Source organism: Hesperophylax consimilis, chromosome 2 (assembly GCF_061612785.1).
Source record: "Hesperophylax consimilis isolate HC1 chromosome 2, BYU_Hcon_1.0, whole genome shotgun sequence".
Lineage (NCBI taxonomy): Eukaryota > Metazoa > Arthropoda > Insecta > Trichoptera > Limnephilidae > Hesperophylax > Hesperophylax consimilis.
The window spans coordinates 33,143,096-33,264,991 of NC_142837.1; the positions used below are offsets into that span (position 1 = coordinate 33,143,096).

General features: G+C 34.9%; 4 protein-coding genes across 8 annotated transcripts; 2 read left to right on the forward strand and 2 right to left on the reverse strand.

Moving 5' to 3' along the window:
- Positions 1-1,361: 1,361 nt before the first annotated feature.
- On the reverse strand, positions 1,362-3,370 carry LOC149425913 (uncharacterized). The gene is made up of 6 exons (XM_089643886.1): positions 3,308-3,370; positions 2,018-2,162; positions 1,861-1,930; positions 1,679-1,738; positions 1,526-1,585; positions 1,362-1,435 (listed from the first exon to the last, which is right to left on the reverse strand). Exons 1-6 carry the CDS (start codon positions 3,313-3,315, stop codon positions 1,362-1,364), a joined length of 417 nt encoding a protein of 138 aa, XP_089500012.1. The 5' UTR covers positions 3,316-3,370.
- A 3,838-nt stretch (positions 3,371-7,208) lies between these two features.
- Positions 7,209-11,749, forward strand: Ras85D (GTPase ras-like protein 1). The gene is made up of 2 exons (XM_089642195.1): positions 7,209-7,798; positions 8,353-11,749. The coding sequence occupies exons 1-2, from the start codon at positions 7,403-7,405 to the stop codon at positions 8,530-8,532; spliced, it is 576 nt and encodes a 191-aa protein (XP_089498321.1). The 5' UTR covers positions 7,209-7,402; the 3' UTR covers positions 8,533-11,749.
- Positions 11,750-25,477: 13,728 nt separating this feature from the next.
- On the reverse strand, positions 25,478-95,316 carry Crag (DENN domain-containing protein Crag). Of its 5 annotated transcripts, none has more exons than XM_089642223.1 (33): positions 95,135-95,316; positions 94,612-94,760; positions 92,713-92,877; positions 91,392-91,719; positions 88,452-88,611; positions 86,446-86,637; positions 84,643-84,744; positions 83,559-83,731; positions 80,395-80,486; positions 77,746-77,867; positions 77,393-77,504; positions 77,230-77,312; positions 76,286-76,450; positions 70,926-71,160; positions 66,046-66,330; positions 65,279-65,355; positions 61,538-61,704; positions 58,619-58,806; positions 57,516-57,647; positions 56,379-56,485; positions 56,169-56,280; positions 54,665-54,773; positions 53,186-53,395; positions 51,702-51,776; positions 45,773-45,859; positions 43,221-43,447; positions 38,872-38,951; positions 37,353-37,532; positions 36,737-36,827; positions 35,509-35,748; positions 30,246-30,399; positions 28,164-28,280; positions 25,478-27,181 (listed from the first exon to the last, which is right to left on the reverse strand). In XM_089642223.1, the coding sequence occupies exons 2-33, from the start codon at positions 94,745-94,747 to the stop codon at positions 26,983-26,985; spliced, it is 4,902 nt and encodes a 1,633-aa protein (XP_089498349.1). In that variant the 5' UTR covers positions 94,748-94,760; positions 95,135-95,316; the 3' UTR covers positions 25,478-26,982. The 5 variants fall into 5 exon arrangements, with proteins under 5 accessions (XP_089498349.1, XP_089498346.1, XP_089498341.1 ...); XM_089642220.1 differs by having other exon boundaries at positions 30,246-30,393; positions 51,702-51,788; XM_089642215.1 differs by having other exon boundaries at positions 51,702-51,788.
- Positions 95,317-95,546: 230 nt separating this feature from the next.
- Positions 95,547-121,535, forward strand: LOC149425916 (OTU domain-containing protein 7A-like). Its single transcript, XM_089642196.1, has 7 exons — positions 95,547-95,638; positions 99,357-99,487; positions 102,302-102,502; positions 105,369-105,558; positions 110,104-110,376; positions 113,781-113,952; positions 114,025-121,535. Exons 2-7 carry the CDS (start codon positions 99,361-99,363, stop codon positions 115,540-115,542), a joined length of 2,481 nt encoding a protein of 826 aa, XP_089498322.1. The 5' UTR covers positions 95,547-95,638; positions 99,357-99,360; the 3' UTR covers positions 115,543-121,535.
- Positions 121,536-121,896: the final 361 nt, after the last annotated feature.

Below are 121,896 nucleotides of genomic sequence, written 5' to 3' on the forward strand. Positions count from 1 at the left end.
CACCTCTAGTGGCGCAAGAAACTGGAACTCTGAAAATAATGGTAGAAGATATACAAAACATATCTTTTGTCTTATTTTGTAAATATTTGATGAAAAAAAATAATAAAAAACATAAAGGTACCTTCGGCTTGACTGCCGCTCGCCAGGCCAGCCTCTCCGCCACTGACGTCTGTCATCAATTCTAAAACATAAGAAATTATTAGAATGCAAGTACTTAACTCATACATATATGTATACATAAATATAATCTTCATAAATATATGTATGTTTATAAATATATTCAGAAATATATGTATGTATAAAAATATATTCAGAAATATATACAGGGTGTATCGGCACTAACCCGACAAACTTTAACCAGCTATTCCTTAGCACATTTGGAGTAAAAAATGTTATGGGCACTTTGCTGTCCGGTAGCATTTTTTTTTCAATTAAAAACAAAAAAATTAAAAATTTCCACACTACATCACTGTCATTGGCATTGCTTTTCGTGTTCAACAGCTGTTATAAGCAAGTATGTCGAAAAGCGTCTTCGCTCACAATAAATAATAATAGTTAAAAATGAGACAAATGGTGCCGTGCCATTTCGTTGTGATTTTAAAAGTGCGCCAATATAGGTACACACATGCATTATTCAACGGAATTCGAATAAAATATTGCCAGATGGGTTTTCAAACTTTGAAAAAGGATAAAACAGTGGTTACATGTGGTGAAAATATGAATAGTAAATTTTTTATTAAAAAAAAACGTTACCGGATAGCAAAGTGCACATAAGATTTTTTACTCCAAATATGCTAAGGAATAGCTGGTTAAAGTTTGTCGGGTACGTGCCGATACACCCTGTATATACACGGTGTCCGGAAACTCGTAGTACAAGCGGGAAACTGGAGAATCTACACCACATGGGGAACCCAAAAAAACATAAAGTTTTTTGATTTGAGCATTTTCAAAAAAAAAAAAAAAACAAAAAAAAATATTTTTCGGCTATTTTAGGGTTAAAGTTTTTTCTGGTGTTTAGGGTTGAATAACATGTTTTAACCCTGCAGAGCAGAAATATTTTATGATTACACCGGGTTAAATGAAGGGTGATTTCAAAATAATGCTTCAAATCCGAGTTTCTTCATTTGTTTTACTTTCAAATAGTTTTAATTAGTTGGGTACTTTGATCTTCAGTAATAATTTATAAGAATTTATTAAAAAAAAAAAAAAAAAAAAAAATCAACTTCAAACTCGATTTACTCGATAACGAAAGCTCAAATAAAAAAAAATATACTACAAAATCGACTCCAAATGTGATGTAGATTCACCAGTTTCCCGCTTGTACTACGAGTTTCCGGACACCTGTATATGTATTTATAATTTTATATAAAGGTACCATCCGCGCGGCTGCCTTTCGCCTGGCCAGCCTCTCCCACACTGACGTCTGTCATCATTTCTGAAAACAACAAATTATTAGAATACACGAAGAACTCAGTATGTGTATCTTCATAAATATATGTATATATATATATATATATAAAGGAACCTTTTGGGCGACTGCCGCTCGCCTGGCCAGCCTCTCCCACACTGACGTCTGTCATCATTTCTGAAAACAACAAATTATTAGAATGCATGTAAGTAACTCGGTATATGTATCTTCATAAATATATGTATACATATATTATATACATAAAGGAACCTTCTGGGCGACTGCCGCTCGCCTGGCCAGCTTCACCGCCACTAATGTCTGTTATCAATCCTGAAAATATAACAAATTTATTAGAACGCAAGTACAAATTCACTATACATATCTTCATTAAAAAAAAACTGGGCTTTTTGTTGCATATTTACTATTACAATAATTTTTATTAGCACTCTTACCGTCATCCGTGGTATCAAATATGATTTCCATCATGCCTATATCCACCGTTTCCGCGAAAAATGTGGATGACTGTAAATAAAGCAATTATATGATTTTTGTACATTATTCACTGTAATATTACATATACAGTGTTAAATACATAAAATAAACAATGACCTCTTCGAAAACTTCTACCGGGTTGACAACCGCTTCCTCAATAACGTCAGCTTCACCTTCACCTTCACCTTGATCGTTGTCAGCCAGCAGAAATTCCAATAACACGGTAGGTGGAGGTGCATCGCTACCACATTTCCAAATATTCCTAATGTAATTATAACAATAATGAGTTTTATAATCTATCGCTGAATTTCGGTAGCTAAAGAATCTTTACAAATATACATACCTATTATTTCATAGTATTAAAAATATTATTATTTTCGGTAAAGGTTACGAATTCCGCTTCACGGTAAATATGGAATGTTTACTTTGAATTAATACTTAAATTTAGTTATATTATTACTAAAAGTTACTATAAATGTTGGGGAACCTTTAATAACGCCTGGTCGCGTCCCTTGAGTTATATCCCAGTTTTCAAGTAGTTTGTGGGCTACGCTAGGTTTGTATAGACTGGTTTGTGATTTAATTCCAATACGATATTATGAATATAATCCAACTCTTGATATGAACATAGTCGCCGTCGGCTGCGACTATAACGGCGCCGCATACTAATTGACATATCGCGTAAGTGACTTAATAAACGAAATTAAAATTAAAAGTGCGTATTTTTCCGTCTCCCCCGACATAATCATGTTTTGAATTAATAAAACTAAATCCATTTATTTGAAAGTGAAATATTGCGTATTAAGAGTGAAGCGGAATAAGAGAAAAATAATTTATTTTCCAATTAATTATCGACATTAAAAGTTATTACGTATTTATTATGCACAATAATAATATTTACTATATTATACAAATAAAATGGAGTTCTACAAAATAAACACTTAAACAATAAATGTTATTGTTTAATTATTTAAACAAGAGAATTTATTGTAAAAGATAAATTATAATTATTCGAGCTTTGTTCGAAATTAAAATCGACATCATATTGATTCGATATAGACCGCGCCATCACTAAAAGATATAGCGTTGGATTTGACAAATGTCCAAATATTTCGACATACGAGTTAAATAAATACGCAGAAAACATTGTAAATATATTGAAACAACGGTATTGTTTTTCTTGAATATTGTATGGAAATGTATGCTTCCTTGATATGCATAAAAATATTCATCAAATACGGGGAATTCAATTAGTAATTATGAATTCAAAAATGCGTTTGCAGTACTTTTAAAGATTTTAAATTTTCTATAAATAAGACATTAATTGCATTATTATATTACAAAATCTACCAAATTTAACATAAACACGTTTACAATATAATTATTAAAAAGTAGAAGTTTGCTGACCTGAACATTTCAATGTATTTTTTTATTAAAAACTATTTTTTGTTGGAACCGTAGTCATATAGATAATCTTGCGCCCTCACAAAACAAATTTCTTCAGAGAATGGCGGAGAATGGCGCGAAATGAAACCGTCACTTAGGATCGGGTTTGTAAAATATCTATACTTTTACATTCCAAAGGCAATAAGAAACATTATTTCGTACTATTTCTGACATAAAAAAAAACACAAATGTTCTCATGATATTAAGATAGATATCTAACTTTTAATCGTGCATGGTCACACTGGGACAATCTTGGTCGCATGAATTTGTAACGGCATATGATGTTTCCGGACAAATGTGGTTTCCTAATAAATCTACGGGTTAAGTTTACTAAATAATGTAGGTAGATAGTTAATTTATGAATATTAATATTAGTATTAATTAATTATTAATATTAGTACGCACTTGAGTTTTCAAATTTCAATGTCGAATTTACTACAACAGAAATATATTCTTAAATTTACAATAATTTATTGATTGTATTTTCACATCCAGGGTGTGTTATTACTACTTATGTAACTGTAATGCTCTTAAAATCTTTTAAAATACTAAACTTTTTTTTCACTCACAAACAGGAAAATAATTTTAAAAAGGACACAATGTCGAATGTATTTGTGCATACCGATAGGATTAAACTTTCAAAAAAGTTTTTCTAACTATTTTTGAACACATGCCCCCCAGTCCTCTCTTACCCCTAAATTTTACTTCTTGTTTATTAAGGCCATTTGTATACGGAGATACTTACAATCGACTGGGCGCGTAGCATGCGTGAGTATCTGCAATACCATAAATAAACTATTCTCTGCAATATTATTTTGCTAGTGTTTGTACGCAACGTGACGCGTCGACTAGTGGTTTGACGCCAGTTGCACGCTTTTTAGGGCCGCCCCCATTGCGGGCACAATTGGAGCAGTCCGCTCCGGGCACCGAATTGAAAAGGCGCTGATAATACCTAAGAGCCCTAAAACATCGTCCTTGAGATTATTTTTCACAAAAATGGCGCTACACAAACATACAAATCTGTCTAAATTTGTTTTTGGTGGGAAAATATCCATATTTATTTTACTATAATTTATCGTAATACGTTAAAAGGATTTAGCGGAGATGGCCTTGATTGAGGTTGGAAAGAAAAGTTTTAGGTGGCAATGAATTCCTTACAATTAACATTTTTATTTCGTATGGGTGAACCAAAAATCTTATTTTTGATTGCTTGTAAACATAAAGAAGAACAATATTATTGTGTTCATCGTTAGTGTCACTTGAAATCGTGCTAATTCCTTGGCTGCACTTGAAAAAATGATCAAGTCCAGTATAATTCGGGTAGCGCCGTGTATGGAAACAAACATAGTAGCATATCGGTCGGCTATTTGTAGTTGCGTCGCAGTCAAAAATTTGCTTGTAAGTATCTCCATGTACGAAGGGCCTTAGAGAAATGTAATATATTTATATATCATTCAAATTAAATTATCATCAAACTGCATCAGTATTTTCTGAACAACATAGTTCTTGGAGATGTTTTTTTTTTATTTTTTTATTCTTTATTTTGGCTTTCACCCATTAAGAGTGATCTTGGCCATACATTACAACATTTTTCTTATTAATAAATACAACAAATTACAGGATAAAATTGACATGATTGACAAAACAACATAACATAACATAACATAACGTAACATAAATAAACCAAACATAACATAAATATAACATAACATAAGCATAACATAACATAAACATAACATACTTAACATAAACGGTACAGAGCTGGTAACAGTAGATTATCACAAAATTATAAAAATAGGAACCTGTGTACAATATAAGTGGGCGCTTTTCGTTATTAAACCAAAGATTTTTCTAAAATTAGTAGCATTTTTTAAAAATAGAATTATGAAATTGGCAATCTTATAAACAAACACAGCATATGGGAGTAAACAAATGTGATTATAAAACATAAAGAAAAACATAACACAAACATACTATGAACATAACATAAACATATCATAACATCTTGGAGATGTTCAAAAAACAATAAAATCTTTTGTTTTTTAGGTACCTTGTTCATTACAATATTAAAATTCGGGTTTTTTTGTGTGCATTCATAGAATTTAGAACATTACTAGCTGACCAAATAGATCGTATAGAAATTAGTAAAAAAAAAAACTTAGTTCGATGGTTTTGCGTATGTTTTTTTCGTGTAAATACAACAATCACTATGGAACTAGATCGTGGCTTAAATTTAAGATAAAGGTTTAGTTTGAGCTTTTAATATATATTTATTACTCAAGCACATTTCACAGACCAATTAAAAAATATTTAAAACAGTTCACTCAGGCTGGTTATATCATGTGACTAATATCTTCCATTAACCTAACCAAGCGTCCTACCCGACTACTTTTAAAGCTATTTAAACTACCGATACTCGTAAACGGAAACAGTATAAACTAACTAACTAACCATCACGCCGTTTCCCCGCAGGGGTAGGCAGAGAGGACGGACCGCCAAACAACTCGGTCTTGCCGCATTCACATACTGATTTCTAACTTCGCTTCTTTTTTGTTAGCGCCAACTGCGTTCAGTCCTCTATTAATGGAGTTACCAGCATTTACCCTTCTTTCAATATCTCTGTCAGCCTTCCAAATAATAAAAAAAAAAACAAAAAGTATAATAACAGTATAGAGATAATTTTTTCAACCTACAAAAGAGATCATTTTTTCATTCAAAATTTTTAAAACATTTTATTATTTGAATGTGTATATTTTGTACATAAAACCCATTTCAAAATCGATTTGTCGTTCAAACCGGACATTTGCAAGCCATGCATTTTAAATTCTCCCATAACTCTTCCATTTAAACGAATGCTTGCTGTGATTGAACTTGTTTACGATTAAATTAGAAATTTAAAAAGAAAACTACTCAATTACCTGACTTGTATTGACAAACTCGTTGTTTTTAGATTGCGCAGACCAAGCAGTTGGTTTAGCTAAACTTGTCCCCAGGCCATGCCCAGGCTCTTGAAATATTTTTAGGTTGTCAAATTCCGCTAATGTAAAGGCTCTTTAAAAAACGGCATTTGATTTGAATTTAAATATCGAATGGAGCCAACTATTTAAGTCAGGGGTTTAAGTAAACGTGCACAAAAAAGTTTTTAGGGTTTAGTTTGGGTTATTTTGAATATTTGTACGTATTTCCCAACCTTCATACTTAACTTTGAGAAAAAATGGCACTTTAATGCATCTTTTACCATCTCCCACCACATAAATAGTTATTTCTTGTAGTAATTAAGTTGACACAAAGTGCTTTTTATTTTATTTTTGCGTATTAAGTGTGCAGCGTAAGTCGACAAGATTAATAAAGAAAATATTGTAATCACTATCAAAATCAATTTTCTATTTTACGGAAATAAAAATAGAAGAATTTTATAGAATTATAAAATCAACATAATAATTCATCATAAACAGTCATGGAAACCCGGTCAAGAAACAATGTGAAAATGATTGTGTTTTTAATATCTGATGATTTTTTTTTAATATCTTAGTAGAGGTAAAGTCACAAGGAGAAAATCCATAATTGGTTTTATTTTGACTTTATCATACTTATGTACAAGCTGAAATGTAAACTGTCGATTTCCCGAACATTAATAAATAAATAATTGATTTGGTTTACAGTTCCAAACATGCTAAATAGATATTATATATGATATTTTTTTTGTATTTTAGGCGGCAACTTTAGGAAATGTTTGTGGTACATTAGTTCTTATTTAGATGGAGAATGTGTATCTGAGGAAATTTCGCACCCGGTCGCTTTTGTCGGTAAATACTTTTTCGGACATGACATCACTGCTCTGATTACTCATTCTGAAATCTATGGTTCATCCGAACCGAATGACAAGTACTCTCGCTGCTCTTTCTCGTTACCTCCCATGAAAATAATCGTGAGCTTTTAACAGTCCTTGCATTATTTAGTATGCTCGAGTAAAACATCAAACTACCGCGATAGTGTCGGATATCGCCTCATTAATATTTTTTCGCTTATCGGTAATCTTATTTTTTGTTATAAAAAATGACTGAATACAAGTTAGTTGTTGTTGGTGCTGGTGGTGTAGGCAAATCCGCTTTGACAATACAACTGATCCAAAACCATTTCGTGGACGAATACGACCCAACGATCGAAGATTCATATCGTAAACAGGTGGTTATAGATGGCGAAACGTGTCTGTTGGACATTCTCGACACCGCCGGGCAAGAGGAATACTCGGCTATGCGGGACCAGTACATGCGAACGGGTGAAGGATTTCTTTTAGTGTTTGCTGTGAATAGTGCCAAAAGCTTCGAGGACATTGGATCATATCGGGAGCAAATCAAGAGGGTCAAGGACGCCGAGGAGGTGCCCATGGTGCTGGTGGGCAACAAGTGCGACCTGCAGGCCTGGGCCGTGGACATGACACAAGCGAGAGAGGTACGTTATAAAGAAAACAACCCTACTGTCATAATCTTCCCTCTCTACATTTAACCTTGCAGGTGTGTCAAATCACTTTTATTATTTGTTTGTTTGTTGACTGCCTTTCCTTGTTTAGTTGGCTTTGTTCGTCACCTAAATGTAATTTACACTCCATTCTGTTTAAGAGCTAATGTATTGTGTAAACACTTTCTTGGGAGTTGCCTAGGTTGAGACAAAAAACCTTTCTGTCCTCATATTGTTCACAATGTGAAATGTGTACAGCTTCAATTGCTATGTTCATTTAATATTTGCGATCATCAACAAAAGCTAATTAATCATGCAAAGATATTCCGAAAGATTATCCGGTTGAATGCTTTCGTTAGAACAAGACTGTTATCTAGATAGTTCATTATTTTGCAAGTATCTCTTTTCCATTGTAATTATTAAATTACCTTGAATAACCGAATGTATTGTATTAAATGTTTAGTGAATATGCAAAATCCGCGCATGCAAGGTGTAAGGAAAGGGAAAAAATAATGATTTTGAAATTTGAGAAATGTTACTCTTTTCAGATTGCCAAACAGTATGCCGTCCCTTTTGTGGAGACGTCGGCCAAGACACGTATGGGTGTGGATGACGCCTTCTACACCCTCGTCCGAGAGATACGCAAAGACAAGGAGTCGCGAGGAAAGAAGTTCCGCAAGCAGAATAAGGGCGGCTCCCACCGGCGCTTTAGGTGTCAGATCCTCTAAACCAACTCTCCTTTCCTCATCATCAACTCTTCCTCAATCTATGTTGGTAATTGCTAATTATATACACTTTCTCTTTACAGTTAAACTGTACTGTAGATACAATCAAAATACTAACTGAATTATGCCAACTCAGTGAGTTTGTATGGAGGTGGAGTTTAAATTGTCATCTATGAAGTTAAGTATATCTTCCATCGATTGGTAACATGCCTCATAGCAAATTATGCCGTGATTGTTATCAGCAGTTTTATTAAAAAAGCGTTAATCTGGCATAAAAACCCAGGAGACTCCGCTAAGTAATTACCAAACTGCGCATGTAATCTGTACATGCTATACATATATAATATACAGCTGTTCTTTAGATTTCATAGATTTATCTTACCTAATGAATCATCACAAAATTGTTTGAAAATTTGATGAAAAAGTTGCAATCTGCATTTAATGATTGATGTAGCTTTGAATTGGATTGGTATCCTGTAAAAACCAAAATACGGCGGCAGCATATTTTACGAAAATTAGCAAATCATTTATATTTCTGGTAACAGCAATGATAGGGACTCTCCATCGGGTGAAGAAGCGATACATCCGCTGAATGACAAATCTGGGACTTGGTCGTCCCGCTACATTAATTGCTATTACGTAGGTACAGTTTTCATTGACCCGTGACTGAGAAATCTGCGCCTGGCAATAATATTTCTTTTGTCAGCTAATTGATAGTTAACAATTTTATTTCTGTTAAACATTTTTGGAAATACATAATTTTAAATAGGTTAAATAATGTTTATTGTTGAACTTCACTCTATCAAGCTTATTCAATTTTCTATACATATTGAATATCTCTTAACCCTCGGCATGACTACCACCACATTGGGGTGACTGCTGGTACTCGGTACTGCATTGGTAGATTCAAGAAATACACTCTAAAAGAGCAAAAAACCAATAGTATTTTCGTGAAACAGTTAACAATGAAGAATTGGTATGCCAATGGGTTAACAGTTAATATGTGAAAGTGAATATGATAGATGATCACCAAATCCTCACAATATTGATGAAGCTGATTATATTTTTGCAGTGGATCAGATATTGTCTTCAATAATCCACATTTGGAAACAGTTATTATTAGATTGTATATTTTTTTATTGTAAAATCCTGAGATTGTTTTTTATGTCCAGGGCACTTGTTTTATGTATATTATTGATTTTTCCCTAAATATTAAAAGTCCTTAATTCAAAAATTCTGTAAATAATGCTGACGTTTTTCATACAAATGCGTAACTGTTTGTATGGATTACCACCAATGAGCAATTATTAACCTTTATATTATTATTTGAAGTATGGTGTCCTTTTTATGTTATTCTCTAGGATTAGTTTACCCTTTTAACCTAAGTTATGGCTCATATTAATGGGATTCAGCATGATTCCGTAAGAGATAAATTACTACATATTCTAAAATCTGATACATTTTCATTTATGGCAGTTCAAAGAAGAAAATAATATATTTAGTTGGAAACCCAAAACAAAATTGCGATATTAAAAGGGAGTTCAATCAGTATTTAACAATAAGAATAAGTTGTGCGCAAACCTAAGTCACAATAATCACAATATGTTATTATGAAACTTGAAATGATTTAGAACTGCCCCTCGAAGACTGCAACTTCTTTACACTGCCCTTATCTTTATATGCTTAACTTGAAAATGACGATTTATTTTAAAGTTTTTAACTATAACCATAAGGCACACTGCATGTCTTGTTTAGACAGAATATCTGAGAAGCGACATACTTAATCATAACTGTTATTGTCAAATTTCTTTCTCAACCAACAGAATAAACCCAAATTTGATCAATTTAAAACCCTTTGGACTCTGATAAAATAAATCAATGAATGAATGTTGCTTCTCCCAGCTTATTGCCACAAAATATAAACAAAAAGAATGAATACAGATGGTCTTTTTGTTGTTCATACCAGTTTGACATTGTTTTCCTTCTCTTTATCTATAAATAATATTATAGTCAAATTAAAAACCACAATCATTTTATAAATATGTGGAAATGTTGATCATTTCTTAATCAGTTTGTTATATTATGATAAAGTTTTATAGAAAGGAAAGCCATCAAGGTTTGTGCCTTTGTAGAGCTTGTTTATAAATGTATAATCGATGACTCGTACCCGACATTTACATTTGCGCCCAATAGTTGATAGGTTATGCCTTTCACTTTATACTTAAATGTTTGGTTTTGATAAGATCACGAATCAATGTAATTTGCTTTTTGTAGTCATTTTATGTGTTAGTGCCATATTCAGATTTCCTTGCATAAATAGCAAACAATTTAACTGTCCTCTCTAAAGTATAAAGTAAAGTATCTCTAATTATCAGCTCCTCGAAAGTCTCTGAAGAAGCTCCACAAGGCGATTGGAGATTGTATTGTATTGAAGTAAGTGAAATGTGATTAAGATGTACATATTATAATGTTAGTTGGAGTCTGTATTCAGGAGGGCTGATTTATTGATTAATTAACTCGGAACTAAAAGAGACGATCTCAGACCTAAATACAATATTGTTTCATTTATCCTTTCCGAGTAGATTTCTATCATCGCTATTAAAACAAACTTATTTGTTGTCTCGTCCTTTTGTTATTTCATTTAAATGCTTTTTATTTTTATGCTTAACTTAATACAAATGTATGTATGTATGGAGCTGTTGATGCATAATTTATATTTAAGTTTGTACTACTTTATTTCAATTAATTATATTTACTTAAACTTAAGTTTTATCACCGCTTTGTCTAAATAATTATCATTCAAATTCACTTAACCCATTTTATTTTTATAATTCAATTGGATTATTTATTGCTTTTTAGACCCATTAATTTGTTGAAATAAATAAAATATTTTTTTCAGTTTCTTCTGTATGTTAGTTGGGTTGAATTTAGAAAAATAGATTGTATAAATTTCCTACAAAAAATTGAAATGAAAATGTAATTAAAAATACTTATCAAAATTGGGATAAATAGAGAAAGAGGTGTTATTTTGTAGTGTACCTATGGAACTTCTGTAATATATTAAGAAATAGTTTTATTAAAGCGCAGCAAGTATTTTATATCAATTCCAATATAAAATAAGATAACATCTTCAAAAGTAGATAACGCACATTTTGTACATATTATTGTACTTTTTAATACTCATCAATATTGTATTTGGATTGTGACTATCAAAATATAATAAACAAAAACCGAAACCTTTTCTTATTTATTTGTATCCAACCAAAAGAAGCTGAGCAAATCATTTTATATACAGGGTTTTCCAATAAGAAGTGTTATTTTATATACAGGGTTTTCCAATAAGAAGTGTTATTTTATATACAGGGTTTTCCAATAAGAAGTGTTATTTTGAATAGCCCACTATTTCGGTAGATGTTACTTTTGAAGCTGTCATTTTTTGACATTTGACAAGTAGAAACTACGCCATTAATAAAAATGGAACGAAACACGCTTCAACAACCCATTGAAATTATTAAAATTCACTATAAAAATGGTGAAAATTTGGCAGAGATGGTTCGTAAAACTCAAACATTTTTGGGTCGTCGTGAAGCACCTTGTCGGACCGCAATACAGAAATTGGTGGAAAAATTCGAGCTGTCGGGACAACTTAGTGATGTGAAGAATAAAACCCGCGCACGTCGCTCAAGAACAGCCGAGAATATTGCTGCTGTAGCCGAAAGTGTTGAAGAAAACCCAGGTTTGTCCATTCCTCGTCGTTCTTTGGAATTAGGCATTCCACAAACGTCATTACACCGTTTTTTGCGTAAAGATTTGTGTCTTAAGGCTTATAAAGCTCAGTTAACACAAGAACTCAAGGCGGCCGATCATCAACAAGGTCGTGTCTTTGCTGATTGGGTCACTGAAATGCGTGAAAATGATCCGGAATTCCAACGAAAAATCATCTTGAGTGATGAGGCCCATTTCCACCTCGGTGGCTTCGTTAACAAGCAAAATTGTCGCATCTGGGGCTCGGAAAACCCAAGAGTTATTGTTGAAAAACCTCTCTATCCTCAACATGTGACTGTTTGGTGCGGTTTATGGTCCGGCGGAGTCATTGGACCTTACTTTTTCGAAAATGAGGCTGGAGCAACAGATAGGGCCCGTTCCCACTTCCGTTTTCAAATCGGAGGCGGGTCCCGTTGTAAAAACGGATGCCCTAGTGGCTGTAGTGGATGTATGGAGCTGTTCACACTTGTCCGACACGATTTGAAAATGGATCCGACATTTTTTGTCGGATGGCTCGCCTACGCAGCGCGTACGTTTTCAAATCGTGTCGGAACACGCTCGCTCATAGTGTTGTATGGAGCTGTTCACACTTGTCGTCCAGTCGTTCCGGCAGAGTCCCCGCCAAACCCCGACCCCTCCCCGCCCGCTCCCTGTCGCAAGGAAGCAGGCACGTTGCGTGCTTGTATTTGGTTATTTTGTTAAGTAAATAAATCAAAACTACAATAATGGATAAGGAAATAAATCCCGAAAATTTAATACCACTGGTCGACGAAAGAGTATGGTAATATTTTATTTTTAACTAAATAAAAACAAACACTTGGTGTACACAACTTTTGTACATCAAAATTTTTATTTTTATTTTTTTAAGTTTACGTTTTTTAAATTTTAAAGCTTTAATGAGATGCACGGAAGAGCGTATTAGTTAAATAAACACATAATAAAAAATATTTGAGTGTTTATTGTTTTCTTACTTTAAAATATCGATAGCCTTTCTTCAGGACAAATGCACTCTCTCAATTTTGTATTTTGATATGTTAAGCTCTCTGAAACTCATTCCAGTAGATGGTTAAAGGAAGTGATAGACATTCTCTTAAGCCATTAAGCGCCCTTGAGGTGATTTTTCATGGTGAAAACGGCGCTATATAAATAATCCAATCATTATTATTCTAAAATAATTAAAGAACTTTAGTTCATCACTTCTCAACACACCAATTAACACTTGGAAAATTCCTACAGAAAATCATTCGGCTATGATTGGGTGTACCCAAAATTTTCTTTTCACTTTTTTCCTTCTTTTTAATAAGTACAACATGACAACAAGAGCTTCATCGTCGTCCATTGCGCACCATTACTGAAGAATGAGCAAATAACATGTTTTTGTTGAATCGACAATTATTTTTTTTCGTAGAGTATGGTCCGTTTTTAAAACGGATCCGTTTTTAAAACGGAAGTGTGAACAGGGCCATTGGCCATCCGTTTTTAAAACGGGACCCGCCTCCGATTTGAAAACGTAAGTGGGAACGGGCCCTTACGGTGAATGGATTGCGCTATAGAGAGATGGTCAATGATTTTTATTTATTTATTTTGTAAGAAACAAACAGCTTTTATATAATATGCAGTGATAGATATAAATATACAAGTTAATTGTAGTCAAGCCACAGAAGTTTCTTATGTTAAAGTGCATTAGAAATGAAGTTTTAGTTTCTTAAAATTAATTTGGTGTTAAAGGAAGGGGAGAGGAAGAGGATAGGAGATGCTGCCGATACATTCCATACTCTCATATTAATAATCGATCGTACGCATTACTTCATATCGATATTTCTTTAGGTTATTACCAAAAATGTCAATGCTGTAAAATTTTTTATTGTATTGTGCACATATACGAGGAATTGGGGAATTTTTTCGAATGTTTGTTCTACACAAGGGTAGATGAAATAAATCAGATTGTCGGGTTGATCTAGACGGAATATGAAAATTTATTAAATTGGTAAGTTCTGGTGAGTCCAGACCATTATTTAGGATTTTAAATAATAGGATTTGATCAATAATTAGACGTCGTGTTTGGAGGGAGTTAAAATTATGAAATTTAATGGATTCGGTATAATTTGAGAAGTGTAAGTTTAGTTTATAATTTATGTGTTTAAAATTTTTTTTTTGAATTCTTTCTATTCTTTCGATATGGGCTTGGTATAAAGGAGTCCAGATCGGTGTACAGTTTTCCAGGTGCGGGCGAATATATGAGGTGTAAAGGGAATATAGAGTGTTTATGTTGTGGAAGGGTTTTGCTATGCGAATTATAAATCCCAGCATTTTATTGGCTTTGTTAATGATGTCATCAGTGTGTTGGATAAAGTTAAAAAGTTTTTATGGCCGGAATTGGATGGTATTGATCTGGACAACGTTTACTTTCAACAAGACGGCGCTACGTGCCACACAAGCAACGAAACCATTGATCTTTTACAGGAAAAATATCAAAATAACACCTCTTATTGGAAAACTCGTACAACAGGAAAGATAAGTGAAAAGCTAAAAACTTCATGCACATTGAGAGTTTTGTTAAAGTAATCATTATAAATGTGAATATCGACCCCTCTTACATAAAATATTGTGTCTTCGAAATCCTGATTGTTGACGAGAGCAGATTAAAGTTTTTTTTTGTCATACAGCACAAAGGAGTTACGATAGATGACAGTGTAAAAAATCTGTTTACATTTTTTTTTGTTCATTCCTACATACAGTTTGTACAGCATCCAAACTAGACACATTAAAAACTCTAAATTACCATTTTGTGGGTTACGTAGGAGGGTTTGTAGAAACTATGTATGTACTCGATATGTTTACCTATAAAATATTATGTATAAGTGAGAAAAAAACATCGGCCACACACAATATGTCCGTGAGTGTCAGCCGACCACAAACTGGAAGCGTATTCATCGTACCCAGTAAAGATCTGGGTACATGAAGCTGTACTTTGTACCCGGCTGGATAATGCATCAATCCACTTGGCCCTCAAGCGGGGCCAACAGACTCCCCTGTTGGCTCTTTCGGGCGCATATAGGACTGTGGCTAATGATGCATTACCGGTTCTGGCTGGTACACTGCCGATTGACTTGGAAATTAGGGAAGTTTTGACAAAAAAGGCATTGACAAGAGGTAGGGCAGCTGTCCACCTGGGAGTCGAACTGACACCCGGTGGAGCGGTGTCCCTTCCTGGCTTATTGAAAGCCATGCGAGATAGAACGCTGAGTGTATGGCAAGAGCGATGGGATAGGTCGACGAAGGGTAGATTGACTTTCCCTTTCTTCCCTTCAGTTAAAAGAAGAATGGAAGGGGCGCACATAAAACTGGATCACTATATGACGCAATTGGTGTCCGGTCATGGGAGCTCAGGGGGCGGCTACATAGTCTTGCCTTGTCTCCTCATCCGAACTGTTCATGTGGTGACACTAACCAGACAGCCGAGCACATTCTGTGACACTGCGAGTTGATGAAGGATGCCCGAGAGGAAATGTTGGATGGCTTGAGAGGGATTACAAGACCGGCATGGAATGCCGATCTCGTGTTGAACAGAGAGAATTTTGAATGCTTCAAAAAGTTTGTAAAGTCCTGGGTAGAGAGATGGCCTGTGCTTAGAGTTGCTGATTTAGATTAAAATCTTTTTTTTTTCAGGTGCCAAGCGTATTGTTCCTGTCACTCCACGGTTACTCCTCTATAACAACTTTAATATTGTTAATGCACGATTGCTTTGTGTTTTATTTTTAGTTTTATATACTCATTGGTTTTAATTTCTTTGTCTTATGGCATGATCGCAATACATTTATTATTTTATTTGTTTGTTTTATTATTTCTTATTCATTTATTGTGTATATTGGCTTTTTACACCGTTTTTGTCCGTTCTTTACACTGTTTTTTTATGCACATTCTTTCTTTTACTTTTGAATTTGGGCCTTATTTATTAGGAACGCATTGATAATGTTATATACAGACTTGGTGGTACTGTGAGGATCTCAATAATAGAACGCGTGTGCGGATAGAATGTTTATTAACACTTTAGAACGGATTGTCTACTACTATCTTCTTAGCTGTCGGTTGGGAAAAGAGAGCGAGCAGATGCATCCATCATCTTTTATACGTCGATCTGTCATCTCGCTCTTACATATTCAAAAAGCAGGCGTACCACCTAAAACCTTTCTTACAATAATACTGTTTCTTTTTGTGTTTTTGGCTCTTTAATACTATGTTAATCTTTTTTTCCCTTCTTTTTTTTCTATTATAAACGGTCAATTTGTTGTTGATCACAACTTATTTTCTACATTTGTTATTTGCCTTTTTATTTGTTACTAACAAATTGGTTTATGATTAGGTTGTCGAACTGAACTCTATCGTACTGTGTTGTTCATTTCCCCACCATGGGGGCGGATAGACCCTGTTCCTGCATCCAGTAAGGTGACATTAATCCGGTGCGGCTATCCCACGAACCACGGGTGCCTCCCCCGGCATCATGAGCGGGCCTGGGGAATGTTTGCGCGAGCCCGGTCCCCTTCTGTCTTGCCTCCGGTGACCTGAGGCACTCTTCATTCCCTAGGGTCTTTGGGAGTATCTCCCCCCCCCTCCCCGCATTTACATTTCTTCGAGGGTACTCTCAGAAAACTGGCTAAGGGACGCGGGTGCTTGGGATCGTTGTGGCCAGGCCGCTTGCCACGCTCATTCTTGCCGGGACTGCCCCGTGATAGTGGGGTAAACTGCCCTCGATATGCGGCTTGTATATTTTTATGTTTCAATCATACTTCCACTTGTAAATATGTATTGTTCTTCTTATTTATTATTTAATTTTAGATGCCAAACCACCAGGCGAACACATTTCAGATGTGTTCTTATTTTGTGTTACTATTAATGTAAGTATGCATACATTATTTCGTACTAACAATCATGCATATAGGGACATTGGAGGGTCTAGAATCGTTTTAAAATAAATTTAGCTTCTTTTTACAAAAAAAAAATTAGAGTCCTGACGTGTGCGGCTAAGGAGGTTAAACAATCAGTTTCCTCACACAGCCGTTGGGAAAGGGTGGGTCCCCTCCAATGCACTTTGTACTAGCGACGAATCTTCAAAACACCTTACTTCCTAAGTTGTATAGGTATAACATTATAATGCCAGTCAGTTGTCATGTGTCACTGCCTTCTCACTTTGATCTATTAGAAAGTCGTATGAGGAAAAAGGACAAAAGCAATATTTTTCAGTCCCCTGAACCTTCCCAGTTCTTTTGGTATTTTATACTGAACAGCACTTGTACCTGCCGTATCACTGGTGTCCTACATTATTTCATTCAATATACAAATGAATTAGGCAGGAATAACTAAAATATGATATCTGTGTTTAGTATATTCAGAGTTATTTTAATAATTAGAGACCATGTCAACCCAGTTGATAGCCTCAGAAAGGAAAGGGTAAATGAAGTTATTATTATATATACTTGTAAAGGCGGCGATACACATGCCTGTAAAATGGACCAGTAGCTTGCATGCAAGCTACTGGCATGTGCAAGCTACTGGCGCAATGAGAATACACATGCAAGTTAAACTTGCATGCCAGTTGCGTCCTTGCATGCCTGTATTTGCAAGACGTATACACATGCCAGTCACTAGACAGTACGTGTCTCAAATCACTCTGAGACTGAGTAGTCTCAAGCTTTTTGGCAATGGAAAACATTCGAAGTGAATTAAATATCATCGTATTGCAATTGGCAGTACAATGTGTGGCTAATTTAATGAGAGAAAAGGCCGCGGCGAACAACAGGTCAGCTACTGGCATGCCCGTACTTGTCACGACGTTCACACATGCCGGTTTCATAGCCCCCCTCGTCCCCTCCCTCAACTTGCATGCCAGTAAATCAAATGTTGTGCAATCTACTGGCAAGGCAGGTACAGGCATGCAAGTTAGCGTATACACATGATAGTAGCTGGCATGTGCAAGGAGCTGGCATGCAAGTGTGCCAGCTACAGGCATGTGTATTCCCGGCTTAATGCGCAGAATTCACACAGATACGCCCGTGTATGTGTATTCTTGAGACGGACAGATCGGCTCTGACCGCTGTCCATCTGTCCGTCACGAGCCGATTCTTGTGTGAATGTACACAACGGATGGCTTGCCAAGACTTCATTCGCAGTCAATGAGGTTTCCAAAAATTTCCCCAGATTGGCTTGAGAATTGTTTTGTATTTTTCCCCTTTACGTAAAGAATTTATTTTCCCTAGATATATATATCTTCACGTGGGACATGCTCGCCACTGGAATGTGTTGCTGTCAGCTGATTCGTGAATGAATTCTGCGAGCATGCTCGACAGATCTGTCCGCCCGTGAATTCTACGCTTTTTGCGGATTTACCCTCCTTCACAAATGTTCTCTCCTTGCTGCGGTTCCTTACCGTTCATTATTTATTACTTATAAATGTCTACAATAGGAAATAAAACCATAGAGACTATTTGAAAAAATATATGTTTTATTATTATGCTTAGTAAAGATAAAATATATTATAGGTCTTATGGAATAATACGGAGTAAAGATGATTTTCACAATACATTTTCTGCTACATTAACAACATGTTAATACCATGGAAGGACAATTTGCAAAGAAATACATTGTTAAGTTAAGCACAGTGAATGTAAGTACGGAATAGCCAAACATCAGCCGCTCATCTTAAATCAATAAATACAGAAAAATCTGAACAAAGAATAATCCAACTTTAAACATTCTCCTAAAAGAATGAACTGTTTTACAGCAAAACATTTACGTAGTCATTTCATCAACAAACAATAATCGTTCCAAAAATATCACATGCTTTGCATTTACTTTTTATTTCTGCATTCTTTAAAATATTGTTTTACACTTATATTACAATAGTAAGGCGTTTCCATTTTCGTATTTTTAACTATTAATCCTAACAATATTTGACTAAAGCTAAGCCGACGATTTCGATACAGTATTATTCATTATAAACTATAAGTCCCACAAAATATGGGGATGATTGAAACAATTCTCTAGCAAGTCCGAGGACATACAGTAATCATACTGAAATACAACAAACACTTGTTATGGCATCTGACCCTAAACTATTTAAAATAACGTAGACATTGCAACAAGAACCATTGAAAGATTTTATTGATTTCATCACAGATAATGGAAAAGGAATTTGATCAATAAAACATACTTCTGCAGCAGTTAATAACTTAAGCCTCAACTCGTTAACTCTTTATTTAAGAATGTTCACTTCTCTTCCTTCATCACATATACATGTCATATTCATATGTACAGCAGCATAAAAAGATTCTTATCCAATAATAAAAATAAAAATATTAACCACCCAAAACAATCTTACAACTAATTGATAACATTTTCTTCCTGCATTCATTTTTCAATACCTTTCCAAATTTTATCCCATATTTACCAACAATTCCAAAACCTACTTCAATATATTTATTTTTCAGTAAATGAGATACTGATTGATCACTTTTCTTATAATACATAATAACTCTGATTTCACAAATAAAATTGTATCACCAAAAATCAAACATCGATTGAATGCAAATGTGCATACTTTAAATTAGCATATTATGTAGTTGTTGATATTCAATACCATATATCGAATGCCTCAAATTGAAGAGAAAGAATTTAAAAGCAAAACATGCGCAGCTTATATGTAATTAATTAAATTAAATTTATTATCATTTATTACACATCATTATAGAATAATATGAGGAATTTATTTCAATAACTTCTTAAATGTGAGAAATATAATATGTATTTCATAAAAAATAAATACAGGAATTTGGATAAAAATCACTCATTTAAGACCCAAAATGGACAATTGTTTTTTTTATAATACATGGACATATTCTTAATACGTAATAATATTAGTTACGAACGGCGAATATAATGCGTAAATATAAGTGGGCGTGTACAATACAGATTATATGTTCACGCTATACAATTAAATACGTGCAAGGCTGAAAGGAGGGAGAGGGGCACGGTGCGCCCCATAGCCCGGCACAATACTGCAGGAGAGGGAATTACAACATTCGCTCGTCTAACAGATCGAGTTATATAATCTACATATATTAGTTCACATATCGACTGAGTTTTGGTAAAATCCTTCACACCACATTTTTGGGGAATGTTACTTTTCGGTAGTTTCATATATGTAGAATAATCTTCAAAGTACAACATGGTAAAGTAATTTTTGCTGATGAAGGCATTTCTAATACTAAAAACTTAATTTATGGAAACAATTTATTAATTAATAGGGAATTCTCGTGCATTTTGTAAATAATTTATTTCAATAAAGATAATTATTTTATTATGTGCCTCTTTTTTTTCTTTTTCTTTAAATGCATTTTCAATTTTGTGTAGTTGTTTTAAAAATTGCATGCTATTTCGGCTCTGAAAACGGTCATGCGCCATTTTGACCGCTACGTCACAAGTGCTACGTTACACCTTTGCCGCCGCCGCCGCCATCGGTTTGCAGGATCTACTCAGGCCGGTCAACAGTGACGTCATCGTTCGCCCTTGAACGCTTGATCAATCACCGGGCGTTTTTAGCTGCATTGAAATATTTCGTTCGCGCCTGTTTTTAAAGTCATTAAAACTCGACTACCATAATACGGGCGTGTGTCTAGTGTGGTAGTCGAAAAGCATGTAAAAACTGTACACATTAATATTTCATGAATAAAGAAAAAAAAAAAAAAAAAAAAACTTTAATAAATGATTTTTGAAAATTATAAAAACTATGTATTCTTGTGTCTGAAGTGTTTCTACATGTGAATAATTAATAATAAGTGATTTTTTGGTGTGAAGAGAATTCCCTATTAGGTTATTTCGAGAAAACCACAGAAGAAATTACTCAATCCTTAAATCTCTCAAGATTAAATGAAATTGCTCTATTTAACATCAACATTTTCAAAAACATAACCAATTTCATTTAACTACCAGATGTTTATTAATTTCAAAATATTTGTTTTATAGTCTCCTGAAATAATAAAATTTTCATTTTGTGGCTTGAAGGGTTTTACCAAACCACATCTCGATATTATAAGATACACATATATTTATGTAAATATGAATAAGTTACAACTTAATTATGTAAAGACGAGACCAAATTTCTATAAAAGTATTGTACACAGTATCATTAGGTCAAACCCAACTTTCTAAGGGAGATATTATATATTCGTATTATTGCATTATTCTTTTAGAGAACAGATCATTACCATTTAAAATACAGTAAGGCTTTGATTTCAAATTATAATATATTACACACATTAACTAAATCAGTTAAATAAGTGTTTTGATTTTTTCTTAAATCTGGTTTTAAACCAACTTTAAAATTGCTTAGCTAACAACTTTCAGTATTCAACTCATATATCATGTACATAGAATAACCATTCCACCAACAATAAACAACATTGTCAAATGAATACAATAAAAAGTTTTACGGCGCCCTTGAGGTGATTTTGAACAAAAACGGCGCTATACAAATCATCCAAATATTATTATTATTAGCCTAGTTTTGATGAATGACCCGTAATTGGGATATGATTTAGATCATTTTTGGATGTTTTCCTAATTTATTACCGTTATCATCATGTCAATACTAATCGAGTTCATCGAAAGATAAAATTTTTACTGATAAAGTTTGTGGGTAACATATTGTAAATCATTCAAGTAAAGTTCATTCGTATCTATAAAATGTAAGTGTAAATTTATATACTACTATGTATAATTTCCAAAACACAATTACTGGCAGTTATGGTCACAAATAAATGGGTGAGTTTAGGGACATTAACCGTTTGGGTGCCAATCGTCGATTTTCGTCGATTCGTGTTTTAGCGAAGATTGCCGATCGTCGATTTCCGTCGATTGCGTCAGTCGTGTTCTGATTCGCGCGTACGTCTGTACGTAAAATTCTCATTTTTTTCGAAACGCCTGGACTTCGGGATCCTCCTCCGCGTGATTCTAAACCAATATTCTTTAATAAAACACCGAAAAAATCATCGAAATCCTTGAAAATTCAAAGAATTTATGGGGTTTTAAAAAAATATATAGTTTCATAAAAAATAACGTTTTTTTGGTGGCATTTTACAAGCAACTGTATGATTTTTTTTGGCACTCAAACGGTTAAGTTATTAAACTATTATTTTATTAAAAAATATATTTCCTTGTGCGTATGTGTGATATTTAAAAAAAAATTGGAACTGATGTATGTTGTGAAAATTGTCAAATCACATAAAAAATCTTTTCAAATCCATACAAATGGTAAAACTTACTTAACTTACCTATAAGATTTTACAAGAAGATTATTTTTATCCTATATTTGAAATGTGTAATATTTTTTGATTCTGTAGAAAGAAATCTCTCAGTTTTCACCTTGGCAAGTCAAGTTACATCCTGTGATTTTGCGCAGGATGTAACTTGACCAGTATTGTTATATATTGTAGGTTTGATTCCGCAGACGTTGCAGCAGATAACTTATTGAATAGAGTAAAGACGCCATTTACCGGGTAGTTGCCTAATTCCGGGTACCCCTTTATGTCGAAACTGGTGCCAACTGCGGGAACTAATCGACCGGTACAACAGAGATCTTACCATCCGCCATCATAAGGCGAAGATCGACAACCGTCACTCGCACATTCATTAAGTGGAAGGCATTTTTGCAAAAAATCTGATAAATAGTTTATCAAGGCAGTTTTAACACGGCATATTTTGATAACAAGGTTAAGTGGTTTTTAGAGTTATTATTATTTTTCTTTTAACCTATGTAGTTAAGTTCACACGACATGCATTCTTTGGACATCTCATAGCTCTGTTACGTTTCTGTCATCATTTTGTTGTTCAGATTTGTGATATCCGCAATACCGGGTACCCGGTAATGGCCAACTTAGGGTACCCGATAAAAAGCTTACTTTATTCAGCTAATATTTGTTTTAGATGAGGACTTCAACAAGCAAAAATTGGATCCTTCAGATATGAAAAGAGCTATAGAAGCTGTTCAAAACAAAACGATGGGATATATGAAAGCAGCCCGGGAGTTCCATGTCCCACAGACTACTTTGGAAGATTACGTGAGAAATAAGAAGCAAATAAGTTGCATCGACAAACTGATTTCCCAGAAGTCTGGAAGAAAGCCTACACTGTCAGCAGGATTTGAAAAACAGCTTGTGCAGTACTGTATTCAAATGGATGAACGGTTCTACGGACTCACTCTCGCTGATGTCAAAAGTTTAGCTTTTCAACTTGCCGATTTAAACAAAATACCACATCCGTTTAGCGTCGAAAAAAGGTCTGCTGGTGGGAAATGGCTTAAATTATTTTTACAGAGACACCCCTATCTTGCCAAGAGGAAGCCCCAAGGCACGTCTTTGGCACGTATTAAAGGTTTCAACACAGGAAATGTTTCAAAAAATTTTGATATTTTGGAGGCACAACTAGACAGTGTTGATAATTCCCCAACTAGAATTTACAACTTAGATGAAACCGGTATCAGCGTTGTGCAAAGTAAATTGCCAAAAATATTATCGCTGAAAGGAAAGAAGCAAGTCGGAGCTATAACATCTGCAGAAAGAAGAGCCCTCATAACTGTTATAACATGTATGAGTGCATCTGGAAACTACGTACCTCCGATGCTCATATTTCCCCGTAAAAACATGAAAGCAGAACTCATGGATGGAGCTCTTCCAGGAGCTATATCGGCGTGCCATCCTTCAGGCTGGGTTCAGCAAAATATTTTTACTGATTGGTTTCGCCACTTCGTTAAATACACCAGGCCTTCTAAAGGGGATCAAATTATTCTTATTCTTGATGGTCATTACTCGCATACACGAAATATTGACGTAATCAACATGGCCCGCGACAATGGCGTTATAATAATTTGTTTACCCCCACATTCAACTCATAAGATGCAACCGCTAGACCTAGCTTTTATGGGGCCATTTTAAACATATTATTCAAAAGCTGTAACTACGTGGTTGAGGAATAATGTCGAAAGAATGGTGACTCCATTACAAGTCGCAAGTCTTATGGGGCAAGCATACCAACGTAGTGCAACTGTTGAAGTGGCCATCAATGGTTTCCGCAAAAGTGGCATATTTCCTTGCAATCGTTTCATATTCAGAGACCACGATTTTGCTGCTCACGATGTTCCAGAACCGGAAGAATCACAAAATATTACGCTAGAAGCTGAGTTACTTGATTCTGGCATACATCTCACTCAGGCGTTGGCAACTGTTGGCACTGTAGATACCCCTGCTGCATATTCAAGCATTGATCCTATTAGATGTATTGACATTAAAAAACTACCTACTGTTAAACCTAACACAAGTAAAAGAACCGGATCTGCTTGTTTAATTTCAGGATCCCCATACAAAAACAATTTAAGTGAGTCTTCAGCTAAACAAGATAAGAAAGGCGTCAGTAAATTAAATTTGGCTATAGGTAAACAACGCATTATGAAAAAACAGAAGAAAACTGAAAATACAACGAAGATGAAACGGAAGCAAAAAAAGTGGACACATCATATTCCAGCAGTGGTGAGAGTAACGATGAGTCTGTTATTTTCATGGATACCGACGATGATCCAGATACCGATGAAAAAGATGCGTTTACTGTAACAAAGCATATTCGTCTAATTTTAGAGGAGAAAAATATTTAAAATGCATTGCATGTAAAAAATGGGCTCACGTAGAATGTTCCGGTAACGGGAATTTCGACTTCATATGTGATATTTGCCTTAACGGTTGAACTTAACAGTACGAAAATAAACAGCCTTTTTATAACTTAACTAACTATGTTTTATTAAAAAAAAAAAAAAATTTCAATGCACCTGTAGAAATACTTTTTATGCGTATTACCGGGTACCCGATAAATGGTAGGCATCCTATCACCGGGTACCCGATAAAAGGCAAGTATGGTACCCGATATAAGGACCTCTTTTTTTCAAAGACAAAATTTCTCCTTTCACATATTTTTCCTTTTGTGTTTTTAAGTACGGCCGCTAAATTATTTTTATTGTACATACATGATAAAAGATTAATACAGTTATACACATACAAACTCATTTTCAGAAAATTCAATCATTTCTTCGTTTTATGGCTGATCAAAAAAAAGTACCCGGTAAATGGCACCCTTACTCTACTGTAAGGTAAAACGATTTCGAGTTTCAGCTAGGATTTTGAGATTAGTTCATAAATATCTATTCCCTAAACTAGCTTTTAGCAACGTATGTGATTTCTCTTGTTTCTACTACTGGCTATGGCAGTGGAACTATGACATACCTAGGGCTGCCACCTCTCCGGGTTTGACCCGGAGTCTACGGGTTTGCATGGTGCATGTCCGGGCTACAGGTTTAACATCGATATCTCCGGGTCAGACCGGGCGGTGGCAGCGAAGCGACAGACGACCATCACGGAGCGGAGCGCGTGACTATCTGGCTGAGTGAATGCATGATGAATTTCACGGTGCCAAAATAATGAGAAACATAAAGTTTTTTAGACCTTCTGATCAGGATCAATTAAAAAAAGAAGCCAATGAGGTTTACAGGAGAACTCTTGAATACATACAGAAATATTATGATTTTGAGGATTATGTATTCAAAATCTTTTCCATATTCGATCTAACAAGTGCAGTAAGTTACAGAGATACTGTCCAAGGTGTCGAATCACTTGGTTTGAAAAATGTCGACGAAGATAAACTTTATGACGAGACCCGAAAATTAAACCAAGTATTTCCTCAGTTCGTACAATCTAATGATTCAACATTGCCTTTTGATTTACGATGGGTTGAGTTATTCAAAGTTACCTCAACCTTCACCGAACTGCCAAAAATAATTGAAATTTTTTTTCAATCCCTATAAGCAATGCTTTTGTTGAACGCGTCTTTTTTTAATGGGAAAATTGTGGACAGACGAGCGAAACTGCTTGTCAGTGGACATGGTGAAGGCAGAGTTAATTGTGAAGATTAATTACAAGATGAATTGCCAAGTTTTTGAAGAAACCTGAGCAAGAAAAGATGCTTAAACAATCCCTTCAGAATGTGAATGTTCAGAAGTGTCAAGCGGGTCCAAGTCAGTTTAGCACTAGCTAGGTCATTTATATTTTTAAAAAAACCTTACCAATGGTAATTTACCATGACATTTTGCCTTAATTAAATAATTCATACTAAAAAAGTTTATTTTAATAAAAAAAAACAACTATATTTCTAAAATCTCCGGGTCTACTGTTTTTGAAAGGTGGCAGCCCTAGACATACCTGATTGGGGAAGAAGGTTGAGAAGGACATGATCTTTCAGATCTATTTACTGAACAAGAAGTGCTGATTAAGAATGGTTTTCTTACACCCATAATCAAGTAAAATATGAATCACAATCGTCACCAAGCATCATTAAAGTATCAAAATAAATATTCAGTTTGCAATGTCGCATTAGTTGGCTGTGATAATAATTTGTCAGCTTGAAGGTACTGCCAACACAAGTAGAATCCAACTAGCGTCCAGATTTATTAAAGTTTGTCATTGCAGGAGATTGTAAGTCCTAACTGTGAACTTCTGTCAGGGCAGGATTGTGAACTGCTGATTACTGCACCTTAGCATGGTGAAGAGGGACCTTTGGACCAGCGCAGGTGCCAGATGGCCCGGCAGCGAACCTGTGTCAGTGAAGTTTAGTGAGATGCAGCGGACTGAAGTAGTGGCGGCAGCAGATTGCTGGCGGGGCAGGCGGCGCGTCACTCGGCCGCAGAGGCGAGGCGGACGCAGCCAGGCGATTGGCTGCTGCTGTAAACTCGCGCTGCAAGGCAACCAGGTCAACGTTCTGGCGACCCAGCACACCGATGGCGAGGAATAGGACATCCCTGTAATTTAGTTATTTCAGTTAAATGGGCCAGACAATTAGTACCTATCATAGATAGTAGAAACAAAGGAGATGGGCCATAAATCATTATCAAATACATAGTATAAAACCGTTTCCACAAAAGTTTACTTTATTAACAAATATTTGCTAGATTCAAAGACAGTCAGAAAGTTGCAAGATTTTACACTGAAAAATGTAAAATTTGTAATTCCTGTTCCAAACTCTTAGCCAAAATGGATTGCATCATGTTGGCATTGTGTGTGTGTATACTTATTTAGCTGAATGCAATTCAATTACAAAACTACAAAGTCAAGGGACACTGAAGATCACCTTATCATTGATTAGTTGTCATCTTGCCACCTGTGCTTTACATTTATATTTTGAAGTAATATCACTGTCACTATCAAGCCGTATCACTGGAAGTTAATTATGTACCTAGCCAAGTGAAAGAATCATCAAATCATAAATAATACTGCCTTACTTACTCCCACCATGTGACACGTTTTGACATGACGTATGTGTTTTACTGAAATTTCATAAATCACAACATAACTTTTTGTTTGCGATAGCGATCAGGTTAACTTTGAACTTGTTAGTTATCACTAGAGACCTGAAAATTTTGCATTATTTCCGGGAAAATGCAGTGGTATTTTGCAACTAAAGTTAAGTTAAGTGGCAGAATGTCAGTTTCTTGTTTTTTTTTAGTAATAATCTTATTAAAAAAAAATTCCGAATTTTTCAGAAAAGGGTGACGGAATATCGTTTGGTTTTTTTTGTTTTTTGTACTAATTTTATTAGCAAAAGCTTTCACAAAACCGAAAAATGAATGACTAAATGCGGTATTTTCCATGTTAGTTGCTTTCCATTTTATGGCTATTCAAGCATGTCAAAACAATAGATAAATAAATATGTAGAATTCAAATTAGTGTAAAAATTTAGTAGGGCGTATTAGCGCCTTCTCGTGTTAGATAGTGTTTCTTTACCTGTATAGGGAGTGATATTTTCCGTGAGGTGAAGTGGTACTCCTCCATTGTTGTAACTTGCGCAAACAGTCGGTCAAGTCACTGCTTCTCAGACCATCCAACACTTGCTGCACCACCCTGTAAAAACATCATATTAGAGCATATTTTTCAGCACTTCCCTCACTAAAAATTATTTACTAAGTAAATTCCACCCGCAATTCACCGACCAAAGGTTAAGTGAGAGAAAGCTCCATTGTAATTAGTAATCAATGTCGATGTATGTGAAAAAAAGAGAGGGAGGTTTGAGGTATGCGGTATTTAGTAACCGGATAAAAATGTCAGGTTATGTTTGTTCTTTTTCATCACTTATCTTCAATATTCTGTTTTGTCAAGAATGCCAAGGCTGATGTAAGGTTAAGATTGAAAGGGACCTTTGGGCACGTTAAGCGGATGAACGAACAAAGGATTGTAAGAGAATATAAGAGGCGGGAGTTAAGTTCGAAGAAGACAGAACGATCAAGTGACACAAATGCTTGAGTCGGGTTATGTTAAGAGTCAGAAGCAAGGAGTTGTGTGTTGGTCCATCATCTCTGTCTACCCCTGCAGAAAGCAAGATGGTTAGTTAACTAACTAACTGTGCTTTAGATGGTAGTTATCTCCGCAAAACACAGCGGGCATTACAGTAGAACCTCGTTAATTCGAAATCCACGCGACATCAAAAATCAAATTTCGAATTAACAAATTCCCATGTAATTTGAAATTCTATGAAAAAAAAAATAATAAAAAACTCAAAAATCGATTTTCTCGGCCGCCTCTTCAAATCCGGGTGGTATTTTAGTTGTAAATTCGTATTAATACCAATTATTTCTTTATTTTCGCGGCCGATTACCGTAGCGGCCGGCCCTTTAAATTCAGATATTCGTAATAAATTCGTAAAAATGTTATATATTTACGCATAAATCGAGATTTCGCGGCCGATTTCGGTCGCGGCTAACCCTTTAAATTTAGATATTTGATGTAAATTCGAAAAAATATGAAATATTTCCGCGTAAATCTAATTTTATCGGCAGTTTTTCGTCACGGCCGGCCTTTTAAGTTCAGATATTTGAAGTAAATTCGTAAAAATATGTCATATTTCGGCGTGAATCGAAATTTTTCCGCCAATTTCCGTCGCTCGCTTTTTAACTCGGATATTCGAAGTAAAGTTAGTAAAAATACGATATATTTCCGCGTAAATTGAAATTTCGCATCCGATTTCCGTTGCGGCGGGCCCTTCAAAATTCAGATTGTCGAAATTAATTCGTAAAAATACGATATATTTCTGCGTAAATCGAGATTTCGCGGCCGATTTTCGTCGCAGCGGGCTATTTACTAACGGGATCGGCGGCAAAATTTCGATTTACGCGTAAATATATCACATTTTTACGAATTTATTTCGACATCTGAATTTTAAAGGGCCTGCCGCGACGGAAATCGGATGTGAAATTTCAATTTACGCGAAAACATATCGTATATTTACTAAATTTACTTTGAATATCTGAATTAAAAGATCAGGCTGCAACGAAAATAGCCGAGAAAATTGGATTTACTTTAATTTATTAATTAATTAATTTATTTAGAATATCTGAATTTAAAGAGCCGGCTCCAACGGAAATCGGCCACGAAATCTAAATTTACGCGTAAATACATCGCATTTTTAAGAATTTATTTTGAATATCTCAATTTAAAGGGCCGCGAAAATAAAGGAATAATTCGTATTAATACGAATTTACTCCGGGTAGTATCGGATTTGAAGGGACTACCGTGAAACTCGATTTTCAGCGTATTTTTTTTTTTTTTTTTTTGTTCCTAAAATTTCGAATTACGTGGGAATTCGTTAATTCGAAATTTGATTTTTGATGTCTCGTGGATTTCGAATTAACGAGGTTTTACTGTATTCCTATTGCCCTCTAATAAGGACATTGGCTCACCTGGCTGTCCACTAGCTCTAATTATAATTTATGTCAATATTTCCATATTTTATTTATCCCGGAGTGTCATTGAAGAGCCATCAGATTTGGGGAGTTAGAACACTAGCTAGTTGGGAAGATGTATGGTATTTACCTGTGCGGGGAGGCCGTTGTGTGGTCCGTGAGCAGGGCGGACAGGAGGCTGGAAGCCGGGGGCGCGGGGCGCCATAGCCCCCGCAAGGCGAGGCCCAGCTCCCCGTGTAGCCGAGGGTTGTCCCACAGGCACTGTATGCCCACATCACCTGAAACTAAATGTATTATAGGTCAATCCGCTTTAGTTGACTTCATCACAGCACTACACAGATGAATAACTTATATACAGCGTGCTTCGTTTTAGACTTGTATCAAAGTTTTGTTAAGAGTTCAAAGCCAAACAAAGCATGTAGAAGTCGGTTATATAAAACGTATTTTGGCTTGCCTATTGTTTTATTTCATTGTTTTTAAAATACAGATCGTGTGAATGTGATAATCTTCAGGACTACATTTTGACCAATTTCAAAGACACGCGAGCATCTGTTGGCCAATTTGAGATATTTTAAAACACTTATTGGAACTATTTTAAAAACTTTGATTAATCACAATGCTAACATAGGATGGTTTGTCTCACAGAATTTGAACAATTCATCAAATTTCAACATTCATTGTCGGGTTCTGTGAAAGTCTTATTCAAGTTCTGTTAATATATCATTATAAGCCAGTTACTTGACAGAACTGAAACAATCACAGTACTCGAAAAGATCTTTCACAGAACTTTAAAAATAACTTTTAAATTTGAAGAATTGTTCAAATTCTCTGAAACAACCCATCCTTAGTAGTTTCACACATTAATAGACAATGACAAGGTAGGCATGCACTCTTAGAATATACTAACACAGTGAACATAATAATGTATAAACTTGCTGTCCCTTTTCCGTTACTCACAATAAGTAGTACTCAGTATTATTATGTTTATGGATAACAGAATATCTATATTGATAGATATGTGCATGTATATTATCATCAGCCACTGTTTAAATATATAAATATCTGCAGTATACGAGTATGTAGTACAACGAATGAACGAGATGAAAAGTAAACCAAACAAAATGTAGCAGAATAACCGGCACAAATAATTCTACATAATGAGGTTAAATTTAAAATACGAAAAGTGATAGCGAGTTTGTTGCCTATGTTACTTGGAATGATGGGTCTTTCTAGGGAGCTGATATTCCAGAAGCATTTGCAGACTACTCAAATCAACTTAAAGAGCAAGCTGCGGACTTAAATTCGTTTAAGTGAACTGGGAAAATTGCTTGCAGCTACAAAGCGATATAAATTCTATCGTCGAATGGAGTCACACAAATAAATTGGGATTTCATTTTAAGAATTGCTCCATTATGTGCTACACGAAAGCAAATAAAACGATGTACTATAACTGCAAAAAGTATTATTCATCTCTTAAGCACAATGCTATTTCGACAGATTCGGGAATCATATTTGATACGCACCTAACATTTCATGTCCACATAGAAACGATGTGCAGCAAAGCTTTGAATGCTGAGAGATGTGCTAAGCAACTCCAGGCATTTTTACAGCTCGGCCACAATTCGTGCGCTATACTATATTATGTGTGTAGTATTTTGGAAAGGGGCTCAATCATAGACTAAATTAGACTAGACACGGCATATTCATTTAAAAATAACCCCAAAACAATTTTGGTTTGGTTCACGTGCACATTTATGAAAAAGTCCACGCACTGTGTCGCAATGCAAAATGGGCACTGTGCATTGCGTTTTACCTTTTGTTGGTCTAGAGTAAGCTATTTTGCTTCTCAGCTATGCTGGGCAGGTTCATTTTTTCAATCAAAAAAATAACCCAGTTCCAAATATTTAAATTTGAATTATGTCCATATTACAACACCTCTGACAACAAATTCTCCGCGTTCAAACTCGTAAGCCATTACGAGTTTGAACGCTTGTACAAGGAGTTTAAACAGAGTTGGGTTGTTAAGTTCATCTCCATATTTGTGACGTACGCTACGTGGCGTTATTTTTAAAATGAATTTTACTAGACAGGGCTAATCTAGTATAATACATCAATGGGCTCAATAGTATATGGGGACCAGTGGATTTTACTTGCTCTCTGATAGTAGAGATAGTACAAAAAAAGTTTTCAAGATATTTATATCTTGGAAACTAACTTTGGGTATTATCCCTGGTATGCTGGGTATAAATAGCCTTGCAGATAAGGAAAGAAAAGAAAAACGGTTTTGCTGATAACAGCACAATCTTCTGAACGGTCGGTCGTAACTGTACTATACAAAATCCTGATATTATACAAAAATTTGAGTTTTATGAACTTCACAAGAGCTCGCAGGTAGAGGACTTTTGCTGTTCCGAGATGCATAACTAACCTACCATTGGTAATGCTATCCGGAAAAATAATTCTACTATTAACCCTTTAGGCCTCGGAATGACATTACTAGCCACAAACATCATATTCCATTAGAGCCTCTGTAGGACAGATCTGACTGGGGCATCCATACATTATAAAAGTATTTTAATCTTTTTTTATATAATGTGTTGTTAGGTGATTTGTTCGTCATCGGAATGGTAAATAATTATTCTTTTCAGTTTGTATCAAATATTTATACCGAATTACATGGATAAAATAAATAAAAAATGTCAAAGTGCATGATTACGAATCGGCAGGATTTTTTCATTGACAGTTGAAATTTAAATTTTATTTTTTTATTGTACGGAGTTTTCCAATAAGAGGTGTTATTTTGAATAGCCCGCTATTTCGTTAGATGTTACTTTTGAAGCTGTCATTTTTTGACATTTGACAAGTAGAAACTACGCCATTAATAAAAATGGAACGATACACGCTTCAACAACGCATTGAAATTATTAAAATTCACTTGAGTGAATCAAATGCAAATCATCTTGAGTGATGAGGCCCATTTCCACCTCGGTGGCTTCGTCAACAAGCAAAATTTTCGCATCTGGGGCTCGGAAAACCGAAGAGTTATTGTTGACAAGCCTCTCTATCCTCAACTTGTGACTGTTTGGTGCGGTTTATGGTCCGGCGGAGTCATTGGACCTTACTCTTTCTAAAATGAGGCTGGAGCAACAGTTACGGTGAATGGATTGGGCTATCGAGGGATGATGAATGATTTTTTATGGCCGGAATTGGATGGTATTGATCTCGACAACGTTAACTTTCAACAAGACGTTGCTACGTGCCACACAAGCAACGAAACCATTGATCTTTTACGGTTGAATATCAAAATAACACCTCTTATTGGAAAACCCTATACAAACGGCATAAAATGAGAAGTGACAGTTTTCTTACTAATTACCTACACAAAAAGAGTGTTTTATAAATATTGAATTCTTACAAAATTATTGATGTTCCGAGTCAAAATGTCTCGGTAAGTATTTTTGTTAACATTTTCGTTTGATATTAAAAAAATATTTTTTACAACCATCAAAATTTATTTCAAATAAGATAATTTTAACCAGTTTCTAAAATGGTATTTTTTTAACGACAACTTCAAAAATAAGCAATATATAGCACATTTTAGATACCTCGGGAGCATTCTGAAATTCTGTGAAATTTCACCATGTTGTTGGGACTTATTGGTAAAATTATTTTAAATACAAGATCATAACAAGATCCTAAAATGTTGGTTAAATAACTTGTCCCCAGACATAATATTTTACAATTCAACATTAAAAAAATTTTAAATCGTATTATTACTTAACACAATATTATGTATATTTATTATTGGTTATGTTAACTGTAAATGTACATTTAAGATAAAATAATGAAAACTGAGATTATTTCACTTGCAATATCATGCAAACGATCGAACAGGAACCGATATGAATAAGATACACTGTAAGCGTCCAAATAGTATTATTTTACAAACGTCATATACATTTACTGTCCCTTTTCCACTAGTGACAATAAGTAGCCGTAAACAAGACAACCCGTTTCTCGTCGGTGGAAGCGTTTACCGTTGCACAAATACATTTATCAAGCATGTGTTGTTGGAGTCAACACTTGCTGAGTTACCATGAACATACATACATAGAACAACACTAGTTTGTATCTGTTCCTGTGAAATAGTTACAAAACTTTATTGTACAGAAGTAATAATATTAAACAACGTAACTAACTAACAATCACGCCATTTCTCCACAGGGGTAGGCAGAGAGGGTGGACTGCCACACAAATCTGACTTGGTACACACTCCTTGCTTCATTCACATTCATGCATCGTCTAATACGTACTCATCTATTATTGACTCCTGACATGACCTGACTCAATTATTGATTCACTTGTTGTATCAAATATTCTCCTTACATTTTCCTTTCTTTCTCCGTTCATCTGTTCCACATGTAAGTGTCCATTCTTAATCCTGTTCACTAAGGACGGGTTGTTTCGGAGAATTTGAACAATTCATCAAATTTCAACGTTCATTTTCAAGTTCTGTGAACGATTTTTTCAAGTTCTGTTTTTCTTTCAGTTTTGTCAAGCAACTAGCCTACAATGATATAATAACAGAACTTGAATAGGACTTTCACAGAACCCGAAAATTAACGTTGAAATTTGATGAATTATTCAAATTTTCCGAAACAACCCGTCCTAAGTTTTCTTGAGCCTTGCATCCTTTCCAGATCTCTACATTTTGACCAAACCATTTTGCGAGGAGTGGGGAAGTGACGTGGGCATCACCCTTTCAATGAGTGGCAAATAAATTAATCCAACAGTTTTGAGGCAACTTGCATTCCATTATACTTTAAGACTGAGAAAATAAAATCTGATTACGAATCACTAGTTTTTTTTACAATAGCGCGCAAATTGCTAGCAGCAGTAATGCAAATTCCAAGACCCGAAAAAAGTTCCGCTTGTTCCAAAACCGAATATTTGGTTGAGTATAACAATGAGTTATAATTTTATTACCGCAATTACAAACACGAGCACGCCTAGCGAACGCCCGTGATACGTATATTTAGGGATCATACAAAAGCTAGAAAGGTTAGAAAAGAGCACTCAGACCCTGCGCAGAAAAGCCCCACAATGGGTTGCGCTGCAAACCGTTACTTTACTTTAGCAAATTTTACTTTTCTGCGGAAGGGCTCGTTATTTTGATGTCCGCTCACCGGCGATCAATGTACGAATGATGTCGTTGTTTATTCAAGACACACTTGAACTCTCCTGGTTCCAAAATGATTGTAAAGTGGTTTGTCATAACCTCGTCAAAATGATACCCAGATATCATGCTAGGGCAAAGTCCATCTCTTCTGACATCAATGGTGCCAATACACAGTAGGTAAATGAAATATCAGAAAAAAATAATGTTTATTCACCTGTGTTAACATCCTCCTTTGAAATTTCCTTGGACAACTTATCAGAGTGATTGTTGTTATTGAGAATCTGCAGCGACTGTCCGCAGCGAGCTTGAAATTGTTTCTTATAGCGGGGATTGAGCAGATCGGGCAGATGACTGTTGATGTTCACCCTCTCAAAGGCCCAAACCAGATTCCAATATATGATGGGATGCTCATCAATAAATCTGGGATCTGCTAGGCATGAATCCCCTTCATGAGCTGGAAATAAATAATCATAAGTAACAGTAGACCTTGCGTCCAAAAAAATGTTTCTAACTTTCTTATTAAATCAAAACCATAATTTCCTCAGAAATCGTAAGATCTGCAGGTAAATACTTAAATACCTACCTACTTAATTATAAACAGTGTATTTAATGTAATTTTTTATTTAATTTCAAAAAACGAATTATACAATTTTTTCAAATTGTCATGCAAATAAAAACAGCGTTTTCATATTTGAAAAAGAATCTTTACTGAACCATTAAAATGGCCACCATCTTGAAATGGAAACGGAATGTACAAACAAATTTACAGACAGATGAAATGTAGCATTGTTATTGAATGACCAATCATCGCTATTTTTTTAACATGTGAAAGATTCCCTTTTAGATATTTTTCAGCTTTTAAACAAATTGTTATCAGCAGAAATTTCATTTGATTAATATGTTTTTTCACGATTAAATCATTTAAAATAATGTGAGGGATATTTGCGGCAAGTTCCAGAGTGAAAGATCCTCTCGGTATCGCCTAGATATAAGCCCCACCATTTAGTATTGAATGTTGCTTGAAATGTTTGGTAACCAAATCTGAATAGCCAGGTACTCCCCTAACTTCCTCTTCCCAATTCCTTTCCCTCCCCAAACCTTCAGCCTCACAAAATACCCTAATTGGGGATGCCATAGTCTCACTGGTTCTAGACGGTTGGGAGCAGTTGGGACTCTTGTGCGGTATTCACATAAAAATAAAAGAAAAGCACTACAGTCATGTTTTCATGCTTATCAAATGATTACAATTTGATAGAAAGCAGAAACGCACCTAGAATAGGCATTTAACGGGGACCCTTCAAATGACAGAATAACAAAATGGCGCTGAATAGCTTTTTTTTTTTTTTATACATTCATTAAAAAAAGAAACATTAAAAAAAAATATGTTACACTGTATACCAGTAGTAATAATTTTGTATTTAGTGTGTAAAAATAATACGTACCTAAAATAGATTCGAGTTCTTTCCTTAAAACTAATGGGTTGAGATATGGAACACTAATGCTTTCTGGTGTTTTCTCATCTCTTCGCAGAACCTAAAACACATTAGGAAATTATTAGTTGTGGTTAGAACGAAAACTACCACCACCCAGGCCAAAACACTGAATTAATCAGATTATCTATTTTTTAACTGTTTTAAATTCTTGATCGTCAATGCTAAATTTACGCCATACACCAGCTGATTCTATCTGGTAAACAATGATGTTTTTGTAAATTGTACTGTCTTACCAGATAATGTGTTTAAATATTTATAAAAAAAGTATATAATCTACCATTTACGTAGTTTCCCCAGAGAAGCTAGTTATTTTCAGAGAAATGATTTTTTAATAGCATACTTCAGGATATTCTGGCAAACAACAGTTTAATGAAGTAGTTAAGTTTATAATGCAACTCCGGTTTACAATATAATATGTAGGAGGATCTTACATGAATAATAGGCCGATTTGATTCAGTTCCTGAGGTAGAGGTAGCTTAGTTAGAACAGTGGAACAATGATACAAGTTGAAAATCTTGTTAAAATATATGAAAATATGACTTTGAAGTAAATCAGAAGAACATACGGTGACAGAGAGCATTGGCACGGTGTGCTTGGAGCAAGCCGGGCATCTGGTGTTTAGGTTGGAGTCCTCGGCACTCCATCCCCCCATGATCTCCTCGTCGTACAGCAAGGCCAGGCAGTTGTGGCACTGTGAGCACGAGGACATCATCACACGCACGCAGAAGTCAGAATCTGGCCGCTCCTGAAATAAGACTCCATTAAATAGAGTGGTGGTTCAGCCCGCTTGTTTATACACACCCTTACAAAACTATTATGTATATCATATTCTTTCTCCAGCAATGAGGTTGTCTCCTAATTTTTTTATGAATTTGTAGGCAGGCACCGTCGCAGTAGCGATCAGTTTGTAAACATCCCTACGCAACATCGGGATGTGGCAACACCGAGTTAACTTGTATTCTGACAAATGGTACCTCCTTGCATTTCTCTTGTACAAATATAATTTAGTTTACCGAAATAAACATTTCATCTCAGGTAACTAGTCAAACCTGCGTTGCAGATTACTACAAAATGTGTATTTATTTAATGAGTAAAATTAATTTATTGGTACAGCAGTACCGCCGCGCATGTCCCGTGAAGTCACACGCAGTACAATTCATTATTCGAATGGCAGTACCGCTGCGCATGTACCGTGAAGTCAATACAGTACAAGTCATAATTCAAATGGCAGTACTGCAGTATGTACCGTGAAGTCACAAGCAGTACAATTCATAATTCGAATGGCAGTACTGCAGTATGTACCGTGAAGTCACAAGCAGTACAATTGATAATTCAAATGGCAGTACTGCAGTATGTACCGTGAAGTCACAAGCAGTACAATTCATAATTCGAATGGCAGTACTGCAGTATGTACCGTGAAGTCACAAGCAGTACAATTGATAATTCAAATGGCAGTACTGCAGTATGTACCGTGAAGTCACAAGCAGTACAATTCATAATTCGAATGGCAGTACTGCAGTATGTACCGTGAAGTCACAAGCAGTACAATTCATAATTCGAATGGCAGTACTGCAGTATGTACCGTGAAGTCACAAGCAGTACAATTCATAATTCAAATGGCAGTACTGCAGTATGTACCGTGAAGTCACAAGCAGTACAATTCATAATTCGAATGGCAGTACTGCAGTATGTACCGTGAAGTCACAAGCAGTACAATTCATAATTCAAATGGCAGTACTGCAGTATGTACCGTGAAGTCACAAGCAGTACAATTCATAATTCGAATGGCAGTACTGCAGTATGTACCGTGAAGTCACAAGCAGTACAATTCATAATTCAAATGGCAGTACTGCAGTATGTACCGTGAAGTCACAAGCAGTACAATTCATAATTCAAATGGCAGTACCGCAGTATGTACATTTTTCAGCATGCTTTTCTGTGAAATGGAATATTTCCAAACGCATCCAAAAACTGTTTTTGAAAGGTGATAAAATACGCTTTCTAAAGTCACTTATGTAGCAGAAACATGAGGGATTCTATTGGTTCGATTATTTTAATATAAAATACAGTATTAAAGTAATTACGAATTGTGTGTTGGTAGGGTACAGGTTATCAGGGAGGTTCTGTGGCAGCCATTCTGCTTCACTCGGAGCGCCGCTTCCACCTGAAACAGAAATCAATAGTTTAGGCGGCAGCCAATCTTATATTTCTAAATGTGATTTTTGTGTTTAATCTCAACCAATTTTTTTTCCTGATTTAAAAAAAAATAAGTTTTAAGGTATTTATTTGATGGTGAATTTTTATGTAAATGTAAAAACAAAATTTATTTTTAAATATTTTTGGTATACAGTGTACGATTTGTCTTTTTTATGAAACATGCCCTCTGAGACCGAACTTTCTTTCAAATGAAAGCAACAATAACATTTAAACTGTTAAAAAAAAAACTATAAATATATATTAATTTAGATTTCAAATATATATTATTATACGTAGAATTTATAAATCGTCATTTAATAACTAATAAAACACCTTCCCATTAAAACACACCATTTGGCTGGTACGACTGAACTGCTGATTCGTCACTACCAGTCTACGCGAGTAATATACCTTTGGTCTATAATATCCACATCAACGTTGCCAATTCGTGGAGAGTTCCCCAAATCGCATTTGGGAAGTTTTAAGATTTTTCAAGAATTGGGTTTTTTTGCGGGGAGAATCTTTTTGTGGGGAAAATGCGGGGATTCTGAGCATTTCCTGATTATCCAACCATATTTAAAAAAAAACATTTACAATAATTGTGAGAATGCACTTATATTTCGTTTTGGTTCTTAGCGAATTTCCAAAAAAAATCTATTTAAAGCCCGAATCAAAGAGAAAATGACTAGATAATAAAAAATAAATGCATATTTCAATAGAATTGTGTTTTATTTTGGAGGTAAAGGAATTTGTGGGGAATAACTGAATAACTCTTCATCTCTTGTGGGTATTTTAAAACAAATGCATTGGCAACTCTGGCCCACATTCACCTTTGGACCGGTGAAAATGTTTTAATGCAGGTTTTTAAACACTGGTAAATTGTTTATTAGATGCGGTCATGGTTGCATTTTTGCACTTTGGTTCAATACGATAATAACATTAGTGACGAGATGCTAACATTTTACATAGTGTGCTTCAATGTTAAAAGCGGATAATCTTAAGAATAAAAAACGTCTCGACTCCCATATGAAATACAGCACTGGTTAAAACAAACAAAAAAACATTGGCCTTTTGAGACAGGCAGAAAAATTAGATAGAATAATAATAATATTAAAATAATAATAATAATACTCAGACTATAAAAATATTACCATTCGTTATTTCGGCTACTGGCATTATACCTAGCTCTCTCATTAAAAATTTAGGCGTATTAGATCTATCAAAAAATTTATATATAAAGATGCAAAAGTCGGTCATTTTGAATACATGTAGGATAACGAAAGATTTTTTAAATATTTATGTTGAGGGATCAGTAGGATTTATAGGCCCTGTTAGAAGTACTACCGAGCCGAACCCTCTGATATGAAAATATCTGGAGACGGTGAATTTTTTTTCCCATTTGATCTCTGGTGAGTTGACGTGTTGTTGTTCTTGTATTGTTTTGTATATATTTTTTGTTTATATATTGCACTTACATAATGTTGATTGACTCGATGATCATTTGTGGAAAAGTGAGTGGAAGGGTTAAGTTTTTCCTTTGGGGAAGATTTAACCCGGGCAACTAAATCGGAAGTTAATATGATATTAAAATGACTTTTGGTTTAGATAAATGTAGAACGATCCATATAGAAGAATAAAAAACGTCTCGACTCCCATATGAAATACAGCACTGGTTAAAACAAACAAAAAAACATTGGCCTTTTGAGACAGGCAGAAAAATTAGATAGAATAATAATAATATTAAAATAATAATAATAATATTAAAATAATAATAATATTAATATGATATCAAAATGACTTTTGGTTTAGATAAATGTAGAACGATCCATATAGAGAAAGGCAAAATTGTAGATGGGGACGAGAGTATATTTAGAAATTTCCAAATTACTAGTATAAAAAGGGATGAGGTTTATAAGTATTTAGGATACCCACAATCAAATAGATTAGACCATAGTAGTATTAAAAATGATATTAGGATTAAATTTCAAACTAGGATCAGGAAAATTTTAAAATGATCTATCTGCTAAAAATTTAGTAAAAGCAATAAATACTTGGGCAATACCTCTATTAACGTACTCATTTGGCATAATTAAATGGTCTAATACAGATTTAGATAACTTAGAAAGATTAATTAGAACTACGCTAACAAAGTTTAATTGCCATCATCCAAATTCAGCTATAGAACGAGTTAATTTACCTAGAAATTTAGGAGGTAGAGGTATAGTCAAAATAACTTCTTTGAAACATAATCAGGTAGAAATGCTAAGAACTTTTTTCCATAGGAAAGCTCATAGCTCAGAAATGCACAAAATAATTTGCAAGGCAGATATAAATATTACACCTTTAAATTTATACGATGAGAATGCCAACATTTTTATAAATCCCAACCAGGAATTATTAGATTCCTGGTCAAATAAAATTTTACACGCAAAACACTTCAATTATCTCAACCAAACGTATGTTGACAAAATTTCGTCAAACAAATGGTTGAGTATTGGAGAGTTGAGCGCAGAAATAGAAGGATTTATGCTTGCCATTCAGGATAGAGTCATTAATACTAAAAATTATAGAAAGCATATAATCAAAGATACAAATCAAATTGATGATTTGTGTAGAAAATGTTTGGCTTTTCCGGAAACTATAGAACATATTATATCGGGATGTTCTATATTAGCACCGTCCGAGTATACATTTAGGCACAATCAAGTTTTAAAAATAATTCACCGAAATTTGGTAATTAAACATAACTTGATTGACTGCCGTAATGTAGTACCATATTATGATTACGAACCAAATTCATTTTTAGAAAACGAATTTTATAAAATATATTATGATAAAACTATACTAACAGACCGAGCGATTAGTCATAATAGACCCGATATAGTTTTACATGACAAAATTAAAAAAAATAACTTATATCATTGATGTCGCTATTCCAAATTCCTGTAATATTCAAAAATCTGTTAGTGAAAAAATAAGAAAATACACAGATTTAGGAAATGAAATAAAAAGAATTTGGCATTCTCAGACTATAAAAATATTACCATTCGTTATTTCGGCTACTGGCATTATACCTAGCTCTCTAATTAAAAATTTAGGCGTATTAGATCTATCAAAAAATTTATATATAAAGATGCAAAAGTCGGTCATTTTGAATACATGTAGGATAACAAAAGATTTTTTAATATTTATGTTGAGGGATCAGTAGGATTTATAGGCCCTGTTAGAAGTTCTACCGAGCCGAACCCTCTGATATGAAAATATCTGGAGTCGGTGAATTATTTTCCCATTTGATCTCTGGTGAGTTGACGTGTTGTTCTTGTATTGTTTTGTATTTATTTTGCTTATATAATGCACTTACATAATGTTGATTGACTAGATGATCATTTGTGGAAAAGTGAGTGGAAGGGTTAAGTTTTTCCTTTGGGGAAGATTTAACCCGGACAACTAAATCGGAAGTTTAAAATAATAATATTAAAATCAGACAGACCCGAAAAATTAAAACTTAAACTATCAAAACTAACTATAACAAAAATAATACATTCTGTTATTTAAGTTGGAAAGTCAATCAAAATTAAAAGTTTAATAAAAAAAAAAATTGAATGGGGTTCCTTATTGTTAACAAGCATCAAATATGTTCAACCACTGCCAGTTTTAATTCAGGTATGAAATGGTTGATCCCGCATTAACAAATTCCGCAAATGACGCAAATGTGAATGGTAGCAGAAGTCGGGGACGCCCGAGGAAGACATGGCATCATCGAGTGAATCAGATACTTGAGTCGGGCCATGTCAGGAGTCAAAATAATAGAAGAGTATGTAGGAGACCACGTATGAATGTGAATGAGGAATTGCAGTGTGTGCCAAGACCGAGTTATTTGGTGGTCCGTCCTCTCTGCCTACCCCTGCGGCGGAACAGCATGATGGTTAGTTGGTTAGTTAACAAATTCCTTCCTATAGCCCTTCCTTAAACAGCCTCTCAATATTGCCCAGCCTGGTGGCGACATATTCTCCTGTCTGTACAACGTGTAGGGACGCTCTTGTGAGGTGTTTTTATGTGAGTTACATATGTATGGTACTAACCACTTGCAAGTAAAATTGCATTTATCAGCCTTAGAATCAAATGGATTTAAAAATAAATTTATTTATTGATTAACAGCAAGTACTTTTGAATATACAAAATATTACCATTTACCAACATAATATGTACTTCTCAATTAATTAAAAGAATGACATACCATCAATATTGAGGGAACCAGACCCCTCTCGTTCGGAGGATTCCTCGTCCAGGGTGTCCCTCTCCCCCACGCTACCCCCGCCGCCCCCCTTCACAGGGGTGGAGTTGGCACTGATGGCCTCCTTGATCTCGTCAAACTTCTTGGCCACGCTGGTGGCAGCGTACTTCAGGTGGCTGATGCCCCCCTGGATCAGCTCATTGGACTTCTTGCCCGTGATGCCGCCGGGACTGGAAATATTATAGTAGATTATAATATATTGATTTTAAAAATGATCCAAAACCACAAATTCCTAAACAGTTCGAAATGACTAAATTGTTATTATTACGTAGGTAACGCTACTGACTGCTAAGACATCTTTGGGTGGCGTGAAATCAACAATGAACATATCATTGTGGCAGCAAAACAAAAATAGCATATAATAAATCGTTTAGAAAATATATTTGTCAACATAAAAATACTAATTTTTTATATAGTAGTCACCACACTGACTATAAAAGTACTGTCTGAAATGAAAGACTACTTTGCAATACAACTCCCTAAACAGAAGTTAAAGTCAGTTTTGGGCCATTTAGTGATGTTTTGTGTGTAAAAAATGTATTTTATTACATTACAAAAAATTTGGTTTTCAATCTGGCACAAATCATTACAAAAAAATAATGATTTCCGCATCTCTAATGCCATAAGTGTGAGGATTTTTATCCATTATACAGGTTTAGTATAGATCCCTTTGATTAAAGATTCTTCCACACAAGAATAAGATAAGAACATGAGAGAGTTGTATCACATTGTTTATACATATATGTACAAAGAAATCACGATCGATCGTTCCTCGAATGATCGTTTATTTCTTGCAGTCCCGAATTTCCCGTCATATAAAAATCGATTGCATCAATCGTTCCTCTTTGCATTGTTTAAATTACGCAGTTTTTTGTACATATTTTAATCGATCGATTGTTTTTAAAATATGAAATTACATTTTAAAACCATATTTCGTAGGTAAATGCTTGGTTCCGATTAACGATACCATAAACAATGGCGGCTCCTGGCATTAAGTGCAGAATTTACACATGGATTTGTGGATTCATGTGTGAATTTTGGATTTTAGTCTAGTTGTCAAACATTCGAACACAGCGGTAGTGCTGTTTACTTATCCTAGATTTCGAGTGTTTCAAAATGAACTGTCGAAACACAATAAAGTTACAAGCTACGTATAGTACGTATTTGAAATATCGGATTAAACCTTACAAATTACAAAAATTTTAAATTACCCTCAACATATTTCGAATATAAAATATATGGTTCCATGAAAACTCAACACAGTGACAATTCAACACACTTTTAAAAAGTGATATAAAATCATTAGAAACGATGAAAAAAAAAAATTTAACCTAACCTACTTCACCCAGTAAAGTTTTTGTATCAACACTTTCCATGACTTTATATAACTTTTTAAAGATGTCATAAATTATCATTGTGATGATTTATCCGGTCACCAAAATATATTTATATTCGAAAATACATTTGCTTATATGCAAAATAAGTACTTTTTTTAATATTAAACATTTAACCATCTGTGCAGAGTTTATTTCATTTCCCGAATCCTTTTTTTTCCCGCAGTGATGTTTTTTTTCTACGGGTCCCTTCAAAAACGCTAGATAGAAGTTTCACCGTACATATTTATAATTATTGTATACTAATCTTACAAAAAGATTGGTATACAATAATCATATAGAATTATCGGACAGCAATGCCTTTACAGCCATTCAAGTAGGACCGACGTAAAAGGTAGAACTACGCTTCCATAGGAAGTGTGTTAACATATAGTGAATTAAATGAAGTAAGTTAATATGTAATCAAGCTGCAATAAGTGTGATGTACATAGATACAGAGAAATATGGAGCGAAAGGTTGAATAACTCAGTATCTTTCTAAATAAAATATCTATCCATATAATATAAACCTAGGTTGGAAAAAAATAATTTTGATTGATACTATCAGATTGTGAGGAATGTGTTATTTATGCAAAGAGCATGCAAATGAAAGCAAATGAATCAAATGTTTATTAATGCTCTCACTACAAAACATGCCTCATTCAGTTCAAATTCATTGCTAGCAAAAATACAAGGCTCTGGCTTAGAAATCGACTGCTGAAATAGCAGACTCGGAAATCCTAAACATCTTATTTTTCTTTAAAATGGTAAGTACATATATATTTTTCTTCTTTAACCCGTAGGAGCCGGCAAGAATATTCAATAAATAAAAATACATTTTTGTTAAAGTCAAAATGTAGACAATACCATACTTGATAAAGAGACATTTTGATTTTTGTGTTTAACAAACACAGTAGAAGTAATATTCAAAGGCAAAATGAATGCATAAGGTCGACACTGCAATTGCAGTGCTTCGTGATATATGTGTGGGCATAATTCTTCAACAGCTCCAGACCGTAGAGGTTAAAATAGTCAGTCTACATATCTTTTCAGTCTTTAAAATAATAAACTTGACTTGACATCACTTTTTCTTTTTGTTCAACAATTTAAGGCCACAACTTACCTGAAGCTGGTGATGGCACTCTCGAGCATCTGTTTAGACAACTTCATGTCGGCTTTTCTCAGAGACAGTCGAGCGGGGGAATAACGGCTACAAAACATCAACATGACAACACCAAATTGAAAAATGCAAGAAAAGAAGCCAATAAATGTTCTCCATTCTGTATTACCAGTCTGCAACATTTTTAGCCTAAATATTATTGTGAAAAGCAAAATGATAATGCAAGCATTATTTTTAACTTGCATCCAGTCAATGAATTGCATTGGGAAATTTAAACATGGAAAGCACAATTATAGCCTAATGTGAAAATAAAAGACTAATCATGAAGAGAGTGAGAAATGAAATACCAGAGATTTGCAAGTCAAGAATCTAAAATTCTTTACTTCCGCTATGTAGAAATCATAGCACAAAAACCAAATGTGTATATTGAATCTGTTGGTGAAAAAGTTATGGGACATGCACTTACAATTCAGTTATTTTCAAGCATATCTAGTTTTTTTCTGTTCCTAAGTCATATTATTTATGCAAGAACCAAAAGCTTTTGGTACAAAATATATTTAGAATAGGAAACAGCTTTTGTACAAAGAGATTATTTTTAACCCTTCACTTTTAGGAATAACTCATAGAAATCATTGTGTCTCCCTTACTTTTGTGGTGAGAAATATGATCTAAAAGGGTGTTAGAAAGAGAAAACACCACGCTTTATATTCAAATCTAGAAGTTAACCACAGAAGAATTAAAATTTTCACCTTTAGAAACTAAAGGTACAGACAGCAATTTGAAAAATACTTGTGAGACTTAATTTTTTATTAATTATTTTTATATCATACGACAAAAAAGTGAGGTGAAGATAACATTTGTAATACATTTTTCTAAAAAAATAAGCGTGTTTTATATATTTTTTCAGTAATTTCAGTTACAAAAAACGTAATGTGAGCCATCTTCATTTTTTTCTTAGTTTGCATTCAATTGTTTTAATATTTCCTAAAAAATAAAATAATTTTACCTACCAATAAAATTTATATTTTGTTTCCATCGATGCCTGGAATCCATTATGAGAGAGAGCTTGCTCTTTCGCCCTTTTCATTTGCGTTTCGCGCGTGTTTATTCCCTATATTTGCCCCTTTTCTCCACTTGCCACACTTTCTCTCCCTACTGGCAACACTGTAGTGACGCGCATTTCAGGTCACGTGATGTTTTTGTTCATATGACTCGTAATGCACCAGGTAGGGATTACCTGGATTCCAGGCATCGATGGAAACAAAATATAAATTTTATTGGTAGGTAAAATTATTTTATTTTGTGTTCCTTATCGATGCCTGGAATCCATTATGAGATGTGTCTGCTCTCACCTGGTGATCTGAAACTTGCGTTATATGTGATGCTATTTAAACTGGAGTAAAGAATGGAGCCATTGAGCACTGGAGGTGTTCGCTACCCGAGTGAGCGACCTCCCTTCGGTAGAATTTCCGGAAGGTGTGCTCAGATTTCCAATTCCCTCTTGAGAGTATCTCCTCTATAGGATAGTCTTCCAACCAGTTTAGAGAGGCTACAGCCGAGCGTACACTTCCTGGGGTTGCGTGGACTCCTGCTTCTCTGAGGACTGATTTAATCCACCCCCCTATTATTGTCTGCGTTGCAGGTTTTGCCTCTCCTGATGTGGTCACAAACAGGTGCTTTAGTAGCGGGCCTCTTCTGGCTTTAGAGAGAGCAACAACTTTCCTCAACCATTTAAGTGGGTTGATGTTTTCTTTTTCTGAACCCGTCAATTTCCAGCCTGACTGTTTGTGCTTGGCTGAATCGGTCTTTGCTCCGAAAACTGGCCACAAGGTGATCGTACTCCTCTTGTCGATAAAATGGTCAGGGGTAACTCTTAGGAGAGTTAAATCATGAACTCTCCTGCCTGACGCCAAGACGAGAAGTATTGCTGCCCTTCGTGATGCTTCAAATAGTGAGTCTTCTGCAGGGGGATTCTTGACCAACCAGTCTACCACCTGTCTTGGGTCCCAGATGGGGGCTTTCTCTTTGATTCCTCGTGCCATTGAGATTGCCTTGAGAACGTGTCTCACCAGAAAATCAGAACTGATTTTTCTCGCATTCTGAGCTGGGCCGCAAAATGTGACGATGGCTGATTTGTGGACCTGAATGGTCTTAGGGGCTAGACCTTCTCGAACAAATAAGTGGGCTAGATACCTGGCGACCATTGTTGGTGGGGGATTGTTGACATCCACGCCGTTCTGCGTGCCCCATCTGCGCCACCTATCCCATGCAGGTTTGTAAGTCTTCAGTGTAGACTCTCTCCAGGATGAGTTGAGGAGTTGGCGTTCTTCCCGACTCCAAGATGTGAGGGCTTGATCCCACCCGCAATTCTCCACACCTCTAGTTCCAGATCCTGGATCCTGGGAGGAGGCAGTCCTGTCGACGTGTCTATTAGGACTCCCTCTAGACTTTGCAGGCGCATTGGGGGTTCGTCTGTTCGCTGTTTTAGGTCGCTTCTCCAGAAGGTCCTCTCCCATTTTGGGACGACTAGCAGAAACATGCCCCTTGCCTGATTTAAGTGTGCTAGCACTCTCGGAACGAGATTTGGCGGAGGGAATACCCATGCTAGATTGTAGTCCCAAGGTCGACTGAACGCGTTGGGAAAGCAAGCTGAGCAGTCGCTTGAGTCTCTGGATACGTAGGTTGGTACCACATGAGCCGTGGCTGAAGCGAACAAGTCTATTTGCGGGCAACCCCATTTTCCAAATATCTTTTCCGTCACCGGACTTAGTAGGTGCCTCTCTGGGAGCTGTGCGCCCCGAGAGAGACGGTCCGCAATTCCGTTGTATCTTCCTGGAATGTATTGGGCTGTCAGAGATATCTCCATCTGGTCTACAAAATCTAGTAACTCCCGCGTTGTTTCTAGAAGGGCAAAGGATTTTGTGCCCCCTTCCTTGTTGACGTAAGCCACAACTGTCTTGTTGTCCGTCTGTAGTAAGACATTTGTCCCTGCCAGGAGATGAGCTTGGTCTTTGATGACCGCTAACACGGCGTATGCTTCCTTTCGGTTTGAGTGCCATAGTGCCTGCTCCCCCGTCCAATGACCCGCAACTGTGGTGTCGTCTAGTTGTCCTCCCCATCCTGTGTCCGCTGCATCTGTCGTCAGGAAGTGATGGAATGGGAGGGGTTGAATTGGGCTCGTGCTTCCGATGGCCCCTAGCCACCACTGTATGTCCTGCAGTGCTGCGGTGGACAGAGCAACCGGCCGAGACGGTTTCAGATGTTGTATGTGGCGGCTGAACCTCTGCAGTCTGCGGCAATGCAAGCGACCACGAGGGATAACGAAATTTGCAAAGTTGAGTCTTCCCAGGAGACCTAGAATCTGCCTGGGAGAGCAACTGCCGACTTCCAAGGGAACCTGCAAGGCTTGGCGTAGACCAGAGCACTTGCGGTCGGAGAGAGACTTTTGGTCTGCTCTCGTGTCCCATGTTATGCCCAGGAACTCCAACTTTTGCGTGGGCGTCAGGATGCATTTCTCCAGGTTTATGCACCAACCTAGTTGTTGAAGTGTGTGCACTATAGTAACAACTTGGCGGGCCAGGTGTTCTCTGCACTGGTTTGCTACTAAGAAGTCGTCTAGGTAGACTACTGTCCTCAGCCCCTTCCTTCTTAGCAGCTCCGCTACCCAGTTTGAGAGCAGCGAGAAGATCCTTGGCGCTGATGACAGGCCGAAGGGCAGACACGTCATCTGAAGGAGTTCTCCATTGTAGACGAGGCGCAGGAATTTCCGGTGTGATCTTGCGATCGGCACGTGGAAATAAGCCTGGGAGAGGTCTACTTTTATCATCCAATCGTCGGGTTGGAGGAATTCCGGAACCCGAAAATGGCTGAAAAGTTTGAAGGGCTTTGAATCTATGAAGACGTTCAAGGCCTTCAAGTTGAAGATGGGTCTGAAGGTGTGGTCTGATTTGGAGGTAAGGAACATACCTGACAGGAAGCTCGGAGAGTCGTCTGCTGCCTCCAGAATCTTTGACGCTTTCATCATTTCGATGTGCGCGGTCATGTCTGAGGACGACTTTGTCCTGAAATTCTGCCTGAGCTCGGCCGACGGGAGAGCCAGAGGAGGTTTGGACACAAAGTGAATCCTTGCTCCTTCCAGGATGTTCAGGATTAGTGGTGACGCCCCCAACTCCCTCCACACCTCCCGATATGCCTTCAGGCGTCCTCCCCAGAAGGGCTCTGGCCTCCAGTCACCTCCATCGCCTCCTACCCCGATCGCTAGTCGCCTTGCGAGAGGGCTCTTGCTTCTTGGTGGGCTGGCGATGTGTCCTATCTTTCTCTGGCCTAGGAGCGGGTCGAAAGGGCTTTCTAGGGAGTGAGGGTGGAGCTTCCCTCACCGGCCTTGCCATTTGTGAGGTAGAGGGTTGTGGCTGACGGGGGGTATAGGACGAAGGTGCGACACTGACAACCTTGTCTCGTCCCCCGTTTGCCAAGATATAGGCCGCCAGTTCCTCTTTATTAAAGAGGTGACTGGAGCTCGGTGGGATCCTGGCGAGGCCTTCCCTGGTAAAGGGGTCTGTTATTCCCTCCAACAGGGCCTTTCGCCTACTTTGGAGACACTCAGATCGCCTTCCACATACAATTTGTAGGACGTCGTCCGTGATCCTACTGTATGGGGATTCCTTGGCGAACATCTCCTGGATTTTCTCGAACAGGGTCGAAGGGGTCAAGCAGGTGCCGGGATCGGCTGCCCAGTTTACCAGCGTCTGCATATTCCCTTTTACTGCCTCCGTTTGTGCTAAGATGGCATTCGAGAGAGCTCCCAGGGAACGATCCAGGGCTGGTGCAAAAGAGCTGTTCTTGTCGAGCCTCTTCAGCTCTTCATTCACCTCCAGCTCTACGAAGGCAGGCGTGGCGGTGTAAGCCTTTTGGGTTTCGGCGTAGCGAACCCGCGACCATTCCTCCGAGTTAAAATGCTGAAGAGCCGAAATAACTCCCACTCTTCTCGCGTCCGCTTTCGGGATCGGTGCCTCTTTCACCACGGTGCTCGGGTTTCCGAACTCCAGAATGTTCTTCTGGGCGGCTAGGCTGGCGGGTAGTTCTATGAACCCCGATCCTTCCCGCCGTGTACCTTCAGCGGGGTCTTCTCTCCCCGGATATTCCTCGAGTTCTACGCGACTGCCCATTAGGGCGTCCGTCAGAGCGGACACCTGTTGCGTCAGTCGTTCAACTCGCGTGTCCAGGTGTCTGTAACCCCTCTGACTGGACGAGGAATCGGAGTCCGAATCCTCGCGTCGGCGCTTGCGGGAATCTTGCGTTTGGTCGCTGTTGCCGACCGACGCCGCGTCATTATTTTCGATGTCACTCATTTGCGCAACAATCACAATTAAAAGACGACAAAACACTGATAAACACGATAAAACTATGAGTTAATTTCTCGTAAACAGTATATTTATAAAGGCTAAGGAATAAACTATGATTTATGCACTTAAAGTTGGTTTTTAAGCACAGCACAAACACGAAACGTACTTAAGGCGCGAAAAAACGGCGTCATATGAACAAAAACATCACGTGACCTGAAATGCGCGTCACTACAGTGTTGCCAGTAGGGAGAGAAAGTGTGGCAAGTGGAGAAAAGGGGCAAATATAGGGAATAAACACGCGCGAAACGCAAATGAAAAGGGCGAAAGAGCAAGCTCTCTCTCATAATGGATTCCAGGCATCGATAAGGAACACAAAATATATGTTTATTTCTAATAATTAAATATGAGAGTGTATTTTATCACCTTTCATATATATTTTTATTTGGATTTTATTGCATAGCGACAGTCCAACAGAATATGGCTTAGGCCAGAGGAGTTAATAAATCGTCTTGAATGTTGTGAGGTTAAATAAATAAAAAGTTAAGAAATTACAATCGCATGCAACAGATTAAATAAATGTAATAGTTTACCCAAAGCTGAGCTTGAGGGAATTGCCTAGGCTGGCCAACCCCGAGGACATAGTAGCAGTGGGGACCGTCTCACTTCTGTGAAGTTTCCTGAAACAAGCATTAAATCTAGATAGCCGTTTATTAAAACCTAACATGGCAGCACACTGTTTACACTGCGTTCACTTTAAATCTAACATGAGTATTCTGGGCACTGGAATACTTTTGAGTATTGAAAAGAATTATGAATTTGGCGGTTAGGAATCAGAAGGGGGTGGGCATTCTTACGTGAATGGTCATTTTTAACCGCTCCAATGTTTGAGGGTCATATATGACCGGGCGTCCATATTTTATAAAAGTTTTTTAAATCTTTTTTTCTATCATAATTCATTCCAGTTTGCCACAAATATTTATATTGCAATCCATTAATAAAATCCTAAAAATAGCCAAAATGAATAATACATATTTCGCGCCGCTATCGAAGCAATCGGTTTAACTTAAAAAATTATTTTTTATTATATGAACGAGATAAATGTAAAGGTACAGTTTTCTTACAAATTCCCCAAAACAAAACGAAAGTGTTTTTGAAATATCGAGTTCTCTCAATTTTTCTACGATTGGAGTAAAAATGTGGTAAGTGTTTTTGACAACATTTTTCACTTTGATATTAAAATTTTACGATTTTGAAATAGTAATGATTATTTTAAAAGTATACACCGGAAAATAACTTTATCTAGTTTCTAAAACTGTATTTGTTTTTATGAAAAATTAAAAAATAAAATGTATATAATGCATTTGAAATACACAGAAAACATTGGAAACTGAACAAATGTGATGAAAGTACTGAATAGTTAAAAGAGTGACTAAACTAAAGTACACGAAAAGAAGTTCATGAAAAATATTGACATGTTTATCAATTTTAACATAAAACATAAATGTGAATATCATCAAAACCTTGCTCAGAAATCATAATATTACTGGTGTATATTGTTGTGCAATCTGTTATTGCTTTATTCAGGTGTAGCTAGGTACCTACCATTCTCTTCATTCATTGCTACTGTTTTACAGTTCGTATTGTATGCTTTGTACTGTGTTATTTTTGGATAATATAAACAAATGTAATAAATATGCAAAGAAAACATTTCAATAAAGATGATTTAAAAAAAATAACAATACACACCTTCCAATGTGCCTGTAGGTAACAAAGAAACAAAAGAACATTACAAAATATCCACATCAAACTAAAATTTTAAATAACACGAAATACAGCGAAACCCTCTTAAGAAGTTTTGTTTTTTCAGTCGATTGATCACTGAATTTGAAAAATAGCCTAAATAATACCGCAATTGAGGTTATACCACATTTTTTGTTCTGGTCTTTTAGAAATCTTGTAAATAAGAGTTTCACCACAAAACAAAATACAGTGAAAGCCTCTTAAGAAGCATTTTTTTCTGGTATAAAACTAATAAGAGAGTTTCACTGTAATAATAGGAAGAAGTGCAACTAACGCAGACGTATCGGCCGCCGCCTCCTTGCCGGGCATGTCCTCGAAGGTGGCGCTCCTTCGAAACAGCACGGGGTTGTCAGACAGGGGGTGCTTGGCGCGCAGGGGGGGCAGCGTGGCGGCCTGCGCACGGGCCTGCACCACAGCAGGGGCCTCAGCCTCACGCAGGGCCCCCAGGGGGTCGTCCATCAAAACAGGCGTGCGCGGAGACGTTCTATATACACACACGGCTAGCATTACACTCTAGTCTACCAGTAAGCGTGAATACACATTATAAGACCCAGGAAATTGCAAATCCATCGATTCAACTATAAAATACTTTTACTTTTAACCTTATCTAGGCGGCAGTCACATACGTATGATCCATTCGAGACTATTCACGTACGCAGATCCATGAGTTTCACTAAAATCCATATACTGTGTCAAAACGTGCCACATGGCCGGATAGATTGCGTTGTAAAGGTTAAGGGTGAAAAATATTTCTGTATAAACAACTTTTACGAGCAAGAGACTCAACTGCTCCAAACCGTCTGGAGCCAGTGGGTCTATTGCATCCCATACTACGGGGTATGTTGTGAGACTGAATAGTGGGGATATGGGGTGGTGGAAGGTGCGGTAATCTGATCACCAAACGCGGCTAAAGTTATTTCAAGAAATGGTGGTCTTTCACCAGGGCGATAATGGATAAGTCGGGTCAAATAGTCTATTTTGTAATGAAAGACAATCATTCTCTCAATCAGGGATTCTTCTATTTGCATGTAGAAGGTCAACAGCTATTATAATTTAATGTGCATGTTTAATTAATCTTTACACATTCACCAGTTTTAATAATATCATTATTGCCACAGTAAAACTTTCAACTATTTTTTTATGCATATTTAATATAATATATTAAAAAAAATCTTATACATATGTAATATATTAAATAAAAATGGAGTATTTTTAAAAATTAAAAGAATTTGGGATTTTTTTTGCACATTTGATGTTTGACTTAGGAAGGGTTGTTTCAGAAAATTCAAACAATTCTTCAAATTTCAATGTTAACTATTAAAGTTTGTGAAAGTTCTTTTCAAGTTCCGTTATTTTAACATTATTGGCCAGTTACTTGACAGAACTTGAATAGGACATTCACAGAACCCACAAATGAACGTTGAAATTTGATGAATTGTTAAAATTCTATGAAACAACCCATCCTTAGACAGTATAAAAAGAAAAAAATCATTTAAGGATTAAAGATATGTATAAATTACTTTAAATAATTTACATCGAAAGAAATTAATGGATTTGGAAATAATCAAAAATATATCATATATATGAAAAAATTTCAATGATAATAAATGTTTTAACTATGAATATTTATTGTAAGCCTTAAATTGTTGGAAACTTTCTACAAATACAAGGCCAATTATCTACTTAATTGATATCTTAATACTGAAGCACATAAAACACATTGTAGAAATAATATTGTCCAGATTTTACATACCTCAGTGGAGATGATTTGACAGCATCTTCAACATCCAACTCCTCGTGGGAACTGGCCTCGGCAAAACTTAAATTCCTTGAGCACCCGCTATTCAGTTTAGGAACTGACGCTAGATAAATAAATAAGAGATTGTATAAATGTGGTGAACAATTGAGTATGCAAAATAACAGGTTTATTTGAAAAAGAGAGTTCTGAGATATTGGCTGTTAAAAAATTCATTTTGACTGTAGCGAGTATACACAATAAAAGTCAAATTATATGTAAGAAGGTATTTCAATTAATAGACAGCCCGTTATGTATTTTAATCAATTCATTCAAAGTTTTGAGTACAATTTACGTAAAAGAAAAAAATGCCATTTTTCCAAAAATATGCCAAGAGCCGATCGCACAAACCATCAGTTTCAATTAAGTAATGACGGGCATGTCTTGAGAGCCCGCTGTCGGCTGTCACCATAGGTCTTGTTTTGTCATCTGTGGTTGAAATATCAAAATGACTTTTGCTGTTAATGTAGTTGGATATACGGCGCATAATTTGAATGGATCTGAAACGGCGTTATTTCGTCAGCGTTATGAAAAAACAGCGTTATTTCGATAAGGGCTCAACTATTGTACATAATCTTAATCTTATTCATTATAAATACATCCTTTTCAGATCTCCTCATTCGTAGGTAACTATATTATATATGTGAAATAGAATAATATGAAAGTAAGGTATCCATAAATTTAAAGCATGACAATGACTGACAAACCCTTAATGCGAACAATGTCCTTGCATCTTCTTGGAAAATTTCAGTAAGTCAGATTTTTATGTTGTTTTTAATTGTAAGCATGATTCCAGGTTCTCATCAATAAGACGACTTTTCTGTTTACTCTTGATAAAGTTCATGCTTGAAAAAGATTGTTCGCATGAATATGTAGAATCAAAAAGGGAAAGAACAGCAAACGCGAGTTTTTTCAACTGATCGTGAATACTATTCCAGACGTTGAAAATGATCATGTCTTCCTTCTCCAGGTCTTTCAAAACAGACCACTTGTGTTGTGAACTAAGATCACACTTGTTCTTCTCCAATATTTCCAATACAAAGACTTTGAAATTTAGAGCTCAATATTTCCTTGTTTTTTAAATCTTGCCATTGTATTTTAAAGTTACCAATGTCAATAAGAGGATTTTTGACGAATGCTAAGGTCGCTCTGCTGTTTTTAAACTCGTCCTGAGAAATGCTTCCCTCATATTTTAAATTGTTCTTTTGAAATGGTGTTTGTCAATAGATGAATTATTTCAGAAGTTTAAAAACAGCAGAGCGACCTTAGCATTTGTGCCAGAGCCGCACTCGAGGAACCAAAGAGCCGCATGCGGCTCCGAAGCCGCACTTTGCCGACCACTGGTTTAGGTGATTGGATAAAACAGAACATGATAGAGTAATAAGTTAGGTTAGTTGCTTTTCATCAAAGTTCTGTTATGTAATGGAACCGCTAGTTACATAAATATATAAATTTGACTTACTCAATTTAATTTTCTGTAGCTTATCTAGTATCTGTGCATCCCCGGCAAAGCTCTCTGACCTCAACAAACGCAGGCATTCCGAAGGACTGTCTGGGGGTGTCATTTGAATTGCCTAAAATAAAAATTAAATAAGTTTTTAAATTTAGTTCAACATTTAATACATAATGAAGACGTTTTTTTGAAATGATTATTAAAAGAATAATTCATTACCTGTCTCTTATCAGTGATACTGCTGGACCAACTGTTGGTGTCGGCCCTTCCTAAGCTATTTGATCTTTGACGAGATATTTCAGTTAAATCTGGATCCGAAGGTAATCCTGTTGAGTAAATAAACATAGTAAAAAGTCACTATTTTAGCAAAATTCTAGATACAGTGAAACCTACTTGTAAGGTTCCCACACTTTTCATGCTTAAGAAGTTCTGTCTTTTGGGTCCTGTGAAGACAGAAATTAAAAAATGCCCAAATTGACCCACATTTTTTTTTTATTGTTGATACATTATTTTACAATATTTCATATTCTAATTCAGTAATGTTGGCCTCACTGGGTAGTTTACCCGTGCTGAGGCCCCCATTTAATAATATAAGAATTTATACATTTAAAAAAAAAGAAAAACAACATTAAAATAAAGATAAATTTAAACTAAAAATAAAGATTAAAAATTAAAATATAATTATCACACTAAAAGAAAAATATTAAAAGAGAATGTAAATCGGCATTTATAATGATTTATGTGTTTGTGCGTATTGCGTGTTTTATATATTTTTTTGTGTTGCGTGTATATGTTTTATTCTTTTATGTTATAGAATTTTGGTAATATTGTCTTTTTGTTCTTTAATCCATTTTTTTATTTTGTGTTTGAATTTATTTTTATTTTCCTCAATTTTTGTTTCAAGTGGAAGACTGTTAAATGCTTTAATAGCGTGGTATTTATGGTGTCTTTGTCCAAAGGTAGTGTTTACCGTCGGAGTTTTTGTGTTTTCTTTGTACGCTTGTCTGACCGGTCTATTAGTGATATTTTGTGTTTGTTGGGGTTTGTTTTTTTGGTCGAAAATGTAGTTTAGTAGTGTTTTAACATATAATTGGCGTATATCAAGTACGTCACAGCTTTTAAATATTTGGTCTGTGTCGGTTAGTTTATGTTTTTTGAGTATTATATTAGGGTTTCCCATAAAATATGAGAAGTTTTTTCCCGGTCCCTTGGGAAGCCTTAAAAGAGAGTTTCACTGTAGACAGATCAGTACATCAGTAAGAATGAGGTTGTAATGTAGTCAATTTATAATATGCTAGAATTATTCATTAGAAATTAATATTTATATGCGAGAGTTAAATATAGATGAATACAAACCTGTGATAAGTAGCCCTGCGGCAGTAGACAAACGGTTAGGATGCCTGGAGCCAGTACGCAGGATGGTGGCTGCATTGGCTCGACTCCAGCGCTCTTCCACCTGTGGGGCGTCGCCAGCTGCACCCCAGCCTCCTAAACACAGTAAAACATTTATACAATTTCTTCTACATTAACTACAGAAACACTGATTCATCCAAAGATATTAGAAGAACGAGATATGCTATGTTGGCCGCCGGACCATAGGCGGAGTACTACCTAATTAGGGTACTTTGAATACTATCGGGACGTGTACGCACAGAAATCTGTTCTATGTATTAGTGCGGATACCTTAGCGTAAGCGAAGGTGTGCAGTAGTATTGGTGAACAAAACCGGCGACACTGGGCAAAACAATTCCGCAGAGTATGAACTACTCATAGCACATCTCGTTCTTCTAATATCTTTGGATTCATCTAATCATCGGTGCCAATGTCCCGTCTAGATGGGAAGAAGCCCCAGATATCTGGGGAGCCATCGCTAAACACCCAATCACAACCGTGGTGAACTAAAGGGATTGAGGTATTACTGTCAAAGCAATAAAGGTGACAAAGGCTTATGGCCTGAGTGGTATGAAGACCGTCTCCAAATCAAACTGCAAAAACACCGACTCATCTATGAGGCCAATGTCCCGCCTTGATGAAAAGAAGGCTCAGATATCTGGGGAGCCTTGTTTTAGAAACAGGAGACATTGCTACTACTGTCTAAGTAATAGGGTGAAATATGAGAGATGCACAATGCAGACTGTCTCCATATCAATGCTGAATAAATTTGCGTAAAATATTATATTATCGTGATTCTTGGGGTATTTTGCCGTGTTGTACTTTCTCCTTCTATAGCCAACATTTCTGACAGCCTTTCAATGTCCATCATCACGGCAAATGTGCAGTTTGTGGTGAAAAGTGCGATTACTTAATCTCAAGAAAAAAAGTTTAAGAATATCAAATCACTAGCTAATATTATGTTATATTCATGTTCTAAATCTCTGACCATCAAAAAAACGTTCAATGACTGGACGATCGATGGTCAAAAATGATAAATTTACTTTGACTTGGTTCTAACACTTTACCTGAATCCAAGCTAGTTCTACTGGCTGCATTATCCTGCGGGGGCCGGGATAGGGCTGCAGGCTGTTTCGGGGTCCCCTCAGTGCCTCCCACCTCCTTCCTCCGAGCCTCTCGGCGAGCCCCGGCCCTCCGGAACAGAGCCGCCCCTGCCACAGTCACACGGAGCTTGTTCCACAGTAGTTGGGAGCCACTGAAAGATTTTTTTTTTTATAAAACAAAGCTGTCTGGACCTGGGTAGCGATTCTCCAAAACGCCGTCGAAAATACATACATTGGTCGACTTTCGTATTCCCGAGTCTCGTCAAAGGAACGCACTTAGACACCAAACATTAAAAGTCAATCCACTCAAACAACGAGTGGGTTGAACCAGTCGATACCGTCTTGGCTTCGACAGCTGTCAAAATCTATTCTATTGTATCCTAACCTAAGATTTTTTCCACAAGTTCTTCGAAGGACAATCATATTTGTATATTTTTACTAAGTTGTTTTAAAGTCCCATATAATGGCTGATTTAGTGGCGGTGTTGGCTGCACTACATAATGTAGAGCAAGCTGAAGCAGCGCATTGAGACCAACGAGAACGTTTCGCCAGAGGGTCGAATCTTTCACTAATTTGACAGAAGAAGACTCCGTCAGGAATTTCAGGCTTATCAAAGCCTTAGTACGTCGGCTTGTAGTCACTGTTTTAAAAATGAGATTCCGGTGCCTTTGTAAACACAGATTTCTTCATTATACTCCCGAGAAGGCGTCAAAATTATCAATGCATGCATAGTAAGTAGTTCACAATATGATAAATTTGATCTTCCAGAATACCTGATTGATTACAATCTAGACTTAGGACTGATTGCTGGTGGAATGGCCGCTGAGTGTGGGTGTGGCGATGTTAACAGAATTAACCCAGATTTAGTAGCTGGAAGAGCTGTTCAAAGAGGTTAATTCAAAACTATTTCCATTAGATACTTAGTAGATACTTATACTAGTCTTTTTTTCTTTTTGTGGCATTTTGTTTTGACATTTCAAATTATCACCATAGAAACGTCAAAAACATAGACAATATTCACAGGGCTGCCAATGCAATCATCTCTTCAACCTTTCGACTTTCAAGAATACGTTTAAATGAAACATTTGGCAAAGTTTGTCGACACGACCGGTAATTTTTCATTCGTAGATAGCTCATAACGAATAACCTTTGATCGTTCGTGGAGTATAGAGACCCTGGGTAAACTTTATCGATTCACAAAATAGGCCAGTGCAAAGGGAAAGTATTTTACCATCCACATAGATTTTGTTGAGGGGGGGGATCCTCAATATATTATTATCAGCTCATTTAACCAATTTTATTTCATATTTACTGCCTACCTGATAAGAATTCTTTGAATAAAAATGGAAAATGTCAAAAACAAACAAAAACACAAGACTGGTTTAAACTTAAAGAATAATTCTGCTTAACCACTCGGAACATTAGAACGTCAAAAGACGTAAATATGATAATAGCGGTCAAGACATTAGTACGTCTTTTCACATAAACGCGCGAGATTTTACAAAAATCGATTTATTTCCATCACTAGTATACGGATTGCCATGATTTAAAAAACAGAGTATCGATAATGAATAACGCTACGCGTCTGTATTCAAGAATATCTATGGAATGTAGAGGTGCATTATCTAAGTCGATTGGATCTGTCATCTTGTTCGTTCATAATTTATTGCGTTTCTAAATAATTTATTAAAAATATTTTAGTTTGGACGGTTAATATTTTGAGGTGACTAATAGTTTTTAATTATATTTCTTCAATATATAAAGTGTTATTTCTTTATGATACTCAGAAAAAAGTACATTTTTCACAGCTTTGAAATAATGGTCAGCGATTTTTACATATTTTTGACGTTTTCAGAAAATGTATATTTAGAAACGCAAATATTTACGTATAACAAAACAATACGATAGTGAATTTCATAATCTTTCCAAAACATTTTTTAGAATGAGGCTACGTTTCCCAAAACGTGAGTTATGAAGCTTTTAACAAAACTCGTGAATAACACAAAAATTTTCGCGTTTTGACAGTTCGCAAAGGAACACATAGTAAATAAAAGTCCTTTTCTGAGAGGTTAAGAGTTCACAAGCTAAAATAATTGTTACACGCGGAACAAGCAAATGGTTTTCCTTCAAATTTTGCAGCACATAGTCTATTTAGATTTGTGCGAAGGATTCAATTCCAGTTGTGGATTCATCAGCTGACGCATTTTGAAGGAAACCATTATCATGCTCGAAGTTCAGTTACAAGCTATTATTAACTTCACTAACACAAAACTGGTTTTCCCTGACTGAATTTGTAATCGAGTTGCGGCTTTCATTAGCATTACACTCATAATATACAATGGTTTTCCCCATATAAATGCTGATTCTGAATATATTTTTATTATATGTATATTAATATTATTATACGTAGAATTTATAAAGGAAAAAAATTTCATTAAAGCACACCATTCAGTTGGTATGACTAATCTGCTGATTAATAACAACCAGTCTACATCAGTAAAAATCTATGGTGTAAATTTTTTTCATCAGGGTTGCCAATTCGTGGAGAATTCCCCAAATTGCGGGAATTTATAAGATTTTTCAAGAATTGGGTTTTTGCAGAAAGAAGTTTGTGGGGAAAATGCGGGGATTCTTGAAAAATAATATATATACAATAATTGTGAGAATGCACTGTATTTCGTTATCGTTCACAGCAAATTTTCAAAAAAGTTTGTAAATCCGAAAATGACTAGATAATAAAGAATAAATGATAATTTTGTTTCATTTTGGAGGTAAAGGAACTTGAAAAGGGAATTTGAAAATCTCTTCATCTATTGTTGGTATTTTAGAACATTCACATTGGCAACTATGCTAGTTGTTCAGTTTTGGAAGCATGGAACCTACCTGGGCATATCCTGGGGCCACTGTGCCTCCAGCACGCAGCGGTTGTAGAAGCCGTAGGTCAGGGCGTTGGGCTGCACTCCGCTGCGCTTCATGAGGAACAGCAACTGGACGGCCAGCACGGGCAGCGAGTGCACCCCACACAGCTGCATCATCACCCTGTAGCACACCTGCAACGGATAATGCCCCATAATTAATTTGTATTTTAACTTCAAATAAATTCATTATGAATATGTTGAAGACATCAGACGACATTCGACTATGGACACGTATTGTAAAGTAAGAAATATTTTTAGGTAGGAAGGAGCAGTAAAACAATGAATTATTATAAAGGGTAGTTCTGTAGACCTCACATCCAAAAAAGTATTTTTCTTATTTAATAAAAAAAATCAAAACTAAAATTTCCTCCGAAATCATATAATTTCTAAGAAAGTACTTAAATACCTACCTACCTTATTGTAAACAATAAATATTTGAACCCTTGAGGCCTCTGGCATATTGACCATTATATTTCTGAAAGATGCTATCAGAAAGTCGGAGAATTTGTGTGCTTCTCAAAAAAATCTAAATATGCAAATTCGGGATATTTCTGAAGGTATCCGAAAACTAAAACCTGTTTTGAAAAGTGATGAAATACGCTTTCAAATTTTATTATCTACATAAATAAAAATGTAAATGTTCGCTTGTTCAAAATCTTAAATCTCCAAAAGTTCTTGCTTGATTGCTTTGAAATTTCGACACAACGTTGCATTGCATTATAAAGATGTCACCTGCGACAGGTAAAACCATGTTTTTAATTTTAAATAGTGCAATCTGTTGTACGTAAAAGCAACACGCGCTATTGTTTCTCTATCTAAAAAGACAGACAAACAAAAAAAAAGTTTAAAAAATGCCTTACCTTACATTTTTTCATCTAAACACTAACCTAAAATTAATGATAATGAAAAAAGAACTCGTATCTGAATAGAAAAATGTATTATAAACATTTCTGCCACATCACTTTTTTTCGTTTCAATAAAATTAATTAATAAAAAATTCAAGTTTCAAAAATTTTTCTCAAATTGGGGTCGGAACTGGTTTCAATGAGGTGTACATTTTAAATATATTGTGGTTATCTTCTATATTTGAATATAAAGCCTGATGTTTTCTCTTTCTAACACCATTTAATTGAAACGTTGCTCCAAATGGCTTTAGCCATGTTTAGTGACTAGATCTGAATAGCCAGGTACTTCCCCACCTTCCTCTTTCGCTTCCCCACTTACCTTCAGCCTCACAACATCCCCCAATTGGGGATGCCATAGTCTCACTGGCTCCAGACGGGAGCAGTTGGGACTCTTGTGAGGTATTCACTATAAAAAAAAAAAAAAAAATTTAGTTAATATTTCTAACTATGATGGTAAGGGAAACACAAAGATTTCTATGAGTCCATTTGAACTGTTCCGAAAAGCGAACAAATTTACTCTACGGGTATTAGCTGTTTGTTCCGAACTAATTAGCCTGTGGAGTTAACATTTTTTTTATTTCAAATGTGGAATTATACAATTTGTCTAAAGAAATGTCACTATCTCAATGATACTTCTTTTTTCAAACTTTCTTCATGCAGGCACCATAACAGCACGACCATCTTTATTTACATGCGTGCTGTGGTGATTGCACTGACAGTTAAAGAGACCAATCGGGCTTCTGGGACTGGGTTTTGTATAAATTTTGGAAGCAGTCGAGTTCATGCGAACTAATGAAATAATTTATTTCAAATTTTTCATAATGTTTCTGTTATATTTTTTATTCCATTTTGTTAAAAATATGTTGGTGGTGATATAAAAATATTAAGGGGAGATATTTTGAATTTATTTACGATTATAACATTGTTTAAATAATGTATATCTGTCACTCAAAATATTTTTGTGATGCCGTAATGCGGCGTGGTTGTTACAATTATAAATTTATTTTTCTATGAATTATTTAATAATCTACATATCTGTTTGTGTAATAATGTATGGAGCTGAAAATTATGTTTAGATGCCTCATAAGTGCCATATTTTTGGTTGTAAATCCATTTGTAGCAGCAGTTCCCTAAAGAAATAAGTGCAGTTACAATTTTCAATTAACCTCTCAGAAAAGGACTTTTATTTACTTTGTGTTCCTTTGCGAACTGTCAAAACGCGAAAATTTTTGTGTTATTCACGAGTTTTGTTAAAAGCTTCATAACTCACGTTTTGGGAAACGTAGCCTCATTCTAAAAACTGTTTTGGAAAGATTATGAAATTCACTATCGTATTGTTTTGTTGTACGTAAATATTTGCGTTTCTAAATATACATTTTCTGAAAACGTCAAAAATATCTAAAAATCGCTGACCATTATTTCAAAGCTGTGAAAAATGTACTGTTTTCTGAGTATCATAAAGAAATAACACTTTATATATTGAAGAAATATAATTAAAAACTATTAGTCACCTCAAAATATTAACCGTCCAAACTAAAATATTTTTAATAAATTATTTAAAAACGCAATAAATTATGAACGAACAAGATGACAAATCCAATCGACTTAGATAACGCACCTCTAGATTCCATAGATATTCTTGAATGCAGACGCGTAGCGTTATTCATTATCGATACTCTGTTTTTTAAATCATGGCAATCCGTATACTAGTGATGGAAATAAATCGATTTTTGTAAAATCTCGCGCGTTTACGTGAAAAGACGTACTAATGTCTTGACCGCTATTATCATATTTACGTCTTTTGACGTTCTAATGTTCCGAGTGGTTAAAGAAAGTGCATTTACCTTTCGAATTAAGAAGAATGATTTAAGTAGTGATGGCACTTTTAACAGTGTTTACAGAAAACATTATGGACTACTTATATTTTTGCATAGTATGGTACTTTTTAAAACATTCTCCAGGATGGAGACCAGGTTTTCTGGAACTGACTTTCGACATTTGTTGTACTGTTATCATTATCATTGTTATTTTCTGTGCTGTTAACACTATCATCATTAGGATCTTCAAAATCACAAGCAACAGGCTCGTACTCACTGTCACTTTCATAAGATTCATCTTCCGAAAATACTTGGTATTCAGATGCCATATCACGCCAAGTTCCCGCCATTTTAGGTTATGTGAAATAACCTTTGCAAAGGTTATTTTATAGTAAAATAAAAACGGAAAACAGTCAAAATCTTATGAAAACGTGAATTTAAATGTTTTTTATCGAATAATCACAAGAAACAACTATACATATACTATATATAGTTATATGTGTAAATAACTAGATAAATAATCTGAAATTAAAAAATATTGTACTACCGGCTTCAGAATGTGTGAATACCGGGTAAATTAATTACATACATTGGCGTTTTTATAATATTCAATACGCATTAGCAATACGTATTAACATCTAAATTTTTTTCTGAATTTAGATCAAATATCTGAATTTGAAGGCCCGGCCGCGACGGTAATCGACAGCGAAATTTAGATTTATGCGGAAATATGTCATACTTTTATGAATTTATTTTGAATATCTGAATTCAAACGTCCAGCTGCGGCGGAAATCGGCCGCAAAATTTCAATTTGTGCAGAAACATATCGAATTTTAACAAAATTACCTCGAATACATGAATTTAATCCGAAGATATTACCGGAATTTCCCGAGCACGACAGCAATTCGCCATCGAACAATAAAAAATTGTAATAACAACAACAGCAAAATAATAATAATTAGAAATCTCCGTTTCGTTACTTACCTCGTCACATGGAACTTTCAGTTTGCTAGCTCTAACCAACAGCTCGTAAGCGTAACGAAGCAATGAGTGTTCCTTTCCTGAAAAATAAAATTCTTCTTATTAATCGTATCCCATGGTATTCTTAACTATAAGGCAGAAAACCTTTACATACTGATGATATATGCACAGCTTTTTCTGTCAATTCAATGACTTCAATTATTTTCAGCTAGCAATGTTATATCCAAAGATATTAGAAGAACGAGATGTGCTATGAGCAGGTCATACTGTGTGGAATTGTTTTGACCAGTGTCGCCGGTTTTGTTCACCAATACTACTGCACACCTTCGCTTACGCTAAGGTATCCGCACTAATACATAGAACAGATTTCTGTGCGTACACGTCCCGATAGTATTCAAAGTACCCTAATTAGGTAGTACTCCGCCTACGGTCCGGCGGACAACATAGCATATCTCGTTCTTCTAATAACTTTGGTTATATCCATCATGAACAGCTTGCGACCTTTTAAATTTACATTCTACTGTAAGAAAGTGACTTAGGACAGCAAATTGTTTGTTTCATTTTTACAATCTAAATCTCTGGGGCAAAGCTGGGTAACTTTATGAAATTTTGTAATAATTGATAGATCAATGGATAAAATAGTATTAATTTGATGGTATCAGGAAAAAACAGAACATTGACAACACAATAGTTTAGGTTAGGTCAGGATAGGTTTGTTGTGTGTTTGTTCTTCAATGTTCTGTTTGGTTGTGGAACCTAATTTGATTTACCTGGATGCAGTGTAAGCTGACACGGCAGTATGATAAAGTACAGACTGTAGCAAGCTCCCAGCAGGCACTTGGCCCAAGTCTCAGGGCTTCCGGCCAGGCGAAGGGCGAGCAGCTGTGCGGCGCGTATCTCGTGTCTTGTTCGGCGGGCCATGGGGCCCGACTCGGATATCTCCGCAAATGAGGTTGCCCCTAACGCCACACTCTCCTTGGTTCCGTCGCTCGCCTCCAGCGTCACGGCCATGAGTGAAGGGTCCAGCTCGAACTGTTCGTAGAAGTAGGTCTGTCCTGTAAGAGAAAATTATTTTTTGTAAAAAGATCATAAATTTAAAGCACCCTGATGCATGGTGATTTTCCCACAAAAAAATAACAAAATTGTTATTATTATTACAAATAAGGGACATTATTAGTGTGAAACACTGCTCCCTAAAGCGTTTGAAATATCGGTGGCCCATTTTATGGCAAACCGCATTTTTTTTAAAGTATATTTTATATCTAGCGTACATCTTTTCTAAAACTATTATAAACATATTCCATTACCTGGGTACTTATATTCAGAGGCGGCTCTAGGGATTCAGTCGTGGTAGGTCATTTGAAAAAAATGTGTGACTAATCTTTATTTGATATTGTGAAAAATGCCCATATATTATTAACTATATCAATTTGTTATAGAGTTTTAGAGTCGCGGACTCTAAATAAATATTATGTTAATATAATAAATTGGAAATAAATACACAATCCATGTACTTACGGCAAATTATTTTTAAGATATTAAGTTTTAATGTAGTTGTCCACAACATTAAAATAAATAAAATCAGTGTTTGATTCTATTTGACAATGATTTTTTACGTTTTTTGTTTTGTTTCATTCTAAATCGATAACAACATAAATAATTATTCTAATCCTTTCCCGAACTATGCAATTGAAAAACAACCATTGTTCCACACACTACAAGCGTGTAAAATGAAAAAACGACATTTGTTTATGTCACCATCTCTGTAAAACATATAATATTCACCGTGTTGTCTCCCCCACGGTCATGACCTAAGCGTCCCTAAACTTTCTTTGGAAGCTAATTTTTACTTCGACGAAAAATATAGTGCCATCTCGTTTATTCTATGGCGCGCGTAGGGACAGAAGATGCCAAATTGGACATTCTTTAAATTGACCCAGCGAATCGTGTGGGCTTGTGAATGAAAGCTTCTATTAGAGACAACAGATGTCACTGCTAGTCACTCGCCGCCGCCGCTGTTTCGCGTTACATTTTAAATGTTTTGATGCACATAATTGATTATTATATTTATTATTGTTGTCTTATAATTTTGGGGGGTCAAACACCAATTGACCTAAGGGAAGAACCGCCACTGCTTATATTTGAACTTCACGAAATTGCGACATAACCCACGAAAAACTGCAAGACTGCAGGCTTCCTTAAGAGGAAGCTACAAGCCAAAAGTGTGTATATTCTTGGTATACCTTATAATACGCATTAAAATCGCTTAACAAACGGAGTCTAGAAACGTTCAATTTCAAGCACAAAACTGGTTATTATTTATTTTGTAAAGAATTTTATAAGAAAGCAAAAAAATTTAATCAAGTGAAACTGTCACAGATAATCTTAGCTATTATACTGTTTTTTTTTAAGTTGTTTCCTTTACGCGTTCATACCTATTGAAAAAATAAATTTTAGTAGTTTACATTTATATTTTTTAGTAATTTATTTTCTTATTTTATATTATTACTCAAGCGAAACGATAGGAAAACCTTCAATTTATCTAAAGCATATCCCATACACACAAGCAATTGCTTATTATGGGAGAACATTGAAAAATAATAAATATTAATCATATCATAATATCTTTTATCTTATTACTAGTGAAATATATATATGTATATCACACATTGTAAATTTTTTTATTGAATAAATATAATTTAAAAAAAAAATAATAATAATAATATTTTTTGGTATTCATAATGTACCCCAATTCGTTGTAAAGATTAATCAAAATAGTGATTTAGCATTAAGCTTCGCCTTAACATTTAAAAGGAGTTCATTGAACATTTTGTAAACCTTTATAATACACATTGTTTTGTGTTGCCGATAAATTTGTCTTAGGAGCCTAAAATTATTGCAGCTTCTCGTAGGATAGCCATGGACTGTACAACTAATACTAACACTTTTTAATATATAATCTGGTAATATTTTATTTTTTAACTTATATAAATACTAGGGTATTATAGACCAAACGTTGCCACATACTTAGATTATTGAGTTGGCATTGTTTTTATCCTAGTTTACCCGCTATAGCACAATATAGACCTCATACCTCTGTTTTGAATTATTTCCATTCTTATAACTTGCGTTTTATTGCTCAAAAAAATTACACTTGTGGAGTTACACAATTACACACAGCGGTGATCCCCTTTTTCTACCTACACACCAAGCGCATAACTTTCATTGCATAGCTTGGTCGTAGCTAGGCGACAGTCTGCACATGCCATATCACCCATTGTTTCTATTATCTATGATAAAGATATTGAATTGGTTCATATTGAGAACTCAAATTATGTTTGTACCAATAGTAATAATGAGCAAACCATTATTACATATATTAAATGAATCCGATTGTCAAAAGGAGGTAGATATTTAAAAATGTGTAATATGGCCCTACCAATAAGAGCCCGTACAGCGGATCTATCGGCATAGTGTATTTAATTGTCGGAATGCAAGTTTACGCCAAATACAGACACAACAACAGTAAAATGGTATGTTGCGCAGCGTGACCTATCTGACAATTTTATCATAATTACTCCCTGTTGTTTTGCAAAAGGATGTATCTTTTATATTATATTATAATAAAACAAATAAAAAACTAAATAAAAAACTTTATTCCACTTAATTTTATTTTGACCGTAACCGGTTTCAGCTCGTCAAAGCCATCTTCAGACTGGTACACAAAATTCTTAGTCTACGGTTTATATACACAACATATGGGGGAGGGGGGAGAGGGGTAGTTTATAGGGTTTTAATCAATTTTATTTGTTACTAAGTCGTTTAAGATTGTCGAATTTCTAAATATTTGGTAAATATTTGGTAAAAAAATTTGGTAAATATTTCTAAATATTTGAAAATAAAAATGAAAAAGATAGTAATAAACAATGGGTTAAAATCCCGTATATTGGTGAAATATCAACAAAAATATCTAGATTAACCAATAATGATAAATGCAAAACAGCTTTTTATAATGTAAACTCTCTAGGTAGAATTTTAATTAACAACAAAGATAAGAGAGAAAAACTCGAGAACTCGGGCGTTTACCAAGTGAACTGCGCTAACTGCCCAGCATATTACGTTGGTCAAACAGGGAGATCTTTCAAAACCCGTATTAAAGAACATTTTACAAATTGGGTAAATAATAAAGGCGAATTGTCAAATGTAGCATCACATTTATTAGAAAACAAACACTCGTTTGATAAAGACAGAGATGTTAAAGTCCTCCATACTTGCAATAAAGGCCACAAGCTTGATAGATTAGAATCTTTAGAAATTACTCGCTTAATTAATAAAATAGACCCTAACTTTGTAATGAATAAACAATTAGAATCATTTGCCAAGTCTCCGCTCTTGTATCCATTGTAATTTTCATAATAATTTCGACATTAAAACATATAGTTAGGTTAGACCATCCCTACTTCAATGTAAACATGTACCCCTTCAATAAGTAACTTTGTAATTAATAAGCTATTAGTATCAGTTACTAAGTCCCTACTTTCTTAATTCCTATAATAATTTCTCAAATGTAAACATGTATATTTTCAAAAAGCAAATATAATCCCATCATAAATAATGATTTGACAATAAAATTAAGTCATTAATAATACATATTACCTGTGAGGTTTTTTCCCTAATAAATATTGAAATGAGCTACAAACCCAGGGTAATTAGCTTACTGGATTTACCAAATATTTAGAAATTCGACAATCTTAAACGACTTAGTAACAAATAAAATTGATTAAAACCCTATAAACTACCCCTCTCCCCCCTCCCCCATATGTTGTGTATATAAACCGTAGACTAAGAATTTTGTGTACCAGTCTGAAGATGGCTTTGACGAGCTGAAACCGGTTACGGTCAAAATAAAATTAAGTGGAATAAAGTTTTTTATTTGTTTTATTATAATATATTATAATGGAATTCCACCACGAATTATCGGTCTCAAAAATAGAAATATCTTTTATATATTCAATAATATTATTATCCAACTTCTTAAAAAAAAAACTATTTATTTATAAACAAGTTCTGCCATGTCACTGATTTTTTTATAAAATGAATGATAATATTACTGAACACATAAAAGAAAAATTTTAAATTAAAATGGGGTTCTACAAACTTGATAACAATAAACCTCTTTTCGATCTGAGCATTTTAATTTAACTTTCCGCCTATGATAATGGTAGTAAGAGTGTTTAATTTTAAAGGTATATAAATATTGTCAACAGATGTCACTTTAATTTTACCATCGCAACCAGTTTATTTTATTTGTCAATTTAGTAGATTCCTATTTTACCACGATAATCAGTGTTCTTTTCTTTTCTGATTTTCTAAACTCTACAAAAAACAGCTTATGACTGAAGCATCTTTGTGTTGTAATTATTATAAAAAGGAATGGAACTAGAAATTAAATATTTATTTGTGTGTTTTTAAATGGTCAGGTTATTCATAATCCTGGAACTTTTGTAATTCTTAAAAAAAAAAAAAGAGAAGAGAAGTTAGAAGCTTTTCTTACCTAAACCCACCGAGGTGAGGTGTATCAACCTATTCTTGTAAAAATCTAATTAACATTTTAAAATTCAGTAACACATAGTTTTAAATCAAATCTTACCAGGGTGTGGATTGTCTGGTGGTAAGACAAACACGGTTCTTTCGGAGCTGTGAGCTGCCATGTCGATGTCCAGAAGTCGGACATTGGTCGTAACATCGTCTAAGCCGCTGACTCTCTCGGTGCACTCGTCGAAGAAGGCCAGGCCCTGGTCACCGTCGCAGACAAAGGACCTCTCCTCGATGAAACGAATGAACATCTGGGTTTTCATCAGGAGAGAGAAGAACTTCTGGTTCATCTGTGGGAAATAGATAGAATATATAAGACAATGTACAGTGTGCAATATACATGGTTGTAAATGATGAATTCTTGAGCAAGTGGATGAGTTTGTTTGTATTTTTTTTCTTTTCTCCTTTCCTTTCACTAGGGATTCCTGTTCCGAAGCAGACTGTAGGTAGTTGTATTGGTTTTACATCATGATTTCCTCACTTTAAGTTTGTTGACTATGTTTTTTTAATTTCCACATCTAAATGTTTGTTGACTGTAGGTTGTAGCTATGGGTCATGACCAGTGGCGGTTTTCTCTAAAGTGCGTTTGTGCGGCGAACCCCCATTAAAAAGATGAGAAAATAAAACAAACTTGTTTTATAATAATATAAGCACATTATAGATAGCACGCTATTAAAATTTCGCCTTCAAAACCCGCGCCACCGAAAAATACGATACATATTCCAAATTTTGTGCGAGTTGAAATCCGCGCCAAACTCGTCATACAAAAGAATTTTAGCCGGTACAGATCCCTATGACGGTGACATATACAAAATTTGGTCTTTCTTTGCAAAAGTAAGACAAATTGTGTGCGCCGAACACGCGTTATGTTATCACGTGACCTCCGAACATTGACGAATGTAACCGAAGAAACCCGAGAACTTCGCGGTCGACGTTTGACCTTTAGGGAAGCAAGTGTTATTTTTTATGTTATATTATGGTATTTAACTTTGTAGTCATTTTTGTACATATTTTTGTTTTCTTGTTTCTGCATTTCTCCAACCGTTTGCTTATGGCATTTGCAAATCTACTACCTATTGAAGTAGACTTAGTAAATTTATTTCGTGCCACCTTTATTTGTTTTTTTTTATGTTTTAAATATCTATTATATGTATATTCTACGAAATTATTCTTCTCGAAAAAACAATAATAATTAGCAACATACATTGAGTGCTATAAAAACATTAAACAATTTAATTCCTATAAAACTTTTCTCATTATCTAATATTTGTGTCTAGTGAAGTGATTTAAAAACAATAATATGTAGGTACCCCTCCCACTAACTTTATTTAAGTTGTGTGACTGCTGCCGTATTCGACTATTTGACGAAGGACAACAGTAAGTAAATTTTAATTAGATATGTTTATCTTCTCTTGAATTTCTGAACCCCCTGTTAAAAAGACCACGAACCGCCACTGGTCATGACTCATTTTATTAAGGCGAAGCTTAATGCCAAATCACTATTTTGATTAATCTTTATAACGAATTGGTGTATATTATGAATACCGAAAAATATGCTTAGATAAATTGAAGGTTTTCCTATCATTTCGCTTGAGTAGACTACAAATAAAAAAATAAATTACTCAATAAAAATATAAGTGTAAACTACTAAAACAATTTTTTTTTCAATAGAAATGTACGAACGCGTAAAGGAAACAACTTTTAAAAAATACAGTATTATAGCTAAGATTATCTGTGACGGTTTCACTTGATTAACTTTTTTGCTTTCTTATAAAAATTATTTACAAAATAAATAAGAACCAGTTTTGTGCTTGAAATGCCTATTACCTATAATATAAGGTATACCAAGAATATACACATTTTTGGCTTTTAGCTTCCTCTTAAGAGAGGGAACCACAGTACCAGATTAATATTTTCGTACGACTCTAAGAGTCGACTCAATTGAAAGACGGCTCAATTGAACGGGAGCAGCGAGCTCAATGAGTATACTGCATTGCCCAATACGGCTCCCTCGGTAAGGCTCCACAGATACGGCCCCCCCCGCTACGGCTTCCAGCTCACAGCGTAAGCTTATGAATGATCGTACGACTCTTGGTGCCGGTACGCAGCCTCGCACTTAAGAATAAGATGCTAGATAGTTAGTAGGTGTAGTTGCATATGTCCAAGACCAGATGTCGGACTGTCAGACGCCGTTCACGTCTCCGAGTATGTAATAACAATTAATATTGGATAATTTGAATGGTGCTATTTTTCTAAAAGAGTAACCCTTCGATTGAGCCGTGGTACGGTTTACCGGGAGTCGTATTAATACGGCTCATCAAAAAGAGTTAGTTCAATTGTGCGGCTCGTTCATGAACGAGTCATCGATGTTAGTGTTCCTTCATAATTTTAATGATTTCCTCATCTTCATGTTTAACTAACAAACTAACCATCAGGCCGTTTCCCCGCAGGGGTAGGTAGAGAGGACGGACCACCAAACAACTTGGTCTTGCACACACTTCTTGCCTCATTCACATTCATACGTGGTCTCATATATACTCTTCTATTATTTTACCCCTGACATGGCCCGACTCGAGTATCTAATTCACTTGATCGTGACATATCTTCCTCGGGCGTCCCCAACTACGTTTACCATTCACTTTCACTTTGTATATTCTCCTTTTATTGCTTTCTTCGTTCATCCGCTCTACATGCCCAAACCATCTTTCTAGCCTTGTATTCTTTCCGTATCTCCATTTTTTATGACGGTCATACATGGTTTTACCACACACATACCTCAAGCATCTCATTTCTACAGCATCCAGTCCACTTTCATCCTTCCTCTGCCAATTCCATCCCTCACTGCTATACATCAGGGTAGGTATCAGCACTTCATTGTGGACTGCTAGCTTTGCTTCTTTGGACAACTTTTTATTAGTGCCAACCGCAATCAGTCCTCTATATTAATTGTGTTTTCTGCATTTACCCTACTTTAAATAGGTATCCTTTCCATCTCATAAAAATACTTCCCAATTAATAAATTACATGCTACAAAATTATATAATGCCCTTCCAAATGAAATTAATAACACCATTCAGATAACTAAGTTTAAAAACAACATCGAAATATAGCTAGGTAAATATGAAGATACAGTCTCTCGTGTCTAGGATGAACGAAGTATGTATGAAGATCAGAATAAAAGAAGAGCGTAAGACGGTGTATGAATGTGAATGAGACAGGAAGTAAGTGCCAAGAGAGAGTTGTGACGTGATTCGTCGAAATGGTGTTATGTTTAGTTAGATAATTATGACACTGCTAATATCTCGACACAAAAACTGGAAAGGAGCATTCGACGGAGCTCAAAACGACATAGACCTTATAAAAAAATGGTTAGATGATAATCTCCTTACCCTTAATTCTGGAAAAACAAAATTTTTAACCTTCAATCTGTCAGCTGCAACCCAACCTACCAACAACCAGAAGATAATAATTCACTCCTGTCTGAGAACTTGCTCTTCCTGTAATTGCCCATTTCTGGAACAATTCACCCACATAAAATACCTGGGGGTCATCATTGATCAACATCTTTGCTAGGATCAGCACTTGACCAGTCTAACCCCACGCATCCGAAAGCTCTCTTATGCTTTTCGAAATCTAAGAAATATCCTTACTACCTCAATTCTTAAAACTGTATACTACGCTCTCTGCCAATCCCTACTAGCTTACGGCATTATCTTCATGCTTTGACTTATTATTATCTCCCATTCTTACTTTTATATTATTATTGTCATTGTTATTGTCTTCGCTCCTCATTTATATATGCTCTCCTTTCACTGTCATCTCTGTTTATAAAACTTATTCGTGTAATTAATATGTTGTTAATGGACTATTTGTCCGTAAATAAATAAATAAATAAATAAATTATAATCTGGGGTGGCTGTGCACAATCTACCATCGAACATCTACTAAAAGCCCAAAAAATGGTAATACATGTCATTAACAAGCGACCGACAAGATACCCCTCCACCCGACTCCTCATAGAGTATAAGGTTTTAAACATACGACAACTCCATTTAAAATTTTCGCTAATACATTTCCTGTTAAAATATAAAAACAAAACTCTCTTACAACACAACTACACCACCAGAACAATAACCAACGGTCACTACAAAGTACCTTCACTACATACCACGTCAGCTCAAAGACAATTTTTCTTCCTAGCTCCCAAAATCTTTAACCTAAAAACTGTGAATCAACCCCATTCTTTTAAAAAACAAATTACGAAATGGATCCTTACACACGGAATACGTTACAACTACAATACCCATTCATTCTACATTCTATCAATTTAATCACCTTTCAGACAAAACATAATATATCCCATAGACATATGAATATTAGTAGACCTGCCCTAAGTGATTAAAAGCGTATTATCCCCACTCCCCATACCGGTTCCATTGGAGCCGGCTGTGCTCGCGTATGGCCTCAAGTGAAATTTGAAAACGTGACGTCATCATTCTTGTGCGAACTATGGTCGAGGCATCATCGGTTCATTTTACGAAATAACACGGCAAAATGTTGACTTGTACTATGAAAACTTGTAAAAATAGATGTGAAAAAGAGAATAAACCCAATTGTCGTATTACATTCCATATACCTATAAGCATTATTTTACTTTATTTTAAGCATATTCACATCGTATAATATAGATCAGTTTTAGAAACATATACTATCACATCGAGAAACGTCTGGACGCGAAACACAAAGCTGGTTGGTTGCTGGGAAGTAAATTATGAACATTTATAAAAGTGTCTTAACTAAATACTTAAACGAAATATTCGACTCTGAAAATGGAACCAAATTTTTTTGCCGAATTTGGACTTCGCAAATTTGTTCATAACGTGGCGAGTAATTTGCGCTCCCATGTAAAAACGTCTATTCATTCAAAAGCAGATTTTACTTTTAAGAACTAAATGGTGATATTATAATGCGAGATGCCTATTTACTGTCAGATTGATTTATTGACGAATCACAGTCAGCCTTACGCCCTTCGTTCTTCAACAGCTGATTTTACCCCTCGCCATTATCTTCTCGTCTATTAATTCCTATGTCTGTGATATATCCTTATTCCCTAACTTAACGGTATAGTATGTACATAATTAATTAGTGTGATCTATATACTAATAATTTCTCAAATTTTTCATCTTCTCATAATTCTCTAACTTCTCCATCCTCTTCTTGCAACCCAAACTAGCTTCATCATTTTTCTTTTTTATATTACATTAATGTATAGATTCTATGTCCGCAAACTGTAAAATTCACCCGCCATAACGCAGGGTCATCCCTAGCATGGAGGGTGAAATATCACAAAAAACCACACATACTCTCTAAATCATGTATCAATAAAATAAAATAATTCAAGAAGAATTAAGATACCTTATCCCGGGATCGCAGGAAAGCTGTCAGTTGAAAGAGAGCCTGCGGGTCTGTAGTGCCAATCGTGGGGGCTTTGGTTATTGGCAGTAAGAATGTGCGATATCCTTTCAATGTTGAAGCCATGAAACGCAGAAAAGCACCTTGAATTTCCAATTCCAATGCCAACTGTAAAACAATTAACAAATATTTAAATCCAGAGAAAGTTTTAATCAGTAAATATATACATATATAGTTGTTTTGGTAAAATTCAATTACTCCGCTGGACGCTTAATATGCAAAAATTTATAAAACAACACCTGGTTTCAACTTAATTACTACTAGAAACAACTATTTACATCAGGGAAGATAGAAAAACATGCACAAAATAGGTTATTAGGTTCTTAGTTTGGATTATTTTAATTATATTATAGACATGAACCTAACAAGCCCTGGCCAGAGGTTTAGTGTGATTTTGAATGAATTATTTATATGACAAACTTTTGAAATGAATTGTATGTAAAGTGGTATAAAATTAACCATTTTAATTTTATTTTTAAATTTTTTATGCAATTATAACGGTTTATTAATTTTTTGGGGGAAAGCGACATTTCAATAAAAAATTTGAGTAAGTATAGTCAGATTTCATAAGACTTCCGTCTCATCCCGCGGCTTAACATTGTTCTCGAATAGCTCCGTCTGGGGCCTTTTAGGTTCACGATTATAGCGTATTTCTTCCTTCAAACTTAACTTACGACACAGGTCAGATTGGTCGAAACTGTCAATACACGTGAAATTTCAAACTATGGTTGAAAAAAAAAGAGCATCTTTTACAATCTCCCCGAGATAAATAGTCATCTTTCGTAGTAATTAAGTTGAAACCAGGTGTTATTTTATAAATGTTTGCGTAATAAACAGGCGGCGGAGTAATTCAACTTTACCGTTATTTTATGTCTGTATGTGCTTACCTCTTTTCTCCTCTTTTGGAAATCCCTATCTAAGCTCGTGGTAGGTTCTCCGTTATAATGTCCATGTCCACTGTGTACGCTACCTACAAAATGAACAGTACTTAAGTGAGTATGTTTACAATTTAATATATTATTTAATAAGCAATAATTTATCGAAAATTACCTCCCCCAGTTGGTCTAAGTTTATTATACAATGTTTCCAGAGTATTTCTCAACACCCTTGCTTGCCTTTTGGGTAGAATTTTGGCAGATATATGTCGTTGGGCCTCACATACCTGAAAATATTTTTTAAAGTAAATTTCATCTCAGAAATGAAACAATTTGCATATTCACAATAAATCCCCCCCCCCCCCATTACCATAATATGACAGTTCTCTATCTGCATTACATTGTTTTCAAAACATTTCATAAATAGAACATGCTTACAGATTGTAAAATTATTCTATGGCTGCTGGTAAGAACTTTAAGTAGGTACCTACATAAAAAATAAATTTTATTAAAACATTGTATATATACTGTAATATTATTGGTATCCAGATCGATGCAAGAGACGTCGGGTGGAGGATCATAGAGGTCAAAAAATCGAGAGTCAACCCCTATCAAGTAGGGTAACGGAGCGTGTAATACTTCTGCTAGGCCTGTAAGAAAAAAAAAAATAACATATTTACCAGAGGAGCTATTTCACGACTCTGTAATAACATATCCCTTGGGAAATTTTGAGAGATATTGCCCACAGACAACAAACAGCCGTAGTCTTTTTGGGAGATATATATCCCAGCTTGATATGGTCTGATAAAATTATGCTACCTCATTTTGTATTACGGTGAGAAATATAATTTAAACAGAGAGAATACCGCCCTTGCAGTTTGCATTCAAAATTTTACCATAAAAACGATTCAAAAAATTAAAAATAATTCTAAAAAACAACATTTAGCATTTGAAAAATATTTATATTTGCCAACGTTTGCCAAACTATAAATAAAAATGTAAATGTTTGTTTGTTCAAAATCTTAAATCTCCAAAAATTCTTCAACGATTGCTTTCAAATTTTGATACAACTTTAAATACGCGTGTGTTTTTATATACCTATATTATATAGATGTCACCTGTAACAGGTAAAAAAAAAAAATGCTTTTTTTGAAAAATGTAGCCATCTGTTGGACAAACATGCTTTTTTGAAAAATAGTGCCATCTGTTGGACGTAAAAGCAACACGCGCTATTGTTTCTCTATCTGCACAGACAGACTGAGCCATGGCAACACGTGGCGGGTTACAACTAGTTTTTTAATAAATATTTTTATATTAAACAAAAAAAGTGAAATGACAATAACTTTTATAATACCTTTGTCTAATCAATATGTTTTTTAGTTTCATGTAAAGTGGTAATTACAGTTTACCCAATAAAAACCATTGGTAAGCGATTTTAAAAACTTTATCTTTGTTTGCGTTCAAAATTTAAATATTTTTAATTGCTTATGTCGATTTGTAATACTAAAATCTGAAAGAGTTCTTTGTCCGCTTTCAAGAAGAGAATTTTTATTTTGAAATACTTTAAAAAACAGCGCATTTATCTGAAATCGAATGTAATGTGAAAATATTTTCTGCGCAATCTGCTTTCTGACAATTCTTATATGAGACATTTATTGCAAAATGTCAGAGGCTTTATGACTTATGTCTGTAATAAATTGTTGAGTAAGATTTTTGAAAAATTTAAAGAGATAAACGATACAAATATCGATATGTTAAAAATGGTGATAAAATCAAACCAGCAAATTACAGACCTATAAGTTTGACTAATATCATTTGCAAAACTACGGAAAGAATAATAGTGAATGAGATACGCTCGTTCTTGATCAAACTTGACATAATCTCAAACAAACAACATGGATTTGTACCAAAAAGATCCACAATTACCAACCTAATTCTAAACATAGATTACTGAGCAAACGAGTGGGACAGACGGATTCCTACTGACATAATATATCTTGACTTTGAGAAAGCCTTCGATACTGCTCCAACCAACAGACCGTTGGCTAAACTTAAATTTCTAGGCACAAGAGGATGACTTCTCGAATGTATCAAATCCTTCTCACTGAGAGAAAATTACAAGTTCGAATTGGCAACCAGCTGTCAACTAAGCAAAATGTGACCAGTGGTGTCCCTCAAGGTTCAGTTCTGGGTCCAGTTCTGTTTATTTTGTACATCACAGATCTGCATACCATAATAAAAACGGGTTCTAGCTGTTTGGGAGATGATACAAAATTCTTTGCCAACACACATACATATCACAACCAACTGCAAAATGACTTAAATGAAGTATATCAATGGACAAAGGATTGGATTCTAAATCTCAATGTTGAAGTGAAATGACACTAAACTGCGCTATATAAATGCCATGTTGGAGAAACTAACCCGGAGCTTGCATACAAGCTTAATGGAACACCTCTAAAAGCAGTGACGTTACAACAAGACCTATGAGTTACCATATCACAAGACTTGAAATGGGAACCGCATATCGCTGGAATTGTCAAAAGAGCAAATTAAAAATAATCAGGAAAGCCTAGCAAGAAAGACTTAACACCGTACATGTTAAAAATATACAAAACATATGTGCAACCTATACATACTGGAATATGCTTTCCAAATATGGGGTCCACATTTTACGAAAGATATAGACATAATATAGTACAGAGACGATTTACAAAAATATCAAGAGCTTTCAAGGACCGGCAATATGAAGATAGACTCAAGGAACTAAGATTACCAATGTTAGAAGAAGAGAAGGGAATGACTTGATTGAGACAAAATTGTACATTATGTTGTCTTGGCATCCAAGAATTCTTCACCACCAACAAAAATATAAATCTCCGTGGACGCTCAAAAAAAATTAATAAAACACCTCTTGCATCCAATTTTAGGTAACACTTCCTTGCAAAGAGAGTATTGGATGCATAGAACCAACTTCCACAACATGGCATTGATTCTACTAATATAAACTAATTTAAAGCCGGATTGGATTTTTATTTGGAGAAGAAAAGATTAACTTATTTTAAATTTAAAACAATGCAATTACTGTAAAACTTATTGAGAAATCTTATATGAGCACATCAGCAGAATGCTGCCTGCTCATTAAATAATAATAATAATAAAATAAAGATAGCATACCCAAAGGACACAGTGGAATATAGGGGCACTGCCACTTGAAGGGGAACAGGAGGCTCGAAACGGCTTCGGAGACGGCAGTCAAAGTATCGGGTCTGAGAAAGAAAAACAAATATTAAGCATTGAGAACGGGTTACTTTCATGTTTGTGATTATGATGATGTTATTTCAATAAACGCCCGGATTGCCGGCAATTAAAAAAAAATATAATAATAATATTTATATGGTGATTTGCTTACATAATATTACGCATATATGATATTATCATTGTTGATTATAATAATTTCTAGGTATCACAAAGAAAAAATTCTACAAACTATAAAATTTCATTTAAAAACAATTCATGCAGATGAATCACCAAAGTGTAAACAAACTTTAACCTCTCAGACATAGAATTTTATTTATTATGTGTCCCTTTGAGAACTGTCAAAATGTGATAATTTTTGTGTTATTTACGAGTTTTACTAAAATCTTCATAACTCACGTTTTGGGAAACGTAGCCTCATTTTAAAAAATGTTTTCTTTTTGATTGGTTTTGATGAAATAATCATACAATAATAGTATGTTAAAAGTGAATATCTTTCAAATTCACGCGAAAGTGTTTGAAAAGTGTGAGTTTTCGTATTGAATTTGCAGTGTTTGGTTTATATTTATGTGAATATCGTGAAAGTATATATGTATTACATATTAATCATTATTCAAGAAAAACATGGGGCTCGTTCAACAAATTTAAGTAATTATTTTTAATTTTTATGAATGATGACGAAATTCGAAATCTGGGGTCATTTGGCGAGTGATGGGGCGGATCATTATCGTCATTCGAAACTCGAAAATCGGTCACAATCTGAAAATGTATTGATATAAATTTTTATTTTTTAACATTGTACTTTAATATTTATTTCTACAGACTTAAAAAAAATATATGATTAACAAAAAATAAATCTAGTATAAAATTGAACAATCTTCAGTTTTTCAGTTTTATCATCACTATGGCACTAAGCCCTTTATTGCTTCAGAGAGCAAGGCACTATGGTCATCAATATATATGTATATATATTATAAAAGTAAGTGTACAATGTGCGTGCCGCTAAAACTCCAAAACGAGTCCCAGTACGATCAAGGAAATTATATGGTGTGGTAGCCCTCTATCTTGCATCCATGAAGAAGGTTCCCGTTTTTACCTGAACGGTGTGTTTTTATAAGGGGTGGAAGTTTCGCCCTCTCGATAATTCTAGAACAGTCCAGAACATTCGAGAGTATTCGAGAGCATTCCACAACATCCCAGAACATTCTGGAATGTTGTGGAATGTTCGGGAATAGTCTGGAATGTCCCAGATCATAATTAACTAAAAACGGGATTACAGGTCGTTTCCTGATAAACTTTTAGTAAATTCATAATCGTGACAATACTTGGTATCTCTAAATAGTATAAAACAAAGTCACTATCCGCATTTGTTTGTGCGCTTAGTTCTTCTAAAGTATGCAACAAAGTTTGATAGGGTTTTCACTATCATTTAGAGAATTTCTTCTGGAAGATTTATATACATAATACATATTTAAAGTACATAATAAAGGAAACTAGGTACACTACAAGAGACTTTCTCTAAAATGATTTTGTTTGATTTTATACTTAGTTTAACATGTCTACACTAAATATTTTTTTATATACATATAGTCATTTGATAATTTGGCGTAAAAAAAAGTTTTCTTTGAATGTTTAAGTGTATTTTTAAAATACTGTCAATCTTCTTTTTTTTCAATAAACTTAGACCCTTTTAAGTTTCCGGATTTCAATTTAAAGGTTATTTCTCTGGAGAACCAGTTATATCTGTGTTGAAATCTTTGTTTTTATCCCAGAATTGAAGAAACTTGCCGGTTCTTAACCCATTGGCCTCCGAATTGTTTGACTAAAAAATGGTCCTTCACATCCGAATTAATTTTGTACCAAAAGTTTTAAGTGCAGTGGTGTACTAAATCTTACATAACTTTTAAACTAAACATGCGAACGAAACAATCTTTTTTAATTTACTTGTGCATTGAATCAAGGTATGTAAAAAATATTTGCATTGTTTAAAAAAAAAATAATATGATTAAACGAGGATATGAAATTTTTTTTTTTTCAAAAACCATTATTTTTTCTTCATTTTTTTATAATTGGATTAAGAAAAGTTGTACATTGATCATACTTATTACCATAATAGATATTTTTTGCCATTTGGGCACTTGTTAGCCGCCCACCATGCGTTTTACGAACAAGCTTGTCAATTCCCGAACCACACGCCATTTTGAAATAATTCAATGAAGCTGAAATATAACAAAATTTCAATCGTAAATATCAGGAAAAAATTGTACCAACGGAGTCCTGCCAAATACTACGAAATAAATGCTTAATTATCTACAGAGCGATTGGCATTTAAAATTTTAAACACAGATGTCAATAATGTATCCATTTTTGGTTTTTAAGCCGACAGACATCAGACCCTCAGTCGTTTGATTTTAAGACACATCGCCGTACACACGACGGGACGGCGTCGTTTGAGGCCAATGGGTTAAGGATTAATTTATTATATTTGTAAAATATTTTCTGGTTACTGGAAATGATTCCTTTATTAATTTCATTGTTTTTACATCCGAGCTAGTTTCAATTTCATTTGTTCTAGAATTATTTTTAATTTGTCTTCTGTAATTTCTTGAAGCATCAGCTCAACGTTTGTTTTTTTGACACAATGCATGTATTTTAATGGAACTTCATGGATCGCTCGTGGTACATCCGCGTACGGGGATAAGCGCCAATGGCTCACATATGACAGCTACGTAGGTTAAGGTTATGATGGAAATATTCCAATATATTATTTATTGTAGTCAAAAATTTTCATCATTTTTAAAAAGAAATGCAAACACTCCTGGATTACGAATAACCTGAAAATATTTTAAAATCTACTACCATGAAAGTAAGCGGAAAATGTTGTTTGTGTCGAGATGGAGGAATTAGCCAGCCCAGGAACTGAATCCATAGTGCCTGGGTGGGAACCCGATACCATGCCAACTTGGTCAAATGATTCTGTATACTTTACTTTGCCCTTTTGATGACTTAATTATTAATTTGCAAGTGTGAATGTGTTGTTGTACGTTGTGGGGAGTTATTGGCTTCGAGCAGTTGTGACTCACCTCAGCGAGTGGATGAGAATCTTCTGCTCGGTGAGCGCCAGCATCAGCACCAGCAGGCAGTTGTCAGTGCCGAGGTTGAGCAGCAGCTGGCGGAAGCCCGCGCCGCTGCGCACCAGGGGCTGGTCCTCGCGGCGCGTCAGCACCACGCGGTCGCTCATGTTGCTTGCTGAGAGCTGCAATACAGTGAAACTCACTTATAAGCTTCCCCTCATAAGAAGTTTTCATGCTTTAACAGTTACATTTTTCTACATAAGAAGTTTTTTTCCAGTCCCTTTTAAAACATTGTAGTCGGGCAGTTAAAACAATAGACTCTAGCCTATAGCGGGTGTTTTTCGCGATTAGCGCAAAAATATATCGCTTTCTTAAAATTGACACAATTTCTAAACCAAATAATATTTTCGATTGAAATTTTCAAAGAAATCATATATGACATTTGATCATCAAAAATAAATTATAATTGCTTTGATTACATCATAATTTCACAATTAGTTCAATACGTGAAATGACTCAAACTAAACTGGAGATTGAGATCGCATAAAAGCTCTAGATTTGTGGCGACGCCTTTACAAGCGGCACACTAGCCAATCCGGACAAGGCATCTCAAATAACGTGGACAGACTGTCGCCTAGGTAGGTCAGGTAGCAAATTACCCTTCGAGGCGTTTTATTTCACGCTGATAACAAACCCGTATAATGCCGTGTCCCGCAGTTGACCGACAGTCCGCGAAAAACGGAAAATGCCGTGTCCCGACGACAATGTGTTAAGAGAGTTTCACCGTTGACCGTTGGTCTTTTTCTATTAGGGATTAGATCAGTACTCTCATTCCTTTGTATTTATTTTAATATAATAGATAAAGTGATGATTGTGAATGAACTGGAATGTACACAAAGTTACAAGGTTTAATTTAATATAAATGTAGACCAGATAAACAGTCAGGTTCTACCCCACCTTCCCCTCAACAATCTCTTTAGCTTCACAACATCAAAATTGTGGATGCCATAGTCCTTCTGGCTCCGGTTCGGGGCTTGAGAGCAGTCAGGGCTCCAGTGTGATATTCATATTTAAAAAAAAACTTTAAACTTACCTGAATTAGAATCCTTGGTTCAGGAAACGGTACTTCTTCCAGCAAATGAGTGATATACCGCTCTACCGGAACTGACAATGCTTCTTTAGAACACGACATATCCTGAAATAAAAATACTCAAAAATAAAGAAAAAAAAATTCCACAAGCGTGCTATATAATGAACCATCAAATGATTTACATTCAGTGAGGCACATTTAAAAATTATTATTTTTAATGATAAACTAATGTCTGTAAGACAAGGTTTTTTATGCATAGCACAAAGGATAACAAAATTATTTGCCTGAAATACCCATACAATTTGTAAATACGTCCAGAGTAAAAATAATTGCCGCCGACGGGAATTGAGCCCGCATCCTTCTGATTGCCGATTCTCGAGAGTAGGTACCTGGCTGGGAGATATTTTCAATTTGCATGGTTATTTCAGGCGAGTAATTATTGCTTATAATAATTTGTTAACATTAAAAAAAAATACTGACACATGTTATGTATAATGAAATCCACTAATAAAGTTCCCACATAAGAAGTTTTATTTTGTCGGTCCCTTAACCCATTGGCCTCCGAATTGTTTTGTACCGAAGTTTTAAATCTGCAGTGGTGTACTAAATCTTACATAACTTTTAAACTAAACATGCAAACGAAACAATTTTTTTAAATTTACTCGTTCATTGAATTAAGGTATGCAAAAAATATATGCAGTTTTTTAAAAAATAATAATAATATGATTAAACGAGGATATAAAAATATTTTTTTTATAAAAACCATTTTTTTTTATAATTGGATTAAGAAAAGTTTTACATTAATCATACTTATGACCATAATATATTTTATTTCAATTTGGGCTGATGTTAGCCGCCCACCACGCATTTTACGAACAAGCTTGTCAATTCCCGAACCACACGCTATTTAAAAAAAATTCAATGACGCTGAAATATAACAAAATTTCAATCGTAAATATCAGGAAAAAACTGTACCAACGGAGTCCTGCCAATTACTACGAAATGAATGCTTAATTATCTACAGAGCGATTGGCATTTTAAATTTTAAACACAGATGTCAATAATGTATCCCTTTTTCGTTTTTAAGCCGACGACACCAGACCCGCCGGGACGGCGTCGTTTGAGGCCAATGGGTTAAAAACTGAATGAAAAATGGCCAAATAATCCTCCATATACAGGTTTTCCAATAAGAGGTGTTATTTTGATATTCAATCGTAAAAGATCAATGGTTTCGTTGCTTGTGTGGCACGTAGCGCCGTCTTGTTGAAAGTAAACGTTGTCCAAATCAATACCATCCAATTCCGGCCATAAAAAATCATTAATCATCTCTCGATAGCGCAATCCATTCACCGTAACTGTTGCTCCAGCCTCATTTTCGAAAAAGTAAGGTTCAATGACTCCGCCGGACCATAAACCGCACCAAACAGTCACACGTTGAGGATAGAGAGGCTTTTCAACAATAACTCTTCGGTTTTCGAGCCCTGCGACAATTTTGCTTGTTGACGAAGCCACCGAGGTGGAAATGGGCCTCATCACTCAAAATGATTTGAATTTGATTCACTCAAGTGAATTTTAATAATTTCAATGCGTTGTTGAAGCGTGTATCGTTCCATTTTTATTAATGGCGTAGTTTCTACTTGTCAAATGTCAAAAAATGACAGCTTCAAAAGTAACATCTACCGAAATAGTGGGCTATTCAAAATAACACCTCTTATTGGAAAACCCTGTATATAAGGTTTTCCCACATAAGTTTCACTGTTTATGAAATTTGAGGGTAATAAGAGAGTATTTCAAGTGATTTCTTACCAGGATATACAGCAGCCACCTCTCAAACGTGTCACTGAAGGGCCAATGAGATAGTAGGCAAATACTCTTGTTGACGTGTATCGAATACTCGGCCTGAGAAATGCCTTTCCTCCAATTCAAACTCTCCATCTGAGCATCGGTCAGACAATTGTGGTCGTAGTTTTCATAGAACGTCACTGCAGATCCATAAACCTACAGATAAATTCACAGTCAATTAGTACTTAGAGAAATAAAATAACCTAAATTACAGTAAAGCTTCTGTTTTACATTTCCCATTCTACTATACATTCTCATACAAATATTTTCAAATTTACGATTTCAAAAAACTTCTGCCCCTGGTTTTACGTCAGTTAACTAACTTACAATAGAGAAATAAAATAACCTAAATTACAGTAAAGCTTCTGTTTTACATTTCCCATTCTACTATACATTCTCATACAAATATTTTCAAATTTACGATTTCAAAAAACTTCTGCCCCTGGTTTTACGTCAGTTAACTAACTTACTAACAATCACGCCATTCCCCGCAGAGGTAGGCAGAGAGGACAGATCCCCAAACAACTCAGTCTTGGCACACGCTCCTTGCTTCATTCACATTTCATACATCATCTCAAACATAATCTTCTCATCTTATAAGTATTTGGTTCACTTGATCGTGCCATGTCATCCTCAGGCGTCCCCGACTTCTCCAACCATTCACATATGCGTCATGTATTCTAATTACACTCTTTTCTTCGTTAATTCACTCTACATGCCCAAACCATTCAAGCGTCACTTTCTTAATCTTACTCATTACGCTTACGCATTACGGGCAAAAAAAGCTTCCTATACTATGGTACTAAACTCTACAACAAAATCCCACCCTCATTCAAAACTCACAACAATAGTTTAACATTTAAATCTCAAATAAAAAGCTGGATACAAAACATTGGGAGAAATAAAACACTTCATCATTATTACTAGCTGACGTGTACCCGGTGTTGCTCGACTTTTCTCTGTCTATAAATATAATGTGCATTTATATATACAGGATGTATCGGCACGTACCCGACAAACTTTAACCAGCTATTCCTTAGCATATTTGGAGTAAAAAATCTTATGTGCACTTTGCTGTCCGGTAACGTTTTTTTTTAATAAAAAATTTATTATTCATATTTTCACCACATGTCACCACTGTTTTATCCTTTGTCAAAGTTTGAAAACCCATCTGGCAATATTTTATTCGAATTCCGTTGAATAATGTACGTGTGTACCTATATTGGCGCGCTTTTACAATCACAACGAAATGGCACGGCACCATTCGTCTCATTTTTAACGATTATTATTTAGTGTGTGCGAAAGAGCGAAGACGCTTTTCGACATACTTGTTTATAACAGCTGTTTAACACAAAAACAATGCCAATGACAGTGATGGAGTGTGGAAATTTTTAATTTTTTGTTTTCAATTGAAAAAAAAATACTACCGGACAGCAAAATGCCCATAACATTTTTTACTCCAAATGTGCTAAGGAATAGCTGGTTAAAGTTTGTCGGGTTAGTGCCGATACACCCTGTATATATAAACCTTAGGGAAGAAATTCTCTCAATGATAGTGAAAACCCTATCAAAATCTGTTGCGTAGTTTGAAGAATTAAGCGTAGTTTAGAAGAAAAGCGAACAGACAGACGCGGATAGCGACCTTGTTTTACACTATTTAGAAATTACATTTGCAAATCTCCACCTATCTCACACGATCATACATGGTTTTACAGCACATACGCCTCAGGAATCTCTTTTTCACTGCATCAGTCTACTTTCATCCTTCCTCTGCCAGTTACATTAGTTTATGGAAATTATTGCCAAAATCCAAAACTAGACTAAATGGTTAACTATTTTCGATGTGAGATTACTATTTATTTTCTTTTAAGAGTAAATAATACAGAAAAACACCCTTTGAACATAAAAAATATATTTTTCAAGAGCAACCTTCTAAAAGAGATCCACTTTATATATGTAATAGAATTTACCTTGTCCGTCGCATCAGAAACAGTTAGCACAAATGTGGAGAATACTGGTCTAGGTTGTGATGCTTCGTTTGGCCAAATTTCTAAGGTGGCTCCCATGGGCAGACAGAACAGGGGCACCGAAGTGGGGAAACTAAAATTAGTGTAATCTGTGGTTGGATATCTAGAAAGAGATAAAAAAAATAGCAAATTATAATATGTAAACTAGTAGATACGATATATACATATGTAGTATGTAAATAATAGTAAGTGCAGATTTTTCGTGTCAGTTCCTGCGGGGGCTTTGCCCTTTTTGGCACTGCCAATCCGGTTACGGTAGAATCCCGTTAATTCGAACCCCGATAATTCCAAATTTTCGCCAAAAAAAATGTATACAGAATTTTTTTTTGTCCAAAATGGTTTTTTAATTCGAAATTCGAAATTTATTTTAGTGCGCGCACAAAAATTTGTTTGCGTAATTCTAAAATATTCGATTTTTGCGAAAATAAATAATAAAATTTCGTAAATCTGAATCTGAAAGACAGCTGTGGCGGTAAAATGCCGAAAAATGTATTTTTACGTGGTTATACATCGTCCTAATTAGTACATATTATTATTTTGAAAATCTAAATCTTTTCTGTGCCTTTGTAGATCTACAAAAATCATAAGACCCAGTCAACAGGAAAAAGCTAAGGAAGGTGTTTACCAAGTATGGAGTGAAAACGAATCTCACACAGGCAATTGCGTTTCTGTATGAGGGAAGTGTTGCATGTGGTGAACGGTGGTTTTACGGGTTGGTTTGATATCACAAAAGGTGTTAAACAAGGCTGCGTAGTGTCACCATGGTTATTCAATCTATACATGGATAATTGTATGCAAGAATTGAAAGAGGTGGGATTGGGCGCGAATTTGAGTATTCTGACAGTATGTTGCCTGTTGTATGCTGATGATGCGGTGCTGACTGCTAACAGAATGGAAGATCTACGGTCTCTCGTGTCTAGGATGAACGAAGTATGCATGAAAAATGAGTTAATGATGAATGTAAGTAAGTCTAAAGTCACGGTGTTTGAAAGAGATAGTACGAATACAGTATGCAATATAGTTGTGAATGAGGAATACTTGGAGCAGGAGGTGTATTTAGGAACTATGTTTACGAGAGATGGGAAGGCTGACAGAGATATTGAAAGAAGGGTAAATGAAGGTAATTTTATATTATATTTTTGTGCAAACAAAAAATTGTCCAAAGAAGCGAAGCTAGCAGTTCACAATGGAGGGCAGCTACCTACCCTGATGTATGGAAGTGAGGCATGGAACTGGTAGAGAAAGGATGAAAGTAGACTGAATGCTACAGAAATGAGATCCCTGAGGCGTATGTGTGTTAAACCAGGTATGATTGTGTGAGAAATGTGGAGATCCGCAAAGAGTCAAGGAGTAAGCGTAATGAGTAAGATCAAGAAAGGGACACTTAGATGGTTTGGGCATGTAGAGCGAATGAGCGAAGAAAGGAGTGTAAGGAGATCAAGTGAATCAGATGCTCGAGTCGGGCCATGTCAAGAGTCAGAATAATAGAAGAGTATGTATGAGACCATGTATGAATGTGAATGAGGCAAGGGGTGTGTGCCAAGACCGAGTTGTTTGGTGGTCCGTCCTCTCTGCCTACCCCAGCAGCGAAACGGCGTGATGGTTAGTTAGAAAATCTGAATCAATTTAGACTGGAATCCCGTATTATTTTCGAGTATCCGAGTTTGAAGGGTTGCTAAATTTCAATTTACGCGGAGATAAATTGAATTTTTCCATAATTTACTTAGAATATCTGAGTTTAAAGAACCGGCGCGATGGAAATCGGCCGTAAAATTTGATTTACGCGTAAATATATCATATTTTTACGAAATTAAGTCGAATATCCAAATTTAATGGGCCGGCCGCGAAAATTTGATTTATGTGGAAATGTGTGGTATTAAAATTTAAATCTCTTAACCCTATGCCATAAGAGCTAATAAAAAGCTACATAATATGTGCAATAAAAAGATTATAGATAGGAGTATCACAAAGATTATCAATATAAATTATAATATGAAATGTGATTATGCAGAGATAGCTTTTAAAAACACATTTAAATTTTCCCATACTAAACTTAAAGCAGATAGCGGAGAATAAAGGGGTGTGGTAATTTAATTGAAGTGGCATTTTATTATACAAGGGGGCATAAAGAAGGTTTGGGAAATAGTGTAAATATGAATTATCAGACAGCGCCATTATCATTCATGTTCATTTCGTTAAATAATAATACTTGTAAATAATATTGAGACACGCAGGAACTGTGAGTAATTGCATGTTTCACAGATAAACCCTCTGTGTACGTCAATTTACTGGGAAGCTTTAAATAGTCATAGGTGATAAAACTTAACAGCGGATATTTAATTAAATGTTGACAAATAATAAAGGGAATGAATTTTTTAATTTATTTATAGGAAATGTGTAGAGAATCTTTGAATTCTTATGCCCTGTTCACATTGGAAATTAGAAATTACAAGTGCCATGACGACAACGAGGGCTATTGACAAGAATTTAATAAGGTTAGCTGTAATATGACCACGCTCAAGTTATACCCAATTCAAATGGGAATTGTGTTTACCCAACTCAAATGGGAATTATGTTTACCCAATTCAAATGGGAATTGTGTTTACCCAATTCAAATGGGAATTATGTTTGCCCAATTTAAATGGGAATTGTGGATTTGCATGTTAAGTTTAAAGAAATAACTTTATAGCTGTTGTAATGAACATTAAACGTCTATATTGACTAGTTTCGCAGTGTAATTTTTTTTTTTAAATGTATATTGTAATGGTAACTTTCATAACTCAGTGAAATTTTCAATGTAAAGTTGTTATTTATATTATATTATGATCGTCTTCGGCTTGGTTTATAAAATAGTATTTATATAAGAAGAAGTAGTAACATTACCTAAACAATACTTCAGGCTTATAAGACAGCAAGGTGGGCCTATTCATGGACTTCTTGTAGCAGAGGAACACGTCGCTGCCCACCATGCCCTTGTTGAGATTCTTGCTGATGAGGCAGAAGGCGTGCGGCGGGTTCTCGGCCCGGCTGGCGATCACAAGGCAGATGTCCGTCACGACCAGCGCGTTGCACGGCGCAGAGCGGTGGGCGCGCCGGTACGTGATGAACGTCTTGGCGGTGGAGTTGTTGACGTTGGCAACGCGGCCGCCGGTTGAAGTTGTAATCATCTCAGCATCGGCCATGAGGCGCTCTTTGCCTTCGTACATGACGCCTGGAAAATTAACGACCATTGAATTTAATATTACGTACATTAAAAAGCCCATATAAGAAGTATTATTTTTGAAGGAGTTTCACTGTATTTACATAAATTAATATGTGCAGTGAAACACGCTTAAAAAGCATTGTTTTTCTATCCCTTGAAATTTCATATAAAAAATACAAAAAGAATCGATTTTGTCCCACACAAGATGTAGCTAAAACTGTTTTCCGCCTAAGAAGTTTAAATAGTTCAGAGGTGAATCCATCACAAACGAAAACTAGTGGCGAAATATATCTGAAAATGTCAGTTTTTCCAAAAGTCATAAAATTAATCACTTTCTTATTATTGCCTGCATCCCATTTAAGAGGTTTTAGAAGTTAGGTAGTAAAACCATCATAAACTGAAACTAGTGTCACAACGTACGTTATGAAATGATAATTTTTTCAACAATCATAAAATATACAACTCTGTTGAAGCAGATTAGGGGAGTTACGCAGTGGCAGCTCGAGATTTTGTGTTTGCTATGATTGAAAAAATAGAAAAGTATTGATGTTGTTGTAGCCGGAAACGGTAAAATATTTTTAAGTCATTTAACCAATGAAATTTAAAAATGCGTAATACTAACAACAATTATATGTACAATTTAAAAAAATATATTCATTTAAAAAATTGCCAAATTTGGATCCCACATAAGAAGTTTCTCACTTAGTTCAGTCCCTTGGACTTCTTAAGAGAGTATCGCTGTACATTTTATTCAGAATTCCAGAAGTTAGATCTTTTACCCTTATCTAACATCATTTTATGAATGAGTATATTTTCTGTGGCTATTTAGTTGTGTAAAAATAGACATGAAAATTTCATTTTAACAAGCTAACCTTTTGAGTTGTGTTTAATAGTAAACTACAGATTATACTGGTTGGTATTAGTAAATAAATTAATATGAAAATGGTCCAATTATTTGAATGCTCATCACACAATCTAAAGTAAGACATATAAATTTATTACCAATGTCAACGAGTGGCGGGCGATCCCTTCCACGACGAAAGCAGATGAAACATTCAGCAGAACGGAGAGAGCCATGATTCAAGTTGGCAGGTAGACCTGTAGGAGTCGTCTCCAGGAGCTCGTATCCATCTGGAACTTCTTCTCCCAGACCAGGGAAAAGTATTCCTACAAAAAAAAGAGTTAGGAATGGTTAAGTCAACCACCAAAGGAGTGTTGGGAACCCTAAGCTTAACTGCAGCTTTAGACCTAAGGAACTGGAGGGAAACAGCGAGGGATCAGCGCAGGAGCGGTGTTTCCTAGAGGCGGCCAAGACTCTCCGAGAGCCGCAGCACAGATGATTTACATATGTACCACTTAAACTCGCAGATTTGGGTTCAATGTCTTTGATCAGGGCAGACTGGGATTGCACTAACCTCCTGGTCCTGCTAGATTAAAAACTTAAATAAATAAATAGGATTCATAAAACAAGGCAAAAACCAAAAATACATTTGAATTTATTGCACAAATTGGAAACTTCCTCAAAAAGAAGTTTGCCATTTTAAAGACCTTTATTTAATTTTATACAGCAAACAAGATTTATGGATCTGAATTAATAATGATTAGATTATTTGTATGGCGCCGTTTTCGTGAGAAAATCACCTCAAGGACGAAATAGAGAATTAGAATAAATAATATATAATTTTTCGAAGAAAACTTCTTCTAACTGCTTTTCACTTTGTGATGGCATTATTTATTTTTTATTAAAACACAAATAACATTGTTTACATCACTTTATTTCGATACAAAATCTCAACATGTTTCATGAACCAAGTTCACTTCATCAGGAGCACAAGTATACTAAAGTTATAATTAAAATTAGATCTAGAAAGAAGAGGTAGAAGGAGCGGGGAGGGGTAAGAGTGGGGGAGGGTTATTCAAAGTAGGAATTAAAATCTGAATATGAAAGCAGATATTATTAATAAACAAAAAAATTTTATAAACCCCATTTTAAATATTTTCCCAATTACCCGGTCTTTCCCGTCTAATGACATTTTAATTCCTACTTTGAATAACCCTCCCCCACTCTTACCCCTCCCCGCTCCTTCTACCTCTTCTTTCTAGACCTAATTTTAATTATAACTTTAGTATACTTGTGCTCCTGATGAAGTGAACTTGGTTCATGAAACATGTTGAGATTTTGTATCGAAATAAAGTGATGTAAACAATGTTATTTGTGTTTTAATAAAAATAAATAATATATATTTATATGTATTTGTAAATTCCACACGCTTTCGCCTTGTTTGACTTTTTTTCCGTTTCCTTTTAATGGTATTTTTTGTGAGATATGGATTAAAGATTCTCACAGTCATGTATGTAATATACTAAAATAAGTATTTTTTTCTGTCAATAATATTCTTCGAAAAAAAAAATGATTATATTAAAATTTGTACTCTCTTACAAATACAAATGAAGCCAATACACTATAAATAGATACTACATAATCATATGTGATTGAGACATAATAACTAGGTGTCAAATAACATATTATTGAATATAATAATATAATGTAAATAATTATTCATTAATGATTCAATTTGTATTGATTGATACATAATAGGAATGATTTGTCACCTTGGTTAGTTAGTAATCAATATATAGTGAAAAATTAAGTTAGGAATGGTGGTTAATTGATATGCTCAGACAGGTATCACTTACTGTCTGACCTTGATCATGGGATAATGGGACAAGCATAGATAGATTGAATTACAATTGTATGTAAATAAACATTACAAATAATAATGAAAACTCAACATGAAAAAAAAAAACAAAATTAAAATCAGGATGAATTTTATTAAAGTTGTGCAGGTTCACCTTTTTAAAAAGTTTTGGGGGGAAATAGAAATAATAGTTTTTAAATACCTAGATCAGTTATGGGCGCCTTTGAATCATTGCTTTTCAAATGTCCGGAATCGCTAAATATTGATTCTTCTAGTAACTCTGGATGTTCAGGCAATCCTGCCACCACAAAGTAATCTGCTACTCGTCTGTCTTCCATCTTTTTAACTTAACTGAAATTTTTTAGTAAAAACTGTTAGTTTTGAGTTGTTGTAGATTTGAAAGTGCCAAGGTGATAATAAAAATATAACCTTACTTCACAAAATAAAAAAAAGTTTATTCATTGGTATCTCAGCGAAATGAGAACTAAAAGCGTTACTGTTCAAAATAAGTGGAACTGATTAGAATAAAAATTCATTAGAAAAGATAACTGGGAAGTGTTCATGGATATAAACTATGTGTTCATTTAAATTGTTATGTATCTTGTTATTGTGATCAAGTTTGAAATGCATCAACAAGAATAATAATAGCTGTGTTATTACTGATTTTAATTTGAGCCATACATTCTATACATAGTGCAAAAGATTTAATTTGATTAAATACTAACAAATTATTAAAAGTAAGGACACTCATAACAGTTGAAGGTATTAGAAATACCCTAAAAATATATTTAAATTCGCGTTTAGCTTTGAATTTGGAATCGCAACTAAAACGTTGTGATTATTAATAATATTATTAATTAATTAGTTATTTTGCCACTCGCGTACAAGAAAAGAATAAAATGACAACTTTTACGTCAGCCATGATGTGATAAATATTTTCGGTCTGCTGTAAATGCACTCTCTGTATTACCGACGTAGCTAAGTGCTGCCACCTACTTTATGGATATCAATATTTTATCTCTACCTTAATATTTAGATGTAATATTTAAATATCTACCTCAATATTTCATTGCCGACCTATTGAAAAACCTCTTGAAGTTTGACAGGATGTTCACTCTGATTCACACAAGGTGTGCCAACTAAACAGTTTAAGTGTCAAAATGTTTTCAGAGACGTAGGTAAATATTCATCGTGTTTGTCGTGAAAATGATTTATTTTTAGTTTAACAGGTGAGATTTCCACAGTCTTCATTTATGTGAAATATAATAATATTTTTTCTTGTATTCGTTCGACTGTCATATTAGTTAAACCGTTGATATTCCAGTTTTCGCCTCATTTCTTTTTAGTGTTGTCATTCAGTAGATGTCTGGGATCGTATTTATAAATATATCTTTATATAAAGGACTACCATTTGCATATCTTACTACGAAAATCTTTGAAGCGTTTAATTTTCATCAAGTGTTTATCTTTCTCGTTAACATTTGTGTGTTTGAATATGAGTAAACAAATAATATTTTCAAGGTTACCCAGTGTTTTGAAAATATCCCTTTGCCACAATAACAAAGTAAGATATTACGATTACTTCCTATTTTACTTTTCTTGATGTGTTTATGATTTTAATATAAGAATTGTTCTTATGGTCCCATATTATCATTGTGATACTTGATAAAAGGCGTCCGCAAGGCCAGCATATAGATTAAAAATATAATTTCTTTAAATGTTCATGGTTGACATCATGCCATGCCATAAGCCCGGATTATATTATTTATTCTATTTGATAAAAAGTGTTAAAATATATTTTTGTATATACCATTATGTAGATCAATGGCCATGAAGTAAATCCTTGACACAGTCGAGATGTGTTCCTAAAATAATAATCTGTGTATGTTTTCTATTCTCGCTAACTAACTAGTATGTAAAATCTATTTATCAAAATTCGCAACTTCTAACTTCTGATTAATAATATGACAGCACTCAATACTCATTCAAGTTTATTATGCCTGAAGTGTGTCATTGGTGAAAGCAAATGACTAAAATTGACAATAACCCAGAAAATAAGCAACAACAACGCCCCTGAGGTGATATCTCACAAAAGCGGCGCTATACAAATTATCCAATAATAAATAAATAAATAAACAAACAGCTGTAAATACAGCACATGAAATAACTTATTGAAGAGTAAATAATTTCTGTGATCTCTTTTATTTCTGAAAAATTTATTAAACTTATTAACAAGTAGGTACTTTAAACAGTAAGATTATTTAACAGCCCTTATACCCCGTTCAGACAGAGCGATTTTAGTTGAACGACTCTGTATTAAAAGTCTCTTGAAAGTTAATCGACAAATGTGAACACCCTTTCAACAGAGTTGATCAAGTTTTTAGTTGAGCGACGAAAGTTGAAAGCCCGTCTACTTTTGTTGTTCAACTATGAGTTATCGATTTATTTCCTACCGAATCGAAACGTGTGAACATATGTTTTAAGTCGCTTGCGATTTTTCGTTCCCTGCGGTCGAAATTACACGTAAGACCATCATGGCATCTACTTCAATGAAAGAATGCATTAAGTGGTCGGATGATATTATGTTCAGATTTATGGATCTATACCAAAGCCATCCCTGTCTTTGGGATCATAAGTTTACAAAAATAAAAATGCCAGTCACACACTGCCTCCTGTTTTATGTTATGTTTTAGTTTTAATATTCGTGTTTTGTCCTGTCCTACTGTTATTGTTATTCTAAGTTTTGTCATCACTTTGTATAAACAGTGTATTTAGTGTTATAATATTAGATCTGTATTGGGTAAGGCACACTGTAGGAATAATTTTAAGAACCATTAATACTGAATTACCTTTTTTTTAAAGTTTGTTATACGAGTAGGCGCACTTGAAGTGAAATGACACTAAACTGCGCTATATAAATTCCATGTTTTTTTTTTTTTTAACTTCCGATTTAGTTGTCCGGGTTAAATCTTCCCCAAAGGAAAAACTTAACCCTTCCACTCACTTTTCCACAAATGATCATCTAGTCCAGGGGTCTCCAAACTACGGCCCGCGGGCCGTATCCGGCCCGCCAGTGTCTTCCATCCGGCCCGCGACATCTTATGACCAGTGTCATCAAGGACCCGCGACAGCTAATGGCTAAGACCTTGCTCAGAAGGGGTGAAAACTCCGCGAATTTTTAAATAAATATGCTCGTTGGCGAGGTACTTGGCACCAATACATTGCGTCCACAAGTATCACGCGAATATATCAAGAGGATTTTTTTGAAAAATCTTTATTTGATTCGCAACGATATCAAGGTCTAGTATCAAAAATTATCTTCAAAGCTACGTTATCTAAAGCTATATTTTCATCCCTGAAAATTCTATTGTCTACCCCCCCCCCCCCCCCCTCTCTAGGACAGAATATATGGGTGTCTAGAAATTAAAACGGTTTTGGCCCTCCAACCTCACTGGAGTAGTCAATGTGGCCCTCCAGCTGAAAAGTTTGGAGACCCCTGATCTAGTCAATCAACATTATGTAAGTGCATTATATAAGCAAAATAAATACAACACGTCAACTCACCAGAGATCAAATGGGAAAATAATTCACCGACTCCAGATATTTTCATATCAGAGGGTTCGGCTCGGTAGAACTTCTAACAGGGCCTATAAATCCTACTGATCCCTCAACATAAATATTTAAAAAATCTTTTGTTATCCTACATGTATTCAAAATGACCGACTTTTGCATCTTTATATATAATTTTTTTGATAGATCTAATAGGCCTAAATTTTTAATTAGAGAGCTAGGTATAATGCCAGTAGCCGAAATAACGAATGGTAATATTTTTATAGTCTGAGAATGCCAAATTCTTTTTATTTCATTTCCTAAATCTGTGTATTTTCTTATTTTTTCACCAACAGATTTTTGAATATTACAGGAATTTGGAATAGCGACATCAATGATATAAGTTATTTTTTTAATTTTGTCATGTAAAACTATATCGGGTCTATTATGACTAATCGCACGGTCTGTTAGTATAGTTTTATCATAATATATTTTATAAAATTCGTTTTCTAAAAATGAATTTGGTTCGTATTCATAATATGGTACTACATTACGGCAGTCAATCAAGTTATGTTTAATTACCAAATTTTGGTGAATTATTTTTAAAACTTGATTGTGCCTAAATGTATACTCGGACGGTGCTAATATAGAACATCCCGATATAATATGTTCTATAGTTTCCGGAAAAGCCAAACATTTTCTACACAAATCATCAATTTGATTTGTATCTTTGATTATATGCTTTCTATAATTTTTAGTATTAATGACTCTATCCTGAATGGCAAGCATAAATCCTTCTATTTCTGCGCTCAACTCTCCAATACTCAACCATTTGTTTGACGAAATTTTGTCAACATACGTTTGGTTGAGATAATTGAAGTGTTTTGCGTGTAAAATTTTATTTGACCAGGAATGTATATTATTATTATTATTATTTTCTGGCCCACATACTACGTTTTTTGCGCTTTTCACTTTAAAAGGTCCGAAATCATAGGGACGTACGCAGCGATAAATTCACTTGACGCCATCTTGATTAACAATATCGGTTCGAGTTAAATTGAAACTTCTGAACGAAACCCTGTTCAATAAACGTTGTTCAACTAAAATTGCTCGGTTTGAACGGGGCATTACAGCTAAGATAAACATGAAAAAAGATCACCACACATCTCAAGAAGTGAAGTCATCTTATTTGGAAGGTAAAGGTATGCATACACAGAATGTCAAAAATACACCTTGGATCCAAAAGAAATGGATAGTGTGAACTTGTATATGGTTACAACTATCTTCTATTTGCCTATGCACTATATTCTATTAAGATACATGTTGTTGGCGAATGTTATGTATTTTTTTAAATATGTAGTGAGAATGTTAATAATACTCCATATTGTTGTCTTCTAGAAATATGGAATCTAATTTAGTATGCGAGCTCAGGAAGCAGACGGGAGCATCGGAGGAACTGTGTTATTCCCTTCTCCAGGGACAAGGCTGGGACCTGTCTTCCGCTCTAGTGGCTTACATGCAGATTGCCGGTAATATCCCATACATGTTATATCAGGGTTCACAACCTTATCTGATTCACTGCCCACTTTCCAAGTATGTGTTATAAAAATGAACAACGGCCATGTTCAGGGTGCATTCTGACGGCATATATATAACCTGACTATTATCAGGAATATTCTTTACAGAAGAAAAGAAAAATTTTTTTTTTTTTTTTGAAGAAGTTAATGACCCAGTTAAATCGCTTTGTCGATTTTATGTCACGCGTGGCGAACTGCCACAGTTAGCAAAAATGATTTGCACATTCTTCTGAAAGGCACTGACCTCATCACGAGATGGTGGTTTGCTAAGCAAACACCTGGCAAACAACTCCTCAATTTAGTTCATACACTTTGTACTTCATAAATAAAATTTTGTCGTAGAATTACGGACTATATATTGTTCACCTATAAGTTTAGGTAGGCCAATCAATCCCTTCAACCTAAATGTGATAAAAATATCAATACTTAATGTATAATTTAATTCTTAGGAAATAACCTTTTGTGGTTTCTTTCAGTGTGAAATTCTTTAACCTCGTATAATTCAAAAAAAATTTAACAATGTAATCCCCCAAAAATTGTGCATTGTTTATACAGTTCATAAATAGAGCAAATAAACAATGCTTAACCAAATGACCTCATCGATTTTTGACCTTGAATACTTAACTGATTATCGCTGCATGGATGGAGTAAGCCTTGATGGCCCTCTAGAGAAAGGAGACCATCAAATATCCTCCATAAATGAATCTTTTAAAATAGTTCTTACTTTAGCAGGCAGGCATAGACATACACTTGTTCGCAGTATCTTAGAATATAGCTCCATTATTTGGGCCCCTTCTGAGCAAAACCATATTCTCGAAATAGAAAAAGTACAAAAGAGATTCATGCGTTACCTATATATGAGGGAATATATGTACTACCCTTTCCTGTATCCATCCTTATTCTTAGCAGGAATGCTCGATCTTAATACATTAGAAGCCCGCCGAAAAATATTTTTAGGAAAACATTTTTTTAAGATAATTTCTGGAACTATACATAATCCACCTATTTTGAAAGAGATTAACTTATATGTCCCAGACAAGTATACTCGTGGAAGGTCCCATACCCTTTTTTATGCTCCAAAAGCGAGGACTTCTGCCTATCAGAACGCCCCAGTCAACAGAGCGACTGAACTGCTCAACGAGTCTGCATTGACCATCGACATTTTTAACGTAACCTACAGGCAGTTTAACAATTATCTTTTGACGTATGTCACAAAGTAGTGAAACTGACCTTTTTATGTGTTTTGCTATACTTTTTGTCTAATTTGTAATCTTCTTCATAATGTATTGGTGAATAACCGTTTTACGGAGAACATGAAAAATAAATAAATAAATAAATACAAGGCATAGGCAGGGCAGGGAGCAGGGCCACAGTGTTTTATTTTTTCATGGCCGATGGAGAAAATTTGTGACTCGGACCCAATGTTTTTGTTTTGTCCGATGTTTTGAAAGCATTAGGTTGCTGGAAACCCGACTTTATACACACATGTTATATTATATCTCTCTGAATTCATTTCTGTTAAAATTTTGATGAACTGACTGCTATACCGACGCAAAATGCAAATAAAACTGCAAGCTTTTGTGTGGCTGTATCGACATGCCCACAAACGCTCTGTGCTTACCTCTCTAAACCTAACCTAACTCAACAAATGTGTTATTTTTTTTATATTCATTTCAATTTCCCCATTTGGGCTGTCCACGCATATACTCTGGGTTGGGTTAGATTAGGTTAAGAGGGGCATGCACAATGTGGTTTTCGTGTCGATACAGCCATGTAAATGTTTCGATTCTGTTTTGCATACATGTAATAGGTTTGTAAGTACCTAATTTTTTGTTGTTGTTTATTTTTATCTTATTCTTTGTATATTTCTCATTTATAGAAAGTATGGCATCGCACCACCTCTCTATACCTTCTATAATAACTCAACTAACTAACCATTGTGTCGTTTCCGCGCAGGGGTGGGCAGACTGCCACCCAACTCTGTCTTTTTAAGGCCCGGTATTTCAGTATTTCTGAACAATGGTATCAGTTGGCTTATCTTGTCAGTGCTCCTACCAGAGAGTTAATTGATAAACATATATATCTTTTATAATGAGCTTAAAGAGCAACTGAAATTCCGGGTCTAGCACACTCTAAGTACAATAATTATTTTTTTATTTTTTTATAAGCAATAATTATTAGCCTGAAACACTCATCCACCTTGAAAAATCTCCTGATAAAAGATACATGACGCCAACGGGACTTGAACCCGTGTCCTTTCGATTTCCGGTCGACAGCTCTGACCACTGACCTATGGCGGCTTATCTCTTATCCGCGAAATAATTCAATATATACTAGTGTTTCATTCAACAATTACTGCTTGTTACATTTTTTTTTTCACCTGAATCAACCAACTTTATTTTATATGAGAGAGGCATTGTAAGTGCTAACTCTCTCACTAGATGGCGTCGAGACAAATTGTCTACATTTTTTAGTGAAGATACTAGAACAATTACTGCTTGTTACATTTTTTTTTTCACCTGAAACAACCAACTTTATTTTATATGAGAGAGGCATTGTAAGTGCTAACTCTCTCACTAGATGGCGTCGAGACAAATTGTCTACATTTTTTAGTGAAGATACTAGAACTTGTCATTGCTAATAATTATTGCTTATAAAAAAATAATTGTTACCCTTTGTGCTATGCATAAAAAATCTTGTCTTAAACATTAGTTTACCAAAAAAAAAAATAATAACTAAGTACAATAATTCATTTTAACTTTCCAGACTTGGCAAAAAGTGACAAAGAGAGATATGACGACGGACGGTACAACATATCGGGGAGTTGGCGTGCCACTCATGATAAGAAGGATAGTGACGTGGTGGACTGCGCGGCGCCCCCACCTGCTTTCGTTCAGCCCGCCACCGTCAATATGAGCGGAACCAAGCCACAGCTTCAGAAGGCAGACGCGATAGACTTAATAGATTGTGAGTTACGAATACAAAAACTATCTATTTTTAATCCTATCTACGCGGCTGTCTCATATGTGATACTTAAAGTTTCAGTATTTATTTATTTATTTATTGGATGATTTGTGTAGCGCCGCTTTTGTGAGATATCACCTCAGGGGCGCTTGAAGTAATGGAAAAGATTGCGTTGCTAGCATTGTAAGATTAAGCCATCTGTAGCCAAGTAGTCCAAAGAGTTTGGACACTCATTCATCACGGGTTCAATGCTCTGTAAGCTCTTAAAACACTGAAAATCTTTCACTGAAGACACTAGAAAGCGTTTTATTTATTTAAATATTCCTGGGTTATGAATAACCTTACAATACAGTCAATTCTGTTTTTACACGGTCTTTTTTACACAATTTTGATATGACTGCTTAAAAAAGGGTAATGGTAGAGGGTTGTTATTAGTATCCTACATTTTGCCTACCCCCGTGCATACACTACCTAATAATAGTGTAGGAATATACTATTTGTTCAGTTTTTTGACATCCTGAAGTGATTTTCATACAATAGAACCTATCTTCCATTTTCTGATTCATCGTTTTCCTACTGTATTATTTTTTTACACAGTTTTTTAACACAGAATTCTGTGTGACTTATCCCCTGTTTAAAACAGTATTAACCTGTCCACGATTATGGACAAAACGGTTTCTTCGAACGAAAATTCCCAAGAGATTATGCACGTCCAATGCAAAAAAACAATCAAATTATTTTTCTTAGAAAATATTTGTGTTTCCAAATTAATGGTTGACGATTACTAAAACCCGCTATCAGTTTTATGAGATTTATTCGCATGGATTAATATTGATCATATTTTTACTCACAACATTAGTTAACCTACAACATTATATTAAAAAAATTAATAATTGAACAAAATAAAAACTCACTCCCTACGTACATTTACATTCTCAAGAGGTTAAGTGTATATATTTTTAAGCCAGTTTGTAGTCGCATGTTCTGAAGCATTGGATTTGTACTCAGGCATCACGGGTTCAATCGTTGGATTCGTGCTCTGGGATCACGGGTTCAATCCTCTGCAAGTTAAGTCCTTAAAATACTGAAAATCTTTCTTCTTAGCCATTAGAAAATGTTAACACAAATATTCCCGGGTTACGAATAACCTGACAATATCTGAGTTCTCCCTATTTCCATCATAAAAAGCTACAATGGTTGGGTGTGCAGTGGGGGACTTAGCTTGAGGATTGAACCCATGATGCCTGATTGCGACCCCGTCGCTTTGGACCACTCGTCTATAAACCGGTCGTACAAATTGTTGTAAAATTTCTGTATTATCAGGTAATAGTTAAATCATCTGCCCATAATACTTATGGCATGTCTTATCATGGACGATCACTGGGACCTATCGATTGCTTAAAGCGAAAATAATGTATTTTCACAAACCATTATTCCAAGATAAACAACATAAAAGAGTTGGATTTCTTGTTAATATTGATTTAAATGTAGAGATTCAATATCTTGTCTTTAAGCCATCAATACATACATGTAATAATATAAATATCTAATATTATGCAAAATGGGTGGAGGTAATTTTCTGCAACACCCATTACATAACCGGTTAGCTATGCTAGCCAAGCCCTCCATCACTGCACAAGAGCATTTTCTGTTTATAATGATAGAAGTAGGAGAAATTCAGGTCATTCATAACCGGTAATGATTTAAATAAATAAATAAATAGCCCGCTTATCATTTTTTTTAATTATAACCAGTTTTATCTTACAATAAAACTTATATTACTTCCTTAGCTTTATTTAAAACCTGTAAAGTGAGTTAAACTGTAATCGTAAAATTACAGTAAATTGTAAAAAAGGATAGGTTCTATTAAAAGGAGATAGGAAAATAGTTAAATAAAAGATACTAGTTAAAAATTGTAATAGGATAGATTCTATTAAAATAAGGTAGAAAAATATAAATGAAACTCGTTGATAATTTCTGATAGTTAAGTTACAAAATGTCACCACATTAATATATTAAGTTGGTCGAATAATTCATGGATTTATAGGGTGCCAGTTTGTTTGAACATAACAAACAAATAATCATTTAAATAAGCTACATGATTAACCAAAAATTATAAGAAAGAAAACTAAATGATACGATTATTTGTTTATGAGTCGAAAATCGTTGCGTCGCCGTGATTCGCCCCGGTCTCCTCGTGTCCGTAATGTGTTCCTTGCTGCTCGGCTGGATCTGAGCAGATCAGCAAGCCAAACGCAGCTGTTATCATAGTTGTGTTGGTATTCATCGATTGCCTTAAATCTCCCAATTATATTTGTAACGGAAGTTGGGGCTTGTTGTTTTAAACCGTTACAAAACATTACCATTTTGCGGCCAAAATGACATTGCTTTCCAATCGTCGTGTGTAATTTTCGGTTTAAATCTCCCGCCAATGTCACCTGGCAGTCCCAAATGCATCCATAAGGCGGCGTTACTAGTAGAGATGCCACTAAAGATGTCATATTATGATTAGCATTTATTTTTGCTAAGGTCAAACACCTTTGTTTAACGACTGCAAATACCCTAGAATATCTAATTTACTGTATTTTGTGCAAAGGATTTTTAACTGTGATACTGCTTGAACCCCCAAATTATGATTAATTTGAATTTTGCTTTGTTCCTCAATGATGTCGGATTCCAGGCGTTCAGAGAGCGGAGAAGCTGAGATTTTGAGGAAGGAAGTTTGATCCACACGGACAAGTGGCGCAAACGTTCGAAGGACTTTGGTGACGATACAGCCAAAAAGCAGAAGTGCAAACCTACACCCATGAGCCAATTATGTATATATTTTTAAAATAATGTGTTAACAGCTGTTTCTGTTGATTTCCAGATAAGAAATTACAGCGAGGAATATCGCGAGCGACTGAGAATGAGAACATAGTGTCCAAAGTTAGGTCCGAGTGCGCCCAGGACGTGTCTTCCAATAACCCCAGCAGCACCAGCAACGACCAGTTCTACATCGACACCCCCGAGTACACATTCACCCTGCCCGATATCACCATTTATTCTGAAGATTTCAGGTAAAGATTAGCAAAGATAAATCAGGTCAGGCTAGGGTGCTTAAAAAATTTTCTAACTAATAATTTATATCATTCTTTAGGCAAAATTACTGATTTCTTAATGAAAGGTAAGATGCGGGATAAAGTGCCAAAAAGTAAATACCGTGCAATTCATGTTTAGATTTGTATTTCAATTCACGAAATTTATTGATATTTTCATGACTGTATGACGTTTGAATGTCAGTGTTGCCAGTATATATCGGATCGATAGGCGGAAAATATAATTTTTGACACTAAAAAGAGAGTTAACACATTGTAGTCGGGCGCTTCAAACAATAGACTCTAGCCTATAGCGGGTGTTTTTCGCGAATAGCGCAAAAATATATCGCTTCAGCTAAATCTTCACCAGAATGGGCAGACAAATTATCGGCGAATATTTCCTCATGACTTTCGTTATTATCTGAAGACATTTTTGAAGGGTAAAAGAAAATATCATTTAAATAAATTCCACTAAAAAAACAGTCTGTTTTGTAACTCTGTATATCATAAATAAAGCACGTGTATATTAGCGCCACTCTATATTCACAAGTAACGAGTGCCGGGAAAAGTCATTCAGGAAATGATTATTGTAATAACATCCTCGGGATTATCTCATAAGAGAGGTCCAATGAATTTATAATAAATTTAACACGATAAAATTGCCTAATTATTGCAAGAGTATGTGTGTACATAAAAGAAACAACGGCTTATCTTTTTTTTGTTATATTTGTGTGTAGTTTGTAATGTCTTCAAGCGTTTAGATTAAATAGTCACGGGAAATAATAATAATAATTTTCCTTCCTCGCCTTTGAAGTGGAGCCGGCGTAAAGGGTATTTTTACCCGTCCCGCCGATAAGCACCAGTCGACCGCGCGGGTAAAAATACCATTCCCGCTCATAGTGTGTTAATTAGTTCATAATGTCTTTAATTATGACTAACAATTTTTCTTCCTCTAAGTTGGAACGGAATCAACTGATCGCCTCTCGATCATTCATAGATTGTGTATACGATTTCTTTCAATTCTAAGAGCTTAGTTAGTTCACCTCCATTCATTAATTAGCCAGTTATTTTGCATAATGAATGAACGAAGTGGCAGCGGTTTTTGTCTACTGAATGTCGGAATCATATTTTGACCGTGCTTGCGAAAGTCGCTTACTGACGATAGATGACAGATTTATGGATCAGTATAAAATCATCATTACGTCTATCGATACGACATTATGAAGTTATTGCTTCCACTGCCTCCTGTTGTCTGTATGAACTTGAAATAATAATAATTTCTCATTTCCAAGGAATTTTAATGTTCTATATATTTCTTCTTTTTGAAGATGTCATGTTTGATGTGACTTTAGTGATTAAAAATTTCAATATTTTAATTTCAAACATGAAAAAGTTGAAAAAAAAGCTTAACACAAACATTTTTAATCAAAATGTTGAAAAATTTCACAGAATTCAAATTCAAAAACATAGACCCTTTATTTAAGGAATTCGGAAGAAAAATAACACTTCACTTTTTATCTCGTGATACAATAAAAAAAATTGACCTTGCTTTTTATTGTCAGAAAACAACATCACAAAAACTGATATTTTGAATGCATTGCTTGCACATCTTAATTTGTGTATTTCTTAGATACATGGTTACCAACACATATATTTGGCATTTATGTTATTAAAAAAAATCAGTTTTATGAATCCTTATAAAATATAGACCATAAAATTCTCTTTGAATATTGGTCTAACCGTTTAACCCCTCTTTTAGATCTATTTTAATGAAAGTACATTTTTCAACATGAAATTATTATATAATATAGCTCAGTGGCGGTTCTTCACAAGGGGACCGTGGGGACAGTCCCCACTACAGATATTCCAGAAATCTACCAAGAAAAAAATGACAATTCTTTCAGTTCGCAAAAAATAATGAATGCATTCTTTACATGAAAGTAATTAACAGTTGCAGAAATTTCAACTAAAAATTCATTAGGGTAATTTTTAAGCTCGAAATTTGAAAAGTTTCTTCCGACGAACGTGTGACTAGCCTCCTCCGTTCCTTGCAGCATACTAATTACTAATATTACTAATACCAACGCGACCGACGATTCGGGACTAGCGTCCAGTTATGCGCAGAACGTTCTGCGCAGTTGGGGGACAACCCCAGCGATTTATTCCTACTAAAATGATTCTTCTACTTGGACTGAATACTCTTGTATGAGATTTTATGAATTTGCGCATGCGTATTTGAATTTTCTAACGAAATCGCAGGGGACAGACTTGAAAATCCCCTTGTGATCGTTTGTTTTAGTTCTAATTATTGAAGTAGGTCAGTTATGCACGGGTCAGAATATGCGTTAGTCGTGTTATAATCGTTTGTGACGTTTAAGTAAAATAATAGTATTGATATCGATTGATCGGATCATTTCTTATTTCTATAGCGCCGTTCTCGTGGTAAAAGCGCTTTAAACTGAAGTATCTACGATTAACTTGTGTTATTTTTTATTAAACGTAATATTTATGAATATTTGGTGTTTCTGGTTAGGTGCGTGACTTATCTTCTTATCTAATAATAATTTTTGTTAGAAATTATTCGAAAAAATGAACGAAGTCGTTTTTTTACTGAAAAATAAATTCAGTACGTTAACATTTGACAAAAAAGTAGAAGTGAAACGCCTAGGTGCTCACCAACCTAGAGACATTGTAATCGAGTTTCATGTTGTTAAAACTCGTAATATTATGTCATGTAGATAGTCCCCATCCCTGATTTATCTTAGACTTTAGACCTTAGAATTAAGCACAGTAAAAAACCTATTCGTGTATATATTTATATTGGATCTCGTACTCCCATTTTCTGGCAATGAAATGTCAGTATCTACACATAAAAAATGACGGTCCCCACCACCGAAAATGTGCTCGAGCCGCCACTGATATAGCTAATATAACAGTAAATTGACCATTTTATGAACAAAAACATGATTTATGAAAATATAACAAGAAGACATGTATGAATAGCTGTCATTCTTGATAACAGCGGTAAAATAATAATATCACGCGAATTTGTGGAGTCGTTGCTGGATGCAAAATGCAATGTTGCCGTATTTAAAAAAAAAAGAGTTAAAGATTTTTTTGACTGGTACCAACTCGAATCTAAATTTTTACAGTCTTTATACAATGTCTAACAATGTGATTTTTTTTTTAGTAAGGCTGCTTATGTGGGTTTCAAAATCCCTATATGTTTAATGAATGACCCTATACTATATGAGAAAAATCACAAAATTTTATTGACCTGCTATAACATCTTTAGGTGGCGCGGTTAACCTTAAATTTACGAAAAACAAATTTTTTACAATTCACTGTGATATGATATACATAGTACCATTTGGGGTGAAAAACAATTTGTTATTCTTGAATAACAAAAAAGTGTTGCAAAACATATAGATAAAGTATGGTAAAAAGCTTCTATTCCTGTAGTAAGCCACCAGCAAATAATATAACAATTTTGCAATAGACATAAAAGCATTAAAAAATCGAAACATTGATGCGAAACAGCATGATGAAGCTGTTAAGAAACTTTTTGACATTCCTCTGTGTAAATCTATGATTACTATCCTGTCATACCGAGAATTCCAAAAGACCAAAGAGAGGTTCGCATAATATTTATTGGACGTGTGTATATCCCGAACATCCAAGTCCATTTTTGTATAGAAAATTCGGAAAAAACTCCAGCTTTTTTATGGTGATTTTGAGTTTCATGCGCCTCGTGTTTAAGACAATTTGCACTGTTTGTTTTATTGGAAGTTATCAGAAAGAGTTTCAAGAGCGAGTCTTTTTTCTCTTGTCATATGAATCCTATAATTTCTATACCCGCTATATCCGATTTTTTGACAAAATGATCTGAGTATGACATCTTGTTCACATTTTTGCGAGCAACAAGAGGAGCCTGAAATTGAGTTTCAAAACCCTCCTTATCATGACCAAAAACCATGTTAAAACTGCGAGTGAGAAACCAAATCCGCTATATCATACAGAAAGTCACTATCAAAACCCGCTATATCGGATTCAACGAATCACAAGCAGTTATTTTGCCAAAATACAATATGGCCGCCGCTCTGACGCCACGTTCGTGTGTCAAAATTATCTACGCGTGAGTTTCTAAACCCGCCATGTCGCCTCAGTTGACTTTCAAAATCACGAAGTGAGTATCAAAATCCGCTATATCCATTTTATTTATCGAAATTACTTAATTATTGCTAGACATATATAGAAAAATAAATGCTTTTAGAAATTTTATTACTCCAATTCATTATATAAAAAATTTTAATGCATTTACTTATGTACGCTAGAGATGTGACAGTTTTTTGCGGTTTTCTCCAAATCAATGAAAGTTGATATAGCGGGTATAGAAATTACACGACTCATATAGAGTCACTCATTAATCATATAGGGATTTTGAAATTCTAAAAATAAAAAAATCCCTCCGCCCTACTGTATATATAAAATTTATTCAACAGCTGTGTAAAAAATTTCTTCCTCCAGAAAATTCCTAGAGAAAGACTTGTTGGAAACGTCCACCCTGGTCTCACTGGACACAAGCGGCCGCCTTAACTGGTGGTGCAGCTGCCCCGGTCTGGCCGCCCTGTGGCCGCTCGCCACCTCGGGGGACGGCAACTGCCTGCCGCACGCCGCCTCGCTCGGCCTCTGGGGCTTCCACGACCGCCTGCTGACGCTGCGCCGCCTGCTGCACTCAGCACTCACGGGCGCCCCCTGGAGGCATGCCGTCCGGCGCAGGTGGCGGTGGACTCAGACCAGGTGAAATAAAACATCATATTAGAGAATTGGTGAAAGGTAGTAGAAATTAGGGTCGCCCGATGAAAACAAGGCACAACTGAGAGAATCAATTTCAACATGACTAAAATGTAACAAACTCTTTTCAAACTACAGCAAAACTTTTTTATAAAACAAACCTTATGATAACCTTAGAAACCACAATACAAATTACAACAAGTAACATGTTCACTGTGCAACAAACTCGCTAAAGTTGAAATTATTATTTAGCTGTAACTATTGATGCAAATCTAAATTGGAAATTGCAAATATGTAAATAAAACCATCTCCAAATTATATTGCCTCAAACCAAATATGTGACTTCTCTTCCATTGAATTCACAAAGTAAACTGAGTGCATTCTTCAAAAAATTCGTCATCTGAAGCATGTACTATGCCATCAACATCTTCATCGCTTGCATTTCCTGATTCTTCTATCATACGTAATTTTTCAAAAAATGGGTGATGAATCGGTGTAATGTATTTTAATAGTGACACTATGTCATTCTTCTATGATTCTGCGATTTGATGCCCTGTAGGGTACATTTGGATTAGATCTGAAAAACTGAATATTTATTATGAGTGGCTAATTTCAATTCAATTTTAGAAGACGAAAATCAGATATGAATATGTCCAATTATCCACATTTTGCTTTCTAGCCTACTCTTTAATGCAACCCTACACTGTATCTATCCTCCAAATACAGTAGCCTTCTATGGCTTGTTGCTTTCAAGTTTTCTCTAGTTCATTTCAGCCATAGTGAACTAACTTTTAAAATGTGACTTTTATTGCACTTACGGCCGTTGTTCCCAACATTTCGAACGATCAATCTCAGGGTCCGAACAGCCAAGTGATTTATTCAGTAACGTTTGATTCACCTGTTTCCAAACATCTTTACTGTTGATTATCTTAAGTGGCTATGCCCACTTTCATAGACAATAAAATGACATCAAAGTTAAAACTTTCAATGCTAAATTAACATTGGCGAATTAATTATTGTATTTATTATTAATGCATATATTTTTTTAAGTACTGTAATACGTAAACCGATATTTAATATTTAAACGTATGAAATATGTTAAAAATAAAGTATTAGCTTGACTTTAATGCCACCGTGCCTTGGCCTTGCAAATATGTTTCACTCTGTTGACACTTTTTATAAGTAGTCATTTACTGAGGTAAGCTTAATCCAGTAGTTTGGCTTCCTTAAATTGGTTGATCACTCAGTTGTCACTTTTCCGTTGGAAAGAGCATAGTTGTGCGTTTGAGCAGTGTTGAGACAAAATTTTGGCTCAGCAGTTGATCAGTAGGATTGGGAAGAACGGCCGTTAACCTGAGCATTCCAAGATTATTTTTCAACTTATTAATGCTTAAAAATAAACACAATATGCTGCACTGGTCAAAACTGTGATTTTGTATTTATTTATGGAAATATTGTATGTTGGGATTTTGCTACATACTTTACTTGGGTTGAAGACCATTGGTTGTCATTTCTAGATACCAGTAAATAATCAAATAAGCTTACCTTCTTAATCACTAGGAACATAATTTTTATTGTTATTCGTCTTTTGAAATTCACTGAAATCTGACGTGGAACACTCTGGAACGCCATCTTTTTTGCTAACAATTGTGCGAGCTGTCATGTGGGAAGCCATCTTGGATACTGAGTTAGTTTGGTGTGTCTGGAGAACTAATTGAAGAATGCTTGTCTCTGATTGGTTCACGGTGCTGAAAACTCTCTATGATTGGTCAAGCAACATCGTTGTCTCTGGCTAACCTAGATTATGATTTGGTGCCCTCATCTCTAACTCGAAAGCTGCAAAAAGTGACTTAGTACACTGTGATTTAAGACAATCTAATTAAGATGAAAAAAGTTTTTTAAATGGCTTACCTTACGTTTTTTCATTTAAACACTGAAGTAAAATTACTGATAATGAAAAAAATACATGTTTTATTAGACAAATGTATTATAAACATCACCTGTTACCTCACCTTTTTTGTTGTTTCATAAAAAAATTATTTATAAAAAATTCATAAATTAATAATACAGTATAACCCCTATTTTACGTTTTTTAAGGGACTGAAAAAAAAAAACCTAATTGGAGGGAAAATGTAAAATGGGGGTTTGAAAAAAAATAACATTTAAAGTTTGTTTCTAAAAAAATAACGTTTTATTAAAAACAACACTCAATTTTATTTATTTTTTATTAAAAAAATCTTGTATATTAGTTTGTTGCATTTTTGTTATGTAATTCTCTTTCAAGACTATATAAAGATTTAAAAATGTCATCTTGAATATCAGCACAGCTTGTAAAGTAGGTTTTTAAACCCTCGATGAACCTCATTGCTTCTTCTTTTGTTGGAATATCACCCTCTTCTTCATCAGACAGTTCTTCAGCAGACAAGTCTGCTGGTGTTAAATGACTGTCAACAATGTCATCAACTTCCACCAAGTCTGATGTCATAATATTGGTTTACATAATCCTCCAGGGGTTGGTCTGAAATTCTTTCCCAGCCTTCTATAACACCACACTGGACATTTTCTTGGGTAATATCGAACCGAAAGCAATATTAAATAATAAACCGCGAACTAGTAGCTTGTAAGACTGATGACAGAATAATACAAAACACAAACACATTACACAATACCAAAAGAAAAGATGGCGACCAATGGACCAATCACCTTATTGTGCGCCAAACTCGGGCCAATCACAGCGTCGATCGCCAACCAATCACCGTACGCCTTTTAAAAACACGGAGTTTTCCCTCCAATCACCTTGTTTTGCGCCAAACTCGGGCCAATCACAGCGTCGCTCTACGACCGATCACCGTACGCCTTTTAAAACCACGGAGTATTCCCTCCAATCACCTTACACTGTTCGAATGTCACGACCCAATCATTGTCAAGCGCGCGTAACTCGCATATTTTGAATATTTCCGATGTAAATCGCGGGAAAAAAAACGTAAATGCGGGTATTAAATGTACTGAAATACATCGGGACTGAACAAATTACACGCAATTGCCGGGAAAACGTGAATTCCGGGCACGTAAAAACGAGGTTATACTGTAATAAGTTTCATAAATTTCTCTCAAATTGCTGTCAAAACCTTTGATTTCATAGAGGTGTACATTTTAATTATTCTGTGGCTATCTTCTATATTTGAATGTAAAGATTGGTATTTATTCTTTCTAACGCTGTTTGGTTCATATTTATATCTGTAACGATAAGGGAGACATTGATTTCTGTGAGACCATATTAGCTGTTCCGAAAAGCGAACAAATTGACTAAAGATTTAGAGCTGTTTGTTTAAAAAAACCGAACAAATTAGCCTGAGGAGTTAAAAATGGAGCTCCTGGGCACCTTGTTCTAATGTTTAAGTATTCCTCAGACAACACACTGCGGCAGGGCTGGTCCTGAGCTGTGAGGAGTGGCGGGCCGAGTGGGCGCATGTGGTGGAGAGAGCCGCTCCGGCGCACCACTCGCTGGAGGAAGTCCATGTCTTCGCTCTTGCACACACACTGCGGAGACCCATCATTGTCATCTCTGATGTCATGCTCAGGGTAAGCACATTAATATAATAATTTAATCATTCAAAAATAATAATAAGATTTTAATTACTCAGTCTTTTCCAGGATTTGAATGGTGAGGCCATGGCCCCTATTCCATTTGGTGGTGTCTACCTCCCTCTCGAATGTTCTCCGGAAGACTGTCACAAGTCTCCTCTGTTGCTGGCCTACGATATGGGTCACTTCTCCGCTCTAGTCACTATGGACGCAACCGCTGCCGGGAAACCCACCTTCGCCTCGTCCATCATACCGCTCACAGACTCTGATGGCCATCTACTGCCCATCCAGTTCTCCGTGGACCCAGGAGAAGACTTCGAATGGAACAAAGATGAAAACGATCCCAAAACAATCAATAGATTAGCGCTTACGGAGAGAGATCAAATTAACCTTCTATCAGAATATCTGGATGTCGTTTACATGTCCCCTTCTTCCAGCCCTGGCCAAGACGAGCCCGAACTGATAGACTTATCGGAAGAAGACATAACCAACAAATTTTCTGAATTATTCACAATCAATCCAAGCTCTGATGGCGAACCCCAGGAAACAAATATGTTTGAAAATAAAAGCAGAGCAGCTAAACAAATTCATTCTGTAGCCAAACAATTCGGAAGTATAGGGAAATCTATGAGTAATAAATTAAAGAAAAACCTTGGGTCCATTGCGAAAATTGGGGCCAAATCAAATGGCACAAGTAAAAAGTCATCAAATAATCATTCTGTATTTGCTTCTAAATACAAAATTCTATGTTGTCAAATAAAAGCCAAAAGGCATGCTATACAAGATGAAATGGTGAAAAACTATTTAGAGTATGCGGAACATAGGTTCCTTAATTCTGAGCAACTTAAAGGAAAGCTAGATTCCGAAAGGAAACATTTTGAGATGATTAAACTGCGTGAGCAAGCCTTGATAGAGGGCCCGCTGAAGTGTGTGAATATAGGCTGCGAACAATACGGCACGGCGCTCACCAGCTACATGTGCTCCACCTGCTTCAACAAACAGCGACAGCAAGAACTGTCGGAGGCCCGCCACGCCATGCACTCCCCCACCAACCGGCATTACCATCATAACGGCATGCCTCGCTACGGCACGGGCAAATCCAAATTCTACACCGAGTCTGATTCAGAATCGCACGACTTTGTGAGACGCATGGCTCCCACTGCCGCGGTGAACAAGAATGACCAAACCCTGTACCTGTCAAAGTCCACATTCTACAATGACACGGGACTGCCTTCCCTATCGTGTGCCAAATCGGTGAATAACCTGGATGTGCCTGTGCAGCAGAAGAACTGGAAGAACACTTCCAGCGATGATCTCATCAACCTCACCGGCAATTCAAAGAGAGAGAGGACTAAGAGAAGCACTCTCCCCAGCAAGGTCCACTCCACGACCACTGACTCCAGGACGGGCTGGGATTCTGGACAGACCTCTTCCAATCTTCCCATGTATGATGATCCTCTTCACTCTCCTGATATTTTCAATGATATTCAGCCCTGTAGAACTCCCTTTTGTGTGTTCTACGGTAGCCCTTTATCCAATTACCTGTGTTCCAAATGTTGTGAAGGTGCGGAATTTAATAAATTGTAAGTTTCATTACCGTCGCTCGAATTTTATCCTGGTATGTGAAATATAAATTTATATTCAGTATTAGATTATAAGTTCAGGTATTATATTGTAGATTCTATTGCAGCGAGGCTGTTTCTAGCTTTGTCCCTAACCTGATTTATAACAAATTTGACTTTTGCTTGTTATTTAGATTCTTAACTCACAATGCTTAAGACATTTAGGGGGTATTTCACTATCTCTGATTATGTTCTGACTGAGCACTAATCCGCGGATTAGTCATTTTTTCGTTTTCACTATATCTGAATAACGCTAAGGCTCGGGTTAAAGTTCAATTTGACTAATCAGTGCTCGAACCAGACGTTAGGCGCTATTCCTCGAATCAAAGATGGCGTCAAAACATTCCGAGTTTGGCAGCGGAGAAGTGAGTCGAATTTTGTTGAATGAATTTGAATGCTTGTATGATCCATCCTGAATTATTTGATTGTGTTCAAAATAAGAAACAATGTATTAATTCGACACGAATCTATCTAAAATGACCTGATAATCAACATAACATAACCAAAAAAATGCACACTTTGCGGTGTGCGGACTGTGACGCATGACAGCCGTGGCAGTAGATGGAGTAACTGCAAACATTTTGCGATGTTGCCAGACTATTTCGAGTGTTATCTATCCGGAAGCTCGGAAACAATGGTGAAACGGTCGCCGTTGAATAACGAAGTTATTCTGATCTTTAAAGCCAGCCAACGGATAGCTAGTCAGATTTTAGCCCGACATAGTGAAATCCCCCCTTAATATATCCACATTAAATTATTAATAAAATTAATGTTTTATTTTTGTAAAACTAAAGTCCCTCAAATCACTAATTCTGAACTCTGCTATATTTTTTTATGTCTTTCAATCATTCTAATCATTAATATAAAAATGATTGTCGTGATTACTATAAAAATCTTTACTATAATCCCAAAACACTTGAGAAATCTCGAATACTATGTTAAATTTAATTTAAAATAAGATCATTTCAATGCGACCTTTACCCTTTTTTATTATTTGTTTTATTTTGTTGACAGTAGCTCATAAAATACCTTTTTAAATTGCACATTATGTTCTAGTCACATCAAATTTTTAATTTAAGTTTTCTAATTTCTATTTGTATTATTTTCATTGCTTTTACAATGCTTGCCATATTATTTCGTATTCCTGTAAAAACAAGGATTACCATTATAATATAGTGGTTCTCTAAAAGTAGAATGTTTTGTCTAATGCCCTATTTTAAAGTGGAATGTTTTGTCTTATGCATGTTCTTGAGATCAATTCTAGGAACAAAACATATATAAAAATGACAGTTACAGCAATTGTAAGGTTATAAAAGCATTCTAGTTTTAAAGTTTCGTGAATTCAACAATGGTTGGTGGCAACTCGGGTCTTGTGACTTCAGTAGTGACATGAACGGACTGTCAGACAAGTTGTTTGCAACGTGAGTACACGACATAAGTATCGGATATTTGCCTAACCTTAGCCTTGCGGTGGAAGGACAGTCTTTCACAAAGTACATTTATTATACAGGGTATAACAGCATGTACCCGAAGGATTTTAATCAGCGCTTCCTGAGCATATTTATACAAAAATGTAGATGGCATTTTGTCCAATCATTTTTTTTTTCAATTAAAAAAAAAATATTTTTCCATAATTCGTCGCCACTGGGTGCCTAGCAGGTCACGTGATACGTTGCGATGTGTGGCAGTTTGATCAGTGGTGACGTGTGATTGAAAAATATTTGTTGTTTTTTTATTGAAAAAAATATAATAGGATAGCAAAATGATATCTACATCTTAAACTCCAAATATGCTCGGGAAACGCTGGTTAAAATCCTTGGCGTAATTTTTGATACACCTGTATAATATTGTAGACCACATTTTGATTGCAAATGACGGTCAACATTTTGTTTTAAATTTAGACAAATATTTCAGTCGGCTTTTGGATAAAGCAGTAATGCGAGAAAATCTTCTGGCAGTTTTTTTTAAATTTTATTTTACCCAATTTCTCAAATTTTAAAGATTGTCAAAAAACTATAAGTTTGTTACATTTTTTTTTCTTCATTTTTTAGGACTGGCCATTCACAATATATAAAGTATTATATAAATATTTTATTAAATGAAAATAACAAACTTTGAATTATGAACTTGTTTCATTCCAAAGGGTTCCTCATAGGAATACAAAAGTATGTTGAAAATTATGACATAAGAATAGACAAATAATTTTACTTTGTATTCTGATGAATAAACCTTTGTTTTTGAAACCTGTTGATAATTTTTAATAGAGCGGTGTCAACAAAGTTTTTTATTTTCATTTAATTTAGATCTTGCCACAAAGTTAATTAAATTAATTGAAGAAAAAATTTTTTTGTGACATCTAAAAGTTACATTTATGCTTAGTTAACTAATTGATAATTTATAATTGGTTCAAAGTATTCATTTATCAGTATTTAAGGGCCAAAAGTGTCCAAAAAATTTATCCCGTACTCAAGTGGTTAAAAGTTTACAAAAATATTCTTTTTGTATTAAATACCTAAATCATTTCTTTAATTAACCTTGGAATATTAAAATGAATATATTATCTTTGCGGAGTCAATGACTATAAAACAAAAATATTTTTACATATACATATAATTATGTTAGCATTATTTAATATTCATGCATCGTAATGTGTATTGCGTATGCACTGTTAAGTCAGACAATCAAGAGTTCATTGTTAGCTAGATTGTAATATTTTTCAATTTGAGTTGATTTCTGAAGAATAAGAATCCTCAATCATAATATCGTCGCTATTCAGCCAAAAGTCACCAAACCACAAGGCAAGTTTTTGAGATACTGCGAATTTGAAAGTTAAAATATGTTACATAAACTATAAAATATGGTTGTACGCTGCCTTCACGTTCATAAGTAAAATTTACCACTTATGTAAGTTTTTCGCTGGAGTGTTTACATATTTATCCAACTTATGGTAATTAATGCTTATGGAAGTTTAACTTACGTAAGTGCTCACAACGATTGCTGCACCCGTAATTTTATTTGCGGTAAGATGATTGCTGCTGTCAAATTTCTGCGATTCTGTCAATAAAGACAAATAAAGTATTGGAATGGGATTTGGCTTGAAAGAAACAATTCTCCATCCGCTTTTGTTCCATTAACGGTGGAATTGAATGTAGTTTTTTTATTTTTGAATGACACCAACTGACTTCGTAATCAAATAGTCATATTATAAACAGAAACATTGAGATTAGAAAGGATTGGACCGATAATTAAAAAGAAGGATGCTCATTTTCAGAAAGCTTTTTTCCAGCTGAAAAATAAATTACATTTTCAATTTTAGGAATCAGAAAATTTTATTTCCGTTTACATTCATTTTCGTAAGTATGTACCTAGTACTTATTTATTTTTATATTGTTTTGGGATATAATAATGTATTTATTCACTTGTCACAATCGGATTTTAGTTCATATAATAAAAATACTACTTTTTATAGGAAAAAAATCCTACTAAAACCTATCTTTTCATTTTTGACATTTCGTATTGACGCATTTAAGTACCATTTCTTACGGTGGTGAATTTAAGCGACTCAAACTTATCAAACTGATTTCATAAGCTGTGAGTAGGCTGTAAGTTCGCATGGATGCGATTAGACCTGCCAATAACTTACGCCTCTTACGACATCTGTAACTTGCTATAAATTATGGTAAGAGACTTACAGTGTCGTTTACATTGCTAATTTTGTCATAAGTCACTTAGGTAAGTGACTTATGAGGTAAGTGACTTACGGGAAAAATCTTTTGTGTGTAAAGGCAACCTTCAAATTTATGTTACGAATGTTTTATCTACCTGTGTAATAATAGAATAAAAATTTAAACATTCAAATAAAATGATGTCTCTATGATTCAAATTTAGAAATCTCAAAACTTGTGCATGTCGTTGGTGACTTTTGCCTGACGGCGACGAAATCATCTACAGTAAAAGATAAAATATAATTTTATCTGTTAATTGCATAATATGTTTAAAATCTCTCTACTAATATTAGTTATATATTTCTTATAAAATATATTTTATATTTAACAGTTATGCTTGGGAATCTCACAATTTATTAGGTATTTATTATTATTAAAATACCTACACATTTTTCTATAATACATGATATATTTTATTTTATTACCGAACAATAGACAATAAAAAATAAAAGAAGCCAAATACAAAGAATTTGTAGGGAATATAGACTCGACTTCAAAGGTTTAATTGGAAAAGGTGCCAAAATGTTTATAAATGTCAATAATAATTTTAAATATACTATATATAATATATACAAAATAATAAATTAAAATCATTCGTTTTCAGATTATGTAGCTTGATAATTTTATTTGGATTACAATTAGCATAGTTGTCTAAATTAATATGTATCACATATTTTTTTATAAAAACCGTTTAGCCCTTCACAATATGCATTATATTTTATTTCGATTGTGTTAAAACAAAAACAAAAAATCCCCCTTAATAATAATCCTAATCATCCAGATTGTTTTATTTTTAGAAATGTTACTCCTTAAATAGTTTAAAAACTCAATAACAAATAATATCTATTTTTAGGACAAATATTTAATTTGTAGAATTCTGTAATTACATATAATATTTTCCGTTAAATCAAAAACGATTTGTGTTTATACATGTTTTATTTATTTGATTGTAACAATCTTTTTGCTAAAAATAAATTTGTAAATGTGTTTCATTTCAAAAATCCACAGATAATACAAGTAAATAAGCTCTTATAAAATAAAATGAGAACCATGATGAACACATAATATTGAACAAACTAAAACCTGAATCCCCCATAAACGTATTGTATGGAGAAATATTATTAGCTAAGCATTTTGACTCAGGGTAGTCACACACTAGGAAAACCTAAATTTTATTGGACTGGGAATTATCGGCGTAATCAGGTTATATTTTGGTACGATAAAAGTGCATTCATCGAAACAACAATATTTTATGATTATAACTTTATATATTTTTGTTTTTCTCCATAATACTTAATATTTTACCCTGTAAAATCAAGGGTTAGTAATTTTCTTAATCCTTCCGGTGTTTTAGGGTCATACATGACCGGATGTCCAGGTTTTATAAAAGTTTTTTTTTTCTACCATGCGAAAATAAGTAATGTTCTGACGTTAGAAAGAGAAATAATAATTCTTTCTAGTTTGCCTCAAATATTCTGGATGATTTTAGTAAAATCCTAAGGACGGGTTGTTTCGGAGAATTTGAACAATTCATCAAATTTCAACGTTCATTTTCGGGTTCTGTGAAAGACTTATTCAAGTTCTGTTTTTATATCATCGTAGGCTAGTTGCTTGACAAAACTGAAATAAAAACAGAACTTGAAAAAATCTTTCACAGAACTTGAAAATGAACGTTGAAATTTGATGAATTGTTCAGATTTTCCGAAACAACCCGTCCTAAAAAAGCCAAAATGAATAATTCATATTTCGACTCGCTATGGTAACAATCGGTTTAACTTATTATATGAACAAGATAAAAGTGAAGTTACATTTTTCTCACAAATTCCCCAAACAAAACTAAAGTGTTTTCGAAATATCGAGTTCTCTCAATTTTTCTACGATTGGGGTAAAAATGTGGTTAACGTTTTTGACAACATTTTTCACATTTGATATTAAAATTTTATTATTTAAAAATAGTAATATTTATTTTAAATGCGTACACCGGAAAGATAATTTTATCGAGTTTCTAAAACATTATTTGTTTTTTACGGAAAATTAAAAAATTTTATGTATACAGCGCATTTGAAATGCACAGAAAACATTGCAAACTTAACAAAAGTTTTGAAAGTACTGAAAGGTTCAAATAAAATCTAAACTTCAGAACCAATTTTATTGTATGTGGCAAATTGGTAAAGACTGGAAATGTCTAGACAATTTTTAGATTTTGTTTTCTATGGACACCCTGTAATTATTTTTTAAAAATTTAAACAATTAATATTGTCACTAAACCATGACTGTAGAATCACTAATCGCTTTTAATCTAACGAAAAATATAGGTATCCCGATAAATATTTGTTAGCAAAACTTTTCATTAATAGTACTTCTATATTATCTTGTTTACTAGTGTGTGTTGTGCATTGATTTATCTTCGTATTATTTATTCTTTATCATTCAAGTTTCAATATCAGCTATGCAAAATACCTAAGAAGTAAAACTTATGAAAACGTGTGATACAGATATTAAATAGTGTTTTTCAGTATTAGACGCAAAAAGCTTATTGCTTCATTTAGTTGCATCATGAAGGTGATACTATCACATGAAAATTATATTGCCAC

Coding starts and splice junctions, on each gene's coding strand:
- LOC149425913 (XM_089643886.1), bottom strand. Junction 1,739..1,860: donor ATTTGATACCACGGATGACG/GTAAGAGTGCTA, acceptor TTATATTTTCAG/GATTGATAACAGACATTAGT. Junction 1,436..1,525: donor GAGCGGCAGTCGCCCAAAAG/GTTCCTTTATAT, acceptor TGTTGTTTTCAG/AAATGATGACAGACGTCAGT.
- LOC149425916 (XM_089642196.1), top strand. CDS start 99,361: ATGGAATCTAATTTAGTATGCGAGCTCAGGAAGCAGACGGGAGCATCG. Junction 99,488..102,301: donor GGCTTACATGCAGATTGCCG/GTAATATCCCAT, acceptor TTAACTTTCCAG/ACTTGGCAAAAAGTGACAAA. Junction 102,503..105,368: donor CGCGATAGACTTAATAGATT/GTGAGTTACGAA, acceptor GTTGATTTCCAG/ATAAGAAATTACAGCGAGGA.
- Ras85D (XM_089642195.1), top strand. CDS start 7,403: ATGACTGAATACAAGTTAGTTGTTGTTGGTGCTGGTGGTGTAGGCAAA. Junction 7,799..8,352: donor ACATGACACAAGCGAGAGAG/GTACGTTATAAA, acceptor TACTCTTTTCAG/ATTGCCAAACAGTATGCCGT.
- Crag (XM_089642215.1), bottom strand. CDS start 94,747: ATGGAAGACAGACGAGTAGCAGATTACTTTGTGGTGGCAGGATTGCCT. Junction 88,612..91,391: donor AAGCCTGAAGTATTGTTTAG/GTAATGTTACTA, acceptor ATCTCTTTCTAG/ATATCCAACCACAGATTACA. Junction 30,400..35,508: donor AAAGGAGGATGTTAACACAG/GTGAATAAACAT, acceptor TAATACATTTAG/TTTCAGGTGATGTGGGCATA.